This window comes from Ceratotherium simum, chromosome X (assembly GCF_057802395.1).
Source record: "Ceratotherium simum simum isolate JZ-2026a chromosome X, ASM5780239v1, whole genome shotgun sequence".
NCBI classification, from domain to species: domain Eukaryota; kingdom Metazoa; phylum Chordata; class Mammalia; order Perissodactyla; family Rhinocerotidae; genus Ceratotherium; species Ceratotherium simum.
Window position 1 is genome coordinate 116,982,611 of NC_141940.1, and position 144,179 is coordinate 117,126,789.

At 41.6% G+C, this 144,179-nt stretch overlaps 3 protein-coding genes across 17 annotated transcripts; all 3 read right to left on the reverse strand.

Annotated features, from left to right (window-relative positions):
* Positions 1-4,520: 4,520 nt before the first annotated feature.
* Positions 4,521-35,893, reverse strand: ZRSR2 (zinc finger CCCH-type, RNA binding motif and serine/arginine rich 2). 5 transcript variants are annotated; one of them, XM_087426370.1, is made up of 13 exons: positions 35,103-35,893; positions 33,271-33,406; positions 31,889-32,108; positions 31,399-31,478; positions 28,509-28,587; positions 22,269-22,377; positions 21,972-22,058; positions 18,826-18,864; positions 18,088-18,206; positions 12,053-12,266; positions 8,183-8,238; positions 7,302-7,411; positions 4,521-5,014 (listed from the first exon to the last, which is right to left on the reverse strand). In XM_087426370.1, the coding sequence occupies exons 3-13, from the start codon at positions 31,927-31,929 to the stop codon at positions 4,539-4,541; spliced, it is 1,410 nt and encodes a 469-aa protein (XP_087282496.1). In that variant the 5' UTR covers positions 31,930-32,108; positions 33,271-33,406; positions 35,103-35,893; the 3' UTR covers positions 4,521-4,538. The 5 variants fall into 5 exon arrangements, with proteins under 5 accessions (XP_087282496.1, XP_087282494.1, XP_087282495.1 ...); XM_087426368.1 differs by having other exon boundaries at positions 31,889-32,443; XM_087426369.1 differs by having other exon boundaries at positions 33,234-33,406.
* A 123-nt stretch (positions 35,894-36,016) lies between these two features.
* CA5B (carbonic anhydrase 5B) lies at positions 36,017-74,828 on the reverse strand. 6 transcript variants are annotated; one of them, XM_087426379.1, is made up of 9 exons: positions 74,726-74,820; positions 73,987-74,080; positions 65,112-65,306; positions 53,944-54,141; positions 46,376-46,494; positions 45,219-45,314; positions 44,630-44,692; positions 43,204-43,359; positions 36,017-38,311 (listed from the first exon to the last, which is right to left on the reverse strand). In XM_087426379.1, exons 3-9 carry the CDS (start codon positions 65,242-65,244, stop codon positions 38,132-38,134), a joined length of 945 nt encoding a protein of 314 aa, XP_087282505.1. In that variant the 5' UTR covers positions 65,245-65,306; positions 73,987-74,080; positions 74,726-74,820; the 3' UTR covers positions 36,017-38,131. The 6 variants fall into 6 exon arrangements, with proteins under 6 accessions (XP_087282505.1, XP_087282503.1, XP_087282504.1 ...); XM_087426377.1 differs by having other exon boundaries at positions 73,987-74,209; XM_087426378.1 differs by having other exon boundaries at positions 73,987-74,209; positions 74,751-74,772.
* Positions 74,829-115,547: 40,719 nt separating this feature from the next.
* Positions 115,548-141,889, reverse strand: LOC101390508 (POM121-like protein 2). 6 transcript variants are annotated; one of them, XM_087426376.1, is made up of 9 exons: positions 141,377-141,688; positions 133,135-133,329; positions 126,404-126,601; positions 124,042-124,107; positions 123,695-123,795; positions 122,385-122,610; positions 121,386-121,448; positions 120,366-120,522; positions 115,548-116,871 (listed from the first exon to the last, which is right to left on the reverse strand). In XM_087426376.1, the coding sequence occupies exons 7-9, from the start codon at positions 121,388-121,390 to the stop codon at positions 116,098-116,100; spliced, it is 936 nt and encodes a 311-aa protein (XP_087282502.1). In that variant the 5' UTR covers positions 121,391-121,448; positions 122,385-122,610; positions 123,695-123,795; positions 124,042-124,107; positions 126,404-126,601; positions 133,135-133,329; positions 141,377-141,688; the 3' UTR covers positions 115,548-116,097. The 6 variants fall into 6 exon arrangements, with proteins under 6 accessions (XP_087282502.1, XP_087282498.1, XP_087282500.1 ...); XM_087426372.1 differs by lacking the exon at positions 141,377-141,688 and adding an exon at positions 141,724-141,889 and having other exon boundaries at positions 121,386-122,610; XM_087426374.1 differs by lacking the exon at positions 141,377-141,688 and adding an exon at positions 141,777-141,887 and having other exon boundaries at positions 121,386-122,610.
* Between the last annotated feature and the right edge of the window lie 2,290 nt (positions 141,890-144,179).

A 144,179-nucleotide genomic window follows, 5' to 3' on the forward strand; every position in this document is an offset into this window, starting at 1 on the left:
GGGTACTTTTTTATTTTGTGATTTGCAAAATCAGCCACTTTGGAAAATTTTTAAATAATTTTTTTCTAGATATGCCTGCTTTGTCTTCCTTTGACATTTAAAAATGAGTATTGCTTGTTACATAGGACAAAAATGCCTTTTGTCCCAGAGCATTCTTTCTGTATGTTGCCTCCACTGAAACCATTGGTTGCCCTGGGGAGGTCTGGGAAGGTGAGTTTCTGAAGCCTTGCTGCTGGGGACAGTTAAGTCTTAAGTGAAAAACTGAGTAAAAACTCAGGGAGACATTTCTATAAATACATGTGACAAAAAAAAAAATAAACATGGAAAACAAAATTATGTGAAGAATTGGGGAAAACTCAGGAGGTTTTGCCTGCTTTTTATTTAGGGGAGGTTTTGAATTTTGCCACTAAGATAACTCACCTTTCCTGTAGATAATTCAGTAGCAATGATTTTCTAAATTGCCAGTGGGTTCGAGGTGGGTTTGACTGCTTTTTGTGTTCCAGCAACGGTGCGCGCACATTGGTAGGTAATCAGTAGGTATTTAGTGCATGCTGAAAAAATATCCTTCTGTGGTCTCCAGTGTTTGGGCGCAAAACCCTAAGTAACCACCAGCTCTCAATAGTAGAATGCGCCCATACCACGGAACTGCTTGCATTCTTCTGTGAAACTTGCCCGCCCTTCGGTGTCAATTTCACATTCTCAAGCCTCCCCAGATCTGCTTACCAGAGTCTCACATTTTCCCTCCACAGGAAGCTGAAACCCCACGTAGTGTTCTTGAAGAAATTGGACTGACATAACTCTCCTCCCTTGTTGATGACTTCTTGTGGCATTTCACACACTGTAGATGGTCACTGCCTTCATGTCCATGTTAGCTAATCGTGTAAGATGATGTCTTGTCAGTATTACTGTTTTGCTAAGCTGCTTCATTCAGGCCTACACAAGTTTTTTTTTTTTAAGGGAACTTTGGCTAATCAAGTGGTAACTTAAGGGACTTAAATATCAATTAGAATGATGCAGAAAAAGCAAAGTACCTTTTCTGAATATTTTAAAGTTTATAGGTCTATTTCTCTATGTGTATCTATGAAAATGACACAATCAGGCAATATACATTTCTTCATTACTGTCTTTGGCAAAGGAAACTTAAATTATAAAGTGAAACCTGGTTTCATGAAACCAAAGACTCGTGCAGTATTTCAGTATATATGAGAATAAAGGGAATTGATATGTGACATATCGAATGAAAATTTAACCATGTTGAAACTTAAAAAAAAAAATACCAAATTTATACCAAAGACCCTTATTCGAAACTACATACCATAAAACAAAGGGAATACACAGATGACTAAACTGGAACAATGCTGTTTTACACTAAATATTTTCTTAGACATTCTGAACCGGGGACGAGGAACAGTGATCAACCGTTTCATAATAGTGAGCACATTATTTTTAAGGCCAAGGAACATTTGACTCCTGAGATAAATTATTTGTGGTCATAATCATTTAGTCACTTAGTTGGATTGTTTTTCGTGCCCCAAAATAAAATGGAAATGTTGACAACCAGGAATTCTTCATAACAGTATCTTACAGAAAATGTGTTACTCTCTTCCCAAAGTGTTGTGTAAGTCATTAAAGCACGAATATTCCTTCTGGGGTGCTTGTTACAGCTAAATTTATTTTGCTCCCCTATTGATTCCCTCCACTTGTAAGTAAGTGGTGTAAACTCTGGGGCAGCTTCCTTCCCTCCCATGGCACTGCCTAGTTATCAGAAGTCTTATATAAACAGACACCACCTTTCATATAAAGTGAGAGTTGAATGAAGTAAAATGGCGTTAGTGGGGCCCTCTATTTTTTAAAGCTCTACAGTTGTTTCCACGTCACTTTTTTACATACTTCTAGGTATGTAAACATGTCTTCACGGCTTACACTTTCATTTGTATCTGCTGGGCTGGACTAAGCTTTGTTGTGATTGTGACCGATATTCAGGTCACGTGAGCATTGTCTTATCACATCGCCAATTAGTTGTAATAAATGTTCAACGTACCCCACTGTAGTGTGTTTTTATCTCTTTCCAAAAGTTTGTCAAACTATGGAGAGCTGCTGAGGAAGAATTTTTAATTTTTTTTCAGTAAAATGTTGAAAATTCATCTCCATTTGAACGTGGTTGTTAAAAGCACACACACAAGATAATTGGTGGAAGATTTAAGGAGTCTTCATGTACTTAAAGCTCATTAAAAAATAATGTGGATTCCATGCTACTGAGAGCTTATCTACACATTTATTTTCGATCAATAAATGCCGCTTTTAAAACCTTGATGCAGTTGACTTTTCTACTCTTTCTGAATGAACAACTCAGATTACTCCAGGTAACCAAAGGTGTTCCAAATCCACTGGATTCCCCCCAGGAACTGGAGGTGCTAGCACAGCCGCCGAAGTGGACTGAGATTTGCAAACTACTGCCTCATATAAGCAGCAAAGCTTTGGTTATCATGATAGTTAAAGGACCTCCTATTATACAGATGGGAGATGTTACATACTAAAACGAGGATATTTAAGAATGGGGAAACAACTACCACCAAATTAAGTTGCTAGTCTGCTAAAAAAAAAAAGATACTTGTTGACCTAAAGAGCCTCCAATACGCAGCTATTTATTCACTGAAAACAGGCCTATGGGCTTCTGCTGGCAGTGTAGAGTTGGAATTTTTGAATCATAAATAGTAATCAGGTTATAAGTTTAAAAAACACATTAGTACATGTAAGTTCAAGATGGACATTTATCAGGATAATGAACAGTGATTTAAAAACTGCTCCTTCCTTCCCCCCATACCACACTGCCCATTAACACTTGAGGGAAAAGTCACGAACATCTCATAATTACCTTGAGCACAAGCTGGTGTTTATCTTATTTTTTCCCTCTATGATCTATTAAGACTATTCAGCTTTGAATACCACATTTAATTGTGTATTGGCTGTATTTAGGAAAGTATTGAAAAATAATGAATTTAGCGATAATTCTTCAGCATTAGTGAATCCAGTAGTTAATTACAGAAAAATTTCAATCATTTTTAGGGTAAAGCAGGCATTTAAAGTCCGGAACAAATCAATATTTAAAGTAAAATGTATTCTAGCCCACATATTTCCTTTCCTTTGTAGAATACAGATTAAAGAACTCTCATTTTCAACAGATATCACTCAGAAATCCCAATCTTGAAGAGATTTCTTTTATCTGATTTCTGGTAAGTTAAGTTCAGTATTTTGTGCATCCTTAAGTGCTTATTTCCAAATCTCAAGTTGCCAAATGCCTCATACTCTGAAATTCAAGATCCCTAGTATGTCAATGGAAAGGAAGTTCCTAAGAAAATAAAATATTTATAAGGAAGTGAGAGCATCTTTTTTTATGATCTGAAAATCAAAGAACGATATTTTGCCTTAAGCTTTTTTTACAGAAGGTTCTCTGACCACTCTTCTCTTTTACCAGAATTGCTTTAATGCTAGGCATATTCAGTAGCAATGTCCCTAATTTTCCTGAAAATGACAAAAATAAGACATCTATATGAAGAACTCTCCAACACACTATAAAAAAGATGAACACCCTAATGGAGAGCCTCCAGCTGAGGAGGGACCGCAAATATGGGGGTGGAGGGAGGGGGAATTGACTCTATCCTTTAGTACTTTAAAACCGAGAAAGTGAACTTTAAAAAGCTGTTCAGTTATTGCATGTAGAAAAATCCAATAGATTATTAATAAAGGGCAAGCAACCAAATTTAATGGCATTAAATGCAGAAAAAGGTGTTTGGCTTAGCCAATACATACAGAAACCAACAGTTAAACACATAAAATTTACCAAATTGGCAAAGATTAAAGTAACTTGGTGTTGTGGGAACAGCAAAATTTATTGTTGATAAATTTTTTGTAGTCTTTCTGGAGGGCAATTTGAAAATACTTCCGTATTCCTATCTCTTGATGTAATTTATCTTAAGGAAATGATCAGAATGTGTGCAAGGATTTAAGGAAATCCACCACAGGATGGATTGTTTACAGCACAGGATTCTTTAATAGTACAAAATTAAAAATAACTTAAAAATCCAACAATACGGATATGGTTGAATAAACTGAGAGATCCACACTATGCAGTGAGTAAAGATAACATTAAGAATAGGGCTTGATGAAATATGAGAATGTTTTGTGTGAAAAAAAGCATATTCAACTGTAGCCATATATGATCTTGATGTAAAAAAAGTGTGTACACACCCATAAGAAGAGAAAAAAGACTAGAGCAATGCTCCAGTGTTAACTGGTTGTTAACCTTTAAGAGTTAGGATTACAGCTAATCTTCATGTTATTTATATATTTTATGTTTTCTAGGTTTTTTCATACTAAACACACTGTGATTATCAGAGAATAAAAGTATTTTTAAATAGGGTTCCAGGCTACATAGGGTTCTGCAAGACTTGCTAACCCATTTGAGCTCAGAACCCTCTATCCAAGTATGTAGCAGTCGTAATAAATAAGATACACATTCATTTAAGAACAAAATAGCTTTATTTGGATTTGGGACTATGAATAGTTCTGTCTCTGCTACCTGACCTCCTCCCACCATGACTCCTGGACCTCGAGGAGCTCCGGCTCCGGCGGCTCTGGCTTCGGCTGCCCCGGCCCCGGCTGCGGGCCCTTTTTCTTCCTCCACTCCGTGAACTGTGCCTTTCCCGACTTTTTGACGTGTGTTTGTGAGATTTCTTCCCTCTGTGACTACTTCTCCTTTTTCTCTCTGCTTCCCCATTTCTTTTGTAGGAATGGGCCGGGCTAGGGCTTCTCCTCCTCCTCGGCCTGCTGTAGTATTTGTCATGGTGGCCCATCCTCTCTCTCCTCTCCAAGTTCTTACTGAAGGAGGAGCCAGTCCGATCTGGAGACAGGTAGATGTCTCTGTTGGCTTCCCAAAATTCATTGTTGGGATTTCTGAACACATGGAGAAAGTTGCAGTGTTTTCCTCTTGGACATTGTTGTATTTCAAATAAACCTGCAATGGCACAGTAAGGACATAGCATTTATGGCTGGCACCTTATCCTTTTTAGAAGGTACATCTCTGATGTTCAAACATGATAGAACTATTTTCTCCTGTGTATTACTTAATTTACATAAATTGATGTCATAATTTTGGTTCCCAGAATTTCAAAAACATTCAATGCTCTAACAAATGGCACTGTGGAAAGTAACAAATCAGAAGTCTGAATTAACTAGACTACCCCTTTCCCCTACTCGATTCCAGTGTGGAGTGCAACCAAACAAATGGTGGCCACGTTATTTTTTCTAGGGTTTCCATCCCACTGATTGACAATGTAGATCCCTAATTAACATTGAAGAACCAACCCTCGGAGCCCCCGTGGCAGCGTGCTTTGAGGGCGTGGTGGCAGCAGGACAGATCCCTAGCCAAGAGAGAGAGCCTATTATAAGTGAAGGATCCTGTATTTTCCTTTACACTTTAAGAAGATGATACACATTGGCCTAATGCTTTAAATTTACCAAGTGCTTCTAATATGGAAGATTCTTGTCCAAGGTGAAATCTACTTGAACTTAGAGGTCCTTTTGGGGTTTTCAAGGTTTTTTTTTTTAAAGCAATAAATTCTCCAACTATGTAAAACAGTTAAAAGTGAAATACCTCCATACTACCTACTATATACAAAAAGTCAGGGAAAATGGATCAGAGTCCGAAATGTAAGACATGAAACTATAAATCTCTTTGAAGAAAACATACAAGTAAATCTTCGTGACATTGAGCTAAGCAATGGATTCTTAGATATGACACCAAAAGCACAAGCAAAAAAAGAAAAATAAATAAATTGGACTTCATCAAAATTAAAAACTTACATGCTTCAAAGGAAATGATCAAAGTGAAAAGACAACCCACAGAATGGGAGAAAGTATTTGCAAATCATATCTGTAATAAGGGACTTGTCTGTAGAACATATCAAGAACTCTTATAACTCAATAATAAAAAAATATAATACCTAATTAAAAATTGGCAAAGTATCTGAATAGACATCTCTCCAAAGAAGATACACAAATTGCCAATAATAAGGACATGAAAAAATGCTCAACATCATTAGTTACTAGGGAAAATAACAAAGCTGTTATTTAAAAAAACAAGTGAAATAGTCTCCTGCTTTGGGGGGGTCAAAGTCACACTCAGAAGCACCTCACTGAAATCACACTGGCCCTCCAGGAGCTGACAAAAGTAACCGCTTTTATGGAGAAACAGATCCATCTTTTTCAGCCCCCAAGCCTTTAAACTTAAGGTGTAAAGCAAGGAATTCTAAAATCTTTTTTTTTCCTTTCAATAAATGATTTTATTTATTTATTTTTTTTAAGATTTTATTTATTTATTTATTTTCCCCCCAAAGCCCCAGTAGATAGTTGTATGTCATAGCTGCACATCCTTCTAGTTGCTGTATGTGGGACGCGGCCTCAGCATGGCTAGAGAAGCAGTGCGTTGGTGCGCCCGGGATCCGAACCCGGGCCACCAGCAGCGGAGTGCGAGCAACTAACCGCTAAGCCACGGGGCCGGCCCAATAAATGTTTTTTAAGTGACAGCTTCCATTAAGACCAGGTTGCCAAAGATTCAGACTTTATAGATTTTTAAATAAGGTTTTAAGCAAGTGCGTGCAAAGCAAAGGGGAAGAGAAGTGCCCCAGGAGGCATGGGGGGAGCTCCGTCTCTTTGCTTCCAGGTACTTCCACAATAAACAGTTTGGCTAAGCCCATCTGATAGAAATCAAAACAGAATGAGCCCTTGGGGCCGGCTCCGTGGCTTAGCGGTTAAGTGCTCGAGCTCTGCTACTGGCGGCCTGGGTTCGGATCCCGGGCGCGCACTGACGCACTGCTTGTCCGGCCATGCTGAGGCGGCGTCCCACGTACAGCAACTAGCAGGATGTGCAAGTATGACATACAACTATCTACTGGGGCTTTGGGGAGAAAAACGGGGAAAAAAAAAAAAAAAAACAGAACCAGCCCTTCAGAACTGCTGGCTACTCAGAGGACTGACTCATTTCCTGATCGGAGGCCACTGTACGATGAGTCAGGCCGACTGAACTCGCCCTCACCAGATCCTCCAGCTATAATCAGTCTCTCCTGCCCCAAAGCATGTATTTCAAGTAAGGCAGGAAATGTTATAGGTAATGTTTTAGCTGGCAGAGATGACAGAAGATTCAGTAGGGATAAAAGTGGGGAAAAAACAGCTCCAGTGAGGGGAGCCAATGAATAGAAAACACTTCTGAAACAGGGGAAAAAAGTCATCATGTTGTATTTTACCACAAATTGCCATCTTCCATTGGGTCACCGGGCAGAATTCGCACTGAAGCTGGCGTCCTGCATACCACCGTCCATTAAACAGAGAGAGGGCTGTTTGGCATTCTTCTTCCCTTTAAACCACAAATTAAAAGATGCACTTTACAGCAACTTTCTAACATGTAGATTAATCCTATTGTTCATTAACCCTTTTATTAGTTTATTGTAGGACCACCAAGTCCACTGCTTCTGTACTACCTATGGCATCCTCAAGAGAGCATTCAAGCTCCTAAAGCTCACAGTTTATTCAGGAACCCTTTTTACTAACCCTCGGAGAGGTTCGGATGCATGGAAATTGGCTTGAGTCAAAGCTTCTTAAACCAAAAGACTGGACCATTAAAAATGCAGAAGCGTTTTCCATTGTCAGAGCCTGTTCTTTCTCAGCTTGGATGCTGTTCTTGTTATTACAATGGTGAATTTAACCCATTAGTCATGGCACGGCCCAAGCAAACAGCAAGACAAGCAGAAATGATACATTAACTGCTTTCTTAGTGGGCCAAATGCACGCTGAGATTACTTGGGGCTTCAATTTCTGGCTCTTTCAATTTATACTTTTCTATTCTCTGTTCTAGTTATCCCTTTTCTGTTTGTATTTTAACTATTAAAATTATATAAGTAAAAAAACTATATTGTAAAAGATTCAAAACTATGTAAGTATACAAAGAATGAAATACAAATGTATTATTTTCTAATCTCTGCTATATTTCTATATCAGCTCTTAAAATTTACATTTTTAAAAATACTACATATGAAAGCTATATATTTAGTGGAAAAATCTCAGAGGTCAACATAATTACAACACTATACTGACAAAACATAAAGATGTTTATGTTCAGAATACTTACGATTGATATTGAACATACACATTGCCCCTCAGATGAGGTTCCAAGTTGCAGCTGACCTAAGGAGCAATGAAGAAGTCTATCATTAAACAAAAAACAACTAAGGAAAAGAAGCCCACCAGTCATCAAATGCACTTTGTCCAGGCCAACAGTACCAAAAGTAGCTATCAATTGAAGATTCCAAAATCGAGATACCACCCCACTCTCACGTCTATTTGAGGCATACTTCAGCACACAGCAGGCCCCAATTACTGATCCCTGTTGATCCAGATTCTGTTTTTTTCATAGATATGAAATGTCTCACACATGCATAAAAATACAGAGAACAGAAATCAGCCCACATATACACCACTCAGATTTAACACTAACATTTTCCATTTTTGACTGAGAACGTTTAAATACGTAAAATATTAAGGACCCAGTCAAAGCCCTTCCATCTAGTTCTTCTCCCTCCTCCATCACAGAGATGAGCACTAACCTGAGGCTGGGCATCTCCTTCACATTCCAAACACACACACACTCCTGTCTACAGAGACACAAGTATCCATAGCCACACACACACACACACAGGCATAGACACATATATCATATGCATGCCATAAAAGATATAGATTATGTATAGATATAAATAGAAATGTATGTCTATTATGTATATATGAGTATACACATATTTATGTATACATATGTAAATATGTATATATATTGATAAACAATGTATAGTATTGTTTTGTACATTTTAAAATTTTGTATAAATAGTATTTATTCCACATTCTTGTTTCAAAATGTAATCATGTAAATTTAATGACTCATTTTAACTACTGTATACTAGATATGTCAAATTATCAATTTATTTATCCACTCCTCTAATGATAGATATCCAAGGTGCTTCCAATTTCTCATCAATAAACAGTGCTGCAGTGAGCATTCCGGACTGCATCTCTGCGGGTGTGAGGATTTCTTGAGTGTGCATAACCAGAAGGAACGTGCCAATTTGTAGGCTACGTGTACCTTCAACTTCACCAGGTACTCACAAACTGCTCTTTGAAGTGGTTTTACTAATTTACACATATCTTCGCCCACTCTTGGTATTAATAGCGTGTATAATTTCTTACCTGATAGGTGCGAATAATATCTCCCTTTTTTTGTGTATGAGGAAGATTAGCCCTGAGCCAACATCCATTGTCAATCCTCCTCTTTTTTGCTGAGGAAGATGGGCCCTGGGCTAACATCCGTGCCCATCTTCCTCTACTTCATATGGGACGCTGCCACAGCATGGCTTGATAAGCGGTGCGTGGGTCCGTGCCCGGGATCTGAACCCGAGAACCGCTGGCCGCCGAAGCGGAGCGGACAAACTTAACCGCTACGCCACCAGGCCGGCCCCACAATATCTCATTTTAATATGCACTGTTCCTATGTACTAGTTAGGTTGAACATTTCTTTTTTTTTTTTTTTTTTTAATTTTTATTTATTTATTTTTCCCCCAAAGCCACAGTAGATAGTTGTATGTCATAGCTGCACATCCTTCTAGTTGCTGTATGTGGGACGCGGCCTCAGCATGGCCGGAGAAGCAGTGCGTTGGTGCATGCCCGGGATCCGAACCCGGGCTGCCAGTAGCGGAGCGTGCGCACTTAACCACTAAGCCACGGGGCCGGCCCTAGGTTGAACATTTCATCATTTGCCTTCAAAAATGACAAATCTGATTTGGTTTTATATAATGGTATAAAAAGGTCCTCAAATATTCATACTAATGTTTAGCTTTTATTTTCAAAATGAATCTATAATTTTACAAATTCATTCCAGAGCATTTTTATTAAAGCATCCAAAAAGAGGCGGGACCTGCAGTGACTGACAGTTTGTAACACCACCCTTAGAAGGAAGACTGAAAGGCCTCAGGAGGCCATGGCAACTGTGCCAGGGACCTTAGAGATCATTTAAGCCAGTGATTCCCAAGGACCCATTATGAATTTTCCATGACGAATTTGATGTTCTGGAAATTTTCCTAATAAAAATTTACTAAACAGCTTTCCATTTATAACTGCCAGTGTGATTAGCACGAGCTTGGCTGACAGAATTCTAAACAAAAGGAAAACATACACGGTGGTTAGCGGGTGTGGCCTGACGCAGGTAACACTGTGACTCCCACTAACCAGTCGGAAGTTTTGAGAGCAGCTCCACCACTAACTTCACGGAAGCACTATAATGTAGGCACCAGCGAGGGAAACGACTGATGTTGTCTAATCCCCTTACTTTCTGGATGAGGCAAAGGCATGAACAGGTAAAGTGACACGTTTGAGAGCCCAGAGCTAGTCAAAGCACACTGGCTCCTCGGCAGCGCTTCTAACGTGGTACCGTGTCGTGTGTGGCCAGGCGCTTCCACTGGAGTGTTTATTGGTTGTGTTGAGAAGTAGTGCGAAGACAGGAAGGCCCCCGCAAGAGAAACAAAAGGTAAAGGGGAAAGAGAAATTGTAAAAGAATTTTTAAAAATCTTGAAATCAGTAGAAAGAAGTATAGACTTGAATTCCACAAGTGCTGCTGGTTAGCATGGCTCTGTTCCTTGGCTGTTCCACCTTTCCACTGTCATTTCCAACTGGCAGAAACAAACCACAGCTTTATTCCTATCTTTTTCCAAATTATGGGACATTTTCCCCACCCTAACAACAAAATTATTCAGGTTCAGATCTGATCAAATCACAGACAAAGTAGGTGGCTTCACTATGTTAGGAGTCAACTACTGGGTCCAGGAGCAGCAGCTATTACATCTGACTTGACTCTTGCCTTAAGGAATGTTTTAAAATAATTCTGTGTAATCTGAATGCCTCTTTTTCACCCCATATGCTGCATCACCTGGCGGTCTAGTGGTTAAGATTCAGCGCTCTCACCGTTGCAACCCGGCTTCCACACACCCATCTGACAGTTGTCACACTGTGGCAGCTGCGTGTGGCTGTGATGCTGAAAGCTATGCCACCTATATTTCAAACACCAGCAGGGTCACCCATGGTGGACAGGTTTCAGCGGAGCTTCCAGACTAAGACAGACTAGGAAGAAGGGCCTTGCCACTCACTTCCAAAAAAATTGGCCACAAAAACCCTATAAATAGCAGTGGAGCACAGCAGCAGAGCATTGTTTGATAGAGCGCCGGAAGGTGAGAGGATGGAGCAAAAAGACCAGGCAAGGATCTGCTCTGCTGTCCACAGGGTCACTAGGAGTCAGAATCCACTCCACGGCACTAACAACAATGCTGCATCACAAACGACGACTTTGGGAACACTACGTTCAGTATTGCAAGTATCCAATGAATAAAAACAAGGTAAAAAAAAAAAAACGAATAAAGATTTCCGTTCTTGGGTAGCTCCAGCAAAAAAAAACATGCACCTTGGGTGGAAGTTGTAAGCAAGTCCCATCAACACAATGCAACAACAAGGGCACTCCACCTGGAAAGTGGAGTAAGTGCAGTGGTGTTACACTGTGTACACTGCAGCTCTAGATGAGACCAGCTACAGAGGAAGGGAGGGAGTGCATTCCCCATCATATGCAGCCTCTAAGGGAATGCTGGGACTGCTATCTGCAGAGGACCTTACGCAGAGAATTCATTGGCTGGAAGAGTTGGACCATAAAGGTACTGAACAGATGAAGGATCCTTTCCAGTCTAGACCCTGGCACCCAGGAACTTGTGCTAGTACATGTTTATGATTTCACAAACTACCTCTACTGCATCAGTAATGAGGGGGGTGGAAAGGGAGAGAGAAGGAAGTAACATGTACTGAGTACTTGGGTGCCCGACATCCCCCACCCAGGCAGAGGGCCCGTGCCCTAGCTCTCTCCTCCTACCAGGTACTTTGGCGGGAAGCAAACCAATGCATTACGCATGCCCACCTTGAACTGGATCACTTTCCCCACGTTCTTGAACTCAGGGAGCACGTCGTCATAGAAGTCCAGGAACTGCTGGTAGGTTTCCTCTTCGCTGTACTCCAGGCTGGCGTCGGGGTCATAGTCATCCCTTCTGCACTGCTCCATTCCAAACGTTGTAAACATGCTTTTAATAAGAAGGGTGGGACTCGATGCTGGGAAATTGTGTTTACGTGAACACCTGAATATGAAAGAAAAACTTAAATTCAGTAGTCCGATGGTTAGAAATTACACATAAAAAGCTTGCTTTAAACTTTGAGATAAAGACTCAAGTAACTTGGCTGTTTTAATTGTAAGATAATAAACCTCATTCAGACATCAAATTTCAACACTTGGGGCCGGCCGGGTGGCGCAAGTGGTTAGGTGCGCGCCTTCCACTGTGGTGGCCCAGGGTTCGCCGGTTCGGATCCCGGGCATGCACCGACACACCACTTGTCAAGCCATGCTGTGGCGGCGTCCCATATAAAGTAGAGGAAGATGGGCACAGATGTTAGCTCAGGGCCAGTCTTCCCCAGAAAAAAGAGGAGGATTGGCATCAGATGTTAGCTCAGGGCTGATATTCGTCACACACACAAAAAAAATTTCAACACTTAAGAAAACTGTTCTAAGACTGACCAATATATTGGCTCTCATTAAAATGTAAAGTTGGGGGGCTGGCCCGGTGGCACAAGCGGTTAAGTGCACGAGCTCTGCTTCGGTGGCCCAGGGTTCCCCAGTTCGGATCCTGGGCACGCACCAACGCACTGCTTGGCAAGCCATGCTGTGGCGGTGTCCCATATAAAGTGGAGGAAGATGGGCATGGATGTTAGCCCAGGGCCAGTCTTCCTCAGCAAAAAAAGAGGAGGATTGGCAGATGTTAGCACAGGGCTGATCTCCTCACAAAAAAAAAAAAAAAAGGTAAAGTTGGGAATTATTTCCAAGTTCATATGCCATTCAGCTGCGTTTTAATGAAGTTCAGGAAGTTTTATACATTGGAAGCACAGGGAAGAAGGTCCACTGGCATGACAGATTGTGGTGACAGGCACACAGATACCATATGTGGGACTCAGGAGAAAGGAACAATACGATCCTGGTTCTATACAATCTTCAACTAACCCAATGCTTAAGAGAATAGGGTAGTCTAAGAGTTTTGAGCTAAAGGAACACATTTCATAGTTTTCATGGCATTTTTATCTTTTTTCCTCTGATCCTTGCAACCCGGTAGGACAGTCGGGGCTAGTATTTTCCCCACTTTCCAAAGAAGGAAGCTGAGGCCTAAAGAAGCACACTTACCCAAGTCACATGGCTGGGGAGAGAGGAGCCAAGTGATCCCAGTTAAACTACAGACTATTGCCTGTTCATCACAGTCATGCGTCACTTAACGACGGGGACACGTTCTGAGAAATGTGTCGTTAGGTGATTTCGTCGTTGTGCGAACATCATAGAGTGTACTTTGACAAACCTAGATGCTATAGGTTACTGGACATCTAGGCTCTATGGTACTAATCTTATGGGACCACCGTCATGTATGCAGTCCGTCGTTGACCAAAACGTCTTTATGCGGAACATGACTGTATATGATATGATAAATGTAATTAATTTTTATTTAATGAAGGAGGCTAACAATTATGAAGAACAATTTCCTTTTCATAGTTTAAACTGGACCAGGTTGTACCAAAATATTTTTTAAAAATATTTTGTATGCATTTACTCTTATTTACTTCCTTTCTCCTAAAATAAAATGAGGGAAAAAAAATGTAGTTCAAGGTTCCAAATCATCAAAATCTTCCTGATTAGGTTTCTAGTTAAAAATTGGTTAAGAGAAAATTTTGAGGAAAAAAAAATCCCCAGAACTTAGGAAAAAAGTCGAAGAACAGGGCAAGTGTTAGCAAAACAATGGCCTTCAAATGACTAAATGTTTATTTAACTCATATTCACTTTCCATGTGTGTGATATACATGTGTGCACCTAGTGAGATAATGCATAGAGAATGCCCTGCACACACCATGCCCAGGTCAGATATGTGCAATCAGTGTTCATTAACGTGAAATTTTCTATTTTCCAAAGGACTCTCCTAGATTATTCAGTTAAAGACCTTGTAATGAGATCCATCTTCCCAAGTATAGCTACCGACAGAACAAAGAGTGAAGATTCAACCTGCCTGGCAGTGTTAGCAGTGAATCAGAATTTTACAAGTATGAAGCACATACAGAATTAAACAGGGAACCAATTTAAGAAGGTTAAAATTCTGCTCAGGGGATTATTATACCTGAATCAACTTGGCTCTAGTTCCCAGGGTGTCAAATGAGCATTTGTGAGTTTTGGTACTGAGCCAAAGTTCCCACTGGGCCTAGAGACAGTCCATACAATCTGAGTGTATTCGAGGCCAGCCCTACAGCTCCTACTGAAAAGTTAGCTAAGACAAAAGAGATTTCGGGAGGCAGTCTAAAGCTGTAGTACCAAGCCTGTGGTTCTCAGAATCACTTGGGAAGAACTGAGATTTCCCAGGTCCTGCCCCAGACCATCTGTTCTAAGAGTGGGGAACCCATATTTTCAAAGTAACTCCCCACCTGGGCCTAAAGGTCAGCCATGTTTGGGAACCCCTGGTTTAGGCCATACTATTTACCCATTACTCAGATACTTGAATCAAGTAAGACTGCCACAAAATCACATAGTTAGACGTGACCTTAGCCCAAGGACGGCCAATAAATGGTGTGGGTGTCCAAATGCCCCCTCAGGTAGAGCTAACTGACTCCACCTCTTTTTCTTTTCTCAAGGGAGCACTCCAGGTATCCACTACCTTTGTCCTTCATAGAATCAAGTTACATGCTAGTTAGGCTGCAATCATTTATTGAAGGTCTCTGTAAGAGACATTTTCATGAAAATTACATATGCAACTGTTAATAAAATATCTATCAAAGTTATTGTCCCCCTATCCTACTCAATGTCTTTATACAGTGTTCCTTGGGAGAAACATTTAGAATCTGACGCCTGGAAAATCTGTCTTTCCAGAGATACCACTCATTCTTCCTTTTTGGTAAGAATTACACAGCTCATTATCTGTCTGGGATGCATAAAAATCCAGGGCCAAATGTACTGCACAGTCACAGCAACTCACTTTCTCCTCCTTTCCTTGCTTTTGATTTCTTTCATTAAACTTAGGGAAGTAGATTGTGAGCCTTCTTTAAATCACTTCTGGAAATAAGTGAGGTATAAATAACTACTCTGATAAATAAGTCTTACTTGTCATCAGTGATTATGTTCTTTTAGGAGAAAAAATAGAACTCCCCTCAAAGCTGTGACTCCAAGAAATATCAACTCCAGAAAGGTTCTAGAATTGAACTCTGTACTAATTACAAAAACAAAACAACCAAAGAAATGCTTAGGTTATGGAAGTGTTTGTCTGATGATGTGACAAACCTTAACAGAAAAGAACAGATGTATGATGTGGAGCGAGTCACTGTGGCTCTCTGTAAAAGGAGAACAGTATCTTTGTTTGAAGGGATGGTGCTGGATTTTATAACTGAATTTTATTTCAGAACTCATCACTTAAACAATGAAACACCCAAATTGCTCTCATACTTTTTTTCGATAGTTGTGGTGAAATTTCATACACCTATGAAAATGTTAAGAAATGTTCACAAACTAATCTGACCACTGTCAATATTTCCTTGAAACAACGCTCAGGGATGGGTTTTGAGAGCCTAATAGCCCATTCCCCTTTCTACAAGTAAGTACTGACAAGTGATTTCCTGAAACCATACAAGACATCTCCCCTTCTCTCACTTATGCCCAACAGGAGAATCCAGAATCAGATGACCACAAGTTTTAAAATTCAAGGAAATGTTAGGGATATATCATAAATGAGGGATCCTGCAGCTAAAAAACCTTAAATGCAATTTGCTTCAACTACCCATGCAAATGTGAACTCATATTGAGTCTCAGTTATCTTTCAAAGGTAATTGATTGTACATTTTTTCGTTGGTGGGGGGTGTTTTACATCAATCATTACTATTTCTGATGACATTAAACATACATTTGGGAAACACTTCTAAAGGTAGAAAGGAGAATAAAGTCTCTCTCCTTTCCTTAGTTCCCAGTTCCTCAAGAGGAGGCTTTCACTATTGACCAGATCCTGTGAATCCTTTCACAGATGTTCTGGATGTATACAATCCCAGCTATAAAATATAAAAGGAGTTCCATTTCCTACATTACTGGCTCTCAATCCTAGGGCACATTAGAAATAGCTGAGGAGGGCCGGGCCCGTGGCTTAGCGGTTAAGTGCGTGCGCTCCGCTGCTAGCGGCCCGGGTTCGGATCCCGGGCGCGCACTGACGTACCACTTCTCCGGCCATGCTGAGGCCGAGTCCCACATACAGCAACTAGAAGGATATGCAACTATGACATACAACTATCTACTGGGGCTTTGGGGGAAAAAAAAAAAAAGAAAAAAAAAAAAAAAAAAGAAATAGCTGAGGACATTTCAAAAGTAAGGCTGCCCAAGTCTCAGAGACTCTGATTTACTTAGTTTGAGGTAGGACAAAATTTTTTTTAAGCTTTCTAGATGATTCTTAATGTGCATCCAGGATTGAGAACCACTGTTCTTAAAAAATGTAAAATGGGGGCTGGCCCAGCAGTGTAGTGGCTAAATTCGCACACTCTGCTTCAGTGGCCCGGGGTTTGCAGGTTCAGGTCCCAGGCGTGGACCTACACACCGCTCATCAGCCATGCTGTGGCAGTATCCCACATACAACGTAGAAGAGGCTTGGCATAGATGTTAGCTTAGGGACAATCTTCCTCAAGCAAAAAGAGGAATACTGGCAACAGATGTTAGCTCAGGGCCAATCTTCCTCGCAAAAAAAACAAGGTAAAATGGTATGAGAGCTTAAATGAAAAAAGAAAGAGAAAGAGAAGGTTTATTTTATCAAAGAAGGAAATGAAACTAGTGGCATGGATAATTTTATGAATAAAATAATCATGAGCGACAACATACAGTTTCTCGTTAAATACATATGAATTCACCTATTCATATCCCTTTCTAGAATTAATAGGACACTAAGAGATGATTAGATCTTTTCTTCTGCAGAAGGCGCAGTAATAATTAGATTTTGTCTTGGATGGATTCATTCAGCATTATAAATTATTTACCTACTCTGAGTTGTTCATTCATAAACAAGCCAAATTATAAAAATCACCATTGCCTGGAATATAGTAGGTATTTAAATATTTGCTAAATGAATGAAGACATCAACACTTAGTTTTCCACATAAATGTCTTGTTTTAAAAACATTGATCCAAAAGAGGCAGGGAACAAAAGTGTCTCAGAGAATAAGGGCAACAATACCAAATGAGAAGAGCAGCGAACACTCAGACTGTGCTGGCCACGTGCCCAGCACTGTTCAACAGTGCTTTCCCTGCAGTCCCTCATGTCAACCTTGCAACCCCCTTATAAGCGGGATACTATTTTTTCATCCCTGTTTTACAGATGAGGGCACTAAGGCACAGAGGGCTTAAGTAACTTTCCCAAAGTGATAGCCGCTAACGGAGTTTTTGACCCCAGGGTCTGTTCCTGCATTGGAGCAGACTGACTGAGAACGGTGAATTAGAATACTTTTCCTTCACTCACTCGGATCCTATCTTTCACAGATATCCCTTTGGGCGTGCCAATTTTTTAAAGCCTCTTTTATGCACAGTGCCATTCAAAAAATAAAGCAGGACTGCTCCATCTCTTGAAACAGATTATTTCCCCATCCAAGTTGTCCCACATGGACTAATGCAAGCACAGGAAGAAAACAAAAAGCAAAAGGTCTTCATAAAGCAGGGGAAGGAGCAGAAAGGGAGCCCGCAGAGAACCAGGGAAGCCCATGGCGGGAACAGGAATGGAGAGGCAGAGGATGGTCAGCTGGGGAACACCTGATCGTGAACATTTCAGACTCAAGCCCGTGCTGCTCCCCAAAACAGAACTCAAAAACCTCGACATTCTGAGTCACTGAATTCTGACATGATAAAGCAAAAATCAGTTACCTGTCTCCAAATCTGCAAGCTCCTGTTTTACTGTAGAACGGACAATTAGCTCGATCTTTCTCCATTACTCTTATGTCTGTGGGTGGTTCTGGATTTTGCCATGTGGTACTATTTTCCAGCTGTTGAAAATAACCATGACTTTATTGGTGGTGTAAAATTCCATGAAGAATTAAAGGTTTAAAATGTATGTCAAATATTTTGGTCAAAAATAAAAACAGATTCATTTAAGAATACACACGTTTAAGTTGTAACACACAATCAAGACCTTATATACAGTTGTCGTAAGACACGAGCTGTATGGCTCTCTTGCTCCCAGTCATCGCCCATCATCAGTCATGACTACGGCTACCAGGAGCAGTCACCAAAGTTTCCCTTCTATCCATCCATTTTGAAAAGAGTTGAAGGATTCTTTAGGGAACCACCACTGAGAGAAATCTAAGTTACTCTGAATCAAGTTAAACCACCCATTTGGGGTAAGAGTGTGTGATGCTGCTTACACACACTTGAAGAACTATAAACAAGTACCGTCCACAGGGCTGACTCACTTTTGTTCATTTGCTTTTCTTCATCAATAAACTTTCGTTGTCATTGTTGCTGTTTAAATCCCAGAGCCACAAAAATGATTCCCATACAGACCTGACTCTAAATAGCTTACCACAAAATTAACATTACTGGAAGTAGGGTTTTTAAAGAAATGTTCGCTGGTCTCAAATTCTTAATGAAAGGTTTTGAAAATACCTCATTTTCAGCCTGCTGCAGCATCTTCTGCACAGCTTCCTACAAATGGTGCAAAAATAGGACTAATGAAAATCTGGAAGTCAGGTAAGTCACACCTGGTTTCTCTGGTTAAGAATCTCATGTGTAACAACTTAAAAAAACCCATGCATACCAAAGGCTTCAGGTTCTAATTTGCTTTCTATGGCACAGATCTTCTGAAAAGCTTTCAAAGGATATATAGGTGAGAATCTTTATTCAAATAGGACATTTAATAGCTCACATTGCAAAACACAGTCTTATAATAGTTTCAGTAACAGTAATATTTAGTATATTTGAACATATATTCCACATTCTAGTTCTTACGATGGGGTATTAGTGGATATTATAAGACACAATGCTAGCTGAAACATCATAAACATTTAACAGATGCTAAATTATGACGAACAGTAATAATTAGGATTGATGAAAAATCTCAAACTTTTAAGGCAAAGGAAGCCTTGCAATATGCCAGTAAATTTTGACCTCCTTGGCATTTAAACAAGTTTTACATTATGTTTGACAGACTTCTCTGCCCTAGCTCCTTAAAGCATTACATAAAAGACTCCTATGTCCAGCTGCTTACTTGATAACTCTACCTGGTCACATAAGGGTCCTTGGAAACTTAATGTGCTCAAAACGGAACCCTTGTTCTTCCCTACCCCCACCCACCTAAATGCCCCATCTCAGGAAACGGTGCTGCCATCTGCCCACTTGTTCAAACTAAAAGCCTACAAGTATGACTTGAATTCCCCTCCTTTCTTTCCCGCCCCTGTCCATTCAGTCTACAGCTAGAGTCCCGCTGACTCTGCCTCAATACCCCCAAAGCTGTGAACTTATCTGTATTAAGCACTGCCCTCAGCCAAACCACCATCATGTCCTATCTGAACAGCAGCCTTCTAACTGGTCACCGTATTTCCACTCCTGCCTCCTTGGTCACAGCTCCCCACCCTCCTTTCTTTATACAAAAGTCAGAATGATCTGTTAAAGGTAAAGATATAAATCAGATGAAGTCACTCTCTGCCTAAAAATTCCTCAATGCCTCCCCATTACACTTAAAATAAAATCCAAACCCCTCCGTCCAATCCAGGAGGCCTTACATGATCTGACCCTGCCTACCCTCCTGACCTCCTCCCCTGCCCCTGCTGCTCTCTCCTCTGGTCTCTAGGATTAAGGCAGCCTGACCTTCTTTCAGCTCCACGCTCAGGCCTCTTCTCCCTCTACCTGGACCTACTCCCTGACATTTCTGCGCTCAGGTGTCAGCTCACACATTGGCTCCTCGGAGAAGTCTTCCTTGACCAGGCAATCTAAAGAAGTACTTCCCTACCCCAGTCACTCTATCACATGACTCTCTGCTTTATTTCTTTATAGCACTTAATATTATCTCACAGCACTTAAAATGATCTTTTCTACTTACTTATCACCTGGCTCCCCCGTCTAGAAAACTAACTCAATGAAAGAAGGGACTGTCTTTTTCGCTGCTCTGTCTCCATCTACTAGAGAAGTGTCTAGCACACAGCAGAAACACAGATTGCATATCCCTTTATATCTGCTTAGAAGCTACTTCATTTTACCCCACTTCTCCTTAATGTCTCACTAGATTTCCTTTGAAACAAAAGCCTTAGCTTTTTAAAAATAAGCCTTAGCTTTTTATCTGATGCCAGAAAGACCTCAACTGAAGAAGATTCTACTGTTAAAATGAGAATTGATTACTCTCTATAACAAAAATGATGAGCTCCAAACAATTTTCCTGCCCCCTAAAAACCTAGCGTGGTCTTGCCTCATCCAGAAAGCAGTGCACAAATGAGGGTGTCTAAAATTTGCACTGGAATTAACTGATGGCCTGAGACACAAAAACCAAAGGTCGTGGAGGCTGCTCCTACCCTACCATGACTAGGATGTAAACAAATGCATTTTCCCCATGATAAGGTGATTAACCACCCAATTTTATGCTATTCAAATTTGGCAATATTACAGAAAAGAAACATCGTGATGAATCAGTCAAGGAAAGATGAACTGTGATATCTTTGAAATAGATACACTATTAAGGAACAGAAGCAAAATATACCAAATCAATCTCTAGAAGATCCTGGAAGATAGAGAAGATATATACATACAGCTTATAGACTTTTTTTAATGCGCAACTATGTGTTAGCTATGATTGCCTTTATAGCCCAAGTTGGAAAGCAAGTCAAGATTTAATTACAAAATATTTCCTAATTCCTCAATATTTGAGTTCCTGATTTCCCTCAATCAATCAATTCTTGCTGACATGTCATAAGCGGTTAAGTCTTTTATAAACTAAATAAATGTGGAAACTGTACAAAATATTATTCTCTAAATAAGTCAACCCATATACAACAGACCCTCAGAAAAACACCATTTGGGGGCCGCCTGGTGGCGCAGCGGTTAAGTGTGCGCGCTCCACTGCAGCGGCCCGGGGTTCGCAGGTTCAGATCCCTGGCGCGCACCGACGCGCTGCTTGTTAAGCCATGCTGTAGTGGCATCCCATATAAAGTAGAGGAAGATGGGCACAGATGTTAGCCCAGGGCCAGTCTTCCTCAAGAAAAAAGGGGAGGATTGGCATCAGATGTTAGCTCAGGGTTAGTCCTCCTCACAAAAAAAAAAAAGAAAAAAGAAAGAAAGAAAAACACCATTTGCTCTAGAGTGGTACATAGTGTAAAGCAGGGGCCAGCTGCCTGTTTTTGTAAATAAAACAATAAAGTTTTATTGGAACAGAGCCACAACCATTCATTTACATATTATCTATGGCTGCTTTCACAGCACATTGGCAGAATTAAAGGTTTGCAACAGAGCATACGGACCATAAAGCCTAAAACATTTACTCCCTGGCACTTTACAGAAAAAGTTTGCCAATCCCTGGTATAAAGGGTAAGTTGGGTAAGGTTGAAGAAAAACCTTAATTTAAGGTATCTGTCACCACACAGACTCAAAGAAGAGCATCATAAGGAACCTCTAGTGTCTATCTATACTAAAAACACGACTCTTTCTAAACAAGACGACGAAGCCCAAACCCTGATATGCCTATAGCTTATTCTTCAACTCCATACAGGCCACATCTGCTCACTAAGAGGATCTGCAGTGCGTTATCCTCCTGTGACAGGAATCACCTCTCTCTCTCTCTTCTCCTGTAGCTTCTGCTCCTCCTCTTCTCTCTCTTTTCTCTGCTGCTCTTCCCATTCTTCCTTTAACTTTCTCTTTACAGGGGGAAAAAAAAACAGAAGGTAATTTTTTTTTTCAGATCTACTTTTTGAAAACATTTAACACATGGGGCAAATAAATGAAAAACTTTAACAACATTGGTAAAATGGATAATATCCTCTTTTTTAAGTTCAAGATATGTAACTCTTAATGAGAGTTGTTTTGGTTAACTAGTTAGTTAACTGGTTATCTGATTAATAGCATACCTCTTGCTCTTCCTGTCGTTTTCTAGCTGCCTCTTCCTTTTCCTTCTTTATTCTGAATTCTTCTTGCGCCTTCTGCTCCCGCAGCAACCACTCCTCATGTAATTTTTGCCTATCGATGTAATGATGGAATCAAATAAAAGAAATGGGCATTAATCTACAAACACATACACACACATATATGAGAGCAAAATGACATGTTGGGAATGATTAAACTGTCATGAAAGATATTTTCTTGAAAGCAGTTAAGTGGGGGTAAGAGGACCAGAAGATATGAGTAGCGTCTTAGAAAAGCACTAGATTTCAGCAACTATCTTCCTAGAGGGTCATAGCTTAACAACCACTACTCTCCATTTCATAGTCCATGACATCTTTTACATAAAAGAATTCCCTTTAGTTTGACCATAGTGATGTTTACGTGTCAATAAAGTGAATGATAAGTTTCAAAGCAACATCTAGTTTTTCACATTCCGAAAGTATTATCCTTCCTCTTCTATGCATTTTTAAATCGCAGGATCGCAGCACTATGAAAACCTGGCACCTTCTGCCATAAACTTTTGGACTGCTTCTCCATTCAGTTAAGAGACTCCCGTGGTTTGCCCCAAGCACCCAAACTGCCAAAAGAAAGAAAATAAAACCACATCGTGATCATGTCTTTAAAATAAAGCTACAGGTTTTAAGGCAAGACGACAAGGAGTTATAAAAATAAATTAGCGAATGTCCAGTTTAAAATGATCAATTATTTTTTTTTAATTTTTTGTTTATTGCAGTAACATTGGTTTATGACATTGTAAAAATTTCAGGTGTACATCATTGTACTTCTATTTCTGCATAGATTACTTCATGTTCACCACCAAAATACTAATTACAACCCATCACCACACACATGTGCTGAATTATCCCTTTCACCCTCCTCCCTCCCCCCTTCCCCTCTGGTAACCACCAATCCAATCTCTGTCTCTATGTGTTTGTTTATTGTTATTATCTACTACTTAATGAAGGAAATCATACGGTATTTGACCTTCTCCCTCTGACTTATTTCACTTTGCATTATACCCTCAGTGTCCATCCATGTTGTCACAAATGGCTGGATTTCATCGTTTCTTACGGCTGAGTAGTATTCCATTGTGTATATATACCACATCTTCTTTATCCATTCGTCCCTTGATGGGCACTTAGGTTGCCTCCAAGTCTTGGCTATTGTGAATAACGCTGCAATGAACACAGGGGTGCATGTACCTTTACAAATTGGTGTTTTCAAGTTCTTTGGATAAATACCCAACAGTGGAATAGCTGGATCATATGGTAGTTCTATCCTTGATTTTTTGAGGAATCTCCATACTGTTTTCCATGGTGGCTGCACTAGTTTGCACTCCCACCAGCAGTGTATGAGAGTTCCCTTCTCTCCACATCCTCTCCAACACATGTTGTTTCCTGTCTTGTTAATTATAGCCATTCTGACGGGCATGAGGTGATATCTCATTGTAGTTTTGATTTGCATTTCCCTGATAGTGATTTTGAACATTTTTTCATGTGTCTGTTGGCCATCTGTATATCTTCTTTGGAGAAATGTCTGTTCAGGTCTTTTGCCCATTTTTTAATTGGGTTGGTAGTTTTTTTGTTGTTGAGATGCATGAGTTCTTTATATATTTTGGAGATTAGGCCCTTATCAGAAGTATGGTTTGCAAATATCTTCCCCCAATTGTTAGGTTGTCTTTTCGTTTTGTTGATGGTTTCCTTTGCTGTGCAGAAGGTTTTTAGTTTGATGTAGTCCCATTTGTTTATTTTTTCTATTGTTTCTCTTGCCCAGTCAGACGTGGTGTTTGAAAAGAAAAATGATCAATTATAAAGAGTGATGTTATCTTAAAATGATAAGTGTCTCAGACATCCAATATCACAAGTTTCTAATTTACAGATGGGTTATATTTCAAAAGTCTATTAGCCAACACGGTGTTTAGAACCTAGATTGCATTTTCCCACTGAATTTGTAAAAGGAAAATGAAATACAGTTGGCCCTCCGTATCCTTGGGTTCCACATCCACAGATTCAACCAAGTGCAGATGGAAAGGCCTACAATGGCTGCGTCTGTACTGAACATGTACAGACTTTTTTTCTTGTCCTTTTTCCCTAAACAATACAGTGTAACAACTATTTACATAGCATTTACACTGTATTAGGTATAATAAGTAATCCAGAGATGATTTAAAGTATATGGGAGGATTGCTAGGTTATATGCAAATACTACACCATTTTATACAAGGGACTTGAGCATCCTCGGATTTTGGTATCCATGGGGGTCCTGGAGCCAATCCCCTGCAGATACCAAGGGACGACTGTGTAAGAAATTGTTCTATATTACTTTAGCAACATTAGGAGTTAAATAAGGTTTTATGTCTAGACTGAGGACCCAACCACAATTTCAAATACTCTATAGGAAAATATATTCCATTTGCAACTACAGATTCCAAGAGCACATCTTTTAGCCATAGTAGAGACTGGCATATTGCATATGTCAATGTTCCTGTGCATGTTACAGGGTGTATATATAGATGTTCCAGTGTGCAGAACTCTGATTTATGAATTTTCTGAGGAACATATTAATTGTAAATAAGCTGAACCAAAGTGTATATAAATTTAAGACCACAAAAAAGTAAAACATTATGAAGGTAAAATCACTAAATTTACTAAAAATAGTAACTTGAATACATTATTGAGAATTATAGAACCCTGGGCACATACCTCCATCAAACCCCTGCACTAGGAGACTTGAGCAAACTCTAGCATGGCTTCTGGCAGCATATGGCTGTGTCCCTAGGATGACCCCAATCCCCACGCCCCACATTAAAATGCCTGCCTGAGAAAGATCTACACCACCAGGAAAATGGACTATTTGCTCTAGCCAAGACCTGATGATAGGCCTCTGCCAACCCTTTCTTAGAGCATTTACTAGAAGGGGCTCATAACTGTGAATATGTGTCTCTCGCAACTCAGAAGCATCTCTCTCAAGGACCTGAGAACCATTCCTTGGAAATGTTATCATTAAGAAGGATGAGGGCTCTGTCTCCAAGTCTCTGTGGGAGGATAGAATCCTAACTTCCCTAACCGCCAGCTAACAAACACCGTGGGCCTAGTCACATTTACACTGACCAATCCTTTGCACTTTTTCACTTCTCTGACACTACTGGGCCCCCGCACCCCTCCTCCCTCATTCTCCCTTTAAAAGGCCCAAATCGCCTCTGCACAAATTGGAATGGAGCTTAGCTCATTCTCCTACTGTTAGCAGTTACTGAATAAAATCTGCTCTCATCACTTTAACTAATGTCCAGCTGTGTTTACCTTTGACCCTATATGTCTGCTTTAAAGTAGTACATAAAGCCATGCAGTATTTTCACATAATTTTCCTGTTTTTCACCAATAAAGTATTATGCAACTCATATAGGAATAAACAAAGATCAAAGGAACACAAAGATACATGTATGTGATTTAAAAGAAGCTTCTCAAATAAATGGGAAAACAAAACAAAAAAAATCCCTGCCCTATTTCATGCTATCATCTTTTTTTTTTTTTTTTTTTTTGTGAGGAGATCAGCCCTGTGCTAACATCTGCCAATCCTCCTCTTTTTTTTTGCTGAGGAAGACCGGCCCTGGGCTAACATCCATGCCCATCTTCCTCCACTTTATACGGGATGCCGCCACAGCATGGCTTGCCAAGCAGTGCATTGGTGCGAACCCGGGATCCGAACTGGCGAACCCTGGGCCACTCCAGTGGAGCGCGCACACTTAACCGCCTGCGCCACCGGGCCGGCCCCTTCATCATAACAGAAACCTATAATAATAAGAACACACAGAGTTATGACAGCCTCTCCTATCGGTTAACATTGTGTTAAGCACTAAACAGTTACCACCACATTTATTTTCCCCACTTCCATGGGGCAGGTACGATGATTGATTTTATCTCCATATTTAAGGCAAGGAAATTGAAGCTTAGAATGATTAAGCAACTTGAACACAGCTAGTAAGTAATAGGGCCAGGACTGGAATGCAGATCTGGCTGAATCCAACTCCATGTTCTCAATCATTACTACATTTGGGGGAGGGGGTGCATTTTGATAATTCCACCTATTTATGTGCTTAGGTAGATAAATTGATTACAAGAAAAGAAGCAACATTCCCAGTGAACACGCTAAATACCTAGAGAGTGTATATAAATAAAAATTTTTTAAAAGGAGAAAAAAATTTATTTTTTATTGTGGCAAAATATACATACCATAAAATTTACCACTTTAACCATTTTTAAGTGTACAGTTGAGTAGCATTAAGCACATTCACATTATTGTGTGCCACTTTAAAAAAAAAAAAAAACAACTATTCCCCCTGAAAAATACTGAAGAGAAAAAATAGCAGACTATTTGTGTCAACTTGGGATGGGGGAGGCCTTTTTAAGTCAGACACCAAGGCCAGATATCATGATGAAAGCTGACAATGTGAAAATCAAATTATGGTAAGTAATGTCATAAGCCAAGTTAGGACTGATGACAAATGAGAAAAACATACATCACACACGACAGATAAAGGATTAATATCCTTAATCAAGTAATAACATTGCTTACACAACAAACTTAAAAAAATGTATCCCAGGGCCGGCCCTGTGGCTTGGTGGTTAAGTGCGCGCGCTGCGATGCTGGTGGCCCGGGTTTGGATCCCGGGTGCGCATCGAGGCACCACTTCTCCGTTCATCCTGAGGCCGAGTCCCACATACAGCAGCTAGAAGGATGTGCAGCTACGACACACAACTATCCACTGGGGCTTTGGGGGGAAAAAATAAAATTAAATTAAAAATCTAAAAAAAAAAAAAAAAATGTATCCCAAAAGAGAAAGGTGCAAGACTTAAGCAATCTACAAATAGGTAATAAAATATATAAAAAGATATTCAACCCTACTAATTAAGAAATGTACATTTGCGGTGACAGATGGAAACTAGACTTTTGGTGGTGAACATGGTGTAGTGTATACAGAAGTCAAAATATAATGATGTACACCTGAAATTTATATAATGTTATAAATCAGTGTGACCTCAATAAATATGTATTTATCATATAAAAAAAGAAACGTACATTTGAAACAATGAAATATAACTATTCACTACAGGAGTTTTAAAAATTGAGAATGCCTAGTGCGAGTGAAGGTATGGGGAGATGGGCCCCTGGATTCACTGTCGGAGGGGCTGCAAACTGCAAACCGGGAGGCCTTCCACCTGCCCATCTACATTTTACGTGTACTTATCCTTTGATCCCAACAATTTCATTTCTAGGCATTTTCCAAAGGAAATAATAGGACAATTGCCAAGGATATACAGTCACGTGCTGCATAATGGCATTTTGGTCAACGACGGGCAGCATATACGACGGTGGTCCCATAAGATTAGTACCATACAGCCTAGGTGTGTAGTAGGCTATACCATCTAGGTTTGCATAAGTTCACTCTATGATGTTCGCACAACAACGAAATAGCCTAACAATGCATTCCTCAGAATGTATCCCTGTCGTTAAGCAATGCATGACTATATAATCATGGATCATTGCAACTTTTTATATAATAGTAAAAAACCTAAATGTGAATTAATAATAAACGGTAAATAATAGTAAATTAATAGTACATAGTAAGTGAATGTTATTTAATGGTAAATAACCTGAATGCCCATCAGTAGAGAACTATAAATTATGAACAAAGAAATTATGCTACATCCATACAATGGATACTATGTTGCCATTGAAATGGTTGAATTAGGTCTCTGCATCAACACTGAAATAAATGTCCTACATTTTTAGCCAAAAAAGCAATTTATAGAAAAATATATTATTCCATTATAGAAAAATATGTATAAATATTATTCCATTATAGAAATATACACGTACAATACATCTACACTTTCTTACATTCTTAACGGTGGCTATTTTTGAGTGTGTTGAGTTTATTGAAGCTCTTTCACGCTTTACACTTCTTAATTATTTGGATTTTTTTTCAAAAACATTTATAAATTAGCAAAAACAGTGAAAAATACTTCCATTAAAAAAAAGGACAACATCTAGTTTTTCAGCTAGAGATTTAAATAGTTTATCTAGGGTATTTTGTAAGATCTATTTTGTACAAGAGTTTATAAAGAACACCCATACTACTTAGTAAAGACTTATAATACTCAAATAAAATAACTGGGTTCACAAGAAAGGTTTCAATTAGTGCTGACCTCTCTATCTCCAACTGCTTCTCTTCTTCTAGTTGTTGTTCTTCATTAAAAGTGTCCTCCTCCTCCTCCTGTGATAGTCCTGAGGGAATTTAAATGTTTTATTATATTAGCTGAGTATTGCAAAACCTTGGTTAATAATCAGGAAGAAAAACAGATACAATCTTAAATCTTGACAATTATGGTATGAACCTGTTTTTAAAACTTTCTAATAATAAGGGTTCCAACCACCCAAATTTGGTACAATGGGAGTATCAAAAAGAACAATAATGGTAGTAGATAACACATTAGATTAAAAAAATTGATGGTTCCATAGTGATACTCAAAAAGGTGGTGGGGGTGTGGGAGGGAACATCCATCCTTACAGAAGAATGGCAACTAAAATATGTAGCAAAACTTAAGTAGAAAAGTCATTACATTTGCAATCCCACTGTAAGAACGAATTTAGACAAAGTTGCTAAAAACATTGGATGAAAGCTTGTTGGAAAGAGGATACTTATTTATACCATCTCAAAATATCAGCCCACAGATGAGTACTAATTACAAAGGGGGCAACATCCTTTACAATGGAGCACTATGATTGGCAACACTTTGACCACACTGAGCATCACTAGGAGTGGAACAACCCGCCATTACAGGCCCCCTGATGTATGCAATGAGAGGTATACAGCATCAGCTTTGTGGTATTTTGCCATAAAGAGTGTAACCTGAAGCTAATCAGAAGACAGACTACTCCAGAATGCAAGGCATTCCACGAGACAACTGGCTTGAGCTTTCTAAAATAATCAATCTTGGTTTGGGAAAGTTCAAATATGGCTCGTATATCATACCATCGAATTACTGTTCCTTTACTTGGGTGCAAGTTTGGTATTGTGGTCCTTATTCTTGGGAGATGCAAGCTAAAGTACTTAGGGATGAGGGGTCATGATATCTGCAACTGACATGCAAAGGGTTCAGAAAAATTTGTACACATATATCTATCTATATGTAGAGAGAGACAGTAAGGCAAAATGTTACAATTGGCAATCTAGGTAAAGGGTTCATGGATGTTGAATGTACTGTTTTTTCAAATTTCTGTACTTTGGGACATTTTCAAAATAAAAACATGGGAAAATAATTTAATATAATAACAACTTAGATCTTCTCCTATTCAGAATTTAAATTTGAAAAGAAAAGGAGGGAAACTGAAGTGATCTTAAGGAAATGTAACAGATCTCAGGCTTGAAGGAAAAAGATTTTGTGTCTATCACATATATTGAGTATAAGTCTAACCAATACCAGTCCTAGATAATTACAATAATTTACTTTTATTAAGCAAGTAAACTTTATTATTTCAGCACCTGAAATTAAAAGAAAAATAGGTAAAAAAAAAAAAATTTAAGTTCTAACTCACCTAGAACAATACCTAACTATTCAGATAATTAAATGATCTAATGTTCGTAAAGAGCCTTCCAGGGAATCTGGCACAGAGGCTATGACTGACTGACTTACAGAGCTATGCCCATAGATTGGACACTGCCTGCACACAGCTGATACTCAAAAATATCTGTTGCCTGACTCACTCAACCCCTCATCCTCCCTCAAACCAAGCTCACACATTCTGCAGAGGTGATCACTAACAGTTCTGGATGTAGCATTTTCTCTACACATACAATCAAATATATGCAAGGATACATATAAGTACAATGTATCTATACATGTATCACACATGTAACTATACATGGAATCCTGCTATAGTTTTGCAACTTGCTTTTTTTCCCCCTTTTATCCCTGATGCTTTATCTTGCCTCTAGTGGACCAGTTTTGAACGAATGAAGAAGAGGTGCTAACACAGGTTGCAGGTAAACACACTGCTCCTTCCATTCTAAATAGTCCAAGTATTGCTACTAAAATAATTACTCGGCAACTCTAATGGTAAATAAAACCTCTATGGCTATGTTTCTCAAGGCCTGAGGTTCCTGGTTACTCGAGGCCATGGTCTATGGACTTCAAGAACTGTCTAGGATAATTTAATAAGCATATTCTGGGTAATCTGGATGGCAACCATTATAAGCCAGTACGCCTGTGTGATTTCAGTGCTTCCATCTGCATTTACAACTACTATATAATTTTATAACTAAGTTAGCAGTACTAACTTCATTATATTTAAACAGGTAGGTTTGATATAAATGTTAGATTCTCCCATGTGAAGGCCAGATGATACCATGGCCAGTACGGATGAAGGTTCCACAGTATTTTAACAGAAAAAATAGGTAGTAAATAACCACAGGGCAACAGTAGTAGTGGCATTGCAAACTCCAATCAGTATCATATTCATGCTGTGAGCATGTTTCCCATCGTCCCTAACATTACATTAATGTAGATTTGAATTTTACTGGATGTGTAACTTTACTTGGTTTTGTAACTTGTAAATATATTGTTTCATAGACAAATAACAGTTTCATAACTAGTTTTATGCTTATATATATTTAAATAACATTAATAATTTGAGTCAACAAAGGGTTTCTTATATTATTCAAGTTCGAGAAAAACTTGCAAAATGTCTGAAACTCTTGACTCCCGCTGGTTTTACAAAGAAAAATATTCACCAAATACTTACTATGTGCAAGGGCTGTGCTAGCTGCTGTAATTCATGATGCCTGCACCTGTAATATTAGATACTTTATAAATACTTACACACCATCAGCGGGTGATGATTTACCATGACTGTTTCCCCTTCTTTAGTATGTTAACATTGTTTCTGATGTGGGTCTAACATAATTTCACTTGGGAGGCAGTAGCCACAATTCTTTATCTGATACAGTACTTGGCTTCTTTCTGACACTGGGGCCTCAAGTTACGAAGGGAGTGGGGAGAGCAATTTCATTCACAGAAAACAGAATGAGTTCGTTACCCGAGTCTCTCAATCGAGCGAGTTCCTGCCGACGTTTCTTTCGTTTCTCCTTCTTCAGGGCGGCCCTGTACTTTTTGTGGCTGGAAAAACGAGACAGGCACACTCGAGCGTCAGTGGTCGCACCCGCAGCGGTGCCTCAGGCTCCCCTCTCCTCCGCGCCCACTGACAGGAAATCGCCCGGGTACTCAGGAGTAAAATCTCGCTTCCCGTGTTTTAATTACAGACCATGCATTTACCACCGCCTCGCCATTCCACGCCCAGACAGACGGCAGGTCTTCACCATCCCGCCACCTGTTTCCCTGCTCGCTTCCCTGAGCCCACGGACGCCCGTGACAGTCCGGGGCGCACTCCTGGAAGGGCTCGAGCTGCTGCGGTAGCTCGCTTGCTTGGCCCAGCTCCTCTTTCCTTCCTGCCTGCACATCCTCCATGCCCAGCCTCGGCCCGCTCCGTCCCCTCTTCCCGCCAGCTCATCTCCCCCAACCCAGCTTACCTCGGTTTCCCCGGAAACATCATCTCTTCGGGCGCAGCCATCTTGCCAGCGCCGCCACGCCCCCCAAGAGACAACCGGAAGAGGCGGGCTTAAGGGAGCGCGCGGCGGCGCGCACGCGCAGGTGCCGCGCGGCCTCTCGTCGGCGGGGAGCGTGCTTCTCTCCGGGCGGACCAAAGACGGAAGACGGGAGGTTCCTGTAGGTGGCTAGTCTTCCAAAACCCTGCACAAATAAATGTCTCCTTCCCGAAAACTCCTCTGGGGCTCCTGCCGCGCCCTGGAAGTGATTCTACCGTCCTAGCGTTTCCCCAGTGCTTTATCACTACCTCTCCCCACACCATAGTGAGGCGTCTTGTGGACAGGAGGTTCAAGTCACACTTCTCACTCTTTTCCCTTCATCCGCTCTCGAAGCCTCGTCCCACATACAGCTGCAACCCTGGCTTCCCAGTCGGACTTCTCCAGGTTCCGCCTCCTTCCATTCACACCTGTCGGCTCTGTAGGCGAACCTAACTCCTAGGGTTGCAAAGGTGCAACCTCTGCTCCCAAGGAATTTACAATCTAGAGGCCGAGAAGGACCATTACATAGATTAGATAATATGGTACAGGCAACTACGTTTACTTAACATAGTCCACCTGGGGATTCAGGAAGAGCTTTCTGATGTCTGAGTTTGAGTTTTGAAGACAGATGGCGTTTACCCAGGTGGAGAAGGGTGGGAATTGAATTGCAGGTAAATCTGCATAAGCAAAGGCACTGAGAGGTGAAACTGTGGAATCTGCCAGAACCGCAAGAATTTGGCCATCGAATTTAAAAGGCAATTCGAAAGTATCAAGGAATATAGAGGTAGAGGTGGGCTGGGAATAGGCGGGCCTAGTATGTCATGCTAAGAAGCTTTAATTACGTTCTGTAGGCAACAGGGAACCATTCAAAGTTTTTACATTGAGGCTTGTTCTGGTTATATTTGTGGTTTAGGTAAATTATTCTGGTTTGCAATATAAAGGATAAAGCTGGAATATCACAATCTAGGTGAGAGGTGACAAGGAATTAAACTGAGGCATTGAGAGTAGGTACTGAGAAGGTAAAATCAGCCCTGCTAATAATTAGACTGCGATGTACATGCACAAGGCCAGGGACAGACCAAGAAAAAATGTTTCTCCCATGGACAAGTTGCATCTGCAAAATGATTAACCCCGGTCTTTTGAGTGACTGGATAACTTCCCTAGCCTGGCTTTGTTCCTCTCTCCTCCAAATCAAAATTACTGAGACACCCAATTGCTAAACTGCCCCTGCTTCCCCTAGTCCCTCCTTGGAATCATTCAGCAGAAGCCCAAACACTGCATAAAGCCTTACCCTACTGCCTCTTATAAAGACACTTGCAGTAACACACCTCCAAGTTGACCTCGTCCCGCTCAGTGCATCAGTAATTAGGAACATAGACTTTGGAGGTGGATGGACTGGAAACTCAAGCCTTGACTCTCTGATCTTGAGTAAATTCCTCAATGTCTAATCCTCAGATTTCTCATCTGTAAAAATCAAGATAATAATAATAGTTATTATCTTGTGTGCCTGGCAATAGTTAGTGTCCCCAAAACATTAGCTGTTAGAACATCATCATCATCATAGGTGTGAAAACTTCCTGACCCCCTGATGTGTGGATTAGGTACCTGTCCTGCATGTGCTCCAGCACAAGTATCTCACCTTTTATAACACCTATCATACTATATTGTACTTTGTTGTCTACACAAATCTGCTTCTTGCACTAAATCTTAAAACTCCTTGAAGGTGGAGACTTGACACTTATAGCCCCCAACTAGAGAAAGCCTCAAGTAGCACAAAATGCAGCTGTGCAAATCACCAATTTTGCTAGTTCCTGTGACCAGGACTTATGCTGAGAATTACTGCTATTCTGAGAGTGTCAGTGTTTGGGTTGCTGTAACATTTCTTATGAATTAGACCAGACCTTCATATCAGAACAGTAAGTAAGAACGTCTTCTGGGAAGATACTCCTAATTAAAAAGGGATACAGACTTAGATTTCATTATCATTTAGAAATGAATGTAAATCTCCTTTTATAGGAGTTAGGCATTTATCTTCAACAGTTAACCACTGAATTCAGTTTCGTGAACAAGCTTGAGTTGCTCAAGTTAATTTCATTACAGAAGTTACTCTAAAAGCCAATTCCATTTCCAAACTAGAGTTACCATCATTTGAATTTGATAAATCACAAGATAAAAATAAGGTATGTAAAAATTTAATGCAAAGATACATTCTACTATGATATTCTGATAAATAGAACAAAGTTATCTTTATTCTGTAACATAACATATATTTTCTATTTTTCTTGGTGCTTGAAATACAACATCTACTTATTCTTAGGTATGTGTATTTCAGTTCATCCCCCCTCTATGGGAAAATGACTAAATTTTTTTTACATTGTCAGTAGAAAATAGCTGATTATCTTTAAAAAGTTAAAGAAAACATTTTACTTATATAAATGATGTAACAGATAATACTATCACTAAAGATGTCTAAATTGTTATAAAATGATCAAAGAATAATCCATAAATGTATTTTTCATTTATTGCAAGCATAAAGGGAGACCAAGAAAAAAAATTCTACTCTCTGAATGCCAGGTTGGGACTCTTTCAATTAATTTGGTTTTTTCTTGCTCAAGTGGGACAATGGTACTAGGATTCATTAAATAGTCGATGCAGAAATTCTCAGGAAAGAACATTTCATTTCTTGCCTACCATTAATTTCAGTATTAGTCACTAGATTTATTCAAGGACATAAAGTGAGGTCTCAAGTCCTTTCCAACCCTCATTGCTATGCCAAGGGCTTTATATATTTTCCAGATTATAACTTAGAAAGATAAAATACTTATGAATGCATATTAATGTGAAAAATGCATGCAAATCTATATTTGTACAACTGATTAAAAGTTTTCTTTGGAGGAAAGAACTATCCAGTGATAGTTCTTATTACTTGATTCTTTTGTCTAGTGATAAGCTCAAAGCAACACAACTGCTGGTGGTTTGAGAAGAAATGGTGGCAGAGTCCATATCCCCACCCAGAACCCAAACCAAAGTACAAATTTTAAAGAGTGGTTGAATTCAAAAAGCAGGAAACAAAATATACATAGGGACAAGTGTCATAGTCCTGCCATTACAATATACCATAGACTGGGTGGCTTATAAACAACAGCAATTTATTTCTCACAGTTCTAGAGGCTGAGAAGTCCAAGATCAAGATGCTGGCAGATTCGATGTCTGGTGAGTACCTCCTTACTGGTTCCTAGAAGGCTGTCTTCTCTCTGTGACCTCATATGGGAGAAGGGGTGAGAGAGCTCTCCAGGGTCTCTTTTAAAGAGCACTAACCCCATCATGAGGGCTCCACCCTCACGACCTAATCACCTCCCAAAAGGCCCCACCTCCTAATACCATCACATTGGGGGTTAGGTTTCAACGTATGAATTGTGGAGGGACCAAACATTCAGTTCCTAACAACATGAATGCATTACTATTTATGTGTTAAGTAGCCAGTATTGTTTATATGTACTAATTATATGGTAAAATTAGAGCTTATTTGCTTAAATGAACTATATCCATTTTTGATCAATAAAATTTTACATGAAAGAACTTAACCAACAAAGTTGGATTAAAAAGACAATAAAACATTAAGCAGAATAAACATCAAGTAAATGATGTTGATTCTTCTAGTGATGCAGAAAAATACCTAAAGTAATTACAACACTGTATTTTTGCTAATATCATGCCAAAAGAATTGTCCCCTAGTGAGCAAGGGAAAGACATCTTCCTAAACATTTTTTGAGGCAGATGCCTGGTTTTAGAATAGCCACCTTTACCCTGACCCATGTAGCCCTGGGAAAGGAGAAAGGGGCTGGCAGCTTGCCCTATCGTTGATGTCAGCAGATCGATTGTGCACTGGTTTGACAGAAGGGAGAGCTAAGGAGGAGCGGGTGGTTCTTTCCATTCCTGTTTCTCTAATAAATCCCTTAGGAGTTTTTTAGTCACTTTCTGATCTACATGTTAAAGGATGTCTCATTAATTTTACAGACATCTTACAGACTCAAAAAAACTAATGGGAAGAAAAAGCCAATCAACAAATATTAGTACTGTAAATTAGTATTGTAAAGAAAGGGTTTTATTATATGAAGATGAGCAGCAATTTTAATACAAAATTCTTTCTCAAGCCCTTTGACAGACCTCAAGCCCATTTTTCCCCTTCATGTCTAGGAAGATACGAGTAAAACACTTCTGGAAGGATAAAAGACAAAAAGTTTCTTGCTAGGGTATATCAGTAGCCAGGGAATTGAAAGCACCCTTTTGGGGACCATATGACTAAGGCATGGAAGAAACCACACCCCCAAGGCAGTTTCCATAACCTCTGCAAAGAAGGTGACCAAGAATTTATGATGCAAACCAGGCTACAGCGGAGCGTGAAAGAGGGTGCTGTTAGTAATTACACCAGAACACCAGGTGTGAGTAAAGCAGGCGTGGCGAACCAGGACACACCCTATCCATACATCCATTGTATCTCTAAGATATAAGGGCAAGTAGGGCATTCTGTACATTGGTGCTCGCTCCAATTTGGAAGACTCGCTGCGATAGAATTTTGTGCTAAGAGTTTGCAAGATGCCTAGGAGGGAAGACTGTGTGCCCTGGAAAATGCATATCTTACGTGTTTTCTCGTTTAAAGACAACCATGGTTTGAAACAGATTAATTCTATTAAGTTAATATAAACTTTTTTCCCCCACATTTATCCTTTTAAGAATTTTATTCATTTCCTAGGCCATACAAGCTTCCCTTTCCCAGAGAAGGCATGCACCCTAGGAGCAAATGCCTTCACCTCCCCCTTTTTTTTAGAGCAGAGATATCCCCCCAAACTTGCACATACAACTCCAACCTTATCTTTTGTTCTACTGAATTATTTATTTTTAATTATGGTAAAATATGCATAACAAAATTTATCATCTTAACCTTTTTCAGTGTATAGTTCAGTAGTGTTAAGTATATTCATCCAACCCTATCTTGCAGGTCAGATGACTAGCATGTTAATAAAAGAAATACTACTAGTTATTAATGCAATATTGAGTCTGAACACAGGCTTGTAGATAGACACATTCCAAGATATTTTTAAGCAAGGGCAACAGTGGCATGGATTCCTCAGAATATGTAGAATTATCTAGATTTTAGCCTATTGGATAAAGCGGATAGAGCCTTTCTCTATTACTGGAGCAAACGTCTTCTAAACCACTGTGTAAACTGGGAGATTTGTTGATCACCTGCCTTGCATAGAACTTCAACTAATGAAATAAAGTTCAGACAGTTTTAAAGAAAAGCCAAGAGAGTTCTGTCATTGTGGAAAAATATTATCATCATAGTCTATAAAAGTGTATAAATAATGCAAGATAATACTATAAACTACAGACTATTATATTGCCAGTCTTTTAAAAAATATTTCTGTAAATATATCATGAAAGAATTTTAAGTGCTAGGCACTTCAAGCATTTTCTTTAAAATGTTCTGCATATGTTTTCTATATGTTCAAGACTTTATGTAACATATCTGACCTTCAGAAATGCAAAAGGATTTCCAGATATAAGTAAATCCTTGCTTTCTTAGGATTAAAAAATATTTTTATGTATCATAAATTGATAGTAAATAAGTAAGCATATCTTGTACTAGTAATGACAACTAAAGATCGGGGCAAGCATACTCATTGAGAAGGCCTTATAAAAGAATACACATTCAGGTTTTGAAATAAAATATACCTAAAACCATGGCCAGTGTTCAGCCAGGAAGTACCAGTTCGGGCCCCACGGCTGTTTCTGAAAGGCTTGCATTCTGGATGGTCAGTGTCTGCGCCTTACCAGTTGTTAACTGTTTTGATTATCACCCGTATTTATAACTCTATAGAACCACTAGTTGATAAACATAAAAAGACAGCTCAAAAATGTCAGATATAAAAAGACATTACAATTACCAACAAGTTGCTATAAGAGAAACTTACGTCTCTTGCTGGTACTTGAGTGATAAACATCATTATCAATAAAAGTAAGAATTTGTTTACCAAAGAGCTTTCCTCAAAGACTGAAGGAGCATTGCCATACCAAGAAATGCACATCTATAATTATTATTAAATGCAAGTGTTTAGAATAGCCTCGTTAACAATTTTTAAAAAGCTAGTATGTATTAAAGCAAAATACTGCTGAGATATGAGCATCCTAGGGGGTCGCTTGGCTGGTCGATGGCTTGGGTTTTGCTTGTATATTCAGCACATAATCATGACGGAAGGACGAGCGAACAGTGCGATTCATCAGGGGCTGAAGGGGGCGGAAGTTGTCCACCATTCTTTTCTCTTTCTCTCCCTCAGAAGTGAAAAGCAGGGTCCGAAATTGCTCAAGCTAGAAATAGAAGCAGGAAGCAAAAATAATTTCAATAGAAAAACAGCTTTACTTCTTGAATAAATTACTTTCACCTTTACAACTCTGAAACCTTCATCTAAAATTGGATACAGAGGGGCCAGCCCCATGGCTTAGCAGTTAAGTGCTCGCGCTCTGCTACTGGCGGCCTGGGTTCGGATCCCGGGCACGCACCGACGCACCGCTTCTCCGGCCATGCTGAGGCGGCGTCCCACATACAGCAACTAGAAGGATGTGCAACTATGACATACAACTATCTACTGGGGCTTTGGGGGGAAAAAAAAAGGAGGAGGATTGGCAATAGATGTTAGCTCAGAGCCGGTCTTCCTCAGCAAAAAGAGGAGGATTAGCATGGATGCTAGCTCAGGGCTGATCTTCCTCACAATAAAATAAATAAATTAAAAAAATAAAATAAAATTAGATACAGAAGGAGAACTTATTTCTGGGTAGAAATGCATTCCCTGCTGGACAGGGAATAGAATGTCGTTGTGAGAGGTGAGTAGCAGGAGCTGGTGAGGCCAGCGGGGCACTTGGGATCCAAAGATTGGGGGTCAAAAGCCCTGTCTCCACATATTAGCCATTTGCCAAGGACGAGTGACTTCATCTTTGATTCTCAGGAACCACATCTTTATTTTTTTTTTTCCTTGTGAGGAAGATTAGCCCCAAACTAACATCTGATGCCAATCTTCCTCTTTTTGGTGAGGAAGACTGGCCCTGAGCTAACATCTGTGCCCATCTTCCTCTACTTTATATGGGATGCCGCCACAGCATGGCTTGACAAGTGGTGCGTTGGTGCGCGCCCGGGATCTGACCCCATGAACCCTGGGCCGCCACAGCGAAGCTCGAGCATTTAACTGCTACGCCACCAGGCCGGCCCCCAGGAACCTCATCTTTAAATGGGCAAAATAGCCAGCCTACAGAATAATAAAGGAAAGGTTTGATGCCTATAATAACAGTGCAAAATTATTTTTTTTTTAATTTAACTGAATCTTTAACATAAACAATGTATTCTTGATTGCTCACTGCACCTGGGCACTGTGGACAAAGCAATGCTGTACGTGGATGTCTTAACTGGCCGTGGGATACCCCCCACCGGCACTGTCCAAAAAAACTTTCTATGATGATGGAAATGTCCTCTGCATGGTTCATTATGGTAGCCACAAGCCACATATGGCTACTAAGCACTTGCAATGTGGCCAGTGCAACTAAGGAACTGAATTTTTAATTTAATTTGAATTTTAATGTATTTATATTTAAATTTAAATGGCCACATGTAGCGAGTGGCTAACATATTGGACAGTACAGCTCAATACAAAAGGAGCAACTCCAGATCAGGGCTTGTTCTTTAACTTGGCAGTAGCATCAATCAATAGCTCCTTGGCTTTCTGAGCAACCATGTTATGGAACACTTGACTTCCAGCCAGCTGGAAAATCTGTTCACAACATTTCTTCTCATTCAATCAGGGGCACTGTAGCTTGGAGAGGACAGTCTGAGGCACACTAGGCAAGCATGTGAAGATTTGTTTGGATCAAAGACTTCAGGCCAAGTAGAGCTGCAGAGGCAGGACTGTGACCAGGGGCAAGCACCAAACACAGTGACTGTGTTTGCAAAATACACATATACCCTCATTCGTTAAGAACATGTCCAAGTAGTTAAGGTTTGTTTTTAAATTTTTAAGTTAACTGCAAAAGATTACAAATAGCCCAAGTACCAATAAGTGACATTAGATCTATAAAATTGACTAGTACATAGCCATTAAAAATGATATTGAAGATAATGTTTATTATCTATAAAATGTTCCACACATCACTGAGTGAAAAAAAGCAGCTAAATGGTATGTACAGAATGATTCCACTTTGTTAAAAAATTATATTTATCTAGTCATGCGTCACTTAACGACGGGGACATATTCTGAGAAATGCGTTGTTAGGTGATCTCGTTGTTGTGTGAACATCACAGAGTGTACTTACACAAACCTAGATGGTATAGCCTACTACACACCCAGGCTATATGGTACTAATCTTACAGGACCACCGTCATATATGCAGCCCATCATTGACCAAAATGTCGTTATGTGGCACATGACTGTATTTATTGGGACTACATCAAATTTATGGAGAATAAACAATTCATGGAGAATAACGACTTAAGGAGACTTGACATCAAAGGTGTCTTTATGATGTCTTCCTATTCAATTACATGGTATGAATTTTATTAATTCAAGTGTTCTTTTGTGTTTCAGGAATGTTGTTTTCTTGTTAACCTTTCTTAAAGTTATTCCAAGGTATTTTATATTTTTGTTTCCATTATAAATAGTGTTCATTCTTCCATTATAGCTTTATATCATTATCTTTTAACCGATTGTGATTTATATATGTCAAATGTATTGATTTCTATAAATTAATATTATATTCCACTAATTACTGAATTATCTTATTTTTGCAGTAGTTTTTTATTATTTCTCTAATTACTTTTTTCTTTTCTGGTCTAATTGTATTGACTACTTCCAGAATATAATTTAATATAAAATTTAATATGGTAATAATCCTTTCGATATTAAGCACACTATTTACTCTAGAACTGAGATCAGTCTCTTTTCTCAAGTTAGGAAGTCTCCATACATTTCTGCTTTATTGAAAATTTTAAATAACTGAATGGTGAATTTTGCTAATGCCTTTTAAGAATCTGTGGAGAGGGCCGGCCCCGTGGCTTAGCGGTTAAGTGCGCGCGCTCTGCTGCTGGCGGCCCGGGTTCGGATCCCAGGCGCGCACCGACACACCGCTTCTCTGGCCATGCTGGGGCCACGTCCCACATACAGCAACTAGAAGGATGTACAGCTATGACATACAGCTATCTGCTGGGGCTTTGGGGGGAAAGAAAATAAATAAATAAAATCTTTAAAAAAAAAAAAGAATCTGTGGAGATGATTATATGATTTTTCTATTTAGATTCACTGATATGATGAATTATATTAATATCATTCTTAATAATGAATCATCCTTGTATTACTGGAATAAATGCTACTTGGACAAAGTATATACTTTTTCTAATGTACTGCTGGATTCTGTTTCTACTATACTATTTTAGCTTTTTAAAAATATATTCTTCCCAGATATCAGTCTGGAGTTTACTTCTTTTTTGGTCCAATCTTTGATGGGTTTTGGTGTCAGGTATCCTGGCTTCATAAAAAAGATTTTGGAAGCTTCTGTTCTTGTGAAAATGCTCTGTAATTAATAAAAATCCCATAAAGCAAGCATAAGCAAGTATTATTTAGTTTAGTTATATTATGAATTAAACAAGATTTTCACCACTAAAACTTAGTTTCTAAGGAAAAAGTAAATTCCAAGTTCAAAACAACTGACTTAAAATTTCTGGACAGACATTGTTGGATTGTGTCTTTTTTTTTTTTTTTTAATTTTTTGTTTATTGCAGTAACATTGGTTTATAACATTGTAAAAATTTCAGGTGTACAACATTGTACTTCTATTTCTGCATAGATTACATCATGTTCACCACCAAAATACTAATTACAACCCATCACCACACACATGTACCGAATTATCCCTTTCACCCTCCTCCCTCCCCCCTTCCCCTCTGGTAACCACCAATCCAATCTCTGTCTCTATGTGTTTGTTTATTGTTGTTATTATCTACTACTTAATGAAGGAAATCATATGGTATTTGACCTTCTCCCTCTGACTTATTTCACTTTGCATTATACCCTCAATGTCCATCCATGATGTCACAAATGGCTGGATTTCATCGTTTCTTATGGCTGAGTAGTATTCCATTGTGTATATATACCACATCTTCTTTATCCATTCGTCCCTTGATGGGCACTTAGGTTGCTTCCAAGTCTTGGCTATTGTGAATAACGCTGCAATGAACACATGGGTGCATGTACCTTTACAAATTGGTGTTTTCAAGTTCTTTGGATAAATACCCAGCAGTGGGATAGCTGGATCATATGGTAGTTCTATTGGATTGTGTCTTTATCCTGAGATTCCAGAGCAAAATCACCTGAAGTATTTTATTTTATTTATTTATTTATTTTAATAATTTTTATTTATTTATTTATTTTTCCCCCAAAGCCCCAGTAGGTAGTTGTATGTCATAGCTGCAAATCCTTCTAGTTGCTGTATGTGGGATGCCGCCTCAGCATGGCCGGAGAAGCGGTGCGTCGGTGCGCACCCGGGATCCAAACCCGGGCCGCCAGCAGCGGATCGTGCGCACTTAACCGCTAAGCCACGGGGCCGGCCCTGACCTGAAGTATTTTAAAGGGTTTTGAGCAAATCCATTTCTAGCCTTCATTTTTTCCTTTAAAAGGGTCTTCTTTAGATAGAGATTCATATTTATGTATAAAATACACAATGCATAAAACATATGTCATTGTCAAATATGGAAGTAAAAAGCTTGTTTCCTAAGTTTTAATTCTTCTCTCTAGTTCAAGTGAAGCATTTCCTAATTCATATCCAAATTAAGACAAGGTGTTAGCACATTTTAATAAAAATGTATAAGCACTACAAGATGTTAAAAACTGATGCCAAACTTGGAGCCCGGCCTTATTTTTTTTTAAGGAAGATTGGCCCTGTGCTAACATCCATTGCCAATCTTCCTCTATTTTTTCCCCCAAAGCCCCAGTGTATAGTTGTGCATCATAGCTGTAGGGTTGTGGCTCTTCTATGTGGGACACCACCTCAGCATGGCTTTGTGAGTGGTGAGTAGGTCCATGCCCAGGATCTGAACCTGCGAACCTCGGGCCGCCGAAGCAGAACTCGCGAACTTGACCGCTGCAACACTGGGCCGGCCCCCCAGCCTTGTTTTAAAGGAGAAAACTAGAGGTTTCTTATATAGAAATGTGGAAAGACCATACCTGATCATGGTCAACCTCTACGGGCTGCTTCTTAATAATCCAGGTGACGGACTCGGAGAGTGGCGGGGTAGTCAGGGACCCCGAGTAGGTCCAGTAATCTGGGCAGGTGGGCATCAGGCAGGAAGGATCAAATGACGCAAATTCCACAAGGGTGTCCTGCCCAAGAGAAAGGGGTCACTGAGTCATCATTTCATGGTGAAAGCCAGTCAGGAATCGGATAATGAGGAGATGATTCTAGGGGTGCCTGGGGACCAGCAGTGGTCCAGAGGAGCTCCAGGTACCTCTGGACACCTTGGGACAGAATCATGCCCATGCTTTGTTCTTGCAACTAACTGTGTATTTCTTTTTTTTTATTTATTTTTTATTTTTTTTATTTTTTAAAGATTTTATTTATTTATTTTTCCCCCAAAGCCCCAGTACATAGTTGTCTGTCATAGCTGCACATCCTTCTAGTTGCTGTATGTGGGACGCGGCCTCAGCATGGCTGGAGGAGTGGTGCCTCAGTGCGCACCCGGGATCTGAACCCGGGCCGCCGGCAGCGGAGCGCACGCACTTAACCGCTAAGCCACGGGGCCGGCCCTAACTGTGTATTTCTGATACGCGTCAGTGGGAACACAGCGGAAACCATTTTCGCCCTCCATTCTAGTGAGTTTACAGCAGGTGGTCTCCTCTCAACTCTTTGGGAGGCATTAGGTGGTAGCTGATGCATAAACAAAGAGGCTTCTCTTTTTCAAGCAAGACTAATAGAATTCTCCTTTCTAAAATACAACACAAATTAGGAGGAGCCAGGATCCTGGACTAAAAGGCGGTGGGGGGGGGATGAAGAGGGAGGGAGAGGAAAAGAGGCAGGAGGGAGAGAGACAGAGTTGGGGGGGAGGGAGAAGAAAGAATATATGGACTTCCAGGGAGCAGCCCCTTTGGGATTCTGAATATTGAACAATTAATCTTGGGGGTTGGACAAAGGTATCTAACCTGAAGGATATGGGTAATTGTTCGTTAAAGCTGGACAAACCAAGTTTCTGCAAAACTTTTCTCCCTGCCTGTGGGAGGGTAGCTAAGAGTCAAGAAAACTGCTCTGAGTGTTTCCACAAGGAAGGAACAGGTGTTGGGAGCAGAGGAGGGGACAGCATTGTTCCAGAGTCCCCGAGTGCTCAGCAGGGACTGAGCATGTGCTCAGCATGGCAGCAAAACCAGAGTGGTCAGTGCCCACCAATGGAATTCCTTCTGTCCCCTGCAAGGTGTCCCAGGTCCAGGGCTCTCTCAACACAAGCATCACAAATAGCAAGTTGTCTTCTAGACAACTTTCGAGAACCTGAATTACACTGAGGTTAATTATATTTCCCAATTCAAAGTGCCTTGTTAGTGGCTCCACTTGGAGATTGCAACATAAAATATATTTCAAGTGATATAGGAAAAAAAATATTACCTTATGCTTAATTGATGGCAAAGTATCCACTAATTTCTGTAGTTCTTTATGTTGTTTGCCTAGCTAAAGAAGCAGTGAGAAAATATTACAAACAACTGACGTCCCACTGAAGAAACTGTAACAGAATGTGAATTAAAATTAACCACCTGGTGATTACATAAAAGCAAACAAACCACGCTACTTAAACTACACTTAAACTGGTAATTTAGAATGTTGTCAACATCACTGAATTAAATTAGACACAGAACAAGTGAGCAGGCTGTTTGCTGATGGGGTCAGTGAGCCTGCAGGGAAAGGTGCCCCTGCTCCATTTAAGTATCAGTTCTTAAATTGGAATTTACATTTATTAAAATTAAAAATTGCTCCACAGTCAAAGTAGCCACATTTCAAGTGCTCAGTTGCCACATGTGGCTTGTGACTACTCTATTGGACTGTGCATTTTTATACCATTTGAAATATACTCATAACAATCTTGTATTTTAAGCATCGTTTATTTTTATCCCAATATTCTTAGAACTTAATATTGCAATATCGTACCTTTTCATCATAGAAAACAACACGGCATTTAAAGTTGGTAAGATTTTTTTACCTTTAAAAATACCCCTATCACAGCCAAACCATTTTCTTCCAGTGCTGCGTCCTCAAAGTTTTCAAATTTGACTGCATTCCAATGCACCAAGTGCAGCTGAAACACCATTACAAGAGGGTTTGAGACAGGACCATATAGGATCACTCCAAAACAAACAGACAGCCTTATCCAACATATGATATTTTAACATGTTTCCTCACCCAAAATAAAGCCACTGAGAAAAGCATATGACAATCTGGTGCAAAATGAGATAGAAATAAATAACAGGAAGAAATGTATGCAGGAGCAGCAATGAATGTTACTTTGAAATAGAGGGATTTATTTGGGGAGAAAAATAAAAAACAAAATTATATAGCAAAGTGGGTAACATTTCAGTGAGGGAAGCAACATTTGTCCATTCCCATCCTGATTTGCATGAAACACTCATATTCAAAATCCATTTGCATCTAAAGGAAAGATGTTTATATTGAGAGAAACAGATTCTCCCAATGGGAATTAGGCGTTGAAGACAAATTTCTTTGAGGGCTAACCACTTAAAATGTGTTTCTTTTTAAGGTAACATTTAAAACTAAATTAGGGGAAAAGTTGTAAGACAAAATTCTATTTCCTTATGTGCTCCCTATATTTCCCTACAAATCATTCCTCATCCATCCTTCCTGAATGCATCATCACCCAGCCTCCCAAGTGAGGCCCTGAAGGTCCTGGTTAACTTCTCCCCCTGGTCTCCTGAAGAGGACTCTGCCTCCAAGTCCTGCTGCTTTTATTTCAGAAACGCTTGTTAAATCTTGCTCTTTTTCTCTGTGGCGATTGCTACAGCTTTTATTTAGGCTCCCACCATCGTTTATTTGGATTAATTTGACCTGATGGGCCCTGTATTTTTGCCTGAGTTATTACTTTAGGCTATAATTTGAGCCTATCTTGAATTTTGGAAGAATTCAGCTGCAGGATCCTAAGGTTTATTTCTGTAATATTATTTGAGATGAGAGAAGTTATCATTGTTACATGTATAAACTGGGAATAATCAATTATGCCCCTGAGAGAACTATTTAGCATTTATCGGAATCACATGATTCTTCCTGATAATTTCTTAGAACTAGAAACTGAGAACTATCCCCACTTCTCCACAGCTGTCACTGTCCCCGAGCTTCTCAACGTACCTCCGCGGGGTAACATTTGCTGTCCACGGTATGCTCGGAGCCCCAAGCATCGATGGCCCCCCAGTGAAAATGGAACTGCTTCAGTCGGTAGTTGTGTTCCAGGGGTCCTCCCTCGATCACTGAAATGGCACATCCAACAATTCAGGGGACAGTTATTCACGCCGTGGAGGAAAGCGGGGGAAAGGCCGAATCTGTGGGTGGACCTTCTATATGAACTGTCCTAAATGGAGCACACTGTATTATACACAAGTGTTTATAAACCTGATTTCCACGCAGTTAATACACGTATAAGGGCGAGACCTGCACTCTGAATGGACATCAAGATTTAACTACACTCCAAGCTACATACAATTGGTAAAGGCTAATTCTTGACTTATTTTTATATTCTATATTTACTGTGCCTAGTTATTTTTATATGCAATAAAATGCAAATTTATCTCAGCATATTTATCCAACCCTCTCATAAAACTAAAATATGGGGGGGGCCGGCCCGGTGGCGCAAGCGGTTAAGTGCTCACGCTCCGCTGCGGCGGCCCAGGGTTCACAGGTTTGGATCCCGGGTGCGCACCGACGCACTGCTTGGCAAGCCATGCTGTGGCGGCGTCCCATATAAAGTGGAGGAAGATGGGCACTGATGTTAGCCCAAGGCCAGTCTTCCTCAGCAAAAAAAAGAGGAGGATTGGCAGATGTTAGCACAGGGCTGATCTTCCTCACACACACACACAAAAATCTGAAATAGGGGGACAACAGATATTCTCTTCCCTTTTTATGTACTGATACTTTGCTTTTCAATTTTTGAAGATACTAGTGTTTCTTTCCCTTTCGTTGAAATGGAATAGGAAATTTGCAAGTCAAAAATTATCTCCCATTTCCCTTTGGACAGAATGAATAATGTGAGTCATCCACACACTTCACCACTGGCCTCACCATGTTGGATAATAAATACCTTTTGTTTAGCCTAGAGTTTTCTGAAACTAGTGAAAATGATACATTATAGGCAAAATATTCAGATACAAGTTTTTAAAGTCACACTTCCTCAGGCTTTGGGTGGTGCTAATTTTTTTTCCTTTTTTGCTTGAATTTGCTAAGCATATTAGTTCCTCATTTTTCCCATCTAATCAGACCCTGGCGATGTCTGTCCATGGTTAAACCAATACAACACGAAAACCGCCCATCTCATCTATCTTAATGATCTTTAGACTTTATTGCATTATTTGTTGAATTTTATATATGCAAATGATCAACTATAGTGATCCCAAGGACCAAATACACTGATTATGTCATGCAGTGGTCTGCTATGTATTTTACTGGCTTTTCAAAATATTTTACATAATTTCCTCTTTAAAAAAAGGAGTTTTGTAAGAGGTGAGTGAAGACACTAATGACCACTTTTCTTTGAGGGGCAGGGGAGGTGCAGAGAATAATACCATGTGATTCACTAAATTAATAGGAGGATGGTACTATAGTATACTGAAATAAAAATATCTTCCAAAAAATTCTTACTTTTCTATGCCAGCTCCATATTGTGAGCATGACTCTGGCAAATAATCAATCTAATCTGTTGAATGAAATTGAAGTTCTGGTCCCAAGTGACCAGGGCAGAGGAGAGGGCAGCTTTTCTCTCCTGTCCCCAGAAAAACACTGGCAACATTTCCTGTACACGAACTGTGCATCTCCTCCAAAGAAGATCAAGGCAGAGAGGAAATGTCACTGATGGGTGGCTGCAAGGGAGGGGGGCAGAACTGGTCTCCAGGTGTGTTTGGATCACCCACACTGTACTAAACACATTTTTAATTCATCGCCAACGTTTAAAGCTGGATGACTTCACATAGAAATCTACATTTGCAAGTTGAGAATGAGATGCTCTGCCCATGTTGGGCACACACTCCCACTGGGTGACAACAGGCTGGACAGGAGAAATGGCCACCCCCTTTAGATGGTCCCACCAGTTCTTCACAGTCGCCACCACTGCCATTTCTCTCAGACTCTCCCAGCCTTGCTCATTCTCATGACTTCATTGGCACTGTAGGTAATCTGCATTTGTGATCCCTGGGAGAGAAGTTAGATGCCCAGGCATCTGACTTGGGTACTTGCTAGCTAGAAAAATCATCAAGTCCCTACCATGTGCCAGGCACTATACCTGCGTAAATTGTACATAGGAAAGAGGTGAGACAGGGCAGTACTCTTCTGTATAATGTGGTTAAGAGCATGCATTTAGCAGGAAAAGGACCTCAGTTTGAGTTAATTAGCTTTGTGTCTTTAGCCATGTGTGCTGGCAGTTTCTAAGATGACTCCCAATGATCCCCATCTCCTGATATTCACACCCTTGTGTAATTCCCTCCCCTGAGTGTGAGCCGGACCTTGTGACTTGCTTCTAAGGGTAAAAGTAATAGGATGTCACTTTTGAGATTAGGTTACAAAAAGACGCTGGTTTCCATCTTGCTTGCCCTCTCTGACTCTTCTTGCTTGCTTGCTCTGATGAAGCCAGCGGCCATGTTGTGAGCTGCCCTGTGGAGAGGCCCACTTGGCAACGAAATGAGGCTGGCCTCTGGCCAACAGCTAGCAAGGAATGAAGGCCCCGAGAGAAACTGAATGCTGCCAACAGCTACTTGAGTGAGTTTGGAAGAGGATCCTTTGCCAGAGGAGCCTTGAGATGAGACCCCAACCACGGCTGACACTTTGATCACAGCCCAATGAGAGACCCAGAGGAGGGGAATACCCAGCTAAGCTGCACTCAGATTCTCAGTCTCTGAGTGTGGTCTGCCGAACTCTCTGTAAACCGGCTCTTGCCTACCTCAGGACTTCCTTGTCTGCCACTTACTTCTTGCACTTTATACACAGTAATACCTAATACAAGCATCACACTGCCTCCACCTCCACATAGACCGCCCAGGTGTCACCTCACCCAGGAAGGCTTCTCCCACCAGACCCCACATGCACACTTCCCTCACAGTACTTAGCACTCTGCATTCGCATCGTCTCTTCAAGGGGCTATCCTCCCACCACACTCTAAGGTCCTTAAAGGCAGGACCGTCCTTTCTTCCTCTTTCTTTTCTGAGTAGCTGGCACAGTGCCTGGCACTCGGGAGATCCTCAGTGAAACCAGGAACTAAAGAAATAGACTGTAAAGTGTCTGTTGGGTTTGTTAATTGAAACATCACTGGTAACCTTAGCAAGAGTGAGGAAAATGGTGGGGTCAGGTGCGGGTGGACAGGTGGATGAGAGGGGGAAGTACAGCCAGCGAGAAATGGGGCAGAGAAGGGAGACAGAAAATCATGAATTAGAAAGCAGAGCAGCCATAAGAGATATCAAGTAAATATATACTTATTTATTTGATTGTTGATATTTTATTCTTTCTGTGCTCTAAGATAAGAAAGAATTAAACTTGTAAAAAATTAGATAACAAATATAAAACACCTAGCATAGTCAGGCTTATAGTAAGCAATCTATGTAATGTTCACTCCCTTCTTTTGCTTTTAATGTGGAGGGGAAGGAGCTAGCAGAGAGAGGGATGATGAAGGGAAAGGTAATACACAGGACCCATACAAATAAAAGGAAATGGGCATGAAACTTTTTGTGGGGATGGAAACGTTCTAAAATTGGATTGTAGTGAGTTGCACCACTCTGTAAGTTTACTAAAAATCATTACATTGTTTTTTTCAAAAAAAGTAAATGTGGGACCAAAAATAGGGCAGGAGAACTTGAAATGTTTGTGCAAGCATTCTTACTAGGTTCATTGGTGATGCCCCATCAAAGTGTAAAGTGAAGTGAAGCAAGATGGGGCAGGAAGCATTCTCAGGAGAATGAGACTCATCTCTCTCTCTTTTTTTTTTTTCTTCAGGAAGATCAGCCCTGAGCTAACATCCATGCCAATCCTCCTCTTTTTGTTGAGGAAGACTGGCCCTGGGCTAACATCTGCGCCCATCTTCCTCCACTTTATATGGGACGCCGCCACAGCATGGCTTGACGAGCGGTGCATCGGTGCACGCCCAGGATCTGAACCCGGGCCACCAGCAGCAGAGCGCTCGCACTTAACCGCTACGCCACAGGGCCGGCCCCTCTCTCTCTCTTTAATGCCTGGTGACATCACTAATAAGAGTCATTTCAGAGGAGGTGATAATTTACAGGGATCATCTGTGGGACTCAGCCCAGGCATAATTCAGTGTCCTTCCCCACAATATTTTGCATCCCTCACACGTACTCATTAAAGTCCACAACTGTGTCCTATTCAGGGGAGCCAAAGAACAAAACGATGCCCAGCAGAGGGCAGTGGTATGAGATGCTTGCATACCTTCTCTAGTATCCTTTTAATTTCTGTAAGGTTGGTCGTGATGTCCCTTCTTTCATTCCTAATTTTAGTAATTTGAGTCTTCTCTTTTTTTTTATTGTGGTCCACCTAGCTAAAGGTTTGTCAATTTTGCTTATCTTTCCAAAGAACCAACTTTTGATTTCATTGATTTCTGCTCTCTTCTTTCTTATGTCTTCTTTGTGTTTGCTTTGGGTTTAGTTTGCTCTTCTCTTTCTAGTTTCTTAAGGTGGAAAGCTAGGTTATTGATTTGAGAAATTTCTTCTTATCCAATATAGGCATTTTCCTCTGTAAGTTCCCTCTAAGCACTGCTTTAGCTCATCCTGTAAGGTTTGGTATGTTTTGTTTCTGTCACATACCTTCCCCAGCCCCTTTAACTGCATACTTTATCCCCAGTTCTTTGTAAAGCACACTGTAGCAGCATTTCCTAGGGTTTTTTTTTTTTTAATTTATAGACATTGATATTTATTAGATCCTTTCTTTGCTAGAATTAAAATTGTTTCTTGTCCTTCATTTGTAGAATGTCTTTGCTTTCTTTTACTTTTTCTTTATTTTTTAGGTTCATTCACTCTTTCTTCCTTTTTGAATGCTAATATTTTGCAACAGCATGGAGAAATAGCAGTGAATAAGCAGGAAATAGGAGGCAGTCACTGAAATGTGGAAAGAGAGAGAAAGAAAGTTAGGTACTTATTAAAGATTAATAGTATCTTAAAGAAAATAATTATTAAAGCATAATGAAAAGAGATTATCTATTTTGGTCCCTCTTGACAAAACAAGTGGAAAATTAGCAACCTCTCTATAATTTTTCTTTTGTATTTTGTAAAAAGAATGTGAGACTGACTCACCTAGGGAAGGTAAGATCAAGGAATGATTTAGTTAGTTGTGTTTGGAGATATCTAAAGAGCTATTATGACGAAAATGTTGGTCATTTGCTTTCCATCTGAGATTGCCCATTTAAATGGGTGGGTAAGAATTCTTGGGTCTATTGTTCAAAAGAAAAAAATAACTAAGTAATAAAACAAAAAGCTATTTGCCTTGAATGATCTTAAGATTAACTCACTTGGTTAAGAAACCCATTAAACAACTTCCTAAAATTTCCAACTCAGTGAAGCAATAATACATTGGCAGTAGACAGTCCCTAGACTGTCAAGGTCCTTAGAAGGCTAACCAACATTTAGGATCCTCATAAGAAAAGAAAGAAGGTTGCCAGGGACCTAAATGGAATTGAGACTTATTAATTGAGAGGGCGGCTGTGCATCCAGAGTGAATGTATGGGAGTTGATATTCTATAGATTGGGTCTGCCCACTAGTCTAGTTCTAGCAGGAATAATGGTAGAGCTCTAAGGGAGACAAGTAGAGCTCACCATAGTGCAAGATGGTCATCTGGAACACAGGAATTTAGCTTGCTGTTTTGAAGATTTCTGGAATCCTTATACACAATGTAATATTATAGGCTTCTAGTTGAGATGGGGGCACACTCTTTGGTTTTGGAAAAATTAAGAGAGATACTGATAAATCTGGGAGAAAAAGGAGTAATTTCTTCTTAGTTTGAGAAATGTAAGTAAGATGTAAGAGTTTAGGGTCGTGTCATAGCATGAAGGAGAAAGAGGAAAATGGGGGGCAAACAGACACCTAAGCCCTTAAAGAGAGACTCATACTTCCTGTATCACGGCAGAGAAAGATGTCAGAGGGAAGAGAACAGAGAGATTGATCCCACTGGAGGAGCAGTCTGTTTGCAGTTAGACCAGAGGGCCATGTCTAAGTATCAGAGCATCACTAGGAAAATGCAAAGAAAACCAAGATACAGTTGAGAATCCTACAGCCAGGATACATATAGGAGTGAACACTTCTATTTATGCTTCCAGTCACACTTTTTACTTCATTAACACTTTCACAGACTCATCTCCTCATATTCATAACAGGAAACTAAGTTCCTTTAGATCAGGGTTTCTCAATCTCAGTTCTATTGACATTTTAGGCTATGTAACTCTTCGTGAATGCTGTCCTGTGTATTGTAGGATCTTTAGCAGCATTCCTGGCCTCCACCCACGAGATACCAGTTGCACCACCACACCCCAGTTGTGACAACTGAAAATGACTACAAATGCTGCCAAGTGTCCTCAGTCCCTGGGGGGAAGAGAAGGCAAAATTGCCACTGCTTGATAACCACTCCTTAAGATACACTATTTCAAATAATAATTATTTCAGACTAATTAGGACTATTTGATGCCATCAAATTCGGTTTGGAAAAAAAAAAGAAACCTGCATAGAATTAATCACATTCTGTTTTCCATAGACACTAAAAGTTTCAGGTAAACTTTCAAATTCTGCAGATTAGTTTATATCTGGGTAGGTTGGAAAAAAGAGAAGATTCAAAAGCAATATAATATTTGAATTTAAAAATCTCTTTTAAATTGTGTTTCTTTTAATGTAGAACATTGTTTAATTAAATTAATTAATTTAATAGAATTAATTAAAATTAATAGAACACAAGTTTCCATTTTTCTAATATATGACTGGTTTAATTAGTTAAGACTGTAACCTCATGCATACGTTAATATTCTTTTTGCCCCATTTCAAAGGTACTGCAATCTGATCAGCTAAATCTGATTAAATAGTATTACTATTTAATATAGACATGTCTTGTAAAGTCAGCAAGCAGAGAAAATTAGCATATTCGATACACCCATACAAAATAAATTTCGGACAAAGCTTTAAATTCACACCCTATCTTCTGTATCAATTATAGAATTTATACATAAAGATATATATATTTATTAATAAAAAATATGAGGGCTGGCCCAGTGGCATAGCAGTGAAGTTCACGCATTCCACTTCAGCGGCCCAGAGTTCACCAGTTCGGATCCTGGGGGCAGACCTACTCACCGCTCATCAAGCCATGCTGAGGCGGCGTCCCGTATAGAAGAGCTACAGCTCTACCACTGTGATACACACCTATGTACTGGGGCTTTGGGGAGAAAAAAGAAAAAGAGGAAGATTGGCAACAGATGTTAGAGCAGGGCCAATCTTCCTCAAAAAAAAAAAATTACTTCTAAAAAAAAATACTACCTATACTAACAGAAGAAAATGTGCATTAAAAACTAGAAGGAACTTTTTTCCTACATTGAAAAAGGAAGTCCAGCGAGTCCCATGCCGCTGCTAACAGGAGAGGTTCCTGTTGGCATGGAGGCAGTGTGATGTGGCCTGTGCTGACATGAAACTGTCCCTTTAACTCCAGACAAGACCACCAGTCTGGCTCTCACCTGATTTATCTGCAGAATCTTCAAACTCCACGAGGAAAGAGTACCCGTTGTTCCAGATGTGGAGGCAGGTGGTTGGGTCATAAGAGACGGTGAGCGGTTTTAAGCCGGGATCGTAGACACTGTCCCTCCACCGGATGTTGATGGGCGACTGGCGCTCGCCCCCCGGGACCAGGTCCATGCTCTCCCAGAGTGGGTGCACTAGGAGAAAGCACATCCGGGCTATCAAGATGTCCAGCATCTGGGATCACACACCAGCCAACTCCAGTTGTGGAGAGCCTGTTGAGGCTGATGGAATCGAAGAGTCTTAGGAATTAGCTGCTTAGGGGCTTAATCGACTGACTAAAGCAGAGGACAAAGCGGGTCAGAGAGCACCTTGCAGAGAAGCAGGCTTCTGCTGTCTTGTCAAACTAACGCCACTCAGTCGAGCTTCTAACTTCACCTAAACCAAGTGAGACCCAGTCCTGTGATAACAGTAAAATGCGTGGAGATTAGCACCACGTGGACACAGAGTATTCTCAAATGAGTTTCTTTTCTTTATTGATAATTTTCTGAGCCCAACCTGCCAAACCAGTTTTAAATACAAATACAAATTAATGACATTTTCAATACTGAACTTATTTTCAACAAAGGAAATGGGGGAAGAGGGGAACAATTTTTGGACAAACATGGTAAGGTTTTAATTGGTTGGCTGGTAGAAATGAAGGCTTGTGTGGCATGCATCCTATAATTCAGCTTGCTGTCTTGAAAATTTCTGGAATCCTATACACAACATAATATTATAGGCTTCCAGGTGAGATGGGGGCACACCAGGGTTTTGGAAGAATTAAGAAGGATATCCATGAATCTGGGAAGAAAAGGAGTAATTTCTTCTTAGTGTGAGAAATCTAAGTCAGATGTTCAGGGTTTTAGGGCCGTGTCACAGCATAGAGGAGAAAGGGGGAAATAGGGGACACAGAGATATCTAAGCCCTTAAGGAGAGACACAGACACTTCCTGGATCACAGCAGAGAAGGATGTCAGAGGGAAGAGAACCAGAGAGATTGATCCCATTGGAGGGATTACACTGTCCCATATAAGTGTGTATGCTGAGTTCACCTCCATGTAAGCAAACTGTGAGGATTAGGCAGCCATCCTGCAAACCTGGGTAGAATCTTAGCATTGCTAAAGTCCCTGGAGTTCTGTTTGTCACATGCATAGCTATGGACATTATATATGAAGGTGTACGTGCACAGTTTGTCCCACATGGGCACTGATGACATCACTGATGATTTTTCTACCCGAGTCAAGCACCAGGTCTTTGTGGCAAGTCCCTGATAAATCTCAGCGGACTTCCTGTGACACAGATAGAGCTGTTGAGACATCCATGCATGATGGATAGAACCCACGTGTATAATCTGGGGTGCTCCAGTTCTCTGCCCTTTAAAAACACCACAGATGGGTAGAACCAAGACCAAGAGGAAAACTAGAAGAAATATGGATGGACATAAATCATTACAATGACCCTCTGCACCTCACCCCACCGCTAAGAATGAGTCTAAGGATTTGAGAAAGTGACAAGGCAGCTGCTACCCAGTCAACGCCCCCTGTGTATGCCAGGGTCACCGGCCGTCACTTCATAAAAACAAACAAACAGAAACTTGCCTCTGGTTTACTCTTACAGAGGAGACATTTCTCTTCCTGAGGTAGCTGCCCAAAGCTGGAAGTTCAAGATCTTAACCTTGTTTTTTTGGCAAAAGTGCCCCAGCAGTAATAGACATAGAGCTCTCCAGGCAGTTTCTAGACCAGTGGTTCTCAAGGGAGGGAGCGATTCTGTGTCCCCCCAGGAGACCTTTGGCAATGTCTGGAGACATTGTTGGTTGTCACAACTAGAGGAGAGTGCTACTGACATCTAGTGGGCAGAGGCCAGGCATGCAGCTAAACCTCCTACAGTGTACAGGACAGGCTCCCACAAGTAAGAATTATCTGGCCCCAAATGTCAATAATGCCAAAGTTGAGAAATCTTGGTCTACAGCTAAAAAGCTACAGGCAAACTCAGAGTTTTCTCTTTTTTCTTTCTATTTTTTAATATAACACAGTACTCATCTCTAGAGAGGTCTGAACCCAATGTTTTGGGTTTTCTCCCTTAGTATAAAAGAACCTGTGAAGAACAAGAACTTATATTAGAGAACAAGTACTTTCTGTTTCAGAATCTAAAATGGAAAATGCATATGAATTGGTACAACACAGTCATATTATAATCGGATTAGAATGCAAATTCCTTGCAGGCAAGAGCCATATCTTCCTTCTTTTTTTTGTTGCCCTGTAGTGCCTTATTCAATATATGTCCTTTAATTTGAGTATTGATTATCCAACTGCTATTGTTGGGATAAAAAGCTGTATTTGATTAATTGTGTGATATTTTTAAACTTTTTGAAACCCCTAGAACAGCCCTGATTCAGTTTTAAAGATGCCCGGCACAAAAAGACCTTGCAACCTCTTCCCCTCTGAGATACTCAGACTGTGGATGAGGATTTGAGAATCACTCTTCGAAACCAACTCACGAGGGTCTCCTGTGAAGACCAGGGAGGAGGTGGAATAATGAGCAGATCCCTAAGACGATGCCCTCTTTCACCCTTCATCGTTACCCACTTCACTCAGGAAATGCCCAGAATCTACTCTCACACCCACGAAAACACCAGCCCAAGAAAACCGGGCCTAATCCTTCAATTGCTCTTTTATACCATAATGCTTCTATCAGTTTATGCCCTTCGGTTCACAAGTTCAGCTTCCAGAAGGTTTTCTTTTCCCCCACCCACCTCCTTCTTTAGGAACCCAGATCATCTCTCCACTAGAGGACCCTTGGTCACTGTTCCCTTCATGAAGCCAGCTTTTGCCAAGGGCTTGTTTTCCTAAAGATAAATGCACATTTTTGTTCTCTCCTCCCTTCCTCTTCCTCCATTTTAACCAAATACAGAATGAAATGATTTCTTGGTAGTTGCTCATACTTTCCCTCAAAATAGGAAGATGATTAAGTGTTCTGACCACAGAGCCTTCATTTTCAGGTTCTTCTTGTATGGGGAAAATGAAATAGAGATAGTGATTTTATCAACCATGGTTTAAGTGAGCGATGCCATGCTGTCATTAGGAAGGTATCAGTGACAAAAACCCTTTAGATTTCATAGTGAGGATGTGCTCGGTTTTAGTTATTTATTTATGTGACTAGTCCTGGCTTTGATTTATTTTGTGCTTGTACCACCCTATGTCTCCAGCCCTGGGGGTGGAGGCAGGGGGTGGGGGCGGGGAGCGGTCGTCTTTAGCTCTTGAAATGTGGAAATCACATTCCTGCCTTAGCTCCTCAGTTCCTGCTCCTCCTCAGAAATCAATTTCCCCTCATTCAGCTCAGGGCTGGCTCCCATTATCTTTAGGTCCTGGGCTTAACTGTCATCTCCTTAGTAAAATTTTTTCTGACTACCCCCTTATAATACTACCCCTCTTCTTAATTTTTAATCATAACACTCTGATCTTTTCCTTCAAAACATTTATTACACGGGTATAGTTATAATTATATGCATACGAAGGGTAGCAGAATATACCACCGTAGGGGAAGAAAAATAATTTTCCCTCTACCCTTCTAGGTCCTTAGTTGAGACCCCCCTGTAACAGAAAGACAGATTAACAAGAGAAAAAAATTTTAATTCCCTACTTACTTACGGGAGCCCACAAAGACATGAAACTCAAAAGGCAGCCAGGCAATTGAGGCTGATATACAATCCTGAGCTAAGGAAAGGGGCAGCAGTCTGGGGCTTCAATGGGGTGGAAGGAATTTCACAGGAAGGTGAGAAAAGGAAATGTATGGTAAACAGAGTTTGCTCTGCCATGCAGAAAGCCTCTCAGGTGAAAAAGTGATCTCTGGTAATAGCTCTCTTCCTGGTACAGGCCCCCTTTCTAATGTAAATTTCCCTTACATAAGGGTAACTTCTATTCTGTTTCCCGAGCTTCTCTTGTGTCCGCAGTTTCTCAAAATAATCCTTATGCCAAAGAGGCATATTTGGGGGTGGTGAAGGGGAGCAGAATATGCCACCCCCAAATATGCCTCTTTGGCATAAGGATTATGTTGAGCTGATTATTTTGGAAACACCAGACACAGGAAAAGATCGGAAAACAAGAGTAGAAGTTACTTTTTTGTAAGGGATGTAGGAGATCAAGATTTGGCCAATATATCTCTTTACCTTGATTGTTTTCTCTGACGGACATTTGACCTCCCCCACTAACTGCCTAAAGAATTTGACATGGTGGCTCCTTCCTGGAACAGATCTTCCATCTGATGGCTGTAATATAATGTAAAATAGATGTTACAATAGAAAAGGCACCAACAAGCCCATCTTATCGGAAGTTCTATCTCTCTGGCCACATTCTCTGGATGGCCCTGCGAGGAGTTGCCAGACAAACATTTACATTTATAAGGGAAATCTCCATTTGTAAAGGTATCTCCCTCTCTGTGTTGGGAAGAGGGGGGATGACCTCATTTCTAGAAATTTATCAATGTGGAAAGTGAGGCCTTAAATCTGCATAATAACCTTACTCTTGTTTACAGTGCTTTAGTGGTAATCTCCTGTAACTGACTCCCCCCACCCCAACATCCTCCTTTGTCATTGGCCAAACATGGTATTTAAGATAATTTCTGCTATTGTGTTGAGGAAGGCATTGTCCCTGGTTTCTCCCATGTATACATGTTATTAAACTTGGTATTATTTTCTCCTGCTAACCTGTCTTGTTAATTATTTGGCCAGCCATAAGAACCTTAAGGGAAAGGGCAGAGGGGGATTCTCCCTCTTCCCCCACAGGACATTTAAATTTATGAGGGAACTCTCCATTTGTAAGGGTGTCTCCCTCTCTGTACCAGGAAGAGGAGGATGACTCAATCACCAGAAACTCTTCTGTTTCAGTGGAGAAGGCAGAACTTAAATCTGCATAACCACCTTACCTTGTTTACTGTGCTTTTCCTGGTCACCTCCCATAATTGGCCTCCCCTCCTCCTCCCTATATATTTCTTTCCTCTTTAGCTGGAGATGGTATTTAAGGTGATGGCTTGGACCAACTTGGGGAGTCAGTCAGTTTTCCTGGGTCTCTCCCATGTATATATGAGGTATACATGTTAACAAATCTGTTTTTCTCTTGTTAATCTATCTTTTATTACAGAGGTCTCAGCCTAGAACTCAGAAGGGTAGAGGGAAAATTATTTCTCCTCCTCTACACATCTACACTTAATTATCTGCCTTTCTAATTGGATTGCTCTGCAATCCAGAACTGAGCTGGCTTTCAATCACTTGTGGATTGAATGAATAAGAGAAAGAGCACCGATGGAAAGGTTTCGTTCTCCTTTTTGCTTTATTTCCTAGTACCCAACTGATCACCACATTATTTCTTCTTTAAAAATCTTTCAGGTTTATCTCTTCCTTGCCTTGCCCCTGACCACCAGCCTAGTTTAGACCTCTACACCCTGGACTTCACACCATGCCTCTCGGTTCTTTTTCCTTCTTCCTCGCTCCTCTCTACTCCATCTTCCCAAACTCTGGTCTTGATATTTTCTCCAACCACTCTGATCTTTCCTTCTTCTGAACTCACACTGAATTCACTCTCACACCACTTAGCACCCAACCATTCCTCAGGTAATGTGTCTTTGCTTTATCTGCTGAAAGGACCTGTGTCAACTCCAAGCCCTTGGGGCCTGTGTCCTCCACTTTTTCTATAGCCCCAAGGCTGAACTTGGTACCAGGCACAAGGGAGGCACTTAATGCTTATTTTACTGAGAGAGAAAACCAAACAAGTCATACCCAGGCTCTTTCCCCTTACCTCACACCCATCTTCTCTCCGACCAGGCAAGCAGGTTTACCCCAGAACATCTCCTGCATTCACATGATCACATCTGCCTGTTTCTCTCTCATTTCTTAAAATCCTACCAGGCTCTCAAGGTCAGTTCAAGCCACTTCTCTGACAAACCTACACTACATTAACTATCCCTTCGTCTGCTGTTACTCCTCGACAACCACTCTCTGTACCTGCACTGTCTGATATGGTAGCCACTTGCCCCGTGTTGCTAGTTTAAATTGAGATATGCTCTCAATGTAAAACACCTAGGGACTTTGAAGACTTAGTACAAAACAAAGAATGTAAAATATTTCATTTATTTCTTATATTCATTTCACTTTAAAGTGATAATATTTTGGATATATTGGATTAAATAAAATATATTAGTAAAAATTTTCACTTATATATTTGCTATATCATTAAAGTAATTTCACAAATGAACGAAATTTATTTGTTCTTTTTCTCCTCAGTTTTATTGAGATGTAATTTGTTCTTTTTAAAATGTGGTTATTAAAAAATACAGAATTGCCTATATGGCTTGTATTCATGGCTCACTTTATTTATCTACTGGACGTGGTTGCCCTACACCCTCATTAGCTTTTCCTCCCGTGCCTTGCCCTGAACCGTCCTTTTTCTTGAGATGTGCTCCTTCCTCATCTAATTGAAGAGCATCCTGGTAGGCCTAGGGCTTAGTGCAGTGACAGGATACACAGGGACGCTCCATATGACGTTGTTGAGGATGATCACAAATTGTCTCCTCAGAGCATCAGGGCTGTAAAAGGCACTCTAATGCTGAGCCCAGGTGAGCACAGCACACATATGCAGTTTCAGCGCAGGAGACCAAAGCCCCTGCTGCCCGGTGGTCAGTGCAGGGCTATTTGTCAGTTCCTTGTAGCTGCAGATACCCCTGAGGCCCTTAACACAATTCCAAGGGGCTCTTTTTTTTTTTTTTTTTGTGAGGAAGATCAGCCCTGAGCTAACATCCATGCTAATCCTCCTCTTTTTGCTGAGGAAGACCAGCTCTGAGCTAACATCTATTGCCAGTTGCACATCTCTTCTTTCTAAAAGTAGAGAGATCATGAATATTAAGAATCACCGGAATAATAACAAATATGTACCATTTCCATTCTAGATCATATTCTTTATATTTCATTAAATTAAGGAATTAACATTATTAAATTAATTTTCTTATGATCTAAGATCTCCTGCTTAATTTTTTAAAAGGCTTTATTTGGGCCGGCCCCGTGGCTTAGCGGTTAAGTGCGTGCTCTCCGCTGCCGGCGGCCCGGATTTGGATCCCGGGTGCGCACCGAGGCACCACTCCTCCAGCCATGCTGAGGCCGCGTCCCACATACAGCAACTAGAAGGATGTGCAGCTATGACAGACAACTATGTACTGGGGCTTTGGGGGAAAAATAAATAAATAAAATCTTAAAAAAAAAAAAAATAAAATAAAAGGCTTTATTTATTTATTTATGGTACAGAGATTTCCTATAGATACCCTGCCCCCACACATGCATAGCCTCCTCTATTATCAACATCCCCCATCAGAGTGGGACATTTGTTATAATTGACAAACCTACATTAACACATCATAATCACCCAGAGTCCATAGTTTACATTAGGGTTCACTCTTGGTGTTGTATTTTCTATGGTTTGGACAAATGTATAATGACATGAATCCATTGTAGGGGTGTAGAATTTGTCACCCCAAAATAGGTCTCTCTGGCATAAGGATTGTTTTAGGCTAGTTATTTTTAAGAAACAGCAGACATGGGAGGAGCTAATAGAAGCTCCTAATAGAAGTAACCCTTTGTAAAAGACATTTACATTTATAAGGAAAATCTCCATTTGTAAGAGTGTCTCCTTCTCTGTACAAGGAAGAGGGGATGACTCTAAATCTCTAGAAATCCTTATCAATAGCGAAGGCACCGACTAAAATCTGCATAATAACCTTACCCTTGTTTACTGTGCTTTTCTTGGTAACCTCCTATAACTACCCCCCCCAACATCTTTTGTCTTTAGCTGAAGATAATATTTAAGGTGAGGGCTTGAGCCATTTTGGGGAGTTACTCAGTTTTCTGGGGTCTCTTCCATGTATACATGTTATTGAACTTTTTTTTTTTCTTATTAATTTGTCTTATGTCAATTTAATTAGTAGGTCAGCCAGAGAACATAGAAGGGTAAAAGGAAAATTTTTCCTCCCCAACACCATCATTATAGTATCATACATAGTATTTTTACTGCCCTAAAACTCCCCTGTGCTCTGCTTATTCATCCCTCCCTACACCCTCACCCCTGGCAACCACTGATCTTTTTACTGTCTCCATAGTTTTGCCTTTTCCAGAAAGTCATGTAGTTGGATTCATACAGCATGTAGCCTTTTTAGATTGACTTCTTTCACCTAGTAAATGTATTTAAGGTTCCTCTGTGTCTTTTCATGGCTTGATAGCTCACTTCTTTTTAGCGCTGAACAATATTCCATTGTCTGGATGTACCACAGTTTATATATCCATTCACCTATTGAAGGACATCTTAGTTGCTTCCAAGTTTTGGCAATTATGAATAGGCTTCTATAAACATCCACGTGCAGGTTTTTGTGTGGACATAAGCTTTCAACAACTTTGGGTAAATACCAAGGAGTATGATTGCTAGATCGTATGGTAAGGGTGTATTTCATTTTGAAAGAAACTGCCAAAGTGTCTTCCAAAGTGGCAGTACTATTTTGCCTTGCCACCAACAATGAATGCGAGTTCCTGTTGCTCTACCTCCTTGTCAGCATTTGGTGTTTTCAATGTTTCAGTGCATTCTGGCCATTCTAATTGGTGTGTAGTGGTGTCCCATTGGTATTTAACTTGCATTTTGCTGATGATCTATGATGTGGAGCATCTTTTCATATGCTCATTTGCCATCTGTATATCTTCTTTGGTGAGGTGTCTGTTAAGGTCTTTGACTCATTGTTTAACTGGATTTTCTCATTGTTGACTGTTGGGCTTTGTTTTGTGATCTACTCTGACTCTAAATTTATGTGACAATTAGGTTAAACTTCACTAGATGACACACTAAGTGAAATTGATTTTATCTTCATCTTGGGTAAGAGGTGCAGGCTTTTATCTTTATTTTATCATATTACTAGTTCCCAAAGTTAGGACTGTCAGCGGTTACTGTCTGCTACTTGAGATGACATCCAACAGCAAAGTGAGCTGATAGCCAATTACCTGGGGGAGGGTGGGGAGGGCAGGTAAAGCACAGAGCGCAGGGCTCCAGTGAAATGCTGCTTTCTGAATTTGCCATAACCTCCTCCTTCATGTACTCCTTATTCTGCTTCAGCCAATCTTAAAAATGGTCAAACACGTGAGGGAGGCACTGAGCCTATGATGATGATAAAGATGATGATGATGATAATAATCGTGGTACCAGAAGTAGCTGCCAACGCTGAATCCTCACTGTGTGGCAGGCACTAGCTAAGGACTGTACATGTTATCTTTTCTCTCTTTCAACAATCTTGAATCATTCTTGGTCACAAGTGTACGTTGGGCCTTCTGCTGGGGTACTGAGCTTCCAGAAACAATGAGTATTGTCAGATTGATCAGATGAGGGTCTGAGATTTAGGAACAGGTTATGCTCAGTGGCCCAGGGCACAGAGACCATGGTATTCTCCTCAGTGAAAACAGGGAGGGGCAGTGAAATTGCCAAAAGCAAAATCAAATCATGACTGGCACCTGTTTTTCTTAGTAACTTACAAACAAGAATATCTGATGTGGGAAAGGAATCAAGGGAAGCCCCACATCCCTAAGCCACCACTACTTTTTGTTTTTGTCAACACTAAAAGGAGCAAACTATCCAAAAGACATAAGCATATTGGATTTCAGACCTTTAACTTTCAACTTCCTGTTAAAAAAAGGAAAACTTTAGTAACTAGATAAATATGACTATTTTTTTCCATTTTAAGCCTTAGACCGCAAAGTGCCAGCACTGAGAATGAGCCAGTCCGAGTAGGATGTGGGTCTGCTGGTAGGAAGCCACACCCAGCAACCAAAAATTTATTATGACTCCGGCCAGTTTATTTTAATGAGAACACAGTCAATGTTGGAGGAAACAAAATAAACTTACAATAAGAATATATTTATGGAGCAGTTTCAAGGCAATGGATTTAGCTAGATTAGCATTACTAATTTACAAGCACTTCTTTCCCACCTATTTTTTTTATTATGTGCATATAGGGTCAAAAGAGAGCAAACCCAAAGAGAAAAAGTGGAGAAACCTAGACCTAGAAGGAAGCCAACATTCGAACACGCTGTGTCAATTCCTTTAAAATAATGGAAAATATGAAAAATTCCTCTTTAATGATATACCTAGCCATTCCATCTCTCCACAAACTCAAACTCCTCTCTCCACAAATACACACATTATCCCCTGTTAACATCTCAATGGTTCTTAACCAGGGGCAATTTTGTCCCCCAGAGTTCATTTGGTAATGTTTGCAGATATTTTGCTTGTTATAGCTGGGTGGGGGAGCTACTGGCATCTAGTGGGTAGAGGCTAGGGATGCTCCTAATCACCCTACAGTGCACAAGACAGCCCCACAACAACACAGAATGACCCATTCCCCATGTCTCGGTGGAGAATCCCTTGCACCACAGGGACGTGGATGGTAAGCTGTATTTCGAGGAGGGGGCTGAGATGTGAGAGGTGTCAGGGAAGACCATCTGCTGCCTCATTTGTTCTTCTGTGTTTACAGCAGAACATACATTGGCAAGCTGGTCAGCTAGAATTAACTCTGCAATTTGTAACTCAGGAAAGAATATTCCAGAGTGTGAAGCTACTAAACTGCTTGCAAACATTAATATGCAACTTCCAGAACGCTAAGAATCACAGAAATAATTCTCAGTCTGTGGATCAACATTAGTAAGAGGACTATTGCTAACAACAAACAGTAAAGAGCAGGTTCCAAAGTATTTGAAACTGGGACATCTTCCTTGTCCTCTTTCTGCATGACATCATTTTAACATGTTAAAATTGGTCAAGAAAAGAACTTCCCAAACCTTATTGATGTAATCACTTTGCAATACATATGTGTATCAAATCATCATGTTGTACACAATGTTATATGTCAATTATATCTCAATAAAGCTAGAAAAAAAATACTTTCCACATTTATTTTAGAAGACAAATAGAGAACCAAGTAGCTATTCTCACAGTTCTGAAGGCAGAAGATCCCACTCTGGGATGCCACTGACATCATAGCCACAAACACTTAACACACGTGGTTGGTAGGAAACAACAAGCCTTTCGCTGTCTTGAAGGCAGCGGTGTACTCACAGGCTCGGTTCCGGGTTTTGTAAGTGCAGGTGTAGAGGCTGCAGGGCCTCACTGGCATGGACCTCAGAATCTGGAATCTTCTCCACAGTGACTTGCTCCGAGAGGCTTGGAGAATGACCCTCAGGCGATTCATCACCTCCGTCTTTAGCTTGAAATCTTGATCAGTTCCCAAATAACTTGAAGGAACCTAATGACCTAGAGTTAGGAGGACAGAGGAAGAAAAGCTGTAAACAATAGAGGATGACAGCACGTGGACCCCTCTAAGTAGGGCAACAACATTCAGACTATTAGTACACGCCTGGGGGAGGGGGACCCAAATGAGAGTCAGTATTCACACTTGTTCCTCAAACTCATTGGTCACCTCATTGGCAGGGTCCGGATGACTGACTCAGGCGCCTTGCCTTTCCCATTGAGTTGGCAAATACTAGAGGTCCAGAGAAATGATTCTCTTTATCCACAAGAATGAAAAGACTGTTGACAGTACCGTTTCTTAAAATTAAAAAAAAAAAAACACAACATCTACTCCCCGAAGTCCAAATTAATTGTCCAGCATGGTGTTTACATATAAGAACTAACCAAAGATTAAAGCTCCCTCCAGGCAGCCTGAATAAAAAAAAAATCCATCTGCATCTGGATTGCTTAAAAAAAAAAAACCCAAGATACATCCTGCAAAAATAGTCATGGGCAGTTTTGAAATCTAAGCTTAAATATAATCTGTGACTCTTTGCCAGTTTTAGGTGTAACACTATGTCCCTCGATCATGGGGAAAACGGAGAAGGTTAATCATGAACTATTCTACAAGTAGATTCAATTTGAATACTCCTTTATGACTGCACTGATGACCCCTCTACCCCGCACATGTTCACAGTGAAAGTCTCAGAAGACAATGCTTTCCAAGGCATTCACGATAGGGTTCTGAAATTATGGTAATATTAACTTTGAATGCTTCTCTCCTCCCGCCCAATATTGCTTCATCCACTTTTCCTGAGAACTCCTATGCCTGTACAGAGTGAGCAACCAAGGTCAGAAATGAAAAAACAATTGCTTTTCTTGATTATACATTCACTCCACTCTCGATTTCAGAGTGCTTAGAGTGATTACCTGAGATGCGTTCAGACAGCTGCTCAGGACACCATCTAGGTGACCCTGAGTGTGGTCCGGCTCCATGGCTGTGCACCCTGGCCCTGCTGATCTCTCACCCTCACAGCCACCTCACGCACCTGTCTGCACACCAGCCACTTGGACTTTGGTTCTTCCAACTGCTGATGCTCCCTTGAGCCTCAGGGCTTGTGCAGATGCTCCTCCTTCCCTGGACCAACCTCCATCTGTGCTCCGTTAATTCCTACCCTCTCCTCAGATAATCCACTCCAGTCACTTCCTCAAAGCCTGCCCTGGCCACGTGCTCACCAGGTGAGCCCAGCGCCCTCTTCTTCTTGGTCATGGTGCTTAACTCAGCTGAGTTAAATACCTGATCAGGGATGTACTTTACGACTCCATCTCCCCAGCATCTAAGCCCCATGGTGGCAGGGACTGTGTCTGTCTCCATCAGAGCTGCATCTCTTAGGGACACAGTACCTGGCACATGATGGCTGCTAGATGAGGATTAGAGGAATGATCTGAGCAGGCTTCCTTGGCGATGGAGAAGATGTTGATCCTAATTTCAAGAACCCAGAACTGTGAAGTGACTGCCGGCGTCTTCTTGGACAGTATTAAGGGTTTTTCCTTTTCTTAGATACCACTATCACGCACTTATAGGGTTATTTGTATTTTTGAAACACTTTTGGGCCGGCCCCGTGGCTTGGTGGTTAAGTGAGCGCGCTCCACTGCTGGCGACCCGGGTTCGGATCCCGGGCTCGCACCGGCACGCTGCTTCTCCGGCCATGCTGAGGCCGCGTCCCACATACAGCAACTAGAAGGATGTGCAGCTATGACATACAACTATCTACTGGGGCTTTGGGGGGAAAAAATAAATAAATAAAATCTTTAAAAAAAAAAAAAAAAAAAAAGAAACACTTTTAAGTGCTTGTCCTTTAGGGGAGGGTCTCATATCCCTACCTATAAGATCTGAAGGACCCCCGAAGTCCTGCCTGATCTGAAGGGGAACCTACCCGAATACTTGAAGCTAACCTAGTCTCACAGGGATGGGAATTCCGCCAGCAAACATTTCATTTCAACATTTATTGTCATTTCCTTTGCTCCAGGCTCCGCGTTGGGTGCTGGGATGCAAAGACGAACAAGCATGAACTCTACCCTCCCAGTGTGCAATTTCTCCTCTTTGGAGCCTCTTGAAATGCACATCATAAGGGAAGGGAAACACACCCATCCAGTTCACAGCAGGCGTTAGTGCCTCCTCAGATTCTACCCTCAGCCTATCAGAGGCCTCTCAACAGTTTGGCAATGCTGGGGGGAGGACAGGTGACAGAAGGCACAAAAAGAAAAACTGAGGGGGCACCAAGGCACACGTCACTTACCAACGTGAACTTTATTCGTTCATGCCATCTTTCCAAGGAGAGTGTTAGATACAAAAAAGCACATTATGATCCCCAGTGATGCTGAGCAAGGAGGCACACACTCTGATTTCACCCTCCCCTCCCTCATGTCCTTCACTGCTATTAATTGGCTCTGAACTAGCTCTTCTCCCCTGTACTGCTGCCCTTGACTCTGTGAGATCTGAGCTAGAGGGGAGAAGGCTACAGCCAAGGGGAAGGAGAGAAAGTCACACCTGAGGTGCGCCCAGTGAAAGCTGGAAGCAGAGTTACTTCCTATTACTACCCTGCAGGCACAAGTGAGGGCTCCAGGCAGAACTCTTTATAACTGGCTATCAGCAAGCCAGGTCATGGACGAGTATTGCAAAATGAAGTGTGGCAAGTAGCCAGCCTTTCAGCCTGGTGCCATGCGCTCTGTCGTACGCCTCATTGTGCCAGTGAGCACAATGAACTCAAGGAGCAGAGACACACGGTCACCACATTAAAGGGGACTGGTAGGAAGTTCATGAATCCCATGGAGGCTCCTCACCTGCAGGCCTAACTTCCTACCTGGGCTCTTTAGGCCAGTGACACCTAAAGTATGTCTGTATTGCCTAAAGGTGTTTGAAATTCTCAAAACAAGTTACAATTACTTTTGTTTATAGTTTTGTGTGTATGTGTTTGTATATATACATTTTTGGTGGGAGTGGGTATGTCAAAATGTATCCTATTTAAGATATACAAAAGTCTGACTCAGGATTTCAAATATAGACTGGTAATAAATTTTCAAGATATTATCTTGATAGTGCCTTGAGCCAAATAAGAATATCTTGTTTTCAAATACCTTCATTAACCAAATTAACTGAGCAGGCTTAAAGAATAACAGACCATTGGCCACCTCAATTCAGAATCTTTTTCTGCTTTTCTTTCTTAATTTTTTATTTTGGAAAACTTTAAACTTATACAAACAGTGAAAGTACTGTAATAAAACCACCTATGTACCCAATACTTCTTGTCACCAATTGTCTGTTGGTGGCCAAGCATGTTTTATTTATACCCTCCCTCCTATTTCCCTTCCCTGCATTATTTTGAAGCAAATCCCAGACATTTTAGAAACTTATCCATGATTGTATTTTTCATAGAAAAATATCCTCCAAATTCATAGTTTCTTCTCCATAAAAATTATCTGTATGAAATGGCCTCTGGTGATAGTTTATTAACAAAATATGAAAACGATCAATTTTTCAAAATTAAAAACATAGCAAAAAGCCCAGTAACCCGATACTTTCTCAGTGCCAACCTATCCCTTAATGTAAACACTTCACTTCTCTCTTGATATCTCCACCCTACTCTTGGATGAGAGCTCAGGTTAAGAATGTTATACTTCTTTCTAAATTGTAAGACTATATCCAGCATGAAACTGCACAATTTATTTATTTATTTATTTATTTTTAATAATTTTATTTATTTATTTTTTCCCCCAAAGCCCCAGTAGATAGTTGTATGTCATAGCTGCACATCCTTCCAGCTGCTGTATGTGGGACGCGGCCTCAGCATAGCCGGACAAGCAGTGCGCCAGTGCACGCCCGGGATCCGAACCCAGGCTGCCAGCAGTGGAGCGTGCGCACTTAACCACCAAGCCACGGGGCCGGCCCAAACTGCACAATTTATAATTGCAGCTCAGCAGAGTAAAAGGATTATATGAACTGAAATGTTTAAGATCAATAAGGCTTCGTGTACACCCTTAAACTTATGCAAGAAAGAATCCAGAAGCAGAGGAGCAGGAAAAACAGATGTTTAGTAACACTGAACAAGAAGTCGACTCTTTCTGTGACTTCAGATGCTGCAAGGTCTGAGAAAACTCTCAGAAAAAGCTGTTAAGTGTTATATAAATGGTGAAAATGAATAAAGAGAAACCTCATATAAAATGGAGTCAGCAAGCCTTAAAAGAGGAGCTCTCATGTGCACGTACTTTCCGTCACAGCTTATTTTATAATTCTGGGCAGGAAGATGCTTACTTTACTGCCTCAGCAGGAAGAAAGATTCTTCTCCTTGCCCAGCAACAGCCGAGCCAATGAGAAACCACCATGCTCAGCCAATGAGAGGCTGTCACCACCCTGAACTCTCGCTTTCCTCCAATGGACTATGGTTCATAACAGCCCCTCCCAACTTCCTCCTTTTTCTCTATAATGTTCCTCTCCTTTGTTTGAGGGACTTAACCTGTGGTTCTGCCACAGCTTGCTTATCGCAATTTGCAATTCTTTGCTATTCTCGAATAAACCCATTTTGCTGGTAAAATAACTGCCTGTTTTATTTTTAAGGTCAACAAAATGAAAGTAATTATTACACAAAGAAGTTTGCTAAAATGCTACCATGATATAAATGCAAAAACTAAGAAAAAAGAAAGCAGTTTTGGATGAGTTTTAATATAATTTTTTCTTTTTTCTTTTAAGACAATAACATCAAACAATTCCAACTAAACAGGATTCTCTCTGATAAAATCAATTTGACAGTAAAATGAAATTTCAAAAACTGCTAAGAGATATGGGGAAACTTTGCCTTAATTCTGTGCTTCTTTCCTGGCACGGCAGGCTGGGGCAGACCACCAGGGCCTTGACCTTGCCTTGGGGACTGCCCTGCACTCTGTGCACAACGATGAGGCTGGCAGTCGATGACACCTGGCCCAGAGGAAGTGTCTCCTGCCCACTTCTAGACTGGCTCTCTAGGGCTGGGGGGACACAAGAGCTCAAGGGCCTGATGCCGCCCTCATCCTCTCTTGGGCGTCCTCCTCCACAAAGCCCACTCAGCCGTGGGCTGCATGTAGTGGCCTGGAAGTCTGAACCTCTGTCTGTCTCCTAAGAATGCTGCTGATCTCACTGCAGGGATGCTGACTCTGGGGATTACCTTTTGTGTTTTTAGACAAAAGCCAAAACAAAATCTTGTTTTTCTGTAACAAAGCCAAGTGTATCTGAATTTCCCATCATCCCAAGTCAGCTATGAATATCTGTCACAGCACTGGCTAAGCAGACGCCCAGGGGATGCAGTGGAAGGTGGAGCCGGATGGGGATTTGAGATTAATTCGGGGAATATGAATTTCCAAGAGACTGGAAGACTTTCAGATGTTATTCCAGGCATAGGATGAAGCCCTGATGGTTTCTGATGACCCCATCAGCACAGCACAGGATGGATGGGAGTGAGCAAAGACTGGAGCCAGGAAAGTCAGTGACGAGGTGAGTCCTTCACCCATCCTTCATTCACCCCACCACTCTTTCATTCTTTCATTCATCAGGACATCAATCCAACATCTAGTAAATGCCAGGCACTGTTTTAGGCTCATCAAGGGAATAAAACAAAGTCTCTACCATTATGGAGCTTACATTCTAGCAGGAGGAGACAGACAATAAACAGCAAGCGTATGAATGAGTAAATTATGAAGAAAATTAGAATAGGTTCAGTGAAAAGTAGAGCAGGGTAAGGTGAATTTGAAGTGTTGCACCTTTAACAAGGTTTTCAGGGCAGACCTCAGAGAGAAGGAGAAATTGAGGGGAAGACTTGAAGGAGATGAGGGAATTACTCACGTGGCCATCTAAAGGAAGGACATATATATAAAAAGATAAATATATAATGTGCAAATATATATAAAAAAATATACAATAGTGCAAAGACCCTAGGTGGGAGCATGTCTGGCACATACAACGGACAGTAGAGAGGCCAATATGGCAGGAGTGGAGTGAACCAGGAGGAGGGTAGTAGGAGAAGAGGTCGAGAGGTAATGGATGCCAGATCAAGTAGACTTCCAAGCCACTGGAAAGGTTCTTTCTCTAACTCAGGTTTCTCAACCTCGGCATTGTTGACATTTTTGACCACATGACTCTGTTTTGGGGGCTGTCCTGTGCATTGCAGGATGTTTAGCAGCACCCCTGCTCTCTACCCACTAGATGCCAGTGACACCCTCCCTCCAACTGTGACAACCAAAATGTTTCCTGACATTGCAGATGTCCCTTGGAGAAGGGGGATCACCTCTGACTGGGAACTACTGCTCTAACTGAAATGGGGACACAATGGAGTTTTTGTGCAGAGGAGGGACACAATCTGGTTTACATTTTTAAAAGATCATTCCGGGTGCCCTCCTGGAAACTGACTGGGATGGGAGGCACGGAAGAAGCAGAGAGATCATTCAGGATAGTCCTGGCCCTGGAACTAAGGATGTCACAGTGGACATGGTGAGAAGTGGTTGGGTGTTACCTATATCTTGGAGATACAGCCCGTAAGATGTGAAACAAAGGAGTCAAGGATGACTGGAAGATTCTTGGCCTAAGCAACTGGAAGGATGGAGTTGGCATGAACTGAGATGAGGATGACAGTGTGTGGAAAAGGTGTGGGGTGGGAAATCAGTAGCTCAGATTTGGGCATGCAGAATTTGAAATTTAATTCCAATAATCCAAGTGAGAGAATATGAAGCACCGAACTAGACAATGACAGTAGAGATGTACAAGGTATTTTGTATTCAAGCCATTGCCATTTTGGTGAAAAACATAGGGTTTGTCACTCAACTGGAGGATAGAAAAGGGAAAAAGTTGAGGAAGGCCTTGTGATTTGACAGCTGGAGTGATGCTGGTGGTAGGCTGAGGACGAATCCCTGAACAGCGAAAGAGAACCTGGCACGAGGAGCAGGTGGGAAGGGAAAGATGGCACTCTTACTGCCAATCATATTGGATTTGAGGCGCCAAGAGGGCAGGTGAGAGGAAAAGTCTAGAAGAGAGCTGGCAATGCAGCTGTGGTGCTCAGGAAAGGTCATGAGGCTAGAGACAGAAAGACAATCCCCTCCCCCAGGAGTAGCAGGTGTATAGAGGGAGACTGACAAAATGGAGCGATTAAGGTGGCCGAGAGATGGAGAAGGAACAGTCAAAGGCAATCAAGGAAGGAACAGAGCATGGAATGTCAGGGGCGAGCAGGGTTCCAGGAAAATCCAAATCAGCAGAAACTCAATTTAGCTAATGCTAGGCCACAACACCTGTAACAATAAAGGAGGTTCTTTATGCTAAAGCCTAAAGCCAATCCTCTGTTACACTGAAAGTTATAATTTATTGAGAGGTGGTTATTTAAACTAACCCATGGATCTCATAATACCCAAGCTTGTGAAAGCACAAATAATGTTTAACAAACATAATACAAACATAATCAAACATAATACATAAACGATGAACTACTAGCATATATTACCAGATTTCACTGAAAATCTGTCCTTACTCAAGTCTGTCCTTAAAGATGGGACCACGGGCTGGATGGGCCACAGGAGAGCTAAGTTTTCTGGACTATATGCCTTTGCTATTACTCATTATTTATGTATGTCCTTGGATTTTACTAACAAGTCCCTTATCTGCTGTTCTGCAGACTTAGAAATGTGTGAAAAAAGAAAATATTCTGAAAGCCTTTAAAGAATCATTCAAAAATCATGCATTTATTAAATTACAAGTAGGTTGAACTCTGCCTGATTAACCCATTTATACGTATGCAAAACAGACAGCAAAAAAAAAAAAAAAAAAAACCCCAGTACTCTGACTAAAGGTTACAATTACATTGGAAAAAAATTCCTTGATTGTCATCAAATTGACCCTTCGTTATCTCATCCTGATTTTGGAAGGAAGCCAGCCTTTTGCAATTCCCTGAAATGTAAATTCGAGGTTATGTTGCCGTGTCTTGACTGAGAAAGCTGAGCTTCTTCCTCTCACCCACTTCTTCCCTGAGAGCATGATCCCAATCTGGGTTGCCAAAGGTTTCAAAATGCATTTCTATTAACTGTTTTGTGTGCTGCGACTAATTGCCCCAGTGCCACCAATGAGCCGAAATGCATTTTCCTCCTTCGATCAGATTTCCCCAATATTCCTGTTCACTCATTCACTCACAATTCACTCAGTCTTCATTGTCTTCCAACTGAGAGTGGTCACAGCCTTTCGCCTGGCCCCAGGACAAACAGGGCAGGTTTGTACAGGCACAGGAATGGTGCCCTTGATGCTCTTGGCCTTTCGGTGAATTTCAGTCCCAGTATTGAGGTAAGAATTACCTGAGTAAAGGAGGAAGGGCCTAGATAGCTGAAAGGTTTTCCATTTCCAACATATCTGAGAACAGTGAATGTTCTGAGGGATGTGCAGGGGCAGATCAGGGGTAGGGTCTGGGGCAGCTTCCCTCTCCAGAGAAATCTGGCTACTCCTTTCCATATTCCAGCAAGGCTTTTAATAGCAGAGTGGAGACAGCCAGATTGTCAGAAAAGGAAGAAGACGAAGCAGAAAGCAATGTGGTTTTCAGCGGCTGGCAGACAATAAGTTCTATCCAAATTAAGATGTACACCTTAACTTCTTGTATTTCTCAAACTTTCCCAGTGAAAATACACGAGAGGGGAGAGCACTTACATTAATGTTAACGAGTTGCCACCAAGCCTCAAGGCAGTAACCACAAACACTCAGCCATCAACAATGTTTGAACTTCGGATGTTCTTCTCCACTTCTGGGGCGGGGCACAAAACAAAAAGACCAGAAGGAATTGCGGAATGGAGAAGGCTCAGATTTGTCCACGTGACACAGCTGTGATGCTGATTCCCTGCCTTGGGGGTGGTTGTGACTCCATCCACAGACCCTGGCATAGTCAGAGGGGGGCCCCGTTAGAAACACAATGCAGACCCGAGTCAGTCCTAGCTTGCCGCACCTGGGTTTCTAGAACTGCAATCTCAGATTTGTAGCCCTTACCCTGTCTCCAGCTATTTCACAGCAGGTTGGACTTTCTTGAGTTATTCACAGCCAACCACCCCTGGCAACACTCCCTCCTTAAGGAACTGCCCTCACGCTCCCCTACAAATTCCCTGGGACAGCTGTTTTCCCGTCAAGTGCATATAACCCTAAAGGAAGTGCAGCTATCTGTTTGGTGACTCCCATAGTAGAAGAAGAGGGCTGCGGGGAGCAGGGGGGCGATGACCTACTGGATTCCCCAGTCCCCCGGGTCGTCCCGTGGGGACCCCGGCTCGCAGGACCAACAGCTGTCCCGGCTCTGAGACCTGGCGTGGCGGGGCGGGGAAGTGTGAGGAGGGTCCCAGCCCTCCCCGAGTCAGCCTGCCCGCACTGTAAGCCCCAACTCCACTCGGCCGCCCGCCCTTACCTGAGTTTTTCCCCAGAGCACGAACCTTAAGGCGCACTCCAGTCCCGGTACCCGCTGCTTGCGCGCTTGGGCATCACAGCCACTCCCCGCAGCCCGGGCCACGCCCCTCCCATCTAGGCCTCTCCCCATATGACAGGGCCTCGCCCCCTCCACGTCCTTACGTGCTGCCCTGGCCACGCCCCTCCAGACCGCGCCTGTCCCTGCCTTTCGGACTGGCCACACCCCTCCTGCCACAGCCACGCCCCTCACTCGGGCCGCGCCCCTGAGCTCCGCCTGGGCGCACCCCTCCTGCCCCACCGAGCCCCGCGCTCTCCCTCCTCCCGAGCGGGCCTTGGTCGTGGGAATTCGAGGTCGCGTGGGCGGCCCCCCTATTGTCTCCAGAGAAACTGTCCCGGGCCCGGGAACTGAGTGCCGGCGACATCTTGTCGGGTGAAATCGGATTGCAGGCTTAAGGGCCTCGTCTAAAAAGTGACTTTCCTCGGATTTCTCCCATTTCCAAACTTCAAGACTTGGTATACTGAGTGCAGGTGGCTCAGTAGGGAAACGCAAACACTGGACGAGTCATGCAGCTATGTTCCTTCCCGCTAGTTTTAATGTCCACTTTGCCTGAGTTTCTTCGAGCCAGTTTTCAGGTCATCTAAACGAGAACCGGGAACCCGCGTTCTTCCTAGTGCCTCAGCCGACCTTAAATGCTAGGCAGATGAGCGGAGTAAACCGAAGTCCCTTATTGCCTGATGTCTCCTCCAGATGACCTTTCCTAGGCACCCAGTGAGCCCTTGCTGTCTAGGGCCTGTTTGACAACACCACACAGACTGAAACGCCAGCTGCAGCCCCGCGTGCGCTCTGAGGTTACTCTGCTAGCCTTACTCTCCATTTACAACTCTGGGTCCACAAGAAAAACGTGAAGAGGTTATAACCAGCTTTTCTACTCCTGTACGGAAATCTCTGATTCATTCATTCAAATCATATTTATTGAGTACATGCTCCCCTGACAAATAAGACAAGCCTCACAGGGCCGGTGGGTGGCCTAGCGGTTAAGTGCAGGCACTCAGCTGTGGAAGCCCGGCATTGGGATCCCTGACACATACTGACGCACTGCTTGTCAGGCCATACTGTGGCGTGTCCCATATAAAGTGGAGGAAGATGGGCACAGATGTTAGCCCAGGGCCAGTCTTCCTCAGCAAAAAGAGAAGGATTGGCATGGATGTTAGCTCAGGGCTAAAAAAAAAAAAAAAAAAAAGATAAGCCTCACAGAGCTTACAGTCTGAAGTTGTCCCAGCTTGGGTTTGGATGTGACAGGAAATGATGAGAAAGTTAGAGGATGTGGCAAGGGGTTGATAGGTGGAAAAGGATTTGGTAATCACAGGTCTTCTTGATTTGATTAGTAGGAATATTTTTGGGTAGCAAACATAGAAGCCACTTTTATAGGACTTAGCACACTTCTTTACATAATAAATTCTCAATAAATCTTCATTGAATATCTACTCTTTTCACTGGTGTAGAAAGATAACATTTCCCCTTTTGTAGCAGTAACATTTGCTACTTTTATTTCTTCATATGCCAACAATGAAGGTTTTATGATAGCATATTTTTTCTTCTCTTCCCACCCTCCATTCCATTTCCGGCTTGAAGATAGTGGGAATATTCAAAATGTTGCGCTAGAAGGAACACAGAGAAAAGAATCTGTTTTAAAAGAACACTTTTATTAAGCTCACCCTGACCCTGAGAACCCTGCCTCATTTATAAAATGTTTCAACTGTCAGTCATTTTTGCCTGAAAAATAAACTTACAGAAATTGGTCCAAATACAGCCTGTATAAATTACTGAGTTGATTTTTATACAGTTAGTTCTACCTCTCTTCCTTCCACAAATGATTTGAGGCAGCTTACTAAAATATAGACATTACTGGATAATAGAAATAGTTGAAGGATCCAGGGAAGGGGAAGTTAAAGACAGGGGAATAATGCAGCCAATGATAAGAATAGCATTTAAGTATGCAGGCCATCTGATCCAAAACAGTTGTTTAAGCTGGGCCAAAGATTTGCCCCTAAGCTTTTGAATGGCAACAGAAAAGAGGAAATAGCAATCATTTTAAGGTTTTCCAGTGTTCATAAGATCAAAATCAATTTTTTGTTTTGTTTTTTTAGAAACATAGTTTTTCTTGAATTTTAGTCCTGAGAGAAATCCCGCTTCCTCGTATAGATGATGTAGTGAGCTCAGTGGGAAAGAAGTGTCGACAGGAGTTAAACACAGTTCCCCTCAGTGTGAGCTGTTGGCACAATCACAAAGCACAGTGCATTAAATCAACTCCATGAACCATCCAAATGTTTCTATTCATCCAAGTACACAGGGTCTCAATGGTCTGGCTTAATCCAGGGTCGCATTTTGATAATCTTTCCCCAGGGTGGCAAATAGGTTTCAATTCATATGTCAACTTTGAGCTATTTGTAGTGGCTGCCTGAATAACTTTGTTGAGTTTTGTGGCTTTGTCTAGGCTCGGAAGCAAAAAGTTCTGTGATTGATTAACAATGTCTGTCATGGGTGCAGAATGGGTGAGTGGCTGTGTGCAAAAACCTATCTGGTATTTCTGATGTGTAGAAATAGAGGGCTTGCATGCAGGGCTTTGTGTAGTCACTCCAAATCAACAGTTCTAATTATAGGGCTTTTGATAAATATCCGAGAGTAGAGAGTTCAAGGTCCCTCTCTCACTCTGTCCCACCCACACTGATCTTCCCCTGTCCATTCCTATCTCAGAACATTTTCCTTTGCTGTTTCTGTTGTTTCGACCACTCTTTGTTTAGATTTACATGGCTGGGTTTTTCTCATCATTCAGTTCGCAGCTACAATGTCAACTCTTTAGAGACATCTTTCCTGACAACCATATCTGAAGTTGTATCCAGAGCCTTTCAATCTGTACTTGGCATAGAGATCACGTTACAGTGCAGACTCTGACTCAGTGGTTCTGGGATGTGACCTGAGATTCTGCATTCAAGCAAGCTCCCAGGAGATGCAAACCTGATGTTCCACAGAAAGCACTTTGAGTAGCAGCCCCACCTCTCCATCTCTATCACATTATCTGTTTCATTTTCCTCATGGTGTGACTCACGATTCGAAATTATTTATTTACCTGTTTGTATATTGGATTGTTTGTTGGTTGGTTGTTTACTAGAATGTAAATTCCATAAGAGCAGGGACTTTGACCAGTTTGCTCAACTTTGTATTCCCAGAACTGAACACAGTTCCTGGTACATCAGTAGATGCTCCATAAATATTGCTGAATGAATGATGCTGTTCAAGATTCATTGATTCCCTTATCTCTTTAGTCCCTGCTTACTGACTACTTCAGTGACTGCTAAGTTATACACCAGGAACTAGACTATAAATGAAACAAGACAGTGCCACTCAAGTGCCAGTCTATGAACTGCTAGTTACTGGTCCAAGCTGAGATAAGAAGCTTGAACTAAAATGTAAATCTGATATGTCACTAGCACAGTGTTTAATCAGGATGACATTGTTTTTTCATAGCAAGGCTTTCTTGATGAAGGAAGCAATGAGTTGTTTTCCCTTCTGGGGCAGGGTCCTCTTCTAATCCTAGACAGGTAACAGTGTGAGAACTGGCCCCTGCTGCTGGGACACATTTTGAGTAGCACTGATATAGAGGATAAAAATATATAATGTTATATAATGCTTATATATTATACATTTGTATTTTTTTCATCTTCTGAAAACTAATAGGCAGGTAGAAATACACACTTAAAGACACATTTACAAGATTTTTCATCACTTTCTACAATAAACAACTGTGAGAGAGAACAGAAAATTGTAGGAGAGAATGGATAATTATAGAAGAGAATGGAGAAGTGTGGGAGAGAACATGGAATTTTGGGAGTAAAGGAAGAATTGTGGGAGAAAAATAATTGTGGGATAGAAAAGAATGATGAGAGAGGGAATTGTGGGAGAAAATGGAAAATTGTGAGACAGAGAAGGACCTCTGGGGGAGAATGAAAGATTGTGGGCAAAAACAGAATTGTGAGAGAGACAAGGAATTTTGGGAGACAAGGTTTGATGGTTAGTTTTATGTGTCAACTTGGTTGGGCCACAGTACTCAGATATTTGGTCAAACATTATTCTAGATGTTTCTATGAAGGTGGGTTTTTTGGGGGATGAGATTAACATTTAAATCAGTGGACTCTGAGTAAAGCAGATTACCCTCCATAATGTGGGTAGGCCCCATCCAATCATTTGAAAGCCTTAAAAAAAAGAACAAAGACTGACCTCTCCTGGAAGAATTCTGCCAGCCAACTGTGTTTGGACTCAATTCAACTCTTCCCTGGGTCTCCAGCCTAGCAGCCTACCGTGCAGATATTCAACTTACTGAGCCTCCACAATTGTTTGAGCCAATTCCTTAAAACAGATCTCTCTACATATACATATGTATATATATCCTGTTGGTTCTGTTTCTCTGGAGAACCCTGACTAATACACAAGGTATTGTGGGAGAGACTGAGAATTGGCCCCTTACACCTTGGCCTCGCCACCTCAGCTCAGTTCTAGTTACCACCCCACCGCATGCCCTCAGCCTTAGGACATTCCCTTGGCTGCTCCTATGTTCCTTCGCGGCCATTTCTATCCCTCTAGAGTCGTGCCCCTCCACTCTGCCTGACCAAACCTTTCTCATCTGAGCCACTACCCTTCCCTCCTCCCTACTATGCTCCTACTTTTCCCAGCCAATCCTTGTGCTCCACCTTGGCCACCACAGCCTGGGCAAGCTCCTAACATTCCATCTAGACCATGTCCTTTTCCCTCTCATCACAGTAAGCTATCTCCTCTGATCAATGTGGTGACTACACAGCTACAGCCAGAGCCATGCCCCCTGTATGCCTTAATAGATATGCCCACTACCAAGACATCACAAAGAATTTTGGGAAACAGACAATTGTGGGAGAGGCAGAGAATTGTGGGAAAGGAGCACTGTGGGAAGAAATAGAGGATTTGAAATAGAGAATTATAGGAAAAAAAACAAGGATTGTGAGACAACATGGAGAATTGTGGGATAAAACAGAATTGCGAATGAGAACAGAGATATGTGAGACACAGGGAATTTTAGGAGAGAGAGGGAATTGTGGGAAAGGCAAAGTATTGTTGGAGAGAATGAGAATTCACCCTCTGTTTGCCTTGCCTCTTCTGCTTTGCCATCTTTGCTCCTTCATGACCACCATGCCCCCACAAAGCTGCCAATCCACCTCTCCCACTGTGGCCATTCCCCCAGGCATTTTCAAGGCGCCTTACTCTTCATTCAGAGCCACTCTATGCTGCATCATAGCCATGCTTCTTACCTAGGAACCACAGGGAATTGTAGGAGACATAAAATTATGGGAGAAAATTCTGGGAGAGATAGGTAATTGTGGGAGAGAATGGAGCATTTTTGGAGAGAACAGAGAATTCTGGGAGAAAATAGAATTGTGGGAGAGATCTAGACAAAAGGATTGCAGGAGAGCATGGAGGACTGTGGGAGAGTACATGGGATTGTAGGAGAGCACACAGGATTGTGGGAGAGCCACAGCATTGTGGGGGAGCATGGGGAATTGTGGGAGAGCAGGAGGATTGTGGGAGATAACAAAGTATTATGGGAGAAAACAGAATTGTGAGAGAGACAAGGAATTGTGGGGAAAACAAGGTATTGTGGGAGAAAGAGAGAATTCATTCCCTACTCTATCCACCCGGCTCCCGCAGGGCCACTCTCTATCTTTTGGCCATGCCCTCAAGCTGTGTCATGCCCTCTTTCCTAGGTCATACCAATTTTGCTCCTTCATGACCACACACTCTACCCTGCACATCTTTCCTATTAGGGCCACGCAACACAGTTATCCATGGCCACACACTTGCACTTATCATAGCCAAGACCCTTACCTACCCACCAGGGAGAATTATGGGACAGACATGGAATTATGGGAAAACAGAGAATTGTGGGAGATAATGAAAGATTGTGGGAGAGCACAGAGTATTCTAAGAAAGCAGAAGGGATTGTGGGAGTAAACAGAATTGTGGCAGAGCACAGGGACTGTGGGAAACCACAGAGGATTGTGGGAGAGCATGGAGGATTATGGGAGAGCACTGATGGATTGTGGGAGAGCATGGAGGATTGTGGGAGAGCACTGATGGATTGTGGGAGAGCACGGAGGATTGTGGGAGAGAGAGAGCAAAGGGAGGAAGTGTGAGAAATTTTGGGAAACAGGAGGATTGTGGGAGAACATGAAGGATTGTGAGAGAGAGATGGCATTGTGAGAAAGCATGAGGAATTGTGGGAAAACGGAGGATTGTGGGAGAGAGATAGCATTGTGGGAAAACAGGAGGAATTGTGGGAAAACAGGAGGATTAGGGGAGAGGATGGTGGATTAAGGGAGACAACAAAGGATTGTGGAAGACAGGTAGCATTGTGGGAGAGCACAGAGAATCATGAGAGAGTAGGAGGATTGTGGGAGAGCATGGAAGATTATTAGAGAGCACTGATGGACTGTGGGAGAGCGTGGAGAATTATGAGAGAGCAGGAGGATTGTGGGAGAGCACAGGATTATAGGAAGGCATGGAGGATTGTGGGAAAGAGCATTGTGGGAAAGCATGAAGAATTGTGGGAGAGCAGAAAAATTATGGGAGAGCATGGAGGATTATGGGAGAACAGAGAAGATTGTGGGAGATAGAGGTAGCATTGTGGGAGAGCACAGAGAATTGTGGGAGAGCTGGAGGATTGTGGGAGAGCACAGGATTATGGGAGAGAGACAGTATTGTGGGAAAGCATGAAGAATTGTGGGAGAGCATGGGGAATTGTGGGAGAGCAAAGGATTATGGGAAAGCACTGATGGGTTGTGGGAGAACCCAGAGGATTGTGGGAAAGAGACAGCATTGTGGGAAAGCATGAGGAATTATGGGAGAACAGGAGGATTGTGGGAGAGCATGAAGGGTTAAGGGAGACCACAAAGGATTGTGGAAGAGAGGTAGCATTGTGGGAGAGCACAGGATTATGGGAGAGCAGGAGGATTGTGGGAGAGCATGGAGGATAGTGGGAGAGAGATATTATTGTAGGAAAGCATGAGGAATTGTGGGAGAGCTGGAGGACTTGTATGGCCACTGGTCACTTTCTGGCAATACTCTCACACACTGAGTCATACCCTCTCTCCTAGGTCATGATAATTTTGCTTCTTCATCACCACATCCCTCCACCTGGTATGCCTGTCTTTTTAGGGCCACATACCATGGTTATGCATGGCCACACCCCGGCATGTGTCATAGCCAAGCCCCTTACCTAGCCACCAGGGAGAATTGTGGGGACACATGGAATTATGGGAGACAGAGACTCATGGAGATAATGAAGAATTGTGGGAGAACATACAGTATTCTGAGAAGGCACAGAATTCGTGAGAGTGCACAGAAAATCGTGGGAGGAAACAAAATTATGGGAGTGCAAAGAAAATTACAGAAGAGCAATGAGGATTGTAGGATAAATCAGAATTGTGGGAGTGAACAGAAGATTGTGGGAGACACACAACACTGTGGGAAAGCACAGATGATTGTGGGCAAAATCAGAATTGTGGGAGTGAACAGAAGACTGGGAGACAGCAGAGGACTGTGGAAGAATACAGAGGGTGAGGGAGGGTACAAGATTATGAAATAGCATGGAGGATTGTGAGACAGTATGAGGATTGTGGGAGAGAGGCAGCATTGTAAGAGACCCAGAGGATTGTGGGGGAAAGGTAGCATTGTAGGAGAACACAGATGATTGTAAGTGAGAGGCAGAATTGTGGGAAAGCATGGGGAATTATGGGAGAGCAGGAGGATTCTGGGAGAGCACAGAGAATTGTGGGAGAGAGGTAGCATTGTGGGACAGCATGGAGGAATATGAGAGAGAGGAAGCATTGTGGGAAGGCATGGAGAATTGTGGGAGAGCAGGAGGACTGTGGGAGAGCAAGGAGGATGGAGGAGGGCATAGGATTATGAGATAACATGGAGGATTGTGGGATACCACAGAGGATTGTGGAAGAGAGGCAGCACTATGGGAAAGCATGAGGAATTGTGGGAGAGCAGGAGGACTGTGGGAAGGCACAGAGGATTGTGGGAACACACTGGAGGATTGTGGGGAAGAGGCAGTATTATGGGAAAGTATAGGGAATTGTGGGTGAACATGAGGATTGTAGGAGAGAGGTAGCATTGTAGGAGAACACAGAGGATAACTGGAGAAAACAGAGTTGTGGGATAGCATGGAGGATTTCAGGAAAGCATGGGGAGTTGTGGGAGAGCAAGAGGATTGTGGGAGAGCACAGAGGATTGTGGGAAAGCATGGAGGATTGTGGGAAAGCACATAGAATTGTGGGAAAGCATGAGCAATTGTGGCAGAGCACAGAGGATTGTGGGAGAGCATGGAGGATTGTGGGAGAGCATGGAGGATCGTGGGAAAGCATGGAGAATTGTGGGAGAGCAGTAGGATTGTGGGGGAGAGGTAGCATTGTGGGAGAGTACAGAGGATGATGGGAGAAAACAGAATGGTGGAAGAATAAGAGAATTGTGGGAGAAAACAGATTTGTGGGTTAGTACAGAGAATTGCGGGAGAGACAGGAAATTTGAGAGGGAAAATGGAATTGGGACAGAAAGAGAATTCACTTCCTGCTCTTCTACCCTCCTCTCCCACAGGGCTTATGCCTCTCATGTTCTGGCCATGCCCTCACTGTCTGAGTCATATCCCTCCCTCCTAGGCCACTCTACCTCCTGCCCACAATGCCTCTCTTGCTGGGGCCACACACAGTGGTTGTTCATGGCCATACCCCCACACTGTCATAGCCAAACCTCTTACCTACCTGCTACTAAGAATTGCAGGAGAGAACAACCAATGGGTCAATGAAGAAATTAAAAGAGAAATAAAAAAATACCTTGAGACAAATGAAAATGGAAATATTGTCATGTGACACATAATGATGTTTCAATCAATGGCAGACTGCATATACAATAGTGGTCTGATGAGATTAGTACCATATAGCCTAGGTGTGTAGTAGGTTATACCCTAGGTCTGTGTAAGTGTGATCTATGATGTTTGCACAATGACAAAATTGCCTAATGACATATTTCTCAGAACGCATGACTGTACAACATACCAAAATTTATGGGATGTAGCAAAAGCAGTTCTAAGAGGGAAGTTCATAGTGATAAATGTCTACCTCAAGAAACAAGAAAAATCTCAAACAACCTAACTTTACACCTCAAAGAACTATAAAAAGAAGAACAAATGAAGCCTAAAGTTAATAAAAGGAAGGAAATAACAAAAATAAACAGAAATAAATAAAATAGAAACTAAAAAGACAATAGAAAAGATAAATGAAACTAAGAGCTAGTTCTTTGAAAAGATAAACAAAATTGACAAACTTTTAGCTAGACTCACCAAGAAACAAGGAGAGAAGCCTCAAACAAATAAAGTCAGAAGTGAAAGAGGAGACGTTACAACTGATACCACAAGAATACAAAGGATCATAAGAGACTATTAGGAACAATTGTATGCCTACAAATTGGACAACCTAGAAGAAATGGATAAATTTTTAGAAACATACAACTGTCCATGACTGAATCATGAAGAAATAGAAAATCTGAATAGACTGATTACTAGCAAGGAGATTGAATCAGTAGTCAAAAGCCTCCCAACAAACAAAAGTGCAGATAACTTCACTGGTGAATTCTACCAAACATTCAAAGAAGAATTAATACCAATCCTTCTCAAACTCTTTCAAAAAATAGAAGAGGAAGGAACACTTCCAAACTCATTTTATGAGTCCAGCATTTCCTTGATACCAAAACCAGACAAGGACACCACAAGAAAAGAAAATTACAGGCCAATATACCTGATGAACATAGATGCAAAAATCCTCAACAAAATATTAGCAAGCTGAATTCAACAATATATTAAAAGGATCATACACCATGATCAAGTGGGATTTATTCCAGGGATGCAAGGATGGTTCAACATCTGCAAGTCAATCAATGTGATACACCCATTAACAAAATGAAGGATAAAATCATATGATTATCTCAATAGATGCAGAAAAAGCATTTGACAAAATTTAACATCCATTTGTAATAGAAACTCTCAACAAAGTGAGTATAGAGGGACTGTACCTCAACATAATAAAGGCCATATATGACAAGCCCACAGTTAACACCATACTCAACAGTGAAAAGCTGAAAGCTTTTCCTCTAAAATCAGGAATAAGACAAGAATGCTCACTCTTGCCACTTTTATTCAACATAGTATTGGAAGTCCTAGCCAGAGCTATTAGGCAAGAAAAAGAAATAAAAGGCATCCAAATTGCAAAGGAAGAATTAAATTAAAATTGTCACTATTTGCAGATGACATTATATTATATACAGAAAACCATAAAGATTCTACCAAAAAACTGTTACAACTAAAATAAATGAATTCAGTAAAGTTGCAGGGTACAAAACCAATATACAAAAATCAGTTGCATTTCTATACACTAACAACGAAATAGCAGAAAGAAAAATTAAGAATACAATCCCATTTAAAATTGCATCAAAAAGAACAAAATACCTAGGAATAAATTTAACGAAAGAATTGAAACATCTATACACTGAAGCCTATAAGACATTGATGAAAGAAATTGAAGAAGACACAAATAAATGGAAAGATATTCCATGCTCACAGATTGGAAGAATTAATGTTGTTAAAATGTCCATACTACCCAAAGCAATCTACAGATTCAATGCAATTCCTATTAAAATTCCACTGGCATTTTTCACAGAAATAGAACAAACAATCCTAAAATTTGTATGGAACCGCAAAAGACTCCAAATGGCCAAAGCAATCTTGAGAAAGATGAACAAAGCTGGAGGTATCACACTCCCTGATTTCAAACTGTATTACAAAGCTATAGTAATCATAACAGCATGGTATTGGCATAAAAACAGACACAAAGATCAATGGAACAGAATAGAGTGCCCAGAAATAAATCCACGCATATGTCATCAATTAATTTACAACAAAGGAGCCAAGAATATACAATGTGGAAAGGACATCTCATCAATAAATGGTGTTGGGAAAACTGGACAGCCACATACAAAAGAATGAAACTGGACTTAACTCAAAATGGATTAAAGACTTGAATGTAATACCTGAAACTATAAAACTCCTAGAAGAAAACATAGGCAGTAAGCTCCTTGACATCAGTCTTCGTGGTGATTTTTTGGATCTGACTCCAAAAGCAAAGGCAACAAAAGCAAAGATAAATGAGTAGGACTACAACAAACTAAAAAACTTCTGCACAGAAAAGGAAATCAACAAAATGAAAAGGCAACCTATTCAATGGGAGAAAATATTTGCAAATCATATATCTGACAAGGGGTTAATATCCAAAATATATAAAAAGCTCATACAACTCAATAGCAAAAAAACAAACTGATCAAAAAATGGGCAGAGGATGTGAATAGACATTTTTCCAAAGAAGGCATACAGATGACCAACAGGTACATGAAAAAATGTTCAACATCACTAATCATCAAGGAAATACAAATCCAAAACACAATGAGATATCACCTCACACCTGTTAGAAAGGCTATTATCAAAAAGACAAGAAATAGCAAGTGTTGGAGAGGATATGGAGAAAAGACAACCTGTTGGTGGGAATGTAAACAGGTGCAGCCACTATGAAAAGCAGTGTGGAGGTTCTTCAAAAAATTAAAAATAGAACTACCATATGATCCAGCAATTCCACTTCTGGGTATTTATCTGAAGAAAATGAAAACACTAATTCGAAAAGATAAGTGCACCCTCATGTTCACTGCAGAATTATTTACAGTAGCTTAGATATGGAAACAACCTAAATGTCCATCAGTGGATGAATGGATAAAGAAGATGTGGTACATTTTATATATATAATGGAGTACTATTCAGCCATAATAAAGAATGAAATCTTGGCATTTGTGACAACATGAATGGACCTCGAGGGCATTACGCTAAGTGAAATAAGTCAGTCAGAGAAAGGCAAATACATATGATCTCACTTATATGTGGAATCTAAAAACAAAACAAAACAAAACAAACCCAAGCTCATAGATACAGAGAACAGATCAAATACATATGATCTCACTTATATGTGGAATCTAAAAACAAAACAAAACAAAACAAACCCAAGCTCATAGATACAGAGAACAGTTGCCAGAGGTGGGAGTGAGGGGTGGGTGAAATTGTGGAAGGTGGTTAACAGGTGCAAACTTCCAATTATTAAATAAATAAGCCATGGGGATGTAATGTACAGCATGGTGACTATAGTTAATAACACTGTTTTCAAATACATATTTGAAAGTTGCTAAGAGAGTAGATCTTAAAAGTCCTTATCATAAGAAAAAAAAAATTTGTAAGTATGTATGGAGACAGATGTTAACAAGACACTGTGGTGATCATTTCACAATATATACAAATATTGAATCATTATGTAGTACACCTGAAACTAATACAATATTATATGTCAGTTATACCTCAATTTAAAAAAAGATGATAAGGGGTTGGCCCGGTGGCATAATGGTTAAGTTCACGCTCTCTGCTTCGGTGGCCTGGGGTTCGCCGGTTCGGATCCCGAGCATGGACCGATGTACCACTCATCAAGCCATGCTGTGGCGGCATCCCATATACAAAAAATAGAGGAAGATGGGCACAGATGTTAGCCCAGAGCTAATCTTCCTCAGCAAAAAGAGGAGGATTGGCAATGGATGTTAGCTCAGAGTCAGCCTTCCTCACATACACACACAAAAAAAGGTGGTAAAAAAATTTGCAGGAGAGACATGTAATCATGGGTGCAAACAGAGATGTGGGAGAAGGAATTATGAGGGAGAAAGGAGCACTACGGTAGAGAAAGGAGCATTGTGGGAGAGAATGGAGGATTGTAGGTGACAACAGAGAACTGTGGGTGAGAACAAGGAATAGTGGGAGATGCAGAGAATTGTGGGAAAGACAAGGAATTGTGGGAAAGACAAGGTATTGTGGGATGTATAGATAAACTGTCTCTTGCGCTTCTCCTGACCCTCCTGCATGAGCAACATCCCTCCCAATATGGCTATGCTCCTGCACTCCATCTGGGCAACCCTTCCTCATGTTCCCCTCATGTCTCTCTGGTCTCCAGCTGTTACCTCAACATGTTTATGCAATTCTTTATGGCCATGCCCATCATCTGAAAGCCACACTCCTAGGTCTGCCTGGCCACACACTTCTTGTTCAGGCCCCACCCCTACCACCACTGTGTCTGGCAAAGGTCCTTTCGTTCCCTCCCAGTCATTTCCTACCTCCCAATACACTCTTATTTTGGCCAGGCTAAGTCCTCCAAGCTCAGCTGTGAGCACATCTCTACATAGGCCCTTGCTTCCTGTGCTCTGTCATAGATAAGCTCCCTCCCAACCTGCCACACTCCTTCAGTAAAGGCCACGCCCTTGTGCTCCCCCTGCACCACGCCCCTATTGGCTGGGCCATGGCAAATGAACTCAGTGCTAAGCACATTCCCTCCTGCATCCACCTTTCCTCTCCCTCCAAGGTCACTCCCCTGGCTAGCCTCTGTGCTTGTCAATGGTCCCTTCCTGCCCACCATAGCCACGCCCCATTTCAGCCCACTGGTCACACCCCTCTGGTCCAGCCATGCCCCTCCCCGCTGGGTTAGCCCCTGCTCTCCACCCACGCCACATTCTTCTAATCGGCTGTGGCCACCCCTATCCCATCCCAGGAAAGCTAGGTGCGCTCTGCGTCAGTCTTGCCCTACAGTGTGTGCCGTACCCCCTTCATTCTTTGACCTGTGAGGCTTGGTCCCTAGAATGTAAGAGTGCACTTGCAAAAGGTGCCCAGGTCTCCTGAGAAACCCTCTCAGGCCCCAGAGCTTGGTTCCAGTGGCATGTGTATAATGAAATGAGGCTGTGGACCCATGGTCCCTGTCTAAAAAATGACTGTCCTCAGATTTCTCCCAGCTCCAAACACCATGACTTGATGAGCAGCAATCTAGTGGTTTAGTGGGAAAACACAACTGGTAGAGGGGTCACAGACCATGTTCCTTCCAGCCAGTTTTCATGTCCTCTAACCCAGCCTGGAAAACCTTGTTCCTTCCAGCCCCTCAGCTGATCTTAAATGCTAGGCAGATGTGTGGAGTGAGCGGCAATCCTCTATTTCCTGACGTCTCCTCCCAAGGACCTTTCCTAGGCATGCAGTGCACTCTGGCTGTCTAGGGCCAGACCTGATATCACCCCCACTTAGACTGAAACTCTGGTTGCAGCCTTGTGCTCTGAGATCACTCTGCTATCCTTGCTCCCTCCATTTACAACTCTGGGTCCAGAAGAAAAAAATTGAAGAGGTTATAATCAGCTTTTTCTCCTGTCCAGAAATCTCTGAATGGGCACTCCTGGGGGGAAGGGCTCTCTCCATTAGCCATTCAGTCACTCATTCACTCAAATCATATTTATCAAGTATCATATTCCAGTGACAAATAAGACAAGCCTCAAGGGGCTTACAGCCTGAAGTTGCCCCAAACCTGGGTTTCGATAGAACAAGAAATGACTAGAAAGTTAAGGAAGGTGTGCTAGAGGGTTGATAGGTGGAAAAGGACTTGGTAATTATAAAGTTAATTTGTATATCAGGATCCACAAATGGAGGTCGCCAGTGGCCTGGCCCATGTCACAAATCTAAACCTGAGTCAGCCCGCACTTATGGGAAACACCCATCAAGGAAACCTAACATACACCAATCACAATCCTCCAACTCAGCTTTAGCTAGCTCACCTTACCCCAGACAACAGGACCTGCTGGCCTCATAAGGAAATCCCCGACCTCCTCACCAGTCGTGCCGTGTTTCCACATTACCTCTTCTAATGCTCGCTCAATAAAACACGCTCTTGCCCCAAATCCCTCGAGAAGCGGGCTCCACTGCTTGCGATGCAGTGCACTCCCCCAATCCATGGATTGTCTTCCTTTTGTTTTGTTTTGTTTTTTTTTGTGAGGAAGATCAGGCCTGAGCTAACATCCATGCTAATCTTCCTCTTTTTGCTGAGGAAGACCGGCTCTGAGCTAACATCTATTGCCAATCCTCCTCCTTTTTTCTCCCCAAAGCCCCAGTAGATAGTTGTATGTCATAGTTGCACATCTTTCTAGTTGCTGTATGTGGGACACCACCTCAGCATGGCCGGAGAAGCAGTGCATTGGTGCGCATCCAGGATCTGAACCCGGGCTGCCAGTAGCGGAGCGCGCGCACCCAACCGCCAAGCCACGGGGCCGGCCCTGGATTGTCTTCCCTTGAACAAAGAACATCGAACTTTTTGCTAAATTGTTTTAGTTTTGTCATTTGACAGTAAACACAGGTCTTCTTGATCTGATTAGTAGGAATATTTTGGGGCAGAAAACGTAGAAAGGCACTTTTATAGTACTTAACTACAGCCCCTTACACAATAAATCTTCATTGAATGTATGCTCCTTTAACCCATGTGGAGAGCTACATTTTCCCCTCCATGGTAGCAATATTTGCTACCTATAATTCTTCATATGCCAGCAATAAAGATTTTAGGATCACATATTAGTTCCCTTCTCTTCTCTCCCACCCTCCATTCCACTTCTGCCTTGAAGACAGTGCGAACATTCACAATGTTGAGATAGAAGGAACACAGAGATAAGAACAATTTTCAACAGAACACTTTTATTAGGCTCACTCTGAGCCTGAGAACTCTGTTTCATTTATATAAAATGTTTTAAATGTCATTCTTTTTTTACCTTAAAAAGTAACAGGAAATAAGACCAGATACACACTGTGTAAGTTACTGTGTTAATTTTTATGTAGTTAGCAATAGCTTACTTCTTCCACAAATGATTTGAGGCAACTTAAGAAAATATTGACAATACTGGATAAAATAGTTGAAGGAATCAAGGACAGAGGAACCTAAAAGAAAGAGAATAATGCAGCCAAATGATAAGATAAACAAGTAGGCAAGCCATTGGATCCTGAACTTTTTCCTTGTGAGCACAGAGGAAAATGTCCTTGTTAAAGGTGGGCCAGAGATTTGACTGTAAGCATCTGAATGCCCATCAAAAGAGAGAATGACAACCAATTTAAGGTTTTCCAGTGTTGATAAGATAAATGCTAGGGTTTTCGTTTGATTGATTTTGAGAAATACAGGTTTTCTTGATTTTTAGTATCAAGAGAAATCCTGATTCTTCTTAAAGATGACATTGTGAGCTAAGTGGGGAATAAGTGTCATAAAGAATTACACACAGTTCCCCTCTATCTAAACCCTTGCTATAGTCACAAAGCACAGTGTTTTAAACCAATGCTATGAACTATTCAAACTTTCTTGTTCAACCCAGTAAAGTATACAGAGGTCCCGAATGGTCTGCCCTAATCCAGGGTAGCGTTTAGATTATTGTTCTCCAGGATGGCAAACAGGTTTCAACTTGCATTTCAACTCTGCTCCTTTCATAGTAGTTGCCTGAATAAGTGCTCTGGGAAGTTTTGTGGCTGAGTCCACGTTCAGAAGGGAAAAGTTTTGTGATTGATTAAAGTTGCAGGATGGGTGAGTGGCTGCAAGCAACAACCTCTCCAACATCTCTGATTTGTAGGAATAGAGTTCTTGCATGCAGGTCTTTTACTGTCCTCCAAAAACCACATTTCTCATTATAGGGCTGTTGATAACTATCACGTGGTAGAGAGTACAAGGTCATTGTCTCTGGCCAAAACTTAAGGGCAGAAACTTTGAGATATTGATTAATTCATATGCTTTGTATATTAATCAGGAGGAGGGTGGTTTAAGGTTCTGTTATGAAAATGAGAGCATCTAACCAAAGTGGTACATGGCCCGCTGCCCCCTCCACCTCTTCATCAAGGCTGGCAAAGAAAGTATGTATGGGCAGGGTAAACACTTCTGGGTAAACTCCAACAGGCAGCCTAATAGGCCATTAAAGACCGAAAATCCTACTCCATGCATGGCTGCGAGAATTTTAGCCTAGAAAAACAAGCATTATGTGCCAAGACCATGAAAAACTTTCAATATAACATCCAAGAAGCAGTGTAAATAATTAAACATCTAGGAGGAAATATCAAAAGATTCAGTATAGTCTTGCTTTTACTCCATGGAATTCATTATGATTTACAGGTTTTCATTCACAGGATGAGACACACAGACAGGCACACATGCGTTCCATTTAAGAAATCGTCCTTTCAATTCGCGCTTTAGGAATATAATGTGGGAAAAATTACACTCACTCAGTTTGTCTAACTTTTGTTCCCAAGGAGTAGTGATTAACTTTCACTGAAGTAGAAAACAATGTTAGCCTGTGAAAAATAAGTCAAAGTTCATAATGGTTATGGATGTTTATTAACCTACAAAATTTGATGATCCTTTTGAATATAGTAGTTTCATAAGATTTTCTCATATTTAAGTAGGGCATAAAATATCAGGATGAAGACCAAAATATTCCAAAGCCTTGTTTATGATAGATCCTGGAAGTTTTTTTTTTCTATCTAGGAATGAGGAAAAAAATGAAATGTACCTCAAGACACTTCATTCCCAACAGTTTTGGGTTTAAAAATCCAGTTTATGATTAGGATTAGTCAATTCAGTTTTATTTAACAATCATATGTTCATGGGCCATGAGAAATGCAAAAATAAGCAAAAAATATCGTCCCTGCCCTCCAGGAAGTTTCAATTTTGTAGGACACAGAAGTAAATCATGTTGGCAGTAGATGCATGTAAGAATGTGAATAAAATGCCATGAGAACACAGACCAAGGCAAGACTCGAAAGTAAGTGGATTCGACAAGTCAATTATAGAACTCTACAACAAAAGCAAAAGAAAGGAAAGGTTTCTCAGAGGACATAGTTGAGATAGACTTGGAACAATAGCAAAGATGTTTAAAGGTAAAAAATGAAAGCTCACAGTATTGAAGTTAAGGAAATAGTGTAAAAATACACACAAAGGACAGAGATAGGACGTGGCCCACTGCAGGACCAGCTGGTGGAATGGCTCAGAGGGGGACAGGGAGAGGGCATCAGTGTATATGCATCTGGAAAGCCAAGTTGGGTTCAGATCTTAAAGGTCAAAGAGTTTGGCTTCTCTGACATAGGCCCTGGGGTGCTGATGAAGATTTCAATGCGGAATGACTTCAATGGAAATGACAAGGAGAAGGACAATGGAAGGTAGGAACGGCATTTCCGTGGCCGAGAGTTTTGGATGTGCCTGTTGGACTGGCAGCCCATAGTGCCTTGGACAGCCAGGGGAGTGCCGCTGAGACTCTGGAGGCACGATGGAGAAGGGACAAAAATTTTAGAAGGAATGAGTGAGGGAGGATGCAGGAGAAGGGGAGTTTGGCAATAATTGGTGGCATGGATTTATTGCCACCCTTTCTGGACCTCAACTATTGTTTCCACTTGTAAAGTGACACTCTGGACTAAAGGATATATTAGACTTCGTTCAGGTTTACTAATTCTACGCTGTTCTGTGGCTTTTCAAGTTATGAACAGATGTGAGAAAAGAAGCAAGGAGGGCTGTGGTGGCTGCTGGGTAACCTGAAGAGCAGATCCTGAACTAAGAGAGTTGGGAGAAAACCTCAAGAGTAAGGTGATCGAGAAAGCACTGAGAAGGAAAACTTTCCTGGGATGGGAGTCGGGAGGAGGTGTGGAAGTGGTGGAAGATCAGATCCACAGGGTCCTAATCCAGGGGACTCCGGAACAAGTCTTGACTTGGAACAGATGAGTGGATTCCAGGGCCACAAGGAAGAGGTGAGCATTTCAGCTGCCTCCATCCACCTCGCTATCCTGCGGGTCTCTCAACCTTATGTGTCTCCAGCTGACATCACTGCATGCCTTTCCCTCCTGCCCCTTCTGTATTCCATGAACAGAGTAGGAGTGTTTCCATCCATTCAGTTTTCCCAGGCTAGAAATCTCTGTGGTCCTTGACTGCTTTCTCTTACTCTGTATAGTCAATGGTTAGGAAGCCATGTAGATTCTGCCTCCTAAATGTCTCTTGATTCTGTCCCCACTTCTCCACACCAACTGCCACTGCTATCACTGATGCACCACCATCCCCTCCCTGACTCATTACGACTGGCTTATGGCTGGCATCTTGGCACCAGTCTCTCCCACACCCATGCACTGTGCTGGTCCTACAAGCAAATCTGAGCATGTCTCTACTAACTTAAAACATTAACTGGCCTTTCACTGGCCACCAGATGAAGTTCAAACTCCTTGGGAGAGTCTGTAAAAGCACTTATTGCCTGGTCCCAACCTGCCTCTCCAGCTTCCAACAACCCCTCCACACCATCCCATGCTGTGGCCACCCCCAGACCATATATAGACATTCTGCTCTACGTCTTGACACAGGGTCTTCTGTCTGGGTTGTCCTTCTCCTCTCCAATGCTGGTCTATCGTGCAAGACTCAGGCTGAACATCACCTCCTCCAGAAACTTTCACCAATGCTCCAAAAATCAATATAGTCACTGCATTTTTTGTGTTCCTTTGTCACTTTACAGATTTCTTTAAAAATAAAGAATAGGGGGCCGGCCCTGTGGCTTGGTGGATAAGTGCGCGTTTTGCGATGCTGGTGGCCCGGGTTCGGATCCCGGGTGCGCATCGAGGCACCACTTCTCCGTTCATCCTGAGGCCGAGTCCCGCATACAGCAACTAGAAGGATGTGCAGCTACGACATACAACTATCCACTGGGGCTTTGGGGGGAAAAAAATAAAATAAATAAAATTAAAAAAATAAATAAATAAATAAAGAATAGTATTGTCTTTACTTACCTGTCAGTTTCACACTTGACGCTTCTCAAGATCACTCACCATCCCTGGCTGCAACGGTGCTGACCATATAGCAGATGCTCAATGAATATTTAAGATAAAATTTAGTTAACTTGTGTAAAGTCTCTAGCAAGTGCCAGACATCATGTCAGGTAGTTAATAATGGAAGCTCAGTGAGAGCCTATTTGCCTTGAAGTGAATCCTAAAGTAATAGACACTTAAGGATATGATGAACAAGTCAAGCTTCATCATGATAGTTTAAGTAAGGAGAAACTTATCTGTATTTACCGTATTTAGGTCATAACTCTGGACTTTTCCCCCCACATGTAGAAAAGTAGTTCTGGCACTATGAATAGCTCCCTGCCATTACTGAAGAGACCAACATTGAAGCAGTTGGAAAGAATGTAAAGGAAACAGCCCAAGACTAACCCATATCTTGGTCCCAAGATTACTATTTCAGAAAAGAAGGCTATTTCTTTGGGTTCTAGCAGCAGCACATTATCTGTGGTGGAATAACAGGAGTCTGCTGTGGGGGGTCATGCTCTGGGCTGATTTCCTTACATGTATCCATTTCTTTAGCCCAGATTGCTCTGCCTTGATATTTTAGAAGCCAATTGGAAATTTTCACTTGACTGGTTTGCCTTTGATTTCTACTCCTCACCATCATTTGCTCCACTTTTTTCTCAAACTGTGAACATGTGGTATAATTTATTATTAATTGTATTATAGTTACCATTTATTGAGTGACTACTATGTACCAGGAGCTATTTAAGCATTAACATACAGATCTCATTTGATACTCACAAAATCTTATGATGCAGCTCCTGTTAAGTAACACTAAATGACATTTGCAAGAAGGGCTAGTCCTCAGCTCACTTGGATGAGGCCAAGATGAAGAGTCCTGTGCTCAGATGACACTAACCCTTGAGGTTATCATGATGGCTCTTGCATGGCAAGTCCATTCCTTATGTTTAGATCATATGTCACCTAGCCTTTAGTAAATTTAACAAATATTGCTATTGCTCATTTGTTGCTTAAAATAAAGAGTGATTAAGAAGACCCCAACTCATATTATTAAGAATTTTTTTAGTCCCATAATCAATTATTCTTATTTTCCAGCTAGATCTTTTGGACCCATGTGATACATCCAAAGCTACACAAACTCCAATTTTCCCTCAAAAATCTGTAATTTAACATTGTTATTAAAAATAACCTTTGAGTACTTATCAAGTGCAAGGGCCAAGCATTAGGTACTAGTGCAAGATGGTGAATGGAACACATAGTGATTCTGGCAGTGTATATGCATTTTTAGTTATAGGAGTTTTCAAACAGCCCCAGTGTAATAAACTGGAGGATACTGTGGAAAGTGAGGTCCTGCAGGACCCCAGCAGGGACATAAGGAGGGGAGAGGCAGCTTCCTCCCCAAACAGCATTTGTGGGAATCAACTCACGATCCCAAGAGGAAGGTGCTGCAAACATGTGGTCTCTTCTCGTACAGCATTTTCTTTCTTTTTTTTCTGAGGAAGACCAGCCCTGAGCTAACATCCAATGCTGATCCTCCTCTTTTTGCTGAGGAAGATTGGCCCTGGGCTAACATCCGTGCCCACATTCCTCTGCTTTATATGTGACACCGCCACAGCATGGCTTGACATGCGGTGTGTCGGGTGCACGCCCGGGAACCGAACCTGCGAACCCTGGGCCACTGAAGCAGAGCACGCACACTTAACCACTGCACTGCCGGGCCAGCCCCTCGTACAGCATTTTCAATCTTGTTACTTAATACTAACAGTTAAATGTTTACTCAAGAAGGAGATATTTAAGGAGATAAAATCTAAGTACAAAATTTATATTAAAAATTGACACAAGATCTTTTTCCATAAGCTTTAAACAGAAAAATAAAATAAAATATTGATTAGGCAAGTCAAATAAAGTAGATGAAGGAGGGTAAAATTAATCAGCTATAGTAACAATGCGTTAATTGAGATTTAATTAGAAATAAGGATCATAGGTTTGATTATTCTACTTTCTCGGTAGCCATCTTAATAAGAAGATAAATGAGCTTAATGTAATAGTAAATTCAGAATATACAGCAAGTGATAAATTACAAGCTTATAGTATGTGTGATGAAAAAATTACATATTGTATATATATTAGACTGATCTCTCATTTTAACCAGCATCCCATAAGTTTATTAAATGGTAATCTTGAGAAAAACATTATTTAGGCCTTTAACTGATCCTTTCTTCCTACTTATTAGTTGTGTTAATGGAAATAACCCCAAATAAGGAGAATGGGAGTTAATAAAGGGAAACAAAGAGAGACGAAATTTGTCAATTGATAAGTTAGGCTGATAGTGATAATCTGGGGGGAAACCTTCATTAGAATATACCAAGACACTATGGTCACCATAGAGGAAAGCAGAGTTTTAAAAGAGGGAAGACTCAAGTTGAAGAAAAACTTCATTTGCACCTGCAGTGTAAAAGGTTAAACGCAAACTCTGCATTCTTTTCCATATAAGACTGACGTGTCCAAGTTGAGAACTCTTGAAGGTAGGCTGTACATTCCTAAGAAGCAGCTTCTATGGAGCAGTCAAGACTGAACCCAGTTGTTGGTACCTAAGCAGGTAATGAGAAAACTCACTACACCTACAGCTAGGAAGTTTTCCTCAGAATGTGACATTTGACTTATTTATTTATATGTGTGAACAATAAAAGTAATGATGTCAATTTACCAAGCTGTCAGCACCAAATATTGTCTCCCATATACTGGATTCTAAGTTGCTGTTTCTGATATTGGGACACTAGGAAGGAATACGTGGTCCATTACCCAAAGCATCTGCACAATGAAAGTGGTGCCATTAGGTTAAAACAAGGTTCCTCAGACTCAGCACTACTGACATTTGGAGCCGGATAACTCTTTGTTGTGGGGGCTGTCCTGTGCATTGCAGGATGTTTAGCAGCACCCCTAGTCTCTACCTACCCATTAGATTCCATGGAACTCCCTATCCCTGCCCCTCACAGTTGCAACAACCAAAAATGTCTCCAGACATTTTCAAATGTTCTCTGGGGGGCAAAATTGTCCCTGATTGAGAACTACTGGCTTAAAATATAATAGGTTTGCACAGAGGCAAAAATCTTTTATCCCTATATGCATCTTAACCTGATGACAGCTTAAAGAGAATAGAATCATTTTGTTACCTCTCTAACTGTTCTAAAAATATTGGGATAATCATTATAAACCTCTTGAAATTGTTTATTATATAAATATATCAATTTCATTCCAATTAAACTATGAAGGATTATATTTGATTAAAAATCTACAACTTCTCTTCGAGAAAATTAGTGAGTGGTGCTAAATAATTGAGATGCTAGTTTTAAAGGCGCAGGGTTTTTATCTTACAAAAGGTTTCCACATTCAGTGATTAAAGGTTTTATTTGATTTCTTTTAATGTGTCACAGCCAGATATATTTCCCAAAACCCAATAAAAATGTACAAAGTAACATCATATTTTAATTTAATTAATTAATTAATTAATTTATTTTTTCCCCCAAAGCCCCAGTAGATAGTTGTATGTCATAGCTGCACGTCCTTCTAGTTGCTGTACGTGGGACGCGGCCTCAGCATGGCCGGAGAAGCGGTGCATCGGTGCACTCCTGGGATCCGAACCCGGGCCGCCAGTAGCAGAGCGCGTGCACTTAACCACTAAGCCACGGGGCCGGCCCTAACATTATATTTTAAATGGTTTCACAGTTTACTGTAGTAGATTCAGGTGCTATAAGTTTAGTAAATTTATGTTTGTGACAATGAAACAGAACAATCAGGTCAAAATTCAAAAGTGACATAGTCCTCCTGACCTCTTGTTTTATTGCAGGTAAATAGAGTATACATATGCTCTGACGAACTTTAAAAGGCATCTTGCACAAATCAAAAGAACGACTCGTGTTTTCTTTTCATGTGATCTCATATTTAATTTACCCTCCAGAGCAATAGATCAATAGCTATGCGCCAAGAAACTGCTTTTCAACAGTGTTGTGGAGTATGAAAAAGCATGGAGAAATCAATTTCTTTTTCCTGTCTGGAGCCCTGGTGCTTTTTTGCTCATGGCAACAGTAATCTCAACTTTTTGTCTATGTTCTCTAAACCCTGAAGATTGGAAGTAAATAGTAACATATTCAGAATGATTGAAACTGGTTTATTTGTCACCATTACCACTGTTACTAATATATTATTAGGCTCCTATATGTGGAATTGTCAAAATGAGCATTGTATGAAGCAAGTTACACAGATATGAATCCTCTGGAAGTTCACTACTTAAAACTTGTCCATCAAAACAAACACTAAATTTGTGCAAGGTTTTGAAAAGTGTAAGAAAGTAGAGATAGTATGTTGTGAGGCAAGAATCCTAGTATCTAATTCTGTTTTCCATTTTATTGAGATCTCCATCAAGCTATTTAACAATTAATTCATTTTTAGTACTTTCTATTCGATATGTAACTTGCGGTATTTATAGATTTGAAGTCAAGTCACTTGAGTTTTTGTTTTTCTATTCACCTGACAGGACCTATAAAAGTTGATATTTTGAATCATGCCACTTTGGGCCACACCTCTGACAATTTCTTTGGCTGTTTTCAAGCAAATCTAAACATATAAACACACTACTCCATGGTCAGGAATTTGCTTTATCCTGATATAAAAATCTTATTACCTTGAGAAATTTTCCATTTCATAGCTCTTTAATATTATGATAGCTCTGCTTTAAAATAACATGAAACAGTCACATATAACGCTTTTATTGTAAAAAAGGAAATTTTCTCTAACAGTGTAGTATTCATTCATGATTCCTTTAAAAAGAATATTGTTTGAAGTTATTAATGAAATACATTTGGAGATTAATGGGTAAATTGTACAGACTTCCTCTTATAAATTCTGACTAAAAATGCATTAATGTAATTGAGACTAATAAGAATACTATTTAAAATATGATATATACATATATATTTATAGTTAAATCTGAAAAGGAAGGACCTAGAAATTTAGAAATACTTTTCTAAGTTATTACTGGGTTATAGAAAAAATGAAATCTGTAATTATAACTATTTTGAAAATTAATAATAATGAGATCACTGTACATCAACACTTTTTATGTCATGTGGTCAGAGCAGTACTCAGAGGAAAATTCATAGCCACAGATGTTTTCATTATTAACTAAGACAAACTAAATGAGCTTATTAGTCAATTCAAGAGTTATAAAAAGAACAGCAAAACGAGTATAACAACTGGAGGAAGGACTTAATAAATGTAAGTAGGATGGATAAATCAGAAAACAGAAAGAATAGAAATAAAAATTAATTCAAGAGCACATTCTTTGAAAAAATAACAACAAAATATAGCAAAACTTCTGGCAAGTCTAATGGAAAATGAGAAAAAAATTACTGTATTCACCAGCAAATATTCAGGGAACATAGCAACAAATATAAAGATTTTATGGGAAATATTCTATAAAGCTTATGAGAATATTGGAAAATCTGAATGAATTAAATGATTTTCCTAGAAATTATAAGAAGTCTAAATGGATTCAGAAAGAAGTATGAAATCTGAAATGACTAACAATGGAAAAAATGGAGTTTTCAGAGAACTCCTTGCCCCAAATATGCACAGTCCAGATTATTTACCTGTAAAGTTTTTATTTCTTATGCTTTTTAAGTATGTCTACACATAGAAAATGTTGGAAATATTTCTATATGATTTTCAAGGTGGTAATATAATGACAAAAAAGAACCTTCAAGAATTAGCACTGGAAAAGGAACCCACATGCTATTCTTCTTATGAAAATAGATCTAAAAATCTGAGGAAAAAGGATAGCAAAATAAGTCCAGTAGCATGTTAAAAATCATCAAACTGAGTTTATGTAACAGTTGGATTAATGTAAAGAAATTTATTAGTATAATGCACCAAATGGTAAAAACACAATGATCATACTAACAGATACTGAAAAGGCAACTGATACAATTCAAGATCAATTATCGATAAAAAAGAATTTTTAGTAAACTAGGAATAAAGGATACTTTTATTGCATGACACATCATATTTAAAGTGACTCACCAGATCCTGTGGAGGAGCAGCATTCCCATCAGGATGAGAAAAAAGACAAGGGTCCACGTTATTCCCACCATTATGTCACCCTGTTTTGATAGAGCCGATACAATGAGATAAAACAACAACAACATTGACAGCTAGGTATTACTGTTGAAAACTATGGAGTAAATTTTAAAATTATGTGTATATGACATGAAATATAGGATTGCCTTTTAGGAAAATGCAAAAGAATAATCATATATCAAATTGAAAGGGGGAACTAACAACTGACGAAGAATGTGCACACACAAATTTGTGCCAAAAAATCTGAGGAAAATGAACAGTTTGGCAGAAAAAAGGACAAAGGTAAAAAAATTAATTTACAAAAAAAGAAATACCCATGGTCATTCAACATATAAAATGTTCAGCTTTACTACGAAACAAAGAATTGCAAATCAAAGCAGCATTTATATACTGCTGTACCATTTGTTTTGCCAAAGAGTTTTGAGGATACTGGAAAATGAACACACATATACTGCAAAAAATATGTACACTGACATAATAGCACTTTTGAAAGGAAATTAACACATATCAAAATCTTACATTTTTATATAACTTTTGACTCCAAAATTTAAATTCTAGGAATTTATACCAAAGATATTATTACAAATGAGTAAAAAATTGCTAGCTTCCAGAATATTTATTACAGCATTTTTTCTTATTAAAAAAAAATAAGAAATTAGATTTAAAAGTATATGATATATCCATAAAGTGAATGCATTAGACAATCATTAAAAAAACTATATTATAGAGGAATATTTACTATGTGAAATACATTCAAATAACACTGTTAAGTTCAAGAGAGGTGAAAAGCTTCATAATAGTATAATCCCAGTTTTTTTTAATTGAGATATAATTAACATATAACAATGTGTAAGTTTAAGGTGTACAACGTGTTGATTTGATACGCTTATATATTGCAATATGATTACCACCGTAGCGTTAGCTAACACCTCTATCACGTCACATAATTATCATTTCTTTTTTGTGGTGAGAACAATTAAGATCTAGTCTCTTAGCAACTTCGAAGTTTATAATACAATATTGTTGACAATAATCACTATGCTGTGCATTAGAGCTTCAGAACTTATTTATAAACTAGTTGCAAGTTTGTACCCTTAAACAACATCTCCCCAATTCTCCCACCACCTGGCCCCTAGTAACCATCATTCTACTCCCAGTTTTGTTTTTAAGAAGAAATTTATCTGTGTTTACACAAACACACACACACACACACAAAGGAATACCCAAGGTGAAGAAAGATATGTTCCAAATATTTATAAAACATTAAAAATGCTCATTGATGCTGGTGGAATTACAGGTGATTTCTACTTCTCTCTTTTGGCTTCTCTGTTATTTTCCATAAAGAACTTGTATTGTTCTTTTTCTTACCTTTAAAAAATAATACAACAAACATTGGGAAATCACAATTCAAAAGGGAAGAGATTTTCTTCTCTTTTTAAATGAATGGCTTACACTGACAAAAACTCAGCATCTTACTGCCTTCAATCCTAGTCACATAAGTGACTAAGTAAAAGCAATAGAGAGACTTTTGGGGACTAAATTCATGAAGAGGCAGCATGGTAGAGAGGAAAGCCCTGACATCTACCCACTGGGGGGCTTCTATTGGCATTTGTAGAATGCCCACTAGGGGAAAGACTCTCTTCCACTCATCTTAATCCTCAGAGCATCTCTGAGGTTTTGTTGCAATTTCAGTTTTGATTAACAATGACCCAAGACGCAGTGCAGTTTAGTGTGATGGAGACAGAGTTCAAGTGACACGGATTCCAGTCCTCCTATTGCCCCCAATGCCTTAAACACTGGATCCTCGGTTCCCTCATATGTAAAATGATTATAACAACAGCAACTGTGAGGAGCTGTTTTGAGGATTAGAGAAATAATCCAGCAAACCTAGTTCATGGTAGGTAGCTCTTAATTACTGTTCCATAGCTGCACAGACCAATGTAGTCACTAGCCACACATGGCTACTTAAATTAAATTAATAAAAATTCAGTTTCTCAGTAGCACTGCCCCATTTCACCTGCTCAATAGCCACCTGTGTCTAGTGGCTACCATATTGGATAGCACAGATACAGAGCATTTCCACCATCACAGAAATGTTCCATTGGACAGCACTGCTCTATATCATTAACTTTGACTTTACATAACTGCCAGATCTTGGGGCTGGCCAAAACCATTCCCTTTGAATTGGAAGCTCTCCTCGGATGTTTACCCGCAGAGATGAGAGTCAGGTAAGGCCATTCTTGGAAGGGTGTCTTTTGTTCACCAGACATAGAAAGGAGTGATGTTTGTTTCTCAAATTAAGATAGCCTATCTATGAACCAGATATTTCAGCCCTGAAAAGATGGGAAGTTCATGCCAAGGAAACCCACCAGAGAGGACTCAACTCTTTCCACCATACACTTAACCAGCAACAACAGAAGGGGCGGGGGAGGATTCCAACTTGGAGTCAGCAGAGGAAACAGACTTTGGAGGTAGAGTCTGGGAAGGACAACTAATCTGTTTTCCAAACAGATTTTCGTAAATAACTGACAGGAGATGGGCTGCTTCTATCAAAGTATTAACCCAAATGATGGAGGTTAATCATTAAACCTTTCAGGTGGTGGCTTGCTTGTTTCTCTGATATTCTAATCCGGGTCACAGTATGGCTAAGGCAGCTTTAAGCGGAGGGCAGGATGGTTTTTTTCCTTTCTGTGTTTGGCTTTAGCTTTCCACCCTTAAACTACGTTGTGGCCTCTTTTTCCTGGTGACTACTATTCATGTTGAACTCTGTGAATCAGGAATGTCACCTTGAAACTTAAAAGTAGATTAAGTTTTCTGTTGTCTGATGGGCAAGTCTTTGACTTAAAGGACTTGTTATCTTTCTAAATTTGCAGATGTGTCAAAGCTTCAAAGTTGAGCCTCTGTTTTATGAGTTTGGAAAGAAACTATTAAAGCATCTATGATGACTGAGGTTAAACTTTTGGAAATATCTGGGGCAGAATATTTGTAACACTGTTTTCTGGTCATTCCAGTTGCATTAAATATTAGGACCTATCAGGCTCTGTTTGGCACATTTTGTCATCCTATGCTGCTCTTTCCAGTGCTCAATAGCCACCTATGTCTAGTGCCTGCCATATTGGACGGCACACATATAGAACGTTACCATCATCACAGAATGTTCCATTGGACAGCACTGCTCTATATTATTAACTTTGATTTTATTCAACTACCAGACCTTAGGGATGACGAAAACCATTCCCTTTGCAAGAAAATGCTTTTAAAGTGAGCTTAGTATCAGACTGGCTTCAGAGATGAAGCAGTAAGTGCAACATCTGTGTGCTCAATTTTAAAATTTAGTTTCTAATAACACTGTGCTTTCTTTAGTAATAAGCCCTTCTGCATAGTTATCTTAAGCTGGAATAAACTATTCCAAAGACCTCAATCTGATGTTTTATTAAAGTAATAATGAATTCAAATGGAAATTGTTAATAAAATGGTTTTACTCAAAGTATTTAATCTATAGTATAGGCTAGAAATTCAAACTGATGGATATATATATGCAACTAATACGTGTTGCTTGATCTGTGAAGCCATATGTGAGATATAAAGATGTGTTCAATTCAATTTCAAACATTTATTGAGCACCTATTATGTGTCAAGTATATGCACAGCAGGCAGCTAAGCTGCTATGAACATTCTTGTCCATTATTTTCCATATGCTTTCTGTTTCTTGGGTATTTACCCAAGAGGGAAATTGCAGGTCATAGAGCATACACATATTTAGCTTTAGTAACTCTTCCCTTATTCTCTCTTAAGATGTACATTTCAATTCCTTTTATGCATGGAGCCTATCTCTTTGAAATGTCTTGAATGCCCTAGTAGAAATATGCCACATCTAATGCACAAGCTTTCAACCCTTTAACACTTACCCAAGATATGTGGTTCCATTGGCAGGATACTTAATCTAGAGCTATGTCAATCCTGTTCTGATCTAAATAGCTGGTGAGGCTTTGTTCTGTGACCAGAACTCAACTCCTACTCATCACCAGCCAGCTCACGCTCTTGGATTTAAGGACAGGAGATCAGGTCAATTTATCCCCAACACCAGAAAAATAACTCAAATTCATGCTCCAAGGAGAGCTGGCTAGCATCTTCATTTTCATCTGCTGCACCAAGCTCATCATTCTCATCTGCACTTGAGCAGGTTTATCACCCATCTCAGCATTCTGTTAACAAGCCTTTCCTGTCTGAAGAGTGTGCCAATCCCTGATCAACAATGGTTTTCCTTGGTTTTTAAGTTTGTAGAAGTGAAATTTTTCTGCACTTCAGCAATTTAAGCAGGGCAGGGAACCAAGGAGAGAATGAAACTAAAACCCATTTTTCCTTATATATATGAAAGTCACTTTAAGGAAAGAGGATCTTAAAATTATTCACTAAAATGAAGATCTGGATTTTATTTGTATTTTAGCAAGTCATTCTTTACCTGTCTGAAGTTATTACAGATAGTACAAAGGAGGCTATCTAAAGCCAGTTCTTCCTCCATGCTCAGAGAGTTGTTGCACTGCAATGTAAATTACTTTTTAAAATCCATCCTCTGAGCAAAATAGCCATTACTGACACAAGAGATGTTTGCTCTGGTTTTCAGTCAATGAGAATGCCTCAGACACAGTGATGGCTTCAGATTTTGTCTACTGATGGGTGGGGAGGTTATAAGGGAGTCTGTTGAAATCATATATTGACAGTAAGTTCCCTTTTCACTGAGATCTCACATTTATATGGAGTGACTATGAGAGAGGTGCTGATGGAAATTATCATAGGCTAAGTTCCCTCAAATCATCCCTTGGGGCCACTAGTGTCTACATACTTACCACCTTTACTTGCATAAAGTTGCATGAAAAAGCAGCAATAAATTGTAGGTCACAAGTGACACAGATGACAGCTGTTGCTAGGCAAAATTTCCCAAACCCAAAATGAGCAACATGGTCGACTACTGAGAGTGTCCTTAGGAAATGGTCTTCATGGTGTCTGTAGACCAATGGAGAGATTGGTGGTAAATGTGTTATGAAGGAAAAGAACTGACTACTTTGATAACAGTAGGGTGGGGTGGAGGCTTCTTTATGTTGAGTGATCAGGGTAAGGCCTCTCTGAAGAGATGCCATTTAAACTGAGACTGGATTAACAAGAAGGAGCCTGCAGGGAGAAAAATGTTCCACACGGGAGGAGCTGGCTCTTGGCAGGATGCCCTGAATGGAGGGACAAAGTGCTGATCTTGCTGCCAGGCAGCATGAGTCCCAGCAATACTGCTGTCAGGCGCTGAGTGATGAGGGCTGCCTAATGAATCAGGATGTGTTTAAGATGCAGTTCAACTGCTGGGCCCGATTCTACCGCATCTTTACATGAACAGCCTTCCCCCTATGGGAAAGGGGACCAGGAAATGCAAGACGGGATTGAAAACAACTTTGCAGAGGGGCTGCCCGTCTCCAGTGTGGCGGGTGGATGGAAGACACCAGTAGCTTAGCATATGCATCAGATTTAAAATCTTTGGCCTGTCAGAGGTCTTTTGGTGTCAGTGTGAGGGAGAGTGAACTCTGGAGGACAGCTGTTATGGGCTAAATTGTGTTGCCCCAGAATTCATGTGTCGATGTCATAATCCCCAGTAACTGAGAATGTGATCGTATTTGGAGATACGTTCTCTAAAGAGGTAACTAATGTAAAGTAAGGTCACATATGTGGGCCCTAAACCAATATGACTGGTTTCCTTATAAGAAGAGGAGATGAGGACACAGACACGCACTGAGGAAAGACCATGTGAAGACTGAATGAGAAGACAGCCATCTACAACCCAAAGAAAGGGGTCTTAGAAGAAATTAACCCTGCTGACACCTTGATCTTGGACTTCTATCATCCAGAACTGAGAAAACAAATTTCTGTTGTTTAAGCCACCCAGTCTGTAGTGTTAATTACACAGTACAACACAGTAGCAAATATCCCTTTCCAGGACGGCTTCAGGTATCCAGATCTTGGACATTCGCTGTTTATTTATTTATTTTTTTCCCCTCATGGCTTATTTGATGAATATTGCAGAAAACTTGAAGATACTGAGATGCACTGGAGTGAAAATGTAACTCAGTAAAGACAGTCAAGTGATTAACAGAATACTAAATACTCTCATACTCATCCCACCTTTACCCAGTCCTTACTACAATCTCTCTCATATCAAGCTCGATCACCTCCAATGATACAGAGCTCATGTCTCCTGGGGGTGCCTCTTCATGTTTGGGAGCCTGCCACTAGCATATCCTTGATCCAGTCACTATAACCTTGATTAACTATGAAACAGGGTGTAACTTCTAGAGACAGGTCCTGGCTGCATCCATGCAGGACTTGCTGGAGGGCTGACCTGGTCCATTCACCAGCACGCCAGGCAGGCAGTGGGAGAGAAGGCTAGAGGGTCAGAGAGGCAGAGGGTGTGGGCCTGCAGAGAGGGCTGTGGCATTTCTGCTCCCTTCCCCATAGGACAGGGGCAGGAATGGGTTCCAGTGTGTAGATATCACACAGCCAGGCGGGGTGCTGACAGCCGGGCCCACTCTGATGAGTCAGTGCCCATGTTCTACCAGTGAGTGTGTGTTTTGAGTGATGCTCTTGCTTCTTTCCTGCCTCCCTCAAGTCAGGCAGAGACTGCTCAGAGAGAGTGCAGTTGTCTGTGGGAGGAGACTGGCCTATCACTTCCTGGTTGGATGCTCCCCAACTTGCAGATATTCTCAGGACTACTTGAAGCTGCCACCAGAGTAGCAGTACCTGGAGTTGTAGAGATTATGATGCTGTCCCCAGTCACTGAGAGTGTCCTGTGGACTAGGAACTGGAGCCTGCCTCTCAGCTGGAGAAGTCTAAAGGTGGAAGGCTGGTTTGAGCCTCCCGTGACTGGGTGAGACGGCAGCTTTGTGAGCAGACTGTACTTGAACGTATTCCTCGGGCCAAGCGAAGGCTGCTGAAGGGAGCTGGATGGAGTCACCGCCTTTGGGGCTGAGAACCAACAGCAGGGCAGAGAGAAGGCAGTAGAAGGAGGCTGGAAGTGCACCATTGGAGGCAGAGCAGAGGGTGGAATGGGGGAAGTCAGCCAGAGCGCATCACCCATGTCAGGGGAAGATGCAGTGCACAGGTCCCCAGACAGGTCCCCAAAGGCCCCACAAGTGCACTCTGAATGAAGAGCATGAGGACGCCCGCCATGACAGAGGACCAGGAACAGTGAGAGGGCACCACCAAGAGCCCTGGCTAAGGAACAAGAACTTTGCCTTTTTCTTCTCTGATTCCCGCCCTCTCCCATCTCCCCTTGCCATCCGTAAATGAGCAGGAATGAAGCAGCGTGGGGGGAGGTAAGGGCAGATGTGCGGGAGGAAGTGGAGCACGGAGAGGGACAGCCCGGAGCACACGCGCGGGCCAGCACTGCTGCAAGGAGAGCAGCCGTGTGTCAGGGGCAGGAAGGCAGTTTTGATCAGGCTGCCCTGGACTCTAACAGCCAGAAGTGGCAGGAAAGCTCCACCGACTGCTGCAGATGGTGTCAAGGAGGGGGGAAGGAAGAGCTGACCCGGCGCCCAAAGGCACCGCTGTGAGAAGCAGGAGCCTCTTTCTTCACTGTGGTCTCCTGAGGCCAGCCTGCTGAGCTGCGCTGCTGGGCCGGCTCCATAGAATTAAGTAACCTCTATCGAAAGCCTACTATGTGCTCGGCCCTGAGATTAGTGTGATGGATAAAACCAGGTCCCAGACAGCACAGGGCCCACACCCAAGAAGCTGACCCTGGTAGAAATTATAGGAAGAAGGACTAAATGTGACAGAAATAAGACAATTCTTTCAAAATCATTATTTACAAATCTTGACATCAAGTGGTTTTCTTGCTATTTCCTGGATGTTCTTAAAAGCAGAATGGAAGGTGGATGGAGATATTTAAATGATAAAAAGTTCTGTTTCATGAGGTCAGGTTATTTGAAGTTTTCTTGGGACTTCGACTGAAGATGGCAACCAGGTGTTTTCAAGTTTTTACAATAAGGTTAAGGCCAGATTTACTGAAATAGTTTCACAGGAATTTTTAAATGTTGAAAGTAGTTTCTAAGGATAATGTAATCTAAGTTTAAACTTTAGCCTATTTTACCAGATAAACTGGGAAATTGATCTGTCTGATTTACTCAAATATTGGCGTTTAGGATAATTTGTCATTTTTAGCAAGAGAGGTAGAAGTCTAACTCAGGCATGGCATTTTCTTTCTGAGTTAAATGGTGTAGGGCATGGAATGGATTTCTTCCTCTGCCTAATTATTCAAGGATAAGTCTTGTGACCTAAAAAGGAACAACGTGCTGTTGTATCCACGGTAAGGGGATTAACGGTCTTGTGCTTGTAAAACAGCAGCCCGGCTCCTATTTAGTCCTTTGACTTGCAGAAACAAGAGCTCAATTCTTACCACCCCTTGGATGCAGTTGGCCCTGTCTGGCGCCGTTGGTAAGAAATGGTAGTGGAGCCAACTCTTAGAGAATTACCTTCAGACCAGGGCTCCCCACACTTGAGGAAAGGGAGTGGAGATTTTTCTTTTACCTCGGTAGTGATTTGATTAAAACAGCCATTTGTATATGTATAAATATTATTACTTTGTAAGACATTTGGACAAAATCATTATCAAAGTGAATTCAAATAATTCCCTCAGATCTATCTATATTTACAATCTTGAAAATGTAGATTTTCTATTTAGCTCTGCTAATGGCATTTCAGTATTTATTACATCAAAACATACTTTAAAAAGACATGTTTAGCTCAATAAGTACTTGTTGGTTGATTAATTTTTCATTTTGTGCAAATCTTAGAGGATATTCAGTGTGGTCACATTTGGAAGAAAGACCATGGAAGAAGTCACACTGGGTACATAATCTATAAATGGAAGGCATTTATATCCTTTGGTTGCTAAGTAAATTAACTACTGAAGACTGTACAATCGGTCTGCGGGTTCCTTCCATTTCAGCACCAACTTGCCTTACATTTACACATCCTCTTGGCTACCCCATCTACACTATATTCAGGAGTCTTCTTCTGTTAGAGCGTTATTATGTCCGTGCTATTATGTTGTCTGATATTTGTGATCGGGTAGACAAAGTTTTGGGAAGGATTCTTCCTCTTTTCCTTCCTCTCTTTTCTACTATTGCAGTCCTGGCCCAACTGACTTTCTCAGTTTGCCCCTCTTGGAATAATATAGAAACAGTGAGTAGAAACAGTGGAGGACATTACCCCATTCTATTAATTCATTCATCTATCATTCATTTCACAATCACTTACCGAGTGCCCACGTGGGCCACACTTCAGGAATACAGGGGCTCACAGCACAGGATAGACTTGAGCCTTGCCCTCATGTCCCAGGGCCCCGAGAAATCTTGTGTGGCACATGGACAAAATATTTGATAGTCTCCCTGGTGACCCTCAGCTGATCAAATTAAAAAGGGTGTTCTTTGCTTGGAGACAATGAAGTTCAAATCAGGGCAGGGATTAGAGACCCACCTGACAAAGACTGTGGACAAACCACATGAAATCTAGAATCCCTTTGCCTTCTCCACTGTCCTGGGTCTATTCTCAGATGGGGCATGGAGGCCTGTGTGCACATTCTGGCATCTCGGGAGTTATTGGCTTCCACTTTGATTTTTAATATTCTGGTGGGCTCAAGACACTGTGACCTTGGGCTTCAAGGCTCTTAGTAGCACTAAACTCCCGCACCTGGCACTTATGGGCAGGGTCGTGGAATCTAAATGCCCTTGTAGTAGCAACTCTTTTCCTAACCATCCCTAACCATACTGGCTAATCAATGTTAGTGCTTAGTAAACCTTTGTGAGTGAATGAAGCATGCTTAATATCCCGGCTCTTAAACCAGGGGCCTGTCTATTGGGGCACAGTGGACACCAGAACACAGTGCCCCACCCATCCATTTCTCCCTCCTCTTCCACCTTAGCCCCGTGGAAAGATACTCCCATGGTGAATATGGTGGGAATGGCCAGAGTAGAAGGGGCTCCCCACTGCCTGAGTTACGTCTCTTGTTGGGCCTCAGTTTCTCACTCTGGGGGGAGCCAAGACATCAGTTAATTTCTCAAGGCGTCATCCAAACAAGGAGGAAGCCCCAGCCCACAAGTGTGTCTGCATCGTCTTCCACAGCCTCTGCCTTGCAGCTGTCTCCAGAAGCAGGGGTCTGCTTTCCCACAACCTTGCTACTTTAGAAAGTGGGCGTACTTCTTGCTAGTTCAACTGCCTATATCTGAACAAATTATCAACGCTTCTCTGCAATTATATTTCTGTGGTTGGTATTTGTTGAGCACACGGTTACTTTTTTCTTTGCTTAAAATCTTAGACTTATTTTTCTTGGCCAAGCCATCATGTAGGAGAGATACCTAGTGCTCTTCCATTGAAGAAGACCCTAAGCAGCTAAAACTCTTCACCTGTTTGCTAATATCCATCTTGGAGAAATGATGGAAATGGTGCTTCTTAAGACACTAGTACAGTGGGAAGTATTCTAATAAATACTTGATACATTTGAACTCATAATAGAACTAATTTTTAAAATTTTTACATAATGATTAAGATCACTCTTATGCTGATGGATGCCAATATCTTGCATTGGAATACAGCTCTTTCTTATTATAAAGTACATTTGTATCTGTTATGTCTTTATCAATGAAGCCAGTGAGAACTCTTATTAATCCATTGCCTTGTTTTATTCTTGTAGATCATTTTACTGTGCCCAGGCAACTTTAAAAACAACTGCTTTGCGCCTGTATTTCTATGTATATGAGTGTGTGTATGTATGTTTGTATTTAATTTGAAGAAAATATATATTTACAAAAGAGTTGCAAAGATAATGCAGAGAGATCTTGTGTACATGGTCCTCGCCCTGGGGGATTTTGTCCCTCCACTGCTCCTGAAGATATGTGGAAATGTCTGAAGGCATTTGGTTTTCACAGTTGGATGTGCTCCTGGTACCTAGTGTGTAGAGGCTAGCGATGCTGCTGTACAACCTACGGAAGAACAGACAGCCTCCCGCAAGCAAGAGTTTTCCAGCCTAAAATGTTAATAGTGCTGAGGTTGAGAAACTCTGCTGTAGACCCTTCACTTGTTCTCTAATGTTATGTTAAATAACTATGACAGATATATCAAAATTAAGAAATTAACCTTCGTTCAATATTATTAAACCTATGGAATTTTCTGGATTCCCCCCCTTTAAAAAAAAAAAAACCTAATGTCCTTTTTCTGTTCCAGAATCTACTCCCCTTTAGTCTGATCCAGTCTCTGCCAGTTTCTCCATCTTCCTTTGGTTTTCATGACCTTGACACTTTGGAAGAGATTTATAAGTGTTTCTCACTTAAGTATGGTACTGACCCCTCCCATATAACATATCCAGGTAGCATGTGGAAATGTGGTGTGTTTTGGGGTTGTATCTATGACTGGAGTGTGCTATGGCATTTAGAGGGCAGGGATGAGAGATAATCAATGTGGTGCCAAGCTCAGGACAGTCCCCCATAGCAAGAAGTTTCCTACTCAAAATGCCAACAGTGCCCTCATTGACAGACACACTAAGATCTCAAGCCCTTTTTAGTAACTCATGTAGAGTGAAATGCCTTGTCTCAAGTCTAGCAAATGGTGAGTAGTAAACTTGAAGATGAAAGACTTGAATGTAAGACCTGAAACTATAAAACTCCTAGAAGAAAATATAGGCAGTACATTATTTGACATTGATCTTAGCAGCATCTTTTCAAATAACATGTCTGATGGGGCAAGGGAAACAAAAGAAAAAGTTAACAAATGGGACTACATCAGACTAAAAATCTTCTGCAAAGCAAAGGAAACCATGAAAAAAACGAAAAGACAACCCACCAACTGGGAGAAAATATTTGCAAATCACCTATCTGACAAGAGGTTGATCTCCAAAATATATGAAGAACTCATTCAATTCAATAACAAAAAACAAACCAACCAATCAAAACATGGGCAGAAGATATGAACAGACATTTTTTCAAAGAAGATATACGGATGGCCAACAGGCACATGAAAATATGTTCAACATCACTAATTACTAGGGAAATGAAAATGAAAACAACAATGAGATATCACCTTACACCGGTCAGAATGGCTATAATTACCAAGACAAAAAACACCAAATGTTGGAGAGGATGTGGAGAAAAGGGAACCCTCATACACTGCTGGTGGGAATGCAAACTGGTGCAGCCACTATGGAAAACAGTATGGAGATTTCTCAAAAAGTTAAAAATAGAAATACCATACGATCCAGCTATCCCACTACTAGGCATTTATCTAAAGAACTTGAAATCAATGATCCAAAGAGATCTATGCACCCCTGTGTTCACTGCAGCATTATTCACAATAACTAAGACGTGGAAGCAACCCAAGTGCCCATCAACTGATGACTGGATAAAGAAGATGTGGTATATATATATATAATGGAATACTACTTAGCCATAAAAAGACAAAATCATCCCATTTGCAGCAACATGGATGGACCTTGAGGGTATGATGTTAAGTGAAATAAGCCAGACAGAGAAAGACAAATACTGCATGAGTTCACTCCTATGTGGACTATAACAAATACATGGATAAAGAGAACAGATTAGTGGTTACCAGAGGGGAAGGGGGGGTGGGGGGTGGGTGAAAGGGGTAAGGGACACATATATGCAGTGACAGACAATAATTAGAGTACTTTGGATGGCCACGATGAGGTCTACTCAGAAAATGATAAACAATAATGTACACCCAAAGTTTCACAATGTTATAAACCATTATTAGCTCAATAAAGTCACTGGGAAAGAAAAAAAAGTATTTTCTACTCTAAGACCAAAAACAAAAAAAAAGCTGGATTTTTAGAGATTTAGTCCAGGACTTTTTGTATTTGACACTGTCTCCATTGAAAATGTCGGGTTTAATATTTTCAGCAACAATTTTGATCCTTTAGAAATCTTTATTTCTACGTGGATAAAATATTTTCATTTTATTTGCCAAGGGGCTATATTAAAGCATGAGTGGCCACCCCATGGAAACACTGAATAAAGAACTTGAATTCATGGTAAGGAATAGTGTAGTTCCATGGTGACGGAGACAGAGGAGGGTATATGGGGCCACAGTTGTGCTGATGGAGTTGTGCGCAGCCCTCCTCCTGCTTTACTTTTCTTCATATCATTCTCCCCACCTGGCAGTGTGTACCTTATCTCCTTGTTTGTCTTCTTTCTCCACCCCTCAGAAAGCTCCATGGGAGAAGAGACTTTGCTTTGTTTACAGTGTATTCTCTGACTCTCTAAGGGGAAATACCACGAAATTCAGGTTTGAATAGTACTTAAAGAGGCTCTAGATGGAAAGAACAATACAGGCGAAGTGTCCAAATGACCTCTTACCTGGTTTCTGGCCTCCTCTATTATGCCAGCAATATTACTTTGTATTTGTTTAATTTCTATAAATGGCATGTGCTACACATAATCTCCTACTTCCCATCTTTTTCATTCAACAGTGTACTTCTGAGAGTTCTCCTTTTATAAAAAAATGTGTAGTTTAGTTCAGTAGTTTGCACCGGGGGGTGATTTTGTCCTGCAGGGGATATTTGGCAATGCCTGGAGACATTTTTGACTGTCACTGCTGGAGGTGTTCCTACTGCTACCTGGTTGACAGAGGCCAGGTTTGCTGCTAAACGTCCTGCAATGCACAGGCCATCTCCCCGACAGAGAATTAGCTGGGCCAGTGCCCAATAGTTGGGAAACCCTGGGCTGTTTCTTCCCTTCCACGTGTGGAATGGTATTCCCTTGAGAGCACACACCATATTTACTTGACCCATTCCCCTAGTGACGGCCATTGAGGTTGTTCCAGTTCTCTGCTCTGACAAAGAGTCAGAGTGAGCTGTGAAGAACATCCTCATCAATCTCTGTGGGTGTGGGTGTAAGAGAGTTTCTAGTGGCCACTCTCTCTTCTAGGAAACACTTCCAAATGCTGCTCCAGGACGGCTGGAACCCCTGACACCCCAGCGCAGCCTGGGATTTCAGTTCTCTGCATCTTTAGCAGCACTTGATATTATTTAACTGTTTTAATTTTTGCCAACCTGAAGGAGTTAAATAAGTTACTCATTTAATAAAATACATGTTCTGGGTACTAATAAGGCCAAACATCATGAATAATTCACACCCCACACCATCCCACAAAATCGGGGAAATGTTTTGGCAAGCAGGCACCACTTCATTTTGCTCATCCCTGTATCTTTGATAGGTGTTTTAAAACCACCCATTTTGGGAGACCAAGCTTGACTGTCTCTGCCAGTAGAGGTCACTGTCCCCAGTGGTTCTCCACAGGAGGATTTTGCCACCGCTCCACCCCCACCCCCACCCAGGAATATTTGGCAGTCACTGGACACATGGTTTACTTTCACACTATGGGTACGAGACTGGCACCTAGAGGCTAGAGGCCAGGGGTTCTGCTAAAACCCTACAATGCAGAGGACAGCACCCAACAACCAACCAAGACTTATCTGACCCTAAATGTGAACAGTGCCGAAATGGAGAAACCATGCTGTGTGGGGGCCGGCCCGTGGCGTAGCAGTTAAGTGCGCGTGGTCTGCTGCTGGGGGGCCGGGTTGGGACCCCAGGCCCGCACCGATGCACTGCTTGTCAGGCCATGCTGCGGCGGCCTCCCATATAAAGTGGAGGAAGATAGGCACAGATGTGAGGCCAGGGCCTGTCTTCCTCAGGAAAAAGGAGGATTGGCATGGATGTTAGCTCAGGGCTGGTCTTCCTCACACACACACAAAAAAAAACCATGGTGTGGACAAAATCCTAATATGTGAATCTCTGAAAGAAAGACTATGACAATCTCTATGATAACAAAGCTGTACCATTATTATTATTTAAAACAAGAACAAACTTTCAACTCTACAAACTGGGCAAATAGTGGAGAAGCACACTTTCCGGGTGAGTGTGTCCCCAGAGAAAAGGCAGGAGAGGGTGGGCAGGAGGAAGGCAAAGCTTTTCATATCAGCGGTGTTTCTTCAGATTGGGCTCTGCAGGGAACAGAGAGGGGCTTCTGGGGGCTTGGCAGACCTGCCAGTCAGGGTGGTGGGAGGCGGCCTGGTGGGTCAGTGACTCATGGAGGAGTAGGAGAACAGGGGTCAACAGGGTAGAAGAACTGTGGGTTTGAGTCTCAGCAGGTGGTGGGGGCAGGGCCTTGCCTCTTAGACAAAGGGGACATCAGGCTGCAGGAGGCCCCAGGCCCCAGGCCCCAGGGAGTGCTGATCCGCTCCCAGGTCTCCAGGGAGGCTCTGGGGCTGGAGGTGTCCTTTCAGCAGGGTGGGCAGCAGACAGGGAAGGCTCAGGGAAGGCTGGAGGTCAGGCCCGGAGTCCGTCTCCTCCTCTCAAGCGCTGTTGCATCAGGAGCAGACGCGTCCCCTCAGAGGCCCAGGCCTGGGCACGAAGGAAGGGATCACTCCATTTCTCCATACGGGCTTGAAGGCGGATGGTCTGGGCGGGGGGCTCGGGCTCCTCTCCTCGGTGTCAGGGATCTCAAACCAGAGAGGTCCGTCGAACTTCTTTTTTCCTTTCGGGCACAGGCTGAGGGCCTTCAGGACGGTCTCCTTGGCACAGGGGTCCGGGGGCTCCTCGGGGGGTGGACACCTGTAGACGCTCCCTCCGCTCTCAGGAGGATGGATTTTGACGGTCACCGGGCCCCGGGTGCCTCGAGGGTTCCGGACGTTCCAAAGGCACTGCTGCACGAAACTCTGATTCTCGGAGAAAGCCAGCCCCATGGAGGTGAGGCGGGCCGCCCTGCTGGGGAAGCGCTTCCGGGCCTTGGGCACAAAGGCCCTCCGGATGGTGGCGTGGTCCCCGCCGGGCGGGACGGTGGAGCGGGGTTTGGCTCGCATCCGACACTGCTGGTGGACGTGGCCGGCTGGGCCCTGATCCCAGCGTGGCGGGCGGCCGGCGGGCCTGGGTCGCTGGGCCCTGCGTTCCGGGGCGGGGGGCGGCAGCGCAGCCTCGGCTGTGCCCAGGTACTTGCCCAGGTAGCTGCCCATGATCGCGGTGCGGCGGGGTCGGGGCCTTCGAGGGCGGATTCGGCTCCCAGATGTGTCCGAGGTCTGTAGATGCGAAGCGCAGGGGGTGGGGTGACCGTTGGCCTCAGGGCACAAGGAGTTTGCGTGGCGAGGCTGCAAGGATAGGCCGCGCAGAGGTCGCAAGCATAGCGCATGGGGGGGTCCGCACGTCGGCGCCTTCGGGGCACGGGGTTGCGCATGCGCCAAGCCAGCGCCCCGAGGGCACAGGGACCTCCCGGGGGCGCTGCCTGCTCTCTGAGGACAGGGGCACGTCCAGCTTCCCACGGCTGGTCCCCAGTGCTTGGCTGGGGGCAGAGGGGCCTAGGAGCACCTTGACTTTTGTACTCGACACTTAAAGGGAGAAAATATACTAATTTCTACTAGGTCCTGAAAATTACAGAAAATGGACAGAAGGGCGCTCTTTCATTACTGTAAAAACAAGCCTAATACACTTAAATGCTCTTTTAAGGAAAAACAACGAATTTACTTTTATTAGTAAAGGGGATGTGTGCTTCATTCTTCTAGAATGGTTGCTAATGTCACTTTTTGCCATTTTGCCCTTAAGGAAATGGTGAAAGCCATTCAGGATTTATGTTTTAGCACTGGCGACGTTGATTTAACGTGGACTCTCCTAGAATTGTCAACCTTCAAACATTCATAGATAGATCGTGTTCTCTCTGAACACTAATGCCATTTCTCTCCCATCATTTCTACTGGTAGTCTTGGAGTAGAGTGAGGCACATTTCCTACTAATTTTGAAAACATCCAACTTCAGAAACAAAGCATGTAAGGGCTGCTGGGTAACTGATTATCCTGCTTAGGTTTGCAGGTCCGTTCAAGGTGGTGTGAATGAGTTTCTTCTTGTTAAAATTTCCCTCAAAAGCACATGCAGAATGCACCTGTTGGGCTGACCCCAATGCGAGGTTGGGAGAGACAGAAAGCAGAAGCCTGCAAGGAATCCAAGAGTGGGCAACAGATTCACTCCAGATCTGAGAGGTGGACTGCTGAATGGTGAGGACACTAAGTAGAGCTTAGTGAGGAAGCACCGTTTCTGAGGTCAGAGAGAGACCAAATGTTTTGGGATACAGGGGTGTGGTTAGCTGGTGGGTGTGCGGAAATGAGATCTCTAACAGTCTACTCCCTGATGAATTCTTTTTTTTTTTTTTGGCCAATTCCTTATTTAAGGAATGATCCCCAGGTATATGATTTTGAAAACATAGAGAAATTCCTACGGCATAATTTTCTTCTTAAGGCATTTTTCATGATAGAAATAACTTTTTATACATAACTAACATACCTCTTAAGATGGTAAAAGCATCAGATTGGATGGTCTAATCCCATTGGGTATGGATTCCTTATAATGTATTTTTCTTTCCAATGTCTAGAGAATTTCCCACATCCTATCTGCAGTATAACCCAGTGGGTGTCATTCTGGTTTGTGGCTAATGACCCTCTGACAAACCACAGTCTGCTGGTGAGCCGTAGGCAGTAATAAGTGAATCACTCATCTGCCTTTACTGGTAAATCAACGTGTTGATTAATTAAAAGCCATTTTCATAGACACTGTTTTTTCTTATGCACCAAGAAGTAAAGAATTTCACTGGTTAGTTGATATTGGAGATTAGCATATATCAGTGGTGCTCACCCAGGGGTGAATTTGCAATGGACATTAGAGAATATCTGAAGACATTTTTGATTGTCACTTCTTGGGGGTACTGCTGGCATCCAGTGGGTTGACGATGCTAATAAACATCCTACAATGTACAGGACAGCCCCCTACAACATAACTATTGGTATATTTATTGGGACCATGTATAATTTATGGAGAATAAACAATTCATGGGGAATAACAACTTAAGGAGAACTGACATCAAAGGAGTCTTTATGATGTCTTCCTATTCAATAACATGGTATTTTTTTTGTAATTATAATTTATAATTTTACTAATAATAATTTTATTAGTTCAAGTTTTTTGTGTCCCTTAGGAATGTTTTACAGTTTTCTTGTTAACATTTTATGGTAAGTTCATTCAAGGTATTATAGTTTTTTAGCTTCCATTATAAGTAGGGTTCCTTCTTCCATTATATCCTCTGTGACTTATATATGTCAAAGGAATTGATTTCTATAAATTATTATGGTACTCCACTAATTGTTTCTCTAATTTCCTTTACCTTTTTTGGTCTAACTTTATTGACTACTACCAGAATTTAATTCAACTTAATATTTAATATGCTAATAATAGTAGAGTTAGTAGATATCCTTTCCACACTAGGCATACTATTTACTTTTGAGTTGAGATTAAGCTACTTTATCAAGTTAGGGAATTCTCCTTTCATTCCTGTTTTATTAAAAAATTTTTTTACATAGATGAATTTTGTCAAATATGTTTTAGGACTCTATAGAAATGAAAATATGAGTTTTCCCTTTAGATTTGCTGATAGGATGAAGTATACTAATCATAACTATATCATTCCTAATATTGAACCATCCTTGAATTACTGGAAAAAACCCTACTTGGTCAAAGTATATATTTCTGATGTACTGCTGGATTCTGTTTCTTTCTTTCTTTTTTTTTTTGTGAGGAAGATCAGCCCTGAGCTAACATCCATGCTAATCCTCCTCTTTTTGCTGAGGAAGACTGGCTCTGAGCTAACATCTATTGCCAATCCTCCTCCTTTTTTTTTTCCCCAAAGCCCCAGTAGATAGTTGTATGTCACAGTTGCACACCCTTCTAGTTGCTGTATGTGGGACGCGGCCTCAGTATGGCCAGAGAAGCGGTGCCTCGGTGCACGCCTGGGATCCGAACCTGGGCTGCCAGTAGCGGAATGCACGCACTTAACCGCTAAGCCACGGGGCCGGCCCTGGATTCTGTTTCTAATATTTTATTTAGCTTTCTTGTTTTTCTAAATATTCTTGAGAGATACTGGCCTATTATTTACTTTTTTGGGGGGGTGTCCAATCTTTGGCGGGTTTTGGTTTCATTGTTATCTTGACTTCATAAAAAAGAATTTGGAAGCTTTTGTTCTTGTGAAAAAAAATTTTATCAATTAAAATCCAATACAAACAAGTAAAAGCAGTTATTGCAGTTTGGTTAGGTTATAAATTATAGAGGATTTTGTGTGCTGATGTAGTAACTACCACTTAAACTTTAGTTTCTATAGGAAAAACAAATACCAAGTCAAAACTCCTGAGTTAGAATAAAATTTCTGTACACACATTGTTTGGTTCTGTCTTTACCCTGCGATTCCATAGTAAAATTCCCTTAAGGAAATTAAAGAGTTTTGAACACATCCATTTCCAGGCTTCATTTCTCCATTTAAAAGAGTCTTAATTTTTATAGATATTCTACACAATGCACATACAGTAAAATATATGTCATTGTCAAGAATCAAAGTAAAAAGCTTATGTTCTATGTTTTGATTCCTCTCTCTGGTTAATTTGAAGCATCTCCAAATTTCATGTCCAAACTGAGATAAGATGTTAGCACATTTTAATAAAAATGTATGAGCACTACAAGATGTTAAAAACTGATGCCAAAGATTGAACCCAGCCTTGTTTTAAAGGGGCAGACTAGAATTTCCTGAGATAGAAATGTGGAAAGACCATACCTGATCATGATCAGTCTCTACAGGCTGCTTCTTAATGATCCAGGTGATGGACTTGGAGAGTGGCGGGGTAGTCAGGGACCCCGAGTAGATCCAGTAATCTGGGCAGGTGGGCGTCAGGCAGGGAAGATCAAATGACCCAAATTCCACAAGGGCGTCCCTGGCCAAGAGAAGGGATCACTGAGCTATCATTTAGTGGTAAAAACCAGTCAGGAATGGGATGATGAGGCAATGATTCTAGGGGTGCCTAGGGACCAGCAGTGGTCCAGAGGAGCTCCAGGTACCTCTGGACACCTTAGGACAGAATCATGCCCATGCTTTGTTCTTGCAATTAACTGTGTATTTTTTTTATTGAGATATAATTGACTTTTTAAAAAATTGACATATAATTGACAACTGTGTATTTCTGATACTCGTCAGTGGGAACACAGCAAAAACCATTTTCTCCCTCCATTCTAGTGAGTTTACAGCAGGTGGTCTCCTCTGAACTCTTTGGGTTCATAAACAAAGAGGCTTTTCTTTTTTAAGAGAGACTAATAGAATTCTCCTTTCTAAAATGCAATGCAAATTGGGAGGAGCCAGGATCCTGGACTAAAAGGGAGAGAGAGAGGGGGAAGGAAAAAGGAGGAGAGGGAGGGAGAGGGAAAGAGGCAGGAGGGAGACAGACAGAGATGGGGAGGAGAGGGAAAGAGAGAGAGAATATATGGACTTCCAGAGAGCAGCCCCTTTGGGATTCTGAATGTTGAACAATTAATCTTGGGGGTTGGACAAAACTATCCAACCTGAAGGATATAGGTACTGTTCTTTAAAGAATCATTTCTGTCCCCTGCAAGGTGTCCCAGAGCAAGGGGCTCTTTCAACACAAGCATATAAATGGCAAGTTGTCTTCTCTGCAACTTTCAAAGAGAATCTGAATGACACTGAGATTAATTAAATTTTCGAATTCACAGTGCTTTGTTAGTGTTTTCACTCTGAGACTGAAACATAAAGTAGATTCAACTGACTTAGGAAAAAAAACATTACCTCATGTTTAATTGATGGCATAGTATCCACCAATTTCTGTAGCTCTTTATGATGTTTGTGTAGCTAAAGAACAATAAATGAGAAAACATTAAAAACAAGTGACATCTCACTCTAGAATTGTAATGGAATGTCAATTAAAATCAGATACCTGGTGATTGCCTAAAAATAATCCACAGCATTGAAACTGCACTTAAACTCACAATTTAGAATGTTATAAACATCACTGAATGAAAGTAGATACAAAACAAATGAGTAGGCTGTTTGCTCACAGGCCGGAGCCCACAATCTGCAAGAAAAGGCATCCCCTGTGCCATCAGCCTCTCCTGCTGAGCCTCGCCGGCACTTGGCACACAGGGGCTCTGGAGGCTGAAGCTTTCAGAGCCAGCCAGAGCGTGGTAAGGCCCACCCTTCAGCTCAGGCCCCTGAGTCCTCAAGGGGCTCATTCCTGGAACCTCAGCATAATAACCACATTTTCCAGTTTCTGTATTTGATGCTTTGATATCTGAGGCCTTGCTGACACTAGAGGAATTGCTCCTCCCAGGGTTAGCTAATTCCTAGACAGAACAACAAACTGGGAACATGCCTTTCATAGGAAAACCAGCCAATCCAGAGCCTAGACCCTTACTCCCTCCTTTATAGGGTTCTCACACTCTGGGCCACTATTCCTCTGCCCTAACCATCCCAGAATCAGGCACCAGACAACGAGGGAGAGCCTCTGTCCCAGAGCCTACTGAAATTATCCAAACTAGGCAATCCTAAGCCTTCTTATGCTGCCTCACCCATTCCTTCCATGGAAACCACAATAAAGGATCTTGTCCACATTCTCCCCTTGCTCTATCTGCCTCCTGACCAACCCTGGTGCTTCCCCATGCGGCCCTGCATGGTGTGTCATGCCTCCTGTTTTTAGGAATCTGTGAGTGTAATAAAATTCTTCCTTCGTGACAGTCATTTCCGTGTCTGTGTGTCTTACCACACCTGATTAAAACAAATCCTACGTACCCTTAAAAACACTTGGCCTCCGGAGTGGATAAAGCAGGGAGTTTGCGGGAGGCCTGCACCTGCTGAACCTGCAAGAGCCCAGAGGCCCTGCAAAGAGCATGGTCCACAGATTCTCAATCCAGTTCTTCAGTTGCTAGCAGTGTGACCTGGCAGGAAAGCACTTCACCTCGTTGAGCTTCACCTTCTTCATCCGAAAAATGGAGATGCCAGTATTGCCATCAGAGACCTCTTGGAAAGATAAATGAAGCACTTAGCAAATGTATAGTCATGAGCACTCATAAATATTAGTTCCTTTCATGATCATTTCCCATAGTTGTTTGCCTTTATCTTTTTATTCCATTTAAAATATATTCTTAACTAATCTCACATTTTAACCATTATTTATTTGGTGCTATTTGCCTTTAACCTTTTATTCCAGTGCCTAAAAATAGAAATGTAATGCAAACCACAGAGGCAATTTTAAGTTTCTAGGAGCCACATTTAAAAAGTTAAAGAAAAAAAAAATTGGGCCAGGCCCGTGGCTTAGCAGTTAAGTGCACACGCTCCGCTGCTGGCGGCCTGGGTTCGGATCCCAGGCGTGCACCAAGGCACTGCTTCTCTGGCCACGCTGAGGCCGCGTTCCACATACAGCAACTAGAAGGATGTGCTGCTATGACATACAACTATCTACTGGGACTTTGGGGGGAAAAAACAAATAAAATAAAATAAAAATTATAAAAAAAAAAGTTAAAAAAAATAGGTGATATTAATTTTGATAACATATTTTATTTTACCAAATATATTCCAAATATTGTCATTTCAACATGTGATCATTATGAAAAATTATTAGTGAGACAGTTTCCATTTTTTCCATACTAAGTCTTGAAAATCTGTTGTGTATTTTACACATACAGCACATATCAATTTGGATGCTAAATTTTCATCGGAAATACTTGATTTGTATTTTTACACTAGAAAATGTGGATACACATACCCAAGTTGTTCCAAACATTTTTAAAAGTTTCCAATAACTGAATTGAGTATCAGTTCTTAACTTTAAATTAATTAAAATCAAATTAAATTAAAAATCCATTTCCTCAATCACACTAGCCACATTTCAAGTGCTCAACAGCCATACCTGGCTTGTGGCTACCACAGACAGCACAGTTTTATACCATTTGAAATATATTCTTAACAATCTTGTGTTTTAAGCATTGTTTATCTTACCAATGTATTGATGCCAATATTCTTAAAGTAAATAACAATATTGTAATGTTCCATCTTTTCATTCTAGAATACATCATTTAAATAAGTTGCTAAGATTTTTTTACCTTTAAAAATATTCGTATAATAGCCATACCATCCTCCTTCCTCCAGTTGCTGCATTCTCAAAGCTTTCAAATTTGACTGCACTCTGATGCACCAAGTGCAGCTGAAACACCATCAAAAGAAGGATTAATGCCTGAGCATATAGGATCACTCCAAAATAAATCAACAGCCTTATTCAACCTACAATATTTAATTATGTCTCCTCACCCAAAATAAAGCAATATGACAATCTGATGCAAAATGAGATAGAAATAAAGAACAGGAAGAAATTTATGCAGGAGCAGCAATTAATATTACTTTGGAATAAAGAGATTTATTTGGGGAGAAAAATAAAAGAAAATTTACATACCAAAGTGAGTAACATTTCAGTGAGGGATCAACATTTGTTCATTCCTATCTTGATTTGCAGGAAATACTAAAATCCAAAAAAATGCATTTGCGTCAAAAGGAGAGAAGATGCTTATCTTGAGAGAAATAGATTCTCCCTATGGGGATTAGGAGTTGAAGGCACATTTCTTCTTTGAGGGATAACCACTTAAAATGTGTTTCTTTCTATTTTTAATGTAACATTTAAAATTAAATTAGGGGAAAAGTTGTAAGAAGAAATTTTATTTTCTTATGTGCTCCCCATACTTCCCTACAAATTATTCCTCATCCATCATTCATGAACTGACATCACCATCCCTCTGGCCTCCCAAAGTGAGACACCTCAAGGTCATAGTTAACTTTGCCTCTAACTTGAAGAGGTCTCCATCTCCAAGTCTTAATGCTTTTATTGTAGAAACGCTTTTTAAAACTTGCTCCTTCTCTCTATTTCGATTGCCACAGCCTTCATTTAGGCTCCTACCATCTCTCAGTTGGATTAAGCCAACCTTGTGCACCTGCACTGTTGCCTGGGTTAATCTCAAAAAATAAAGCGACTAATTAATTAAATGAAATCATGCTGTGCCACTCTCTTGTTTAAAAATAACCCGTGTCTGATGAGCCTGCCCTCCATCTATCCTCTTAAGCTTCAATGATCACCATTCTTCCTGCCTCTCCCCACAATACACATTCTGGCCACTTTGTTTTTTGGCATTTTATGAACATCTGCTTTTGCACACGATTTTCCCTCAGTCTGGAATGCCCTTCTAATCCTCTTGGCAAACTCCTATTCATCCTTCAATACCCAACAGAAATGTCGCTTCTTAGTGAAATCATCATAGACTCCTCTGAGCAGGCTACATCACAGCCTCCTCTGTGGTCCCACAGCACTTTCAGAAACCCTTTTCCAAAACACACTTGCTTTTTAATTCTACTTTCATGTGTGCTTTTCTTACTAGACTTTGAACTCTGGGAGGTCAAGAATTGAGTTAGTATTTCTGGTACTTAGTGCAGTGCCTGGCACATAGTTGGCACTCAGTAAATGTTGAATGAATAAATAAATCAATGAATGACAAAATACATACATGTTATTAGGTGACCAAAAATACAGAATGTCTTTTTCTTGCCTGACTATTCTTTTGCTCTGTATTGCAAACTTATCATTTAAAATGCAAATAAACAGTATTACTATCTAATACAGAAATTATTTGTAAAGTCAGCAAGCAGAGGAAGATTAGCATATATTCAACACACACACAGAAAATAAATTTCTAGCAAAGTTTTAATTTTACGCCCTATCTTCTAGATCAATTATAGAATCTATGCATAGAGAGATATGTATTAATAGAAAATACTACTTATACTAGTAGAAGGAAACGTGCATAAAACTGAGAAGGGACATTTTTCTTACGCTCAAAAAAGTCCAATGATGAGCCAGCAATTCCACTTCTGGGTATATACCCCAAAGAATTGAAAACAGCATCTCAAAAATGTATTTGTACACTAATGTTCATAGTAGCAGTATTCACAATAGCCAAAAGGTGGTAGCAACTCAAGTGTCCACGGACTGATGAATGGATAAACAAAATGTGGTCCATCCACAGAATGGAATATTATTCAGCCTTAAAAAGGAAGGAAATTCTGATACATGCTATAACATGGATGAAGCTTGAGGACATTATGGTAAGTGAAATCAGCCAGTCATAAAAAGACATATACTGTATGATTCCACTTACATGAGGTACCCAGTATTCAAATTCATAGAGACAGAAAGTGAAATAGTCATTGCCAGGGACTAGAGGGAGGGGAAAATGGGGAATTACTGTTTAATGGGTACAGAGTTTCAGTTCTGCAAGATGAAAAGAGTTCTGGAGGGCCGGCCCCGTGGCTTAGCGGTTAAGTGCACGCGCTCCACTACTGGCGGCCCGGGTTTGGATCCCTGGCGCGCACCGACGCACTGCTTGTCCAGCCATGCTGAGGCCGCGTCCCACATACAGCGACTAGAAGGATGTGCAGCTATGACATACAACTATCTACTGGGGCTGTGGGGGAAAAACAAATAAATAAAATTATTAAAAAAAAAAAAAAAAAGAAAAGAGTTCTGGAGATGAACGGTGGTAACGGTTACACAACAATGTGAATGTACTACTGAGCTGTACACTTAAAAATGGTTAAAATAGGGCGTGTTATGTGTATTTTACCACAATTTTAAAAAAAGGAAGTCCAGCGAGTCCCATGCCGCTGCTAACAGGAGAGGTTCCTGCTGGCATGGAGGCAGTGTGATGTGGCCTGTGCTGACATGAAACTGTCCCTTTAACTCCAGACAAGACCACCAGTCTGGCTCTCACCTGATCTATCTGCAGAATCTTCAAACTCCACGAGGAAAGAGTACCCGTTGTTCCAGATGTGGAGGCAGGTGGTCGGGTCATAAGAGACGGTGAGCGGTTTTAAGCCGGGATTGTAGACACTGTCCCTCCACCGGATGTTGATGGGCGACTGGCGCTCGTCCCCCGGGGCCAGGTCCACGCTCTCCCAGAGTGGGTACACTAGGAGAAAGCACATCCGGGCTATCAAGATGTCCAGCATCTGGGATCACACACCAGCCAACTCCAGTTGTGGAGAGCCTGTTGAGGCTGATGGAATCGAAGAGTCTTAGGAATTAGCTGCTTAGGGGCTTAATCGACTGACTAAAGCAGAGGACAAAGCGGGTCAGAGAGCACCTTGCAGAGAAGCAGGCTTCTGCTGTCTTGTCAAACTAAAGCCACTCAGTTGAGCTTCTAACTTCACCTAAACCAAGTGAGACCCAGTCCTGTGATAACAGTAAAATGCGTGGAGATTAGCACCATGTGGACACAGAGTATTCTCAAATGAGTTTCTTTTCTTTATTGATAATTTTCTGAGCTCAACCTGCCAAATTAGTTTTAAATACCGAGATAAATTAATGACATTTTCAATAACGGACTTATTTTCAACAAAGGAAATGAGGGAAGAGAAAGAAGAATTTTTGGACAGAACGTTCCACCAAGCACGGTAAGGTTTTAATTGGTTGGCTGGGAGAAATGAAGGCTTGTGCGGCATGCATCCTATAATTTAGCTTGCTGTTTCAAAGATTTCTGGAATCCTATACACAACGTAATACTACAGGCTTCCAGGTGAGATGCGGGCACACTCTAGGGTTTTGGAAGAATTAAGAAAGATACCAATGAATCTGGGAAGAAAAGGAGTAATTTCTTCTTAGTGTGAGAAATCTAAGTCAGATGTTCAGGGTTTTGGGGCCGTGTCATAGCATAGAGGAGAAAGGGGGAAATAGGGGACACAGAGATATCTAAGCCCTTAAGGAGAGACACAGACACTTCCTGGATCACAGCAGAGAAGGATGTCAGAGGGAAGAGAACCAGAGAGATTGATCCCATTGGAGGGATTACACTGTCCCATATAAGTGTGTATGCTGAGTTCACCTCCATGTAAGCAAACTGTGAGGATTAGGCAGCCATCCTGCAAACCTGGGTAGAATCTTAGCATTGCTAAGGTCCCTGGAGTTCTGTTTGTCACATGCATAGCTGTGGACATTACATATGAAGGTGTACGTGGACCGTTTGTCCCACATGGGCACTGATGACATCACTGATGATGATTTTTCTACCCAAGAGTCAAGCACCAGGTCTTTGTGGCAAGTCTCTGATAAATCTCAGTGGACTTCCTGTGACACAGATAGAGCTGTTGAGACATCCATGCATGATGGATAGAACCCACGCGTATAATCTGGGGTGCTCCAGTTCTCTGCCCTTTAGAAACACCATGGATGGGTAGAACCAAGACCAAGAGGAAAACTAGAAGAAATATGGATGGACATAAATCATTACAATGACCCTCTGCACCTCACCCCACCGCTAAGAATGAGTCTAAGGATTTGAGAAAGTGACAAGGCAGCTGCTACCCAGTAAACACCCCCTGTGTATGCCAGGGTCACTGGCACTCCACTTTTCATAAAAACAAACAAACAGAAACTTGCCTCTGGTTTACTCTTACAGAGGAGACATTTCTTTTGCTTGGGTAGCTGCTGAAAGCTATAAATTCAAAATCCTAGCCTTAGTTGTTTTTTTTTTTTGTGGCAAAAATGCTATCAACATAGAGCTCTCCTGAGAGTAGACCAGTGGTTCTCAACAGAGGGAGCGATTCTGCCCCTAGAAGACATTTCGCAATGTCTAGAGACATTTTTGGTTGTCACAACTGGAGGAGAGTGCTAGTGACATCTAGTGGGCAGAGGCCAAGCATGCAGCTAAACCTCCTACAGTGCACAGGATTATCTGCTCTCAAATGTCAATGATGCCAAAGCTGAGAAATCTTGGTCTTCCCAAACCCAGAGTATTCTTTCTTCCCGCTATTTCTTCCTATAACACAGTACTGTCTTATCTCTGGAGAGATCTGAACCCAATGTTTTATTTATTTTTCTTAGTATAAAAGAACTTCTTCCTTAGAGAAGAAGAATTTTCTGTTTCAGAAACCTCAAATAGAAAATGCATTTGAACTGGTACGATATATTAATATTATAATCTGATTAGAATGCAAATTAGAAACCCCTAGAACAGCCCTGATTCAGTTTTAAAGATGCCCAGCATAAAAAGACCTTTTAACATCCTCCCCCTGAGATACTCAGACTATGGCTGAAGATTTGAGAATCACTCTTCAAAACCAACTCACGAGGGTCTCCTGTGAAGACCAGGGAGGAGGTGGAATAATGAGCAGATCCCTAAGACGATGCCCTCTTTCACCCTTCATCGTTACCCACTTCACTCAGGAAATGCCCAGAATTTACTCTCACACCCACGAAAACACCAGCCCAAGAAAACCGGGCCTAATCCTTCAATTGCTCTTTTATACCATAATGCTTCTATCAGTTTATGCCCTTCGGTTCGCAAGTTCAGCTTCCAGAAGGTATTCTTCCCCCCAACCCACCTCCTTCTTTAGGAACTCAGGCCATCCCCCCACTAGGGGCCCTTGGTCACTGGTCCCTTAGTGAAGCCAGCTTTTGCCAAGGGCTTGTTTTGCTAAAGACAAATTCACATTTTTTTTTTTTTTGTGAGGAGGACTAGTCCTGAGCTAACATCTGATGCCAATCCTCTCCTTTTTTCTTTTTTTTTTAATAACATCAATTATAATTTTATTTATTTATATTTATTTATTCCCCCAAAGCCCCAGTAGATAGTTGTATGTCATAGTTGCACATCCTTCTAGTTGCTGTACGTGGGACGCAGCCTCAGCATGGCCGGAGAAGCGGTGCGTCAGTGCACGCCCGGGATCCGAACCCGGGCCGCCAGCAGCGGAGTGCGCGCACTTAACCGCTAAGCCACGGGGCCGGCCCCTCCCCTTTTTTCTTGAGGAAGACTGGCCCTGAGCTAACATCCGTGCCCATCTTCCTCTACTTTATATGGGATGCTGCCACAGCATGGCTTGACAAGTGGTGCATCGGTGCGCGCCTGAGATCCGAACCTGCAAACCCCAGGTTGCCGAAGCGGAGCTCGCGCACTTAACCGCTTGCGCCACCGGGCCGGCCCCGACAAATTCACATTTTTGTTCTCTCCTCCCTTCCTCTTCCTCCATTTTAACCAAACACAGATTAAAACGATTTTTTGGTAGTTGCTCATACTTTCCCTCAAAACAGGAAGATGATTAAGTGTACTGACCACAGAGCCCTCATTTTCAGGTTCTTCTTTTTTTTTTTTTTGAGGAAGATCAGCCCTGAGCTAACATCCATGCCAATCCTCCTCTTTTTGCTGAGGAAGACCTGCTCTGAGCTAACATCTATTGCCAATCCTCCTCCTTTTTTTCCCCCAAAGCCCCAGTAGATAGTTGTATGTCATAGTTGCACATCCTTCTAGTTGCTGTATGTGGGACGCAGCCTCAGCATGGCCGGAGAAGCGGTACGTGGGTGCGCGCCCGGGATCCGAACCCGGGCCGCCGGTAGTGGAGCGCGCGCACTTAACCGCTAAGCCACAGGGCTGGCCCCCAAGGGGCTCTTAATCTTCCCATTGTTTCTCAAGATTCTTTGAAAGTTAATGGAAAACAGTCTCGGTATCTCAGCCTATATTATCTGGGGATTAACAGAATTCTTTGTGAAGACATTGCAAAACAAGCTTTTTAATACTGTTGTTCTTTGAAATTAATTGGAGAAATAACTGAACAACTTTCTAACACAGTGCACTTATAATATAGACTAGTCCTGTCAAAGAAAACTTTCTCTAATGATGGAAATTTCCAATATGCTAAGTGCTGGCGACATGTGGCCAAAAAATTTTAATAAATTTATATTTATTTGCATGTAAATATAAAATGTATTTATATGTAAATATACACATGGGGCTAGTGGCTATATTTTATACAGTGCCACTCTATTCCAAGGTGTCCTAAAAAGATATGTTTTTCTTCCTTCTAAAAGTAGGGAGATCATGAACATTAACAACCATTGGAATAATAACAAACCTGTACCATTTCTATTCTAGACGATATTCTTTATATTTCATTAAATAACAAATTAACATTAATGGGCCGGCCCTGTGGCTTGATGGTTAAGTGCGCGCGCTGCAATGCTGGTGGCCCGGGTTCGGATCCCGGGTGCGCATCGAGGCACCACTTCTCCGTCCATCCTGAGGCCGAGTCCCACATACAGCAACTAGAAGGATGTGCAGCTATGACATACAACTATCTACTGGGGCTTTGGGGGGAAAAAATAAAATAAATAAAATCTTTAAAAAAAAAAAAAAAACAAAAAAAACAAATTAACATTATTAAATTTATTTTCCTATGGTCTACGATCTCACGCCTAAATTTTTTTACGTGACAATTAGGCTAAATTTCATAGATGATACACTAAGTGAAATTGATTTTATTTTCATCTTGGGTAAGAGGTGCAGGCTTTTATCTTTATCATATGACTAGTCCCCAAAGTTAGGACTGTCAGCGGTTACTGTCTGCTACCTGAGATGACATCCAACAGCAAAGTGAGCTGATAGCCAATTACCTGGGGGAGGGTGGGGAGGGCAGGTAAAGCACAGAGCGCAGGGCTCCAGTGAAATGCTGCTTTCTGAATTTGCCATAACCTCCTCCTTCATGTACTCCTTATTCTGCTTCAGCCAATCTTAAAAATGGTCAAACACGTGAGGGAGGCACTGAGCCTATGATGATGATAAAGATGATGACGATGATGATGACAATCGTAGTAGAAGCAGCAGCTGCTAATGCTGAGTCCTCACTGTGTGGCAGGCACTAGCTAAGGACTGTACACGTTATCTTTTCTCTCTCAACAATCTTGGGTCATTCTTGGTCACAAGTGTACATTGAGCCTTCTGCTGGGGTACTGAGCTTCCAGAAACAATGAGATATGTCTTTACAACTAAACAGATGAGGGATCAGGATATCCAAACAGGACATGCTCAGTGGCCCAGGTCAGCAAAGACTATAATATTCTCCTGGGTGAAAACAGGGAGGGACAGTATAACATGCCAAAAGCAAAATCAAATGATGACTGTCACCCGTTTCTTCTAGTAACTTACAAATAAGAACATTTCATCTGATGTGGGAAATTAATCAAGGGAAGCCCCTACCTCCTCAAGCCATTACTTTTTGGTTTTTGTCAACACTAAAAGAAGCAAACTATCTTAAAGACATGAGCATACTGGATGTCAGACATTTTATTTACAGAAAGATGAAAGTTAAAACAAAGAAAAACTCCACGGAAAAACCCTACACTCACACAAAACTTTAGTAACTAGATAAATACGACTATTTTTTTCCACTTGAAGCCTGAGACCACAAAGTGCCAGCATTGAGAATGAGCCAGTCCGAGTAGGATGTGGGTCTGCTGGTAGGAAGCCACACCCAGCAACCAAAAATTTATTATGACTCCGGCCAGTTTATTTTAATGACAACACAGTCAATATTGGAGGAAACAAAATAAACTTACAATAAAAATATATTTATGAAGCAGTTTCAAGGCAATGGATTTAGCTAAATTGGCACTAGTAATGAGTTCCTTTTCTTATGTGCACACAGGGTCAAAGAGAGTAAACCCAAGGAGGAAAAGTTAAGAAACTTAGAATTTTGAAGCCAGCCAACATGTGAAAACTCTGTGAATTCATCGTGAACAGTGGGAAACATACAAAATACACTTCACCATTTCTTTAAACTCATCTCTCCACCAACATACACATTATCCTCTCCTACCCTCTCAGTGGTTCTCTACCGGGGTTATTTTGCCCCCAGGGGACATTTAGGAATGTCTTGAGACATTTATGGATGCCATTCAACATCTACAGTGCACACTACTGCCCCCGACAACACAGAGTGACCCACTCCCCCGTCAGCAGTGTCTTGGGGGAGAAACCCTGCATCACAGGGACGTGGATGGTAAGCTGTATTTCAGGAGGGGATCGAGATGCGAGAGGTGTCAGGAAGACCATCTGCTGCCTCACTTGTTCTTCTGTGTTTACAGCAGAGCACACACTGGCAAACTGGTCAGCTAGAAGTAACCCTGTAATTTTTAACTCGGTATGAAATATTCCCGAGCATGAAACTACTGAGCTTGCAAACATTAATATGCAACTTCCAGAACATTAAGATTCACAGAAATAATCTGCAGTTTGTTGATCAACATTAGTAAGAAGATAATTGCTAACAAGAAACAACAAAGAACAGGTTCTCAAGCATTTGAAACTGGGACATCTTCCTTCTCCTATTTTTGCATGACATCATTTTAACATGTTAAAATTGGTCAAGAAAAGAACTTTCCAAACTTTATTGCGGTAATCATTTCGCAATATATACGTGTATCAAATCACCAAGTTGTACCCCTTAGATTTATACAATGTTATATTTCAATTATATCTCAATAAAGCTAGGAAAAAATAGAACTTTCCATTTACTTTAAAAGACAAATAGAGAACCAAGTAGCTATTCTCACGGTTCTGAAGGCAGATGATCCCACTCTGGAACGCCACTGACATCGTAGCCACAAACACTTAACACACGTGGTTGGTAGGAAACAACAAGCCTTTCGCTGTCTTGAAGGCAGCGGTGTACTCACAGGCTCGGTTCCGGGTTTTGTAAGTGCAGGTGTAAAGGCTGCAAGGCCTCACTGGCATGGACCTCGGAATCTGGAATCTTCTCCACAGTGACTTGCACGGAGAGGTTTGGACAATGACCCTCAGGCGATTCATCACCTCCATCTTTAGCTTGAAACCTTGATCAGTTCCCAAATAACTTGAAGGAACCTAATGACCTAGAGTTAGGAGGACAGAGGAAGAAAAGCTGTAAACAACAGGGACTGAGAGCACATGGACCCCTCTAAGTAGGGCAACAACATTCAGACTATTAGTACACACCCGGGGGAGGGAGACCCAAATGCGAGTCAATAGTTTATCCAATCTTGTTCCTCAAACTTATCGGTCATCCCAGGATGACAGACTGATCTGCTTCCCTCAAGTGCACTTCACCCTCCTGCTGCACACCAGCCATGTACACTTTAGTTCTTCCAACTCCCGATGAAGCTCCCTCCAGCCGGTGCAGATGCTCCTACTTCCCCCGAACTGCTCCTCCTCCATCTGTGCCCAGTTATTTCCTACCCTCTCCTCAGGTGACCCACTCCAGTCACTTCCTCAAAGCCTGCCCTGGCCACGTGCTCACCAGGTGAGCCCACCGCCCTCTTCTTCTTGGGCATGGTGCTTATCTCAGCTGAGTTAAATACCTGATCAGGGATGTACTTTACCACTCCATCTCCCCAGCATCTAAGCCCCATGGTGGCAGGGACTGTGTCTGTCTCCATCAGAGCTGCATCTCTTAGGGACACAGTACCTGGCACATGATGGCTGCTAGATGAGGATTAGAGGAATGACCTGAGCAGGCTTCCTTGGCGATGGAGAAGATGTTGATCCTAATTTCAAGAACCCAGAACTGTGAAGTGACTGCCGGCGTCTTCTTGGACAGTATTAAGGGTTTTTCCTTTTCTTAGATGTCACTATCATGCACTTATAGGGTTATTTGTACTTTTGAAACACTTTTAAGTGCTTGTCCTTTAAGAGGACGGTCTCATATCCCTACCTATAAGATCTGAAGGACCCCCGAAGTCCTGCCTGATCTGAAGGGGAACCTACCCGAATACTTGAAGCTAACCTAGTCTCACAGGGATGGGAATTCCGCCAGCAAACATTTCATTTCAACATTTATTGTCATTTCCTTTGCTCCAGGCTCCGTGTTGCGTGCTGGGATGCAAAGACGAACAAGCATGAACTCTACTCTCCCAGTTTGCAATTTCTCCTCTTTGGAGCCTCTTGAAATGCACATCATAAGGGAAGGGAAACACACCCATCCAGTTCACAGCAGGCGTTAGTGCCTCCTCAGATTCTACCCTCAGCCTATCAGAGGCCTCTCAACAGTTTGGCAATGCTGGGGGGAGGACAGGTGACAGAAGGCACAAAAAGAAAAACTGAGGGGGCACCAAGGCACACGTCACTTACCAACGTGAACTTTATTCGTTCATGCCATCTTTCCAAGGAGAGTGTTAGATACAAAAAAGCACATTATGATCCCCAGCGATGCTGAGCAAGGAGGCACACACTCTGATTTCACCCTCCCCTCCCTCATGTCCTTCACTGCTATTAATTGGCTCTGAACCAGCTCTTCTCCCCTGTACTGCTGCCCTTGACTCTGCGAGATCTGAGCTAGAGGGGAGAAGGCTACAGCCAAGGGGAAGGAGAGAAAGTCACACCTGAGGTGCGCCCAGTGAAAGCTGGAAGCAGAGTTACTTCCTATTACTACCCTGCAGGAACAAGTGAGGGCTCCAGGCAGAACTTTTTATAACTGGCTATCAGCAAGCCAGGTCATGGACGAGTATTGCAAAATGAAGTGTGGCAAGTAGCCAGCCTTTCAGCCTGGTGCCCTGCGCTCTGTCGTACGCCTCATTGTGCCAATGAGCACAATGAACTCAAGGAGCAGAGACACACGGTCACCACATTAAAGGGGACTGGTAGGAAGTTCATGAATCCCATGGAGGCTCCTCACCTGCAGGCCTAACTTTCCACCTGGGCTCTTTAGGCCAGTGACACCTAAAGTATGTCTGTATTGCCTAAAAGTGTTTGAAATTCTCAAAACAAGTTACAATTACTTTTGTTTATAGTTTTGTGTGTATGTGTTTGTATATATACATTTTTGGTGGGAGTGGGTATGTCAAAATGTATCCTATTTAAGATATACAAAAGTCTGACTCAGGATTTCAAATATAGACTGGTAATAAATTTTCAAGATATTATCTTGATAGTGCCTTGAGCCAAATAAGAATATCTTGTTTTCAAATACCTTCATTAACCAAATTAACTGAGCAGGCTTAAAGAATAATAGACCATTGGCCACCTCAATTCAGAATCTTTTTCTGCTTTTCTTTCTTAATTTTCTATTTTGGAAAACTTTAAACTTATACAAACAGTGAAAGTACTGTAATAAAACCACCTATGTACCCAATACTTCTTGTCACCAATTGTCCGTTGGTGGCCAAGCATGTTTTATTTATACCCTCCCTCCTATTTCCCTTCCCTGCATTATTTTGAAGCAAATCCCAGACATTTTAGAAACTTATCCATGATTGTATTTTTCATAGAAAAATATCCTCCAAATTCATAGTTTCTTCTCCATAAAAATTATCTGTATGAAATGGCCTCTGGTGATAGTTTATTAACAAAATATGAAAACGATCAATTTTTCAAAATTAAAAACATAGCAAAAAGCCCAGTAACCCGATACTTTCTCAGTGCCAACCTATCCCTTAATGTAAACACTTCACTTCTCTCTTGATATCTCCACCCTACTCTTGGATGAGAGCTCAGGTTAAGAATGTTATACTTCTTTCTAATTTGTAAGACTATATCCAGCATGAAACTGCACAATTTATTTATTTATTTATTTATTTATTTTTAATAATTTTATTTATTTATTTTTCCCCCCAAAGCCCCAGTAGATAGTTGTATGTCATAGCTGCACATCCTTCCAGCTGCTGTATGTGGGACGCGGCCTCAGCATAGCCGGACAAGCAGTGCGCCAGTGCACGCCCGGGATCCGAACCCAGGCTGCCAGCAGTGGAGCGTGCGCACTTAACCACCAAGCCACGGGGCCGGCCCAAACTGCACAATTTATAATTGCAGCTCAGCAGAGTAAAAGGATTATATGAACTGAAATGTTTAAGATCAATAAGGCTTAATGTACATCCTTAAACTTATGCAAGAAAGAACCCAGAAGCAGAGGAGCAGGAAAAACAGATGTTTAGTAACACTGAACAAGAAGTCGACTCTTTCTGTGACTTCAGATGCTGCAAGGTCTGAGAAAACTCTCAGAAAAAGCTGTTAAGTGTTATATAAATTGTGAAAATGAATAAAGAGAAACCTCATATAAAATGGAGTCAGCAAGCCTTAAAGGAGGAGCTCTCATGTGCACGTACTTTCCGTCACAGCTTATTTTATAATTCTGGGCAGGAAGATGCTTACTTTACTGCCTCAGCAGGAAGAAAGATTCTTCTCCTTGCCCAGCAACAGCCGAGCCAATGAGAAACCACCATGCTCAGCCAATGAGAGGCTGTCACCACCCTGAACTCTCGCTTTCCTCCAATGGACTATGGTTCATAACAGCCCCTCCCAACTTCCTCCTTTTTCTCTATAATGTTCCTCTCCTTTGTTTGAGGGACTTAACCTGTGGTTCTGCCACAGCTTGCTTATCGCAATTTGCAATTCTTTGCTATTCTCGAATAAACCCATTTTGCTGGTAAAATAACTGCCTGTTTTATTTTTAAGGTCAACAAAATGAAAGTAATTATTACACAAAGAAGTTTGCTAAAATGCTACCATGATATAAATGCAAAAACTAAGAAAATAGAAAGCAGTTTTGGATGATTTTTAATATAATTTTTTTCTTTTTCTTTTTAAGACAATAACATCAAACAATTCCAACTAAACAGGATTCTCTCTGATAAAATCAATTTGACAGTAAAATGAAATTTCAAAAACTGCTAAGAGATATGGGGAAACTTTGCCTTAATTCTGTGCTTCTTTCCTGGCACGGCAGGCTGGGGCAGACCACCAGGGCCTTGACCTTGCCTTGGGGACTGCCCTGCACTCTGTGCACAACGATGAGGCTGGCAGTCGATGACACCTGGCCCAGAGGAAGTGTCTCCTGCCCACTTCTAGACTGGCTCTCTAGGGCTGGGGGGACACAAGAGCTCAAGGGCCTGATGCCGCCCTCATCCTCTCTTGGGCGTCCTCCTCCACAAAGCCCACTCAGCCGTGGGCTGCATGTAGTGGCCTGGAAGTCTGAACCTCTGTCTGTCTCCTAAGAATGCTGCTGATCTCACTGCAGGGGATGCTGACTCTGGGGATTACCTTTTGTGTTTTTAGACAAAAAGCCAAAACAAAATCTTGTTTTTCTGTAACAAAGCCAAGTGTATCTGAATTTCCCATCATCCCAAGTCAGCTATGAATATCTGTCACAGCACTGGCTAAGCAGACGCCCAGGGGATGCAGTGGAAGGTGGAGCCGGATGGGGATTTGAGATTAATTCGGGGAATATGAATTTCCAAGAGACTGGAAGACTTTCAGATGTTATTCCAGGCATAGGATGAAGCCCTGATGGTTTCTGATGACCCCATCAGCACAGCACAGGATGGATGGGAGTGAGCAAAGACTGGAGCCAGGAAAGTCAGTGACGAGGTGAGTCCTTCACCCATCCTTCATTCACCCCACCACTCTTTCATTCTTTCATTCATCAGGACATCAATCCAACATCTAGTAAATGCCAGGCACTGTTTTAGGCTCATCAAGGGAATAAAACAAAGTCTCTACCATTATGGAGCTTACATTCTAGCAGGAGGAGACAGACAATAAACAGCAAGCGTATGAATGAGTAAATTATGAAGAAAATTAGAATAGGTTCAGTGAAAAGTAGAGCAGGGTAAGGTGAATTTGAAGTGTTGCACCTTTAACAAGGTTTTCAGGGCAGACCTCAGAGAGAAGGAGAAATTGAGGGGAAGACTTGAAGGAGATGAGGGAATTACTCACGTGGCCATCTAAAGGAAGGACATATATATAAAAAGATAAATATATAATGTGCAAATATATATAAAAAAATATACAATAGTGCAAAGACCCTAGGTGGGAGCATGTCTGGCACATACAACGGACAGTAGAGAGGCCAATATGGCAGGAGTGGAGTGAACCAGGAGGAGGGTAGTAGGAGAAGAGGTCGAGAGGTAATGGATGCCAGATCAAGTAGACTATCAAGCCACTGGAAAGGTTCTTTCTCTAACTCAGGGTTTCTCAACCTCGGCATTGTTGACATTTTTGACCACATGACTCTGTTTTGGGGGCTGTCCTGTGCATTGCAGGATGTTTAGCAGCACCCCTGGTCTCCACCCACTAGATGCCAGTGACACTCTCCCTCCAACTGTGACAACCAAAATGTCTCCAGACATTGCAGATGTCCCTTGGAGAAGAGGGATCGCCTCTGACTGGGAACCACTGCTCTCACTGAAATGGGGACACAATGGAGTTTTTGTACAGAGGAGGGACATAATCTGATTTACATTTTTAAAAGATCATTCAGGGTGCCCTCCTGGAAACTGACTGGGATGGGAGGCAGGGAAGAAGCAGAGAGATCATTCAGGATAGTCCTGGCGCTGGAACAAAGGATGTCACAGTGGACATGGTGAGAAGTGGTTGGGTGTTACCTATATCTTGGAGATACAGCCCATAAGATGTGAAAGAAAGGAGTCAAGGATGACTGGAAGATTCTTGGCCTAAGCAACTGGAAGGATGGAGTTGGCATGAACTGAGATGACTATGACAATGTGTGGAAAAGGTTTGGGGTGGGAAATCAGTAGCTCAGATTTGGGCATGTGGAATTTGAAATTTAATTCCAATAATCCAAGTGAGAGAATATGAAGCACTGAACTAGACAATGACAGTGGAGATGTACAAGGTACTCTGTATTCAAGAGATCACCATTTTGGTAAAAAACATAGGGTTTGTCACTCAACTGGAGGACAGAAAAGGGAAAAAGTTGAGGAAGGCCTTGTGATTTGACAGCTGGAGTGATGCTGGTGGTAGGCTGAGGACGAATCCCTGAACAGCGAAAGAGAACCTGGCACGAGGAGCAGGTGGGAAGGGAAAGATGGCACTCTTACTGCCAATCATATTGGATTTGAGGCGTCAAGAGGGCAGGCGAGAGGAAAAGTCTAGAAGAGAGCTGGCAATGCAGCTGTGGTGCTCAGGAAAGGTCATGAGGCTAGAGACAGAAGGACAATCCCCTCCCCCAGGAGTAACAGGCACTTATATGTTCCTTATCTGCTGTTTTGCGGACTTAGAAATGTGTGAAAAAAGAAAAGATTCTAAAAGCCTTTTAAAATCATTCATAAACCGCGTATTTATTAAATGCCTCGGCTCTTGAACTCTGCCTCATTAAGCCATTCATATGTATACAAAACAGATAGACAAAAAAAAAAGCACCTACTAAAGGTTACAATTACACTGAAAAAAAATTCCTTGATACTAATCAGATTGACCCTTCACTTTCTCACTTCCTGATTAGAAAGGAAGCCAGCCTTTTACAATTCTCTGAAATTTAAATTAGAGGATATGTTTCTACGACTTGACTGAGAAAGCTCAGCTTCCTCCTTTCACACACTTCTTCCCTGAGAGCATGATCCCAATTGGCGGTTGCCAAAGGTTTCAAAATACACTTCTTAACCTAGTCTGTATGCTGCAATTAACTGCTCTAGTGCAGCCAAGAAATGAAATGTATTTCCCTCTTTTCATCAGATTTTCCCAATATTCATATTCAATCAAAAATTACTCAACTTTTACTGTGTTTCAACCATGAGTGGTGGCAGCCTTTTGCCTGGCTCCAGAGACAACAGGGCAGGTGTGTACAAGCACAGGAATGGTGCCCTTTAGGCGAATTTCAGTCCTGGTACTCAGTTTACAAAGAGTAAAGGAAGAAAACCCTAGAAAGCTGAAAGGTTTTCATTTCCAAAATATTCAAGAACAGTGCAGCTCTTTACCAGTGCCCAGAAGGGAGGGTGGGTGGGCTGAAGTTTTGGTTCACTGGAGATTCCAATGGAGACTGAGAACAGTGACCACTCTGAGAGACATACAGGGAAAGCTTATGGGGAGGGTATGGGGCAGCTTCTTCACCAAGAGATTTCTGACTTCTCTCCATATTCCAGAAAGACTTTTAAACAACAGAGTGGAGATGGACAGACCGTCAGTAAAGGAAAAAGAGAAACCAGAAAGCAACGTGCTTTTCAGTAGCTGACGGAGAATAAATGCTACTCAAAATAAGGTATACACATCTTCATCATTTCCCCACATTTCTCAAACTTTCTCAGCAAAGTTAAACCAGGGAGAATTACACTGATAATAACGAGTTCCCAGCAGCCTCAGAGCAGTAGCTTTTAACTCATACCACAAAGAATCACAGCCACCAACAGCATATTTTGTAGGTTCTTCCCCTCCAGCTCCGAGGCACAAAAGAAAAACGACAAAATAAAGAACTGACAAGTACAGAAAGCTCAGATTTGTCCAAATAATACAGTTATGCTGCTGATCCCCTGCCCTGGGGGGGGCGGGTGCCTGTGAATCTGCCCTTAACCCTTGGCATAGTCACGGGGAAGATCAACAATGCAGCTCTGAGCGAGTCTCAGCTTCCCGTGCCTCAGTTTCTGAAACTGCAACCACCTCACCTTCCCAAGTCTGTGGGACAATTGTTCTACCGTTAAATAGAATCCTAAGGGGAGGGTAGCTGTCTGCTGACCCTCATAGTGGAGGAACAGGGTTAGAGTGAGAAAAGAGCGATTCCCTGCCTCCTCTCCCCCCATTCTACAGAGAAGCCCCGCAGGGACTGTGGGCATCCTCCCGGGGCCAACAGCTGTCCCGGATCCGGGGCCTATCGCAGCGTGTAGTCGTGAGTGGCGGAAGGTCCCTGTCCTCTTTGGTAGGCTACGCTCCCCTGCTGCCCACGCTCCACATCGCCGCGCTACCTTACCCGAACGTTTCCCTGAGCGCGAACCCCTCCGCTCGCTACCGGGAAGACAAGCTCATGCGCGCGGCCATCTTGGCTACGCCCCCTTACGGCTTGCCACGCCCCGCACGCAGGGACACGTCATTTCGCTTTTTCACGTCACGCCCGCGTCCGCCCGGCCCACGTCCCCGGCAAAGCCTTAAGTCCCGCCGCGGCCACGCCCCTCGCGTCGGATCGCGAATTTGCTGTCCGCCCAGCTAGGGCCCTGGCTATACCTCTGCTGCCGTTGCTCCCGGCCTCCAGCCGCGGCCCCGTCCCTGCTCTCCGCCCGGGGCCACTCTTCCAAGCTGGACCATCTTTGTCAGGCCCGAGAGCGGCAAAGCCACGCCCCCACGCATGTGCCGCGCCCCCACGTTGACGGTACGTCCCTGCGCTCCGCCTACACCACGGCCCTTCTTCCTGTTACGTCATTAGCGTCCCGTACGCTACTCCGTGACCCGGCTTTTCCATCGGTGGCCACGCCTCTGATCTGAGTCCTTTCACATACCCCCGGCCACGCTCGTTCCGCTGACCCCACGTCCCTCCCCGTGCCCATTTCCCTACTTTCCACTCTGGTAATTACTCTGCCTGTTCTCACTCCTTCCGCAATCTCGACCAACTTTGTCGTGCCCTTACGAGCGGCCACTCCACGCCGTTCACGCAGCGACTAAGTCCCACGTTTTCAGGTCACGCCCCTCCCGACATGGCCATCGCCGGCTCTCTTTCTCACGGTGTCCAGGCCCCGCCCCTCAGCCCCGGTCGCGTTTCTTCCTCCTGTGTTCCATGCCCCTCCGTCTTGGCCAATCCTGGCGCTCCGCCCTTGCGACACAGCACGACCGTACGTTCCGCATTGGCCAGTCCCATTCCGCTCATGCGCATTTTCCTGTATTCCGTCCTGGCCACTCCCTGGGTTCCCAGGCCACCCACTTTCGGTTCCGCTCTGGCTGGGTCCACGCCTCCTGCTCTCCCTTTGCTGGCGGCGCCTAGTCGTGGGAAGCTGCGGAGGAGCGGGCGGGGCTCACAAGTTTCCGAAGAAAACCGTCCAGGTCTCAGAGCCAGACTTCAGCGGCATTGGTAGAGTGAAACGAGCCTGCGGACCCCTGATCCTGGTCAAAAATTGACTTTCTTCATATTTCTCCCAGCTCCAAACACCACAACTCCACGAGCAGAAACCGGATAGGAAACATAACTGGGGACCGACTGGGACTGTGTTCCTACGAGCCCCCCAGCCGATCTTAAATGCTAGGCAGATGCACGGAGTAAGAACACTCCTCTATTTCCTGATATCTGCTCCCGATGCCTTTCCCTAGGCACCTAGTGCCGTCTTGCTGTCTAGGGCCTGTGGAGGCAACACCGCACTTAGATGTCTGCTGGCGGGGTGGGGGGGCTGGGCCCTGCTCGGAAATTAATCTTTACTCCCTCCATTTACAATTCTGGGTCCACAAGAAAAAGTGAAGAGGTTATTACCAGCTTTTTTTTTTTTTTCTTTCCAGAAATCTCTGAACGGGCACACTTTGGAGAAGGGCACTTTTCATTAGCCATTCAGTCATTCATTCATTTAAATCTTGTTTATACAATACTGTGTTCCAGCGACAAATAAGACAAACCTCAAGGAGCTTACAGCCTGAAGTTTCCCAACTTGGGTTTGGATGGGACAAAAATTAATGAGAAAGTTAAGGAAGGTGTGGTAAGGGGGTTGGCTAATAGGTGCAAAAGGACTTGCTAAGTGCTGGTCTCTCTTTTTTTTAAAATTGAAGTGTAATTGACATATAACATTATATTAGTTTCAGATGTACGACATAATGATTGAATATTTGTATATATTGCAAAATGATCACCACAATGAGTCTGGTTAACATCCATCACCCCACATAGTTACAGTTTTTTTCTTGTGATGAGAATGTTTAAGATATACTCTTTTAGCAACTTTCAAATATGCAATATGGTATTATTAAGTATAGGCACCATTCTGTACATTACATCCCCATGACTTATTTACATTATAACTGGAAGTTTGTGCCTTTTGACCACCTTCACGTTTCACCCCCCCCCCCCGCGCCCTGCCTCTGGCAACCACCAATCTGTTCTCCGTATCTATGAGTTTGGTTTTTTATTTTTGTTTGTTTGTTTTTTAGATTCCACGTATAAGTGAGATCATCCAGTGTTTTGTCTTTCTCTGACTTATTTCACTCAGCGTAATGCCCTCCAGGTCCATTTGTTTGTTTGTTTGTTTGTTTTTATAATTTTATTTATTTATTTATTCCCCCTAAAGCCCCAGTAGATAGTTGTCTGTCATAGCTTCACATCCTTCTAGTTGCTCTGTATGTGGGACGTGACCTCAGCATGGCCGGAGAAGCGGTGAGTCGGTGCGCGCCCGGGATCCGAACCCCGGCCGCTAGCAACGGAGCGCACGCACTTAACCGCTAAGCCACGGGGCCGGCCCTGTTTGGTTGGTTTTGAGAAGCACAATTTTTCTTGATTTTTAGTCCCAAGGGAAATCCTGATTCCTCATCATGATGATACTGTGAACTAAGTAGGAAACAAGTGTCATAAGGAGTTTCATGCAGATCCCCTGAATGTAAACTGTTGCCTCAATCACAAAGCACAGTGTGTTAAATCAATGCAATGAACCACCCAAACTTTCCTGTTCATTTAAGATCACAGACCCTCAATGGTATGGCTTTATTCAAGGCAGCACTTAGATCCTCATTATGATGGCAAGTACGTTTCAACTCACATATCAACTGACTAACTGCCTTGGGAAGTTTTGTGGCTGAGTTCATGCTCAGAAGAGAGAAGTTCTGTAATAGATTAACAGTGTCTGTTGTGGGTGAAGGATGGGTGAGTGGCTGCAAGCATCGATCTATCTGGCATCTCTGATTTGTAGTCATAGAGGTCTTGCATGCACATCTTTTAGGTGGTCCTCAAAAACAACATTTCTTACTTTAAAGCTTTTAATGATTTCAGATGGTAGAAGGGTCAAGGTCATTGTCACTGGCCAAAATTTAAGGGCAGAAACTGATTTGCTGATTAATTCAT

Bases quoted from the DNA above. Each gene is read 5' to 3' on its own strand.
- ZRSR2 (XM_087426366.1), bottom strand. From the start codon at position 31,826: ATGGAGGATGTGCAGGCAGGAAGGAAAGAGGAGCTGGGCCAAGCAAGC. The intron at 18,207-18,825 runs GTATTTTCAAAA...TATTTTCAACAG, and splicing joins TGCAGCAGGCTGAAAATGAG to CTGGAAAATAGTACCACATG. The intron at 5,015-7,301 runs GTAAAATACAAC...GTGCCATTGCAG, and splicing joins ATGGAAGATGGCAATTTGTG to GTTTATTTGAAATACAACAA.
- CA5B (XM_004435151.3), bottom strand. From the start codon at position 65,244: ATGAATCGCCTGAGGGTCATTCTCCAAGCCTCTCGGAGCAAGTCACTG. The intron at 46,495-53,943 runs GTGAGAGCCAGA...GTGCCATTTCAG, and splicing joins AGATTCTGCAGATAAATCAG to TGATCGAGGGAGGACCCCTG. The intron at 43,360-44,629 runs GTAATATTTTTT...TCTCTTGGGCAG, and splicing joins TGCCATCAATTAAGCATAAG to GACACCCTTGTGGAATTTGC.
- LOC101390508 (XM_087426372.1), bottom strand. From the start codon at position 121,474: ATGTTTTCTCATTTATTGTTCTTTAGCTACACAAACATCATAAAGAGC. The intron at 120,523-121,385 runs GTAATGTTTTTT...TCTCTTGGCCAG, and splicing joins TGCCATCAATTAAACATGAG to GGACGCCCTTGTGGAATTTG. The intron at 116,872-120,365 runs GTATGGTCTTTC...CTATCCTTGCAG, and splicing joins TAGAGACTGATCATGATCAG to CCTCGCCACGCAAACTCCTT.